This window comes from Dipodomys merriami, unplaced genomic scaffold (assembly GCF_024711535.1).
Source record: "Dipodomys merriami isolate MVZ:Mamm:240054 unplaced genomic scaffold, mDipMer1.0.p SCAF_4, whole genome shotgun sequence".
Classification (NCBI taxonomy): Eukaryota; Metazoa; Chordata; class Mammalia; order Rodentia; family Heteromyidae; genus Dipodomys; species Dipodomys merriami.
In genome coordinates this window covers 17,951,821-18,094,772 of record NW_027205603.1, presented here as the reverse complement: position 1 = coordinate 18,094,772, position 142,952 = coordinate 17,951,821, and the positions used below count along the sequence as shown (strand labels likewise).

The following is a 142,952-nucleotide window of genomic DNA, read 5'->3' as shown; positions in this document are numbered from 1 at the left end:
TGTTCCCTGTGGCTTTGTGGCTGTTTGGTTACAGGTGACAGGGTTGGCTCCAGAGTGCGCAGTCTCTCCCCCCAAGGGCACCAGGGAATGAGCTGTGCTCTTAAGTCCACAAAGAGCAAGATGCCAGCCTGGACTTGCTGGGCCAGCAGCTAGTGGATAGCACAGACAGGGAGGGGACAGATAAAAGGACCCAGCTCTCGCCAAGGGCACTTGGTAAGAGGAAGCACTGTGCAATAGTAAGCCCGCCTTATTCGAAGATGACAGGTGATATAGATGGTGCAGAGATCAATAACGACAAAAAGAATTTTTAAAAAAAGTAATTACACAGCTCTGCTGATGGGAGGAAGCTGGGTCTCAGCTGTGTTTTGATGGGGTATGACTGGCAGGCACACTTTCCTTTCATTTTGTGAAATAAATCTCCCAAAGTAAAATGTGTCTAGCAGGCGTAAGTGATTGTTTTAGATTTGTTGGAAGATTGCATGTCTTTAGTTAAAGTTGGGGGGGCACATTATGAGGAACAATGAATGAAGCACCCACAGTCCAGTGCTGAGCTCTCTGCACCCCGAGCATTCGTGGGTTTTTGTCAACCAAGGTCCCCTTGGATACAGACGCAATGACTACCAAGGATCTACCACCATTTATATACCATGCAATTAATTATTCACCTGGTTAAAGCATGCACCACCTATTAAAAAAACACAAAGAAAATTTTCTTTTTATGTACTTAGGTTTATGAAATCCTATTGAAAACAGAATTATTCACATGATTTTTCTTTGAAACATTTAAAAAAATTTCTGCACTGCTCTTTGTACAGATGTATCACCTGGTGTCTGTATAAATGTGAGGGACAGTTAATAAGCACCTTCAGTGGTTTCCACAGCTTCAGAACTTATGTAAAACATCTTAGGATGAACCTAGTAACAAGAATAAAAACAGCCACATGGGGGTCAGTACTTGTTATAGAGGGCTTGATATGTAAATGATAAATACCAAAAAAAAGTGAAAGTCAAGGGGCTGGCTACATACAAGACCCACATGTTCCCCAACTCTCGTGATTCTTGGGGGTACAGTTGTCTCTCAGAACAGCTTCCAATCCTGTAAGGTAAGATTGTCTTCCAGGCACTCAGGTCCTCCTGAGCATGGGAGGGAAAGGCCAAAGCAGGGGCGATGGAGGGGCTGGGGGGGGCGGCAGTGGAGGGGGGCTCTCCACCCGAACCAGGGAAATTCTTCATTCATAAGCATTCTTCAGTGCAATGGACTGGCTCATCTCTGGGGTTATTTCAGGATTTCCTCCCTCCTTCCTCCAGGGTTTTCCACCCCTGTTCTCCATCAGTCTCTCTGTGAAGCTCACACTAAAGCTTCTCCACTTTCTCACCCCCACATTCTACTGACCGAAACTCCTCAGCTTTCAATCCACCATCTCCACTGGCTTAAGACTCTGGGAAGCAACCAGAAAGGTCAGTTCTAGAAACACCCCTGTGACCATACCAACACGGTCCCCTGAATTAACCCAATGAGCAAAGGTCTAGAGCATCAGGAGAAATGCTCAATTAGAACTTTCTGGACTGTATCTTTAGATTTTTTTTAAAAACTGCCAACAAAAACTGCCAACAATGGCCAAGCTAGAGAGGTCAATGAAAGAGCAAGTTCATGTTTGAAAGTGTTCTCAGACACAAGGCCCGGGAGGGGAGGGGGTGGGGAGGGCAAGGTAGCAGGCCACTGCGGATGGCCCCCACGAGGAGGCTGGACATCGGTGCCAAGAGCAGGCACCGGACACCACACACCGAGATGCAGGTGCTCTGGGCAAAGGGGAAGCACTCAGTAATGTCTGGCATAATTTAAGCTGTATAAAAACGGTGCTCTAGGCTCAGACATCTTCCTCTGTATCTTAACATTGCTACAACTTAACTTCCTCCTTCTTTGACTTAAGCCTTTAACAACCTAAGCATTCCACTGAAATCCCAATAGTCTACCCGAGGGGTGACATCAGGAGGGCAGGGCAGGGCGGGGCACAATGGAAAGGCCAGGCATTCCAAGGCAGGGATCCAGGCAGGATGGAGGTGTACAGAATAGAAGGTTGGGAGTACAGGGAAACCAGCACCAACAGAGTCCGGGAAGGGTAGTGCCCTCCTTCACTGCCTTGTCAAGGCAGGCCCTGGGTGCTAATGCTGAGCTACTGGGCTGGTGAGTACGTTAGCATAAAGGCTGAGCCCAGAAGGCACCAGAAGGCACTGGAAAGGATGCATGTGGTCCGTGGAGGGCAGCCAGGAGGGGGCGTGTGTGAGGACGCAGGAGCGGGTGCATCACGTTACTCCAGACTCCAGAAGCTTGTGTGATCATTGGAGTCCAGCCTTCACGTGGGGGCGGGGACACCCAATGGGAAGGGGTGGGGGAAGGCTGTTGGGCCCAGGCTGGGCCTAGTGGTCTCTCTGCTGCAGGGCAGTTTCTGGTCCAGACCAAGTGTCCTCACGTGGGGTGTGGCATGAAACACTTGGTGAGGAGACAAGGCACTCCGTCTTCACTTGCGCTCGATACAGTCGACGCCCACAGTGTTGTCCGGGCAGCTGCAGGTCCTGCTCCCCGGGGTGGCCAGGCAGAGGTGGGTGCAGCCACCATTGTTCACAGAGCAGTAGTTGTGGCCTAGAGAAAGCAGACGTCAGTCCCGCCTCTCCTCCCACCCGATCCCAAGGCTGGCCGTCCAGAGGGAGGGACTAACCCCTCACTAACCCCACCCAGGGTTCTAAGAAGCCAAGGGAATGGGGGATCACTGTGCTAAGTCTGTCACCTTGTCACTAAGGCAGATGGGCAAGGCCTCAGACTCTTGCCTTGGATGCTCTACAGACTCAGAGGCTAAGCAGATCTCAGGGAGGGCCTCCCAACTGTAACAGAGCCCCGAGTTCTGTCTATGAGGAAGGATCTTCCTGTGGAGGCCAGGCTAAGCTCAGATTCATGATCCCCCCGGCCTCAGCCTGCTGAGGGCTGGGATTACAGATGTGCGCCACTACTCTTGCCTTCACAATCTTTCTTTTTTGGTAGTCCTGGTGTTTGAACTCAGGGCCTAGGCAGGTGTTATACTGCTTGTCCCATCCACAGGGTTGGAATTTCAAACACAAAGTCCTCCTTCTCTAGCTGGCAGTCCAGCCTCACAGCGATGCAAATCAGGAGGGAAGGCAGATTAAGCAGACCCACAAGAGGCAGCCTGGCAAGAGGCCTCTGCCTGTAGCTCTGGGTGGCCTCTGTGTGACTTTGGGCCATGGCCTTCATTTCCTCATCTTAAAACAGACATAACAACTGGGCACCAGTGGCTCACGCCTGTAATCCCAGCTGCTCAGGAGGCTGAGCTCTAAGGATTGTGCTTCAAAGACAGACCAGGTAGGAGAGTCATGAAACTCTTATCTCCTATTAATCACAGGAAAAAAAAGCCAGAAGTAGAGCTGTAACTCAAGTGGTATAGCACCAGCCAGGAGAAAAAGGAGCTCAGGGACAGCAACTAGGCCCTGAGTTCAAACCCCAGAACTGGCAAAAAAAAAAAAAAAAGAGGAGGAGGAGGAGGAGGGGGTAGGGGAGGAAGAGGAACAACAGACACAATAATGACTGGAAATGGAGCTGGGGCTCATGTGGTCGAGCGCCAGCCTTGAGCAGAAAGGTCAAGTGAGAACTCAAGGCCCGGAGTTCAAGCCCCAGTACCTGTCTGGCCTGTCTGGCCCTGAGCCCACAGACACTGTGACCCTGCCCAGGACTTTTATGTCCTCATGCTGCGCTGTCAGCTGTCAGCCTGCAGCTCTAGGCCAAGGACATTGGCCGCCACCCCAGGTCCCCAGGGGCAGGGCAGTTACCTTGGGGACACTGCGCTAGGGCCATGGTGATGCCATAAGGCCGCGTCTGCTTGTGGGGGTGGAAGGCGTCAGTCTCTTTGGAAATGGCGAGGTCCATGGCTATCACAGAATTCCTGGAAAACAGCTGGGGGGAGTCAATACACACCGTGCTCCCAACAGCTGGAGGAGGGCCTAGAGGTGGTGGACAGGCCTGGCCTGGCCACCCTCCCTCCTCAGGAAGGGGGGAGTGGTGGCGGGGGGAGGGTGCCAGAGCCTGCAGTGCTCTGGATCTCAAGAAAGGGCTCAACTTCCGGTTCCAGGCAGGCCCCAAGCTTTCACCTCCTCTGGCCAGGTCAAGAAGAAGCCTTGGCATGAGCCTCTGGCCCTCCTTAGGGGGCAGCACGGGGCGCGCTCAGGAGCTCCCCACCCACCCCCCAACCCTAGCCTTCTCCCCTGTCCCCTAGCCCTGGAGGCTCTCAGGGCAGGAGGAAGGCCTGGCCTCCCAGGGCAGCGGGTGAGCTGCAGCCCCCAAGGCGCGGCTGACTCACGTCTTCCAGTCTGTGTAATAGAGATTCTTCCCATGGCTGGTCACAGCGAAAGGGTACTGGAGGCCTTCGAGAGCCCTGTGGCTGCCGGGCCGCTCCGGGTGCAGGCACTCTGCCCGATGGGTGCCTGTGGCCGCAGACAAACCCCTCACTGTTCACGCACACGCGGGCCCTGCGTGCCGCACAGCTCCTCGCTCAGCCTGCCCGGGCCTCCCCCCTGCATCCTCACCCCTGCAGCCTGCATGCATGGACTCAGGACACCCAGCCGCTGCACACTGCTGATGACTGTCAGCCTGTGCTTGCATCTCGGGGTTCAAACCCTACTCCCTGCCCAGCCCCACGGTCGGTATCCGCCTGTGTACCCACATAGCGTCAGGACTCACAAGAGACTCAGCAGACTTACACCAAGGGGGATGGGGCTGCTCCCCCCGATGGGCATCCTGCCCCCACATCCCAGCCCGAGGGACACCCTGGTGTCGCCCAAGGCAGAGCAGCTGGCAGTGACTGCCCTTCCTGGACTCAAAGCTCTTAAGTCCTTGGAGGCAAATGGAGCCATGCATGGCTCCACCACCTTCCTGCACTGCCATCTGAAATAAGGGCTGGCCAACTCTGTGAGTGTGCGTGTGTATATGTATGTGTGTGCATGTGTGTATGCACATGTGTGCATGTGTGTGCATGTGTGTGCATGTGTGTGGTGCATGCATGTGCATGCATGTGCATGTCAGAACTGGGTCCTGAACTCAGGGCCTCACACTCTTGCTTGGCTTTTTCACTCAAGGCAGGATCTCTACCACTTGAGCCACAGTTCCACTTCCAGCTTTGGGATGGTTTACTGAGAGACGCTTCGTTTTGTCTGCCTGGGTTGGCTTCGAACTTCCACCCTCAGATCTCCTGAGTAGCTAGGACTAAGGACGTAAGCCACCAGTGCCCAGCCTCCGCTCTTTCTTTTTTTTTTTTTTTTTTTTTTTTTTGCTTATGTGGTGCTGAGGAATCAAACCCAGGGCCTCAGGCATGCAAGGCAAGCGCTCTACCACTGAGCCACCTTCCCAGCCCTCCTCCGCTCTTTCTTAAAGGTCCACACAGTAATCATTTTAGGTTTGTAAATGGAACCATTTTGCAATGTAAAAAACATCCCGAGCATCTAGGCTACACAAAACACGGGCGGCGGGTTAGATGTGTGTGGGAGCCTGCCACCTCCCGACTGCCATGGAGAAGCTCCCGACAGCAGGAAGCCTCCAGTCACCTGCGTCCACCCAGCAGAGCTGAGATGAGAAGGGGTCGAAGGTCAGGCCGTTGGGCAGGCCCAGATTGTCCTGCGCGAGGATCCTGCGGTTCCTGCCATCCATGTAGGAAGTTTCAATTTTGGGATTATCTCTGTCCCAGTCTGTCCAGTAAAGGTTCCTGGAGGAAAAAAAGGAGGTGAATGGAACAGGAATCCTGACAGTTTAAAAGTTTAGAAAGGGAAGTGGCGCTGTGGCTCAAGCAGTAGAGCGCTCGCCTTGAGCTGAAGAGTGCAGGGATAGCGCCCAGGCCCAGAGTTCAAGCCCCACGACCAAAAAAAAAAAGTTTAGGAAGAACATTGCTTGTGTGTCTGTGCCAATCCTGGGGCTTGAACTCTTGCAGTCCCTGAGTTTTCTTGCTCAAGGCTAGCACTCTGCCCCTTGAACCACAGGGCCACTTCTGGCTTTTTTCTGAGTAGTTTTTTGGAGATAAGAATCTCAAGGACTTTCCCCGATTGGGCTGGCTTTGAACCATGATCCTCAGATCTCAGCTTCCTGAGTAAGCAATGAGTAGCTAGGATTATAGGTGTGAGCCACCAGCGCCCAGCAGAACACTTGCAAAGAACCTAATGCAGGAAGTGGAGGTGTGGCTCACGTAGTAGAATGCCAGCCTTGAGTAAAAAAGCCAAGCAAAAGAAAGGATGAGGCCCTGAGTCCAAAACTCAGTACTGCCACAAAGATACAGAAAAGAACCTATGAGAAGGAACGGGAGGCCAGCAAGCAGCGAGGTGGACGGGATCTGAAGGTGACCGGGTGATTCTTTGACAAGAATCCTGAGATTTAGCACCTGGCCCACAGTTGTTATTCTGCTGCCAATAAACCCAGTTCTCATTTTCATAACTGACATGGGATACTCCAAAAAAGCTGCCAACCACATTAAAACCTGCCAACGGACAGGGGCACACGACAGGCCCAGAGAACCAGACTGGAGCAAGAAGCGGAAGTTGGCAAAGGTGGCATTGGGGGCCCTGCTGCCTGGGAGGTGGGGCTGTGAGGGGACAGCGTGGTCCCGGGCAGGCTGCAGAAAGCCACCAGAAGGCATCTGCAGGATGCTGGGGTGGGAAGGGGGGGAGGAAGGCTGTCGCAGGCAGGAGCCAGGTACCATGTAGGTCACCTCGATACTCTTTTGGGGCTTTGCACAACCTGAGTATTGACCTGCATCCAACCCACACAGAAGAGACCCCTTTCTGAGGTGTCAGCTGACAGGGTCTCTTGTAAGAGATCTGAAAACAACAAGGCACTGTGCTCTCTGGAGCGCTTGCCTGGCCCCTCGCTAGCTCGCAGGACACCCGAGGTCACCCACGGTGGACTCACACCCTGTGCTCGCTCATCTCAGGAGAGGAGCAAGCTAGACTTAGAACCTCACTTTGGAGATTCCTAAGGAGCAACGGAGCAGAGCAGAGTACACACGCACACCATACCCTCTCACGGGGTCCACCACGATGCCCCTGGGATTCACCAAATGCGTCTCGAACAGCACCCGGCGTTGGGTGCCATCCAGCTTGGAGACTTCTATCCGGTCCAGGTAAGAATCCGTCCAGAACAGGTTCCGGCCAAGATGGTCCACAGCAAGGCCCTCCGGACTTCCCAGATCTGCACCAAATGCAGAGCAACTCTGGTTTTCTAGGTATTCCTTCATTTCTGGGCAGGTGAGATGAGGCTCATTCTTTTTCCTTTTTTTGTGGAGTTAAGGACAGGGCCTGGGGCCTCGGGCACGCTGGGCAAACGCTAGAGGACACTTGCTGATTACACAGTGCTGTGTCCTGGGCCAGTCCTGCTACTTGGAGAAAGCAACGGGGGGATGTGAAGGGCTTCCTGATTATTGGACAAGTGAAGTAGATCATGACACCAATGAAAGGCTGCTCAAACTTCAACACATGGAAAAAAGAGGAGCCCATGTTTCTGAGTGCATGAAATCACCACAAGGCAGGGAGGTCCTGCTGCCATCATCCGAACCCCCAGGGAACAACAATCTGGGCTGTGCAAAAACAGACATTCATTGCCAAGTTCTCTCACTCTCCCCCACCCTCCCCTCCTCGTGATCTTTCCTCTACAAAGATTGGGATTTGGCTTCATTTTGTTGTTAGTGTAACAGGCTTTTGCTTGGAACACAGCTCAGTGTGCTGCAGGTTCTGGGTGATTATCAGCTCCCAGAGCAACAGGAAATAGCAGGTGATGAACTATTCCCCTCTTCCTCTGTGTTTTGAAAGCAAATCACCACAGATCATAGCAATCACATTTTTTAGAGACAAAGAAGAGGCAGAAAGACGTTCTCAAACTTCTGCTCATTAAGCCAAAGCATAAAAACTAACCATCCACTTCCAAAACGTGATTCAAATCAGATCTCAGTGCAAAGCTGGACAGAGTCCATTCATCCTCTGCTGATCCCGGCTCTATGGACTCTAGGGCAGCATGATGATATTCTTGCTCAAAGCAAGAATTATTCCCAAATCAGATGAGTAATGCCTTAGGCTACAGAGGAATGCTGACCATTTTCCCACAGGAGATTTTTGCTGCAGTGGTGGTCTGTCCTTTAGATCAAATGTGCTGTACAGAACAGCCTTGACTTGAATGGAGAGCGACAATCAATGCACATATTTATTTAGCTCTTGGCTCACTCTTTTTTCTGAGCGCACAGCCATAGATGTGTACAGTTTTATTTACTTATTGGCTGTGGCAGTACTGGGGCTTGAACTCAGGGACTTGGGAGCTACCTGTCCCTCAGCTTTTTTGCTCAAAGCTGCTTCTCTACCACTTGTGCCACAGCTCCATTTCTGGAGCTGGTTAATTAGAAATAAAGTCGCAGGGACATTCCTGCCTAGGCTGGCTTCCAGCCTCAATCCTCAGATCTTATCCTCCTGAATAGATAAAGAGTATGGGCATAAGCCACCAGTGCCTCGATTCACACATTTTTAAGTTAAGGTTACATGTGTTTAAATGTTCAAGTAAGGGTATACCAAAGCAGCAGAAAGTTAAACATCAGTAACCCAATGAAAATCCAAAATTGTGTGCAAAAGTTGATCCAGGCTGGCTGTCTTCCTAGGCTATCCAAGCAAGTATGGGGGTGGGGAGGCAGGACAGAACTGCCCCAACCTCTCCCCGCCCATCCACCATGTTACAGTTGAAACAATAATGCTTTAACTGGACAACTGTCTTGGGAATAGACTCCAGGCTCAGGGTCATTCTTGGTCATATACTTAGGACCATCCTGACTTTTATCTCCACCTGCTTTGCCTTTGGGAAGAGTCATGGAACCTACTGAGAATCAAGTTAAGTCTCAGCCGCCAGTGGAGGCGTGGAGGTGGAAACTCCAGAGTGAGTTTGCCTTCATTGCTTTCAAAGAAAGGTGCTTGCCTTCATTATATTACCCCAAGGCAAGTGGCAAAAGTCAGCTACATTGTCCCTGACTTGGTAACCCATGAGTGGCTGAGGACACTTTACTGGAGTTGGGAAGGTGGCTCTGAAGCAAAGACCCTGGGCCCATACTCACACTCTGTAAGCAAACACCCCCTCTTCCTGCCCATGGGACTGAGAAGGTGAGATTCTGCGCCTACCTTGTCTAATGATGGTGGTGGGCTCTCCACCATGCAGGCTCGCTCTGCCAATGGAAGGCTCGGAGATGTCTGTCCAGTAGACCATCTTATCCACACAGTCAAAGGCCAGTCCAATGATGACTTTCTCCTGCAGGACAGGAAAGGAGTTGAGAAGGATCCGCCCCCAGCGTGTGCGCATAATGATGGCAACAAGCTACGCACGCTTTCCTGTCTCTGGAAAGTTTTATACATAAAGTATCTTTGATTCATTTGAACGTTGTGTCATTGTGTTGTGTGAATTCTTTATATGGTTCAAATAAAATTCATATCTATCCACCTGTATGTACACGTGCTATGGACATTCTCTTTCATCCGTAGTTCACCTCTTTATTTTTTTTAATGGTGTTGACTTTGAAAGGTAGAAGTTGTAAAGAATAAAAGGCATAAATATTGGGAAGGAAGAAATAAAATTTCTCTAAAGTAATGACTGTTTTCCTGGGGAATCTATAAGCTATTGTAACTAATCAGCCAAGCCCAGTGGTGCACACCTAAAGTCCCAGTTTCTTCCAAGACTGAGGCTGGGCCAGGCACCAGTGGCTCACGCCTGTAATCCTAGCTACTCAGGAGACTGAGATCATGGTTCAAAGCCAGCCCAGGCTTTTCCAATAAACCCCTAAAAAAGCTGGAAGTGGCACTGCAGCTCAAGTGGTAGAGTGCTAGGCTTGATCAAAAGAAGCTAAGGGACAGTGCCCAGGCCCTAACTGGCAAAAAAAAACAAAAAAAAAAAAAACTGAGGCAGGAGGATCACTTGAGCCAAGGAGTTGGAGGCCAGCCTGGAAAAGAAAGTGAGAACCTATCTGCATTTTTAAAAAAAATCACAAAAACACTTTTAAAAACCTCACCCAAACTATTACAATGACTGAAATGACTGAATCTATAGCAATGTTACAGGACACAATTATTTCTGCATACTAGCAAAAAATAAATAGAAACTTCAAAATCAATGTTTATTTACACCCAGGTACTGATGGCTCACACCTGTGATCCTAACAACTCAGAAGGCTGAGGTCTGAGGATCACAGTTCAAAGCCAGCCTAGGCACACAAATCCAAGAAACTCTTATCTCCAATTAACCAGCAACAGAAGTGCAGCTATGGCTAATGCAACCCAACAGCTATAGACAGACAAGACACAGATCCCATGGAGCCGTAGGCAAGGCCTTCAGTACACACACACACACACACACACACACACACACACACACACACACACACACACACACACACACACACACACACACACACACACACACACACACACACACCCTATATGAACCAAGGGAGGGGCCCACTGACGGAGGGACACTCAGGGCAATGTAGAGGAGGCCTAGACCGGGGGTCCCACCTAGACCTGGGCTCCCCATGGCCCCCGGCCCACACTTACCGGGACATGCAGCAGTGTCTTGGCTTCCTCCTTCTTCATGCTGCTGCCCTCCAGAGGCACGTGCCCGATCTTCCCGGCCTGGGCAAAGAGCAGGTGGGTCCCGGGGGGCAGGGGTGTGACGGCAGTGGGCAGAGCAGGCCTCTGGTGAATGGGAGGAGGCACCGTACTCAGACCTAGGAGGCAAGGAAGGTCAGACAGCGGAGGCGGGGATTGGGGGAGGGGGGGAAGAGCACAGAAACGCAAATGTTCATACGCACGTGCATGCGCGCGCACACACACACATGCACACCCACGCATGCACCCACAGCCCCGGGCATGGCCCAGCCACACAGCGTCTGTGTTTTCTGTCTGGAAGAGCCAGAGGCTGAAAGCCCAGCCTGGGAAAGGGTGTCTGTGAAGAGGGTAAGGCAGCCGGCGGACCAGTGGGTGGAAACAAACGGCCAGCTCCTCCAACAGAAGTGACTCTGCCCAGCCAGCCAGGTGTACGTCCCACCCCCAATCCTAGCTACCTGGGGCCCCCTATTCTCTCTCCCTCACTGCCAACGCTGATTTCATGGCCACTCTCATCCTCCTGGCTGCTTCTGCTTTCTGCATCGCAGTCTCAGCCCCAAACCCCCATGCTCTTGGCCTGGCCCCGTTCCCCTCCCCCACACCCCTCCACTCTCCTCCAAATGTGCCATGTACACTGTTCCTGTGGGACATGGGGTGGAGGGGGAGAGGGGAGAGCCGGCTGAGCAAGCTGACACCCCAGACAGGTGGCTGGGCTCTGTCCAGCCCCAGCCAGCCGCGGTCACTTACACGGGGGCCTCATCCCGGGCCTGGTCCTGGTGCCCTCCAGCTCGCGGCCTTCACGATCCACGCACCAGCAGTAGCCCGTGCTGCTGTGGCACTGGGTGGGCGCATACTGGCCGTGCTCATCACACTCGGGGACAAACACCCCCGGCAGCTGGGGCCGCTGCGCGTCCGCTCCCCCCGCCGCGGCGCCCAGGAGGCGCTCGCGCTCATGCTGGCACCGCGTCTTCTCCGCCTCTGTGGACAACAAGCAAAGGACAGTGTCACCCAGGACGGGCATGCCTGCCAGGCTTCAGGCACCAGCAATCCAGCCCTGTCGCTCTCCCAGCTCAGACTACAACCACTGGACTTTACCTTCCCTAGGTTAAAAACGTGATTATTTAGAGTATCATGACTGTATCAGAGAGTGAATGAAAATAACAGAAAAGGAGCCATTTTAAAGCGAGCCCATCAAGTGGCATCGGCCACGTTCAGTGCTTGTGGCCGCTGTCACTGTCTGGCCCTGAAATATCCACATCTGGCTCACACCTGTAATCCTAGCTACCCAGGAGGCTGAGATGTGAGGACGGCAATTTAAAGCCAGCCCAAGTGGGAAAGTCCATGAGACTCTGATATCCAGTGAACCACTAAACAGCTAGAAGTGGACCAGCACCATCCCCGAGCAAAAAAAGCTAAGGAACAGCATCCAGGCCTGGCTGGCTGGCTTTGAACCATGCTCCTATGTGGCTAGGATTGCAGGTGTGAGCCAACAGTTCCCAGATTGCTTTGGTTATGTTTGACCTAGTCTTGCTCAGCCGGCCAGAATGCAATCCTCCTGTTTACACTTCTCACACAGCTGGGATCACAGACATGTCCTTTCATACTCTGCTTGTTATTAGTTGATGGAGTCTCTCAAACTTGAACCACTATCTTCCTGATCTCAGTTTCCTGGGTAGCCAGGATTTAAGAATTGATAAGAAGCCAGCCAGCCCAGGCAGGAAAGTCCATGATACTCTTATCTTTATTAAACCACCAGAAAACCAGAAGTGGTGCTGTGGCTCAAGTGGTAGAGCACTCACCTTAAGCTGAGGGACAGCGCCCAGGCCCAGAGTTCAAACCCCATGACCAAAAAAAAAGGACTGACAAAAAGCAGAGATCAGATCTCAGTCCTGACTCATGAACGTTTTGAATGTTTATGGCAAGCTGGAAGCTCGGCAGTCTCTCGGGATGTCTCGCAGTCTGGCCAGCAGACAGTGGGAATGACCCAGGGCTCCAACGGGCCCCTGTGGAGGCCACCAGGGCCTCTGGGGAATTTTGCACCAAGGGCCTGGGCTTGCTCAGAGCTGGAAAAATGCTGACTCGTTAAAAGTTGGTTTGCTGGGCCCGGGGAGGATGCACTCAAGCCCTGATTCTTATCTGAGGGGGATGGAAGTCTGGGGTGACTCGCTTCAAGATGGGACATAGAGAGCACTAGAAAATGAAGCAAAGTAGAGAACTAGGGGAGACAGCACATTCTGGATCTCTGCATCTGCATTCCATCCCTCCTACCCCCCTACCACACCCCCTGCTTGAATTGGTTTCTCCGTCAAAGGAACGGCCCGTGCAGCTTCTGATGGGCTCCAGAGAAGAGAGGGTGAGAAGTGTATGGGAGATTCTAGAAGCCAAGCTTCTCTGGGGACAGACAACAGGGACTGGCAGGAAGACCGAATGGAGTTGTTTGTGCAAGTGTCATTTACTTGGACTCTTCTGGCATGGTATGGGGGTCTTACAGGGACCCCAGCTGCTACACAGGATACGAGCACTTCCGTGATGCACCCTGCTGGATGTGGCGGTGGTACAGGGTGATGACAGGTCTGCTAGCTCAGATTTCTGGCCCTCAGCCTCAGCTACCCCAGGCCCAATGGATACTTGATAGCCCAGGAGTGCCATGTTCCCAAGAATGGGAATCTATCTATCTATCTATCTATCTATCTATCTATCTATCTATCTATCTATCTATCTATCTGTTTGTAGAGGGGCTCGAACTCAAGACCTGGGCTATGTCCCTGAGCAAAAGTGCTAGCACTAGGGAGCTACCACTTGGAGTCACAGTGCCATTTCCAGTTTTCTGAGTAGTTTGTTGGCAATAAAAGTCTTTCCTGCCCAGGCTGGCTTCAAACCATGATCCTCAGATCTCAGCCTCCTAAGTAGGTAGGATTACAGGTATAAGCCACCAGTGCCTGGCCCAAGAATGGGAATTTATAAGTAGAGGGAAAACAGTGTTAACCTGGAAGACTCTTTTTTCCCCTTTTTATGCTGGTGCTGGGGCTTGAACTCAGGGTCTAGTGTTCTTGCTAAGTTTGCTAAGCTTTCTTGTTGAGCTAGTGCTCTTGTTCAAGGCTGATGCTAAACTACTTGAGCCATATCTCCACTTCCCACTTTTTTTGCTGGTTAAGTGGAGATAAGAGAGTCTCTTGGATAAGCTGAGACTCAAGACCTCTCCTGGATCACAGTTAAAGCTCGGGAACAGGTTTGGCTTGGGAGCCAGTCCCTTCTGTATCCGGTAGGTAACTGGTATGTGCTGAATGCTCCGCCGTCCTTCAACATGACTGGCACGGAGTCCAAATCACATGGAAAATACTCTGCAAATGTTTTCAAACAATATTTTAGTTAGCATTCGTGTTGCAGCTGGAGAATCTCAAAGGTAGCCTGTGTGCTGGGTCCCAGACTGCCCAGCCCTTACAGTGCTGAGTGACGAATGTCTGTGGCATGTACCAGCCAGCCAGCCGTGGCAATCTGCTACTTCAATCCAAGCAGGGTCCCCTCTCTGTCCCTCTCTCTCCACCAAGGAGGTGACTCCAGCCAGGGCCTGTTGCTTCTAGTGCACATTTTATGTAGAACATAGGCTTATCTTCAGGCAGGTTTGTATTTTCTATACATAGGAGCACGACAGGGTATATTCCTTTGTAGCTCTGCCTAAGTTATGTTTTTGAGGTTTATCCACAAATGTCTATTATTGCATTATATGAACTGAACCACATCATCACCCCTTCCTCTCACAGATTCCACGCAGACCTTCTTCCTTTACAATCTGCAGGGACATTCAAGCACATTCCTTGTAGACAGGGTGTGGGGGCGGGCAGGGATTTCTTCAGGGAACAGGGTTCCATACACACACATGTAAGCAAATAGCCCCTATTAACATTATCACTGTTTCATCTTCCTTTCCCAGCCTACAAGTCTGAATTTGTTTCTGTTTAGTAAATAGTCATAAAGACAGGGCAAAGAGTCAGACTAAAACAAATACAAACAAAACTGAAACATCTGTGTGCCTTTGAACTGGAGCTGTGGCGCCAGCCTTAAAAACTAATGAGTGCTAGTCTAACAGCTGCTACAATGCCCCACACCAGTGACCGTGAACTCATCTCTACAAGCCTTCCCTGTCTAATCTGGACAGGGCTAGATCCTCATCCATAACCTCAAAACAAAAAGTTGATGCTGCTTGAATCCCTTAGACATAGAAGGGTTGGGAATCTTTTGCTATCAAGGCCCAGTAGTGAGCCTGAGAGTTCTCAGCCCCACGGAACTTCAGTCTCTGTTATAACTATTGAAGCCTGCCTTCCTAATGGCCAAGCAGCCACAAATGATGCAGAAGCTAATGTGTGTGGCTGTATTCCAATAAAACTTTATTTATAAACACACACAGTGGGCTAAACTCGGCTCCATGACCCTGAGGAAGCTACTAATTTCTATGTAAATTTGACTGAGCCACAAGCACCCAGATATTTGGTTACACACTATTCTGGGTGCTTCGTTGAGGGTGTTTGTTGTTTTTTATAAAAATTAACCTTTAAATGGATAGAACAAGTAGATTATCAGGTCCTCGGATTACAACAGGCTTGAGCCACGAGTGCCCAGTTCCATGCTTTTCTGTTAAGGCTTTCCGTGGGTGGGATGAGGCCCAGTCCTCCTTGGTTCTTGGGCTTTCGGTCTTGAACTTTGATGCTGCCTATGGCAAAACTGGGGATCTGTCAGCCTCCTGAACGATGTGGGTTGTGTTCTTGTGATCTATCCTCTGGGCTCTGTTTCTCTGGAGAGCGCTGGCACAGGCAGCCCTTCCTCAGCCTGCACTGCTGGCTCAAGTTCTCAGGAGGATCCCCCCCAGGCTGCTGATATGACTGTGGGCCCTGGGGTTACACCCTGAACAGCTCTGTGCCAAAGCCCATGCTCGGTCTCTCTCTCTAGAGACCGCTGAGAACTCGCCAGGAGCTGCCACTTCCCTGTACACTCAGCACTGATGTCATAGTACAGCAACAGATCTCCAACCCCGCATGCCCCTTACCTCCGGGCTCGCATCGGAAGCCGTCTCCCTGGTAGCCAGGTTTGCAGCGGCATGTGAAGGATCCTGGCAAGTTGTAGCAGACAGCGTCGGGGTGACATCGGCCTGGCTGGCATTCATCCACGTCTGAAAAACCACCACAGGCCAGGAGGCCACAAGATTATTTCCAGAATTCATGGTGGACACAATCATTCACACCAGTTGCTAAGATCTCCAGGAACCTGCTTCCGGTCTGGAAACTGGGACTTTTAAACTCACAAAGCATGGATTCCTGGGACACTGATGTGCTCACCATTTCTATCCAACACATTTACAAGTGCAGTTCACTCTGACCATGTCTCCATGGAAAACCAGACTGGTCAAAGGAAAAAGAAAGGGTCTGCTCGTATGGAGAGGTGATCCCACTCACCATAAACAAGAGCTGCCCAAGCTTTGAACTTTGGGGCTTGAACTCTGGGCCTGATGAACACTGTCCCTCAGCTCTTCAGCTCAAGGCTAGAGCTCTACCACTTGAGCCACTGCATCACTTCTGGTTTTCTGAGTGGTTTATTGGAGATTAAAGTCTCACAGATGTTCCTGCCCGGGCTGGCTTTGAACCAGGATCCTTAGATCTCAGCCTCCTGAGTAGCTAGGATTACAGGCGTGAGCTATAGGCATGAGCCATCAGCGCCTGGCTTTGTACATCACCTTTACAATAACAATAAAAAATACTCTGCTTTGCAAATCAAGAACCCTAGGATGCTTTATTAATCATGCAGCTTCAAACTACCTTATTCACACCAGCCAGACAAGCTGCCCCCATGTGTGAAAGGATTCCATCAACCATTTATTCTCTGACTCTGCAGACATTTATTCAAAAAGGAAACTTGGTTTTTGTGGAGAAATCTGTGGCAACCCAACTGAATGATTGCATAGATCTTGTTACATAAATTCATGGACTTTAAGCTCTGTAGGCCGAGATTATTTTTCTTCTTGCAAAACACAAACAAAATCCTCTATGTGGGCAGAAAGCAGGTGTCTGATCATTGTGTAATCAACACGTCATGGAGAACAAATTAGCTGGGGGAAAACAGCCCCCAAAGAGAACACATAGTATTCCCTATGTGCTTTGCAGCTCTCAGAGAGATACAGGCAGGAGCCAGCTCACTCAGTGGTGCTGGACCAGAGTCCTTTGGTTTAGGGGGAAGTGGGTAACCAGAGAACAATGTAAACCCTTGCAGGGTGCGCAGAAGGTCAAGTTAGAGTGGCCTCGTACCTTGGCAGGCCCGGCCGTCCCCAGAGAAGCCAGGCAGGCAGGAGCAGGTGTACGAGGTCCCCCCGGTGTAGACGCACTGGGCCCGCTGTGGGATGTCGCAGTCATGCAGGCCGGCCTCACAGTAGTTGATGGGCCGCTGGTCCACGATAGCTTCAGAACAGAAGGTCCACGCACATGGGTGGGAGAAGGCCCTGAGCAGGCCGGCACCTCCCAAACCTCTTCCCACCCGCACTTCAGTCCAGTCCTGTGGGCCCTAAAAGACCCAGATCTCCCCACATCTCTGCAGGCTGCACCCTTGCTCCCCACTGGGTTGTGCCTCTGCCGACTCCCCACAGACCGACACCCCGGCTGGTCACTCGGCCTGGCTTTCAACTGTGGCTTTGCCCTAGGACTCTGGCTCAGGCCTGTCTGAGCACAAAAGGCCAGGACCCAACTGCCTTCCTCTGGGTGTGCACACACAGCATCTGCAGGGGCCACGCTTCCCACGGGAATACACAGCTCGCAGTGGGAAAGCCACACGCCCACTGCCAAAGCCAAGGTCAAAGTCACAGGGGAAAGAAGAGAAGACCTTCCCCAAGGCGGCCAAGGGTTTCTTGCCCAAGAGACGGCAGGTGGCCCTGGGGTGACTGTAAGCACTGGTGGGTCACTCCTATACCCATGGATTCTTTTCTCCTGAACAAACTGGAATGCCTTCAGCATATGGAGCGTGGGAGGCCAGCCGAGGGGACTCCTGCGTTCCAACGGCTCTGGTGACAGTGCTCACAGAATGAGGGCTGAGGAAGCAGGCGCCGGCCCCGCCTTGTGTGCTTGCCTCAAGATGGGAATCAGGGCCGAGATCAGAGCCATGGTTTCCAACGTCCAGTGACTCAGGGCTCCCACTGGGACCATTTGTTTCTGGTGTTCTGGAAGCCTCAAGACGGGATTGAGTCCCAGTCCCTCAGCACACCCAGGTCAGGGTCCTCTCCCTGAGCAAAGGAGCCAACTAAAAGGGAAAAGAGCTAAGGGGGCTGGAAGCTTCCAGGGCCCTCAGCCGCTGGGATCATCAGTAAGCCCTCCAAGGCTAGATCTCAGGGAACACAGCGATCCTTGTTTTGGAGCAATGGAATCCACTATCCAAGCAGCTGGCTCAGAATTTGACACACAGAACTGGGGAAGGCTGGAGGTTGGGGGAGAGGACAGGGGTGGCCGGGGACCTCCCTGTGCGCCCCCCGGCAGCTCATGCAGTGCTGCTTATGTACTTGGTGGGCCACAGGAGGCCAATGACCTCACATCCATGATCTCACTCAGATGGGGAGCTGCGGCCCCTGCCCTGTCCTCCCACGCGTGTGACATCACCCCTGCCTTCCCCGCTCAGGCCTCAAGTTGGATCTCAGTGACCATAAGGGGTAAAGAGTCCACCACCCACGCTCCAACCAACACAGGATGTCAAGACTATTGCACTAAAAGCAAACTTCACCATCTGCTGTAACTCCAAAAACAGAGGAGGAAATCAGGCTGCGGACACAAACTCACACTCTCTACTGAGAAGAAAACAAGGAAGTTCAGCAGCGCCAGTGAAATCTCAGCCCCATGGAAAGGGGACAGGCCTCCCAAGGCCACAGATGTTTGGGTCACACTCAACACACGAGGACTGCCAGTTCCCTCCCTCCCGCCCTGCCGACACCAACCGGGACCTTGGCTTCTAACCCAAGCTCCCAGACGAGCAAAGGAAGCATATTCTAGACTGAACAAACAGCCAGGGGACATCCGCTGGCTGATACAGGACTGGAGGGTGTTTGTCCATTGGCAGACATGCTGAGGTCAGGTGTTTAGCTCAGCACGTCGGCATCTGGACCTGGAAATCTCCAAGAATCTTTGAACTTAAAATGGACCCGTCATGAAACCAACTGTCAAGGCAGACAAGAAAAATGTGGTTGGCCAACATCTTCCTTATTCCCCAGATCATTGTCAACCAACAACGTAATTAGCATCAATAATAGTACTGACTTACTTCAAAACATGCTTAGGGGGCTGGGAAGGTGGCTCAGTGGTAGAGCGCTTGCCTTGCATGCTCAAGGCCCTGGGTTCGATTCCTCAGCACCACATAAGCAAAAAGAAAAAAGCCGGAAGTGGCACTGTGGCTCAAGTGGTAGAGCGCTAGCCTTGAGCTGAAGAGCTGAGGGACAGTGCCCAGGCCCAGAGTTCAGGCCCCACAACCGGACCCAAAAAAAAAAAAAAAACATGCTTAGAAGTTCTGCAATGTATGGTCTATAAAATTAAGATCCACAAATGGAATGGTCCCAAGTAGGGTTTTAGATGTAACTCGGGTAGAATTCAATCTAACGGTAGAAACATGTCCCAGAGGAGTCATCCTTCAACACCAACCCTAGGTTGTATATGGCATGGTCTTAGTTAACTATTAAAGAGTATACTGAAGCCAGGTAAGGGTGTCTCACACTTATAATCCTAGCTACTCAGGAGGCTAAAATCTGAGGATCGTAGTTCAAAGCTAGCCCAGGAGGAAAGGTCCAATTAACCACCAGAAAGCCTTATGCAAAAAAGCTCAGTCAGAGACAATGCCCACACCCTTAGTTCAAGCCCCCAGACCGGCATAGATAGATAGATAGATAGACAGACAGACAGACAGACAGATAGATAGATAGAAGAAGCAAGTGGCTCCTTTGCCATGAAGCTCATAGTATGCACCATGAATGTGTGTTTTGATAAACTGCCTGGAAAACTTACCTACGCATGTTCCCCTGTCTGAAAAGCTGTAGCCCTCCACACATTCACAGCGGAAAGTTCCCGGGAGGTTGTTACAGATTTGATGGCTCCCACACACTGAGGGTTGTTCCTTACATTCATCAATATCTGCAGCAAATTGTTGAAAAATGAAGATTTGTTTTAGCCTCTTCAACATCACAGAAAGCATTTTCCCCATCCATCTTAAGACAAATTTTCTGTATCTGCAAAGCAGTATGAAATGAAGATTTCTTTTCCCAGAGCGTGACTTAGCCAGGGGTCCACCAGGCCCTTTCAAGTAGGTGCCCCTCCACCTCTTCCCAAGCTAGTTCCTGAGATGGGGACCCTCCAGACAAGTCCCTTATGTCAGACAAGAGAAAGACACACGACACACATGCCTTACACGTGGGAGTATATTGAAATACACTGCTGGACTTTCCTCCGATCACGACAACTAACCAAAGTTGGCTATTTTACAACCCAACAATGAAAATGTGAATGTCACCTAGAGCTTAATGGACTGAGAGTGGGGAATCTCAGAAGATGGCTAACAGACCAGAGTCATCTCCTCTCAAGCGACCACACTAGAGCCTGGGCCAGGGGTAACAACCGATGCCTTGTGGTTGAACAGAGGTGGATCCAAACCCAGTCTCCCTAATGAGTGTGGTCTTGTGCAGGTTACCTCAACCACTCAGCCTCCGTTTCCACAGCAGTAAATAAGTGTAAAAATACTCATTGTGTGGTTCGTCTGAGGAGTAGAGAGCATGGATGTGGCCCGGGAGCCTCTGCACAGCCACGACACGGAGCTCTGATGAGACTCATTAGACGCTCCTCCTCCACCCCCAGTTCTGGCCACAGACGTGGCCAATTCTGGGAACCAAGGTCACTGGCTCTGGGTTCCAGTCTGTGGCTACTACTCGTAAGGCCAGCTGGCCCAGAAGAGAAACTGCTAACCTCTATTATCACGGTTACCTGTCACACACAGACAGGTTGGATGGGAACAACTGCACCAGGTCCTTCTCACAGCCGCCTCACCCCCTCCTGAAAATGTGTGTGCAGAGGCTTGCATAAGTGCTGAGGCCGCTCGGGCAGGGCCGGTGCCTCCAGCCTCCCCTCAGGGCTTGCACTCAAATCGTTCACCCCAGTCGGGCCAGTCCCTTCATCGGGGAGACCCTGTCCTGCTGGCGATGTTCTTGGGCAAGGCACCTTTGTGACAGCAGTCCAATGTCTGGGCCAGATCCAGGCAGAAGCCCAAATGAAAGGCTGATGAACTTTTTGAAAGCTCTGTGTGTGTGTGTGTGTGTGTGTGTGTGTGTGTGTGTGTGTGTGTGTGTGTGTGTGTGTGTGTGTGTGTGTGTGTGTGTGTGTGTGTGTGTGTGTGTGTGTGTGTGTGTGTGTGTGTGTGTGTGTGTCACACAGGCATTCAGGTAAAGGTCTGTGCCAAGCACAGCGGGAGGGGTGGACTGCAGCTGGGTGGAGATGAGGCCACACAGCAAGCGTACGTCTTCCGGTCCCATCTACCAGCTGCTGCTCCTACACCCACGCACTCCATTCCACACCTCTCGGGAGGCTCCCACAGATGCATGCACATGCTGTTCAACCATGGGGCCTCTGATGGCTTAGACGCAACTATGGAAAGCGCAGAGCAGAGCAGCAGGCTCCAATCAAGGCACTGGAGCCCAATCACCAGGGAGCTTCCAAGCCTCCATCCACCCAGGGAACATCTGCGGGGAGGGACGCTATGTGTTCAGAAAATGTCCCGGGCCACCAGGCTCCTCCCCCATGGCTGACCCCACACTTGACCTTCAGCACCATAGGCCAACAGGGCCTGGGTAAAGGAACAAGGGACAATCCTCCCCCACCACTATGCTGGTCAATACACCCCTCCCAGAGATGAGATCCTACCCAGCCTCTTCCCCAACCCTCGCAGCCCTGGCAGTTTAGAAACTGCTTAACGTACATTCTATACTATAAATTGAGGCCAGAAGCTAAACCCTTCCTTTCATGGGACTGAGACTTGGTAACCATGGGGACGGTGCCCAGTAACCATGGTAACTACCTCAGTCACACTGCTCATCATCAGGCCAGCTTCCGGTCCAGCATGAGCTTCACCTGTGGTTACCAGTCTGCCCGACGGGAATTCTGGATTCTTAACTATGCTGCTTTTCACAGATTTTTCAATGACCGTTTCTCCCACTGTTCCTTTCAGACCAGTCTCCTTGAGAAGAAGTCTCATTGTCATTTTGCTAAATGTCTTCTATATACTCAACACCTGTTCGTTGGAGATGAGCCAGAACTGTCTCTACGGACAGCAGACCGAGAAGCGCATGGCACCCTCTGTCTCGCAGTGTGTGAACCACGGAGGGCCGTGGTCCAGCTAGGAATCTCCAAGTTATCTGGGAGGGTCACGGTGCGACGTTCCCAAGCCAGCCTAACCTCCCTTTGAATCTACCCTCCTACTTCAACGCTGCACACCCGGAAGCACCAAGTCCTTCTCCTCACAGGCACGTCCCAGGTCAAAAATGACCCATAAGCCATCTGCTTAATGCGATTTCTATCAAAAGCCTCATGTCCCCATGCATTAGTGCTCTGGGGCGTGTTCTAGTGAGCCCGGACAATAGGAGCCTGGCTAGGAATATCCCACATTCCACGCAGCTAATATTCCAGAAGGACCACTGAGCACTGGACAAAAGCAAGTGCACACACGAGCACCTGCTTCCAGATCTCCTGGGCGTGACAGAGGACATAAAGCAGGCTGGCCATCCCTAAGCGCCAAGCTGGGGCGCCAAGAGCAGAGGCCTCCGGAAGGTCAGCTGGCAGCAGCAGCACGCTGATAGGCAGGTAGCTTTTAGAGTGGAAGTGGAACTCATAATGATGGAGAAGCTGTGTCACAATGAAAGGGTTCCCCCGTGTGGTCTCCCCACCACTCTCATGACTTACAGGTGCTCTGTTCATACACACACACACACACACACACACACACACACACACACACACACACACACACACACACACACACACACACACACACACACACACACACACACACACACACACACACACACGCACACTCTGCATGAGCCGTCCTAAGCCAAACACAGTCATTTGAGACGAGCCTGCTCTTTAGGCAAAGACTGAACAACTGTCCACAGGAAAGTCTTTGAAGTTAAATTATAAATGATTTTTTTTTGGGTCCAGTCATGGGGCCTGAACTCTGGGCCTGGGCGCTGTCCCTCAGCTCTTCAGCTCAAGGCTAGTGCTCTACCACTGGAGCCACAGCTAGACTTCCAGCTTTTTTCTTTTTGCTTATGTGGTGCTGAGGAATCAAACCCAGGGCCTCATGCATGCAAGGCAAGCGCTCTACCACTGAGCCACCTTCCCAGCCCTAATGATTTTTTTTTAAGTAGCACCAGAAGAAAGGAGTGTAATAAAGGGGTGTAATAAAATCACTGCTCACCTCTGAACTTCCATGAGGAGAAACAAGAAGCATGGTCAGGGATATGGAGAAAATAGAACTCCATCACTGCTGGTAGACACCACCACCATGGAAAGTAATATGGCGGCTCCTCAAAATATTCAACATAGAATTACAGGATGATGCAGCAGCTGGGCACTGCTGACCTATAATCGCAGCTACTCAGGAGGCTGAGATCTGAGGATCACAACTTGAACCCAACTCAGGAAGGCAAATCTGTGAGACTCTGATCTCCAGTTAACCAGCAGAAAGTTGGGAGTCGAGCTGTGGCTCAAGTAGTAGGGCTCCAGCCTGGCGCAGAAAAAAGCTAAAGAACAATGCGCAGGCACTGAGTTCAAGGCCTAGTACTGGCACATACAAGAATATGATCCAACCATCTCACTTTGGGTAGGTACCCAAAGGGACTAGGAACAGCAACTCCAACCGTGTTTGTACACCCAGGCTTGTATCAGCATTATACACAATAGCCAAAAGGTGGGGCAAGCCTGATGTCCAAGGCAGATGGACAGATAAAAATACCAAGAGAAAAGAAGCCAGGAGTCATTGGCTCACGCCTGTAATCCTAGCTACTCAGAAGGCTGAGATCTGAGGATTACGGTTCAAACCAGCCAGGAAAGTCCGTGAGACTCTTATCTCCAATAAGCCACCAGAAAACCAGAAGTGGCTTGTGGCTCAAGTGGTAGAGCGCTCGCCTTGAGCTGAAGAGCTGAGGGACAGCACCCAGGCCCAGAGTTCAAGCCCCATGACTGACCAAAAAAAAAAGAGAGAGAGAGAAAAAAGGAATTCTGGCACACACCACAATATAGGACATCATGCTAGCCACCAAAGGAGGAATGCTGTATGATTCCACGACATTCCCAGGTTCACAAGATTCACAAGAGAGGAGACAGAGTGGTGGTGGGCAGGGGCTGGGAGGAGGAGGAGGGAGCAGTGCAGTGGGCACAGGGCTTGTTGTGCCAGATGACGGAGTTTAAGATGATGGTCATGGTTTCACAGCATGTAAATGTACTTAACAGCATTCTGCTGCACACTGAAATGGAGCTGGTGTGGTAACCCCAGCCTGTAGCCTGGCACCCGGGAGGCAGACATGTAAGGGGAGTCCTGAGGTTGAGGTTAACTTAGGCTACCTAGTGAAACTGTCTTAGAAAAACCAAGGAATGCACATGCATCTCATGATAGAGTACTTGTCTCATTTGTGCAAGTTTGATCCCCGATGAAAGTTCTTTCTAAAGTAAACTTTGTATGTGTTATTTTATATGTATTTTACAACAAAACATTGTTTTTCAAAAGAATTAAGAGTGTCAGCAACTAAACGAGGTAGCTTGTGAAACTTTTTTTTTTCTCCTTCAGTCTGGAGCTTGAACTCAGGGCCGGGGCACTGTCCCTGAGCTCTGCAGCTCAAGGATAGCATTCTACCATTTTGAGCCACAGAACCACTTCTGATTTTCTGGTGGTTAATTGGAAATAAGAGTGTCACGGACTTTCCTGCCAGGGCTGGCTTTGAACTGTGATCCTCATATCTCAGCCTCCTGAGTAGCTAGGATTATAGGCATGAGCCACTGGTGCCTGCTTACTTGTGAAACTCTTAAAGCAGCAAAGCCTGAGTAAATCACAGCTCACAGTCTGACCAGCCATGACCTCGACTTCCCTTTGACCTTTCACACTGAGAACCTGAGAGTGTACAGGAAGAGCTAGGACCATACAGTGGAAGAAAGAGGGAGGGAAGGAAAGAAGGATAGAAGCTGAACCCAGGACAGGACCCAGGGGACAGCAGGCACATAGGTGCACAAGCAGGCATTCTACTCTGCCGTGCGTGCTAGATCCTGGGTCTAGAATCTGTGTGCTCCCTCCTAGCTGGTCCCCTAGCTCCCCGCATGCCCCACCCATCAGAAGCCAAGCCTTACCATGGCAGGTCTGCCCGTCTCCTCGGAAGCCGACAGAGCACTCACACAGGAACTGGGTCCCGGGGCCGGGGCGGCACGCAGCATTGGCATCACACCCGTGCGTGCCGATGTAGCAGGGATTCTGAAGGGCATCAGGGGAGCCATCTGTGAAGGCAGACAGGAAGCAAGTGAACGTCAGGACCTCGAGGAGGCCTCCTGCTAACACAGGAAGCAGGTAATGATAAATACTGATGGAATGGGTATGTCAGTGACCTTGGCAGAATCATTACACATTGCAAACATGTATTGACAGTAACTGCATTGCATCCAGATGCACCATGATTAATGTGTCCATTAAAAATAGTTAAAGGCTGTGGCTCATGCCTGTAATCCCAGCTACTCAGGAGGCTGAGATCTGAGGATTGTGGTTCAAAGCTGAGTTAACTTGGGCAGGAAAGTCTGTGAGACTCTCATCTCCAATTAACCACCAGAAAACTAGAGGTGGAGCTGTGGCTCAAAGTGGTAGGGCACTAGCCTTGAGCAAAAGAAGCTCAGAGACCACACCCAGTCCATGAGTTCAAACATAAATAAGTAAAATAAAAATAAGTAAATAAATAGAAAGGAAAAATTACTAAAAAGCTGTCCAGAGCCAACATGAAATTAATCTCTAGTGACCTAAGTTTTTTTTTTCCCTTTCTCCCTCAAGGTATTTTAGCATGATCTTCTCCTCTAGATTTCAGAGTAAGAAAGCAAACTGCAAACACCAGAGAGCAAAGGTTTCTGACACATGTGAGCACGGAGCAGGTGGGGGGAGGGGGGAAGGATAGGGGGGAAGAGGGGGATGGGTGTCTGAGGGCGCTGGCACCATGCCGGACAGTGCCCCATCCTCCTCACCCCTCACAGGCCCAATGGAGTTGCTGAGGGCGTAGCGCAGGATCCTCTCCTCCTGGTTGTAGAGCACGAACACACTGTCCACCGAGAGCTGCTGGGTGCTGGGGAGGGCAGGCTGCGTATCGCGGTCATGCGGGCACTCTTGGAAGGTGATGGTCTGGCGCCACTGGTAGGTGTGGGTACGCGCAGGCGCAGCGCTGTCCTGCCCCGGCGCCGTCACCGTGTACTCGCGGGTAGAGGACGATGTGATCACTGGAAGACAGGAGGGAGCCAGGGGATGGAGAGGTGGTGACATTGGCAAGGAGCTCTTCCCAGGGCAGTCCCTGCTCATCACCAACCCTAGGATGATCCGGAGGACAGCTTAAGGAAGACAATGTGTTGGTGTTGGAATCCATGTCCTTTTGTCTCCTACATCTCTTTGTGCTACCCAAAGGGGAACTTTGGGCATCAAGCGATTCTCCGTAAGTGGAGATCAGGGCAGGAATCATGGTTCACAGATAACAACAACAACAAAACTCTGTTCTCCAACCCACAGCTGGGGGCTGGGGTGCATTCCTGTCTTCCCCAGAGACTAAGGGAAGCCAAGGAGGAGCTGACAGCCCAGGCTGTGCAGGTCTGACGGGATCCCACCAGGAAAATAACCTGTGAAAGATGGGGGCCGAGGGAGTGTCCACCTGGCAGTACCACCAAAAAGGAAAAGGAACACAAGAAATGCAATGGGTGTTAGCAGCCAGTTTTGGAACGACCACTCTATAGCATCATGAGCAAAGCTAGGCAGAGGAAGAAAGACAAGCAGCCCCCTCGGGAGGCTGCAGTCTGCCCATGTGACCAAGCCCTCCGCTTCCTCAACACATGAAGGCCTCTTTGTATGCCTGGACTCGGCAAAGCAGAGGAGAAACAGAAATTCACAGTGCGCCGCCTGCCATGCAGCGCCCTCCTGCTGACGGCCAGGCTGCCTGGCCACAGGCTGAGCCCAAGGCCCTTCCCCAACAAGGACTCAAGCAGGCTGCCCTGGCCACAGACACCAACATGGCTGGTGTCTGACAGCATCTGACAGCAGCCTTCAGAATGTTTGAAGCCTTCAAACTGTTCGACTCACTATCTATTTCTTAGAAAAGTCAGACATTTGGCAAAGATTTGTGATAAACAGTCCAGGGAAAACGTGAAACAACTCAGCCTTAAGGAACAGAAGAATGGTTCACACCAGTAGAACTGGACCGATGTGTTATTCCAAGGCCAATCACGGGAGCTAAGGAATACACACAGATTGACGTTAACAGAAAGGTAAAGATTCAACAATGCAGTCTGACTGCAATTTCAGTTAAAAACAATTCTGGACAGTAGATTATGTAATTGCACTGTATCAATCAATAATACATTTCCTGATTTTTAAAACTACAATATGAGTGTATTAGAGAATGCATTTGCTCTATCAAAAATACAGGACGTGTTTAGGGGCTGAAGCATCAGGTTAAAGGAATGCAACTTACTTTCCAATAGTCAGGAAAAGAGTTACACCCTACGTGTGTGTGTGTGTGTGTGTGTGTGTGTGTGTGTGTGTGTGTGTGTGTGTGTGTGTGTGTGTGTGTGTGTGTGTGTGTGTGTGTGTGTGTGTGTGTGTGTGTGTGTGTGTGTAACATGACTGTTAAGGTAACTGAATTCATCGCTGGCACGCTGGCACTCACCTGAGCTGGAGTAGTGGTAGAGCTCCGTGTAGGGCTCGATTTGCACGGTGGAGCCCGACGGGATCTCAGGCACGCGACCCTCCAGCTCCGTGTTGATGGTCAGGTGCCCATGCTCGTCCACTCCGCTGAACTGCTGCTTGATGACCAGCTTTCCTGGGTGCCCCACGAAGGTCACCTCTGCCTGGCGGGTGAATTCGCCCCCTGGAAAGCAAGATGGTGGGTCACCCTTCTGCCCGGCCAGACAGACCCCCTGACAGACCCCTCCTGACAGACACAGGATCACAGTGTTCCATAGGTACTCGACAGCATCCACTCATGACTCGTGGGCTTTCCGGGATCCATGGAGACATCTAGATCCCCACCGAAAAATGCTTGTTCCTGGGTCAAAACACTCCCCAGGTGGCCCCAGTTAGTGATGTGTGTGTGAGTGCATGTGTGTGTTTATGGAGTGAGAGCTGTCCCTGAGCTTTTTTACTCAAGGCTAGTGCTCTACCACTTGAGCCACACCTCTACCCCTGACATTTTGGTGACTGACTGGAGATAAAGAAATCTCACACTTTCCTGCCCAGATTATTTTCAAATCAAGATCCTCAGATCTCACCCTCCTGAGTTGCTAGGATGATGGGTATGAGCCCCCACCCAGCACCCAGCTGGTGATGTGTACATTTAACCTGGTCACTTAGTCCAGGGAAGAACGAGAGGGCCATCTGTCTGCTTCTGAGAACACTTCTGCAGACAGAATTCTGGCTCCATCTGCTCCCAGGCTGGCCCAGCCCCTGTTCCACTGCCTCCACGGCCCATTAACCTCACTGCACACGCGTTACCTACCAGTGATGCTGAAGCCATTCTTGAAGCTGTCCTGCTCCACGGCAAACATCCAGCCAATGATGCCTCCAATGGGCGCCAGGGGCAGCAGGGAGTAGCCCACGGTGTGGGGGATTGTGCTGATGGCGGTGTAGGAACGTCCCTGGTTCATCACCACATAGGAGTGGAGGTCAGTGTTCTCGAAAACCACGGGCACCTGGCTGCTGCCCACGAAGATCCTTCCCTTCACCTTACCATTGACACGCTGCGGGGAACCTGAAACACATCCGTTAGGGTAAGCGTGGCCTCCCGGACAGAGTCGGGAGACCACAGGACTCACGGCTTCCTGACCATTCTCTTTGTAGACTCAATGTACCGCATAGTCAGAAACAGGGGCTGATCACGCCCTGCCTGCAAAGATCAGGAGGACTGTGGTTCAGGACTGGCAGGGGGCAATCAAAGCTGGGTGCGGTGATGTGCGCTGGACATCTCAGCTGTGCAGCAACTCAGGCTGCATGAGGCACAGATACAAAAATTAGTGAAAGCAGGAAGAGCTTGGAAATACAGCTCAAGTGGTACGGCACCTGCCTAGCAATGGGTGGGGGGTGGACCCCATTTACTGAGGTTTGTGAACCCCAGTAATACAAACAGACACACACAAAACTGAAGAATCTTTGATGGGCCTGTACCTGAAAGCCATCTCTGTTTTAAATCTGCTGTGCTCAGTGTGCCTGACAGCACACAGAGCAGCCAGGACACCCGTGACCCAGAGTGGCTGAGCACACGTTCTATCGCGGCAGCCCTGGGAAAAGCCATCCAGCTAATACAAAAAGAATGCAGGAATGCATCCCAAGAACAACTGCACAAACAAGCCAGAAAGCCAAGTTCAGGAAACCCAGCAAAATGTTTCCACCAAACCCTGAGCTAGAAATAAATAAATAAATAAAACTTTCAAGTAGCAAGATTCCCACAAGCATTTAAACCCCGAACTATTATCTATTACAGGGTGCATACAGAACATCAAGATTTGTCACGCTCAGCTTGCGGTCAAACAGCTGCTAGACATTCTCAGCTGATATGTGCCGGGAACACAGTTCATGAGGTGGCTTTTTAAAAGTAAGTGTTCAGGGGCTGGGAAGGTGGCTCAATGGTAGAGTACTTGCCTTGTATGCATGAGGCCCTGGGTTCGATTCCTCAGCACCACATAAGCAGGAAAAAAAAAAGCCAGAAGTGGCGCTGTGGCTCAAGGGGTAGAGCGCTAGCCTTGAGCTGAAGAGCTGAGAGACAGCGCCCAGGCCCAGAGTTCAGGTCCCACAACCAGACCCAAAAAAAAAAAAAAAAGTAAGTGTTCACTGTGGATGCTGGAAGCTTCTTGAAGGGTGGAGAGATATACAAACCAGGCCTTACAAAGAAGCAGAGGCACACACCACTGGGGGATGGAATTTGGAAGTAAAAATTGTTTTAAAAAAGAAATCACGGGCTGGGAAGGTGGCTCAGTGGTAGAGCGCTTGCCTTGCATGCATGAGGTCCTGGGTTCGATTCCTCAGCACCACATAAGCAAAAAGAAAAAAGCCAGAAGTGGCGCTGTGGCTCAAGTGGTAGAGCGCTAGCCTTGAGCTGAAGAGCTGAGGGACAGTGCCCAGGCCCAGAGTTCAGGCCCCACAACCGGACCAAAATAAAAATAAAAAAGAAATCACTTGAAAGAAGTTAAAAGTATCCTCCAAAATTAATCTGAAAAATACACTACATTTTCTTCTGTTGCCAAAGGTAATATTTTTAAAGTCTCACTATATCACCCCAAAAGACTTTTTTCTTTTGTTTTTTCCCAAGTTAAAACAGGAACTAGCCAGGCACCAGCAGCTCACACCAGTAATCCTCGCTACTCGGGAGAGGCTAAGATCTGTGGACCATGGTTCAAAGCCAGCCCCAGGAAGGAAAGTCTGTGACATTCTTATCTCCAATTAGGGCAGAAGGAGAGCTGTGGCTCAAGAGGTAGAATGTGATATGAGAAGAGTCAAAGGCCCACTATGGTGCATTCTGTAGTTTTTGTTTGAATTCTGATCTATGCCACAGGGGTCACACTGAGTGACCTATTATTAAACCCTCATGTGTCACACAGAGTGAGTTCCCATGATCCTCTGGGAGCACCAGGTCTGGCTGGTCCCAATGGGGGCTGACCTCAGCCGTCATAGTCCCTCGGGCTCTGGCCCCACAATGAGTTTAGCACTCTATAGATTAACTGAGACACACTTCCAGTGCTACAGCCTCGCTATGGTTTCTGGGGCACAGGAAGGAGGAATGGGCGGGGGGGGCGGTTAAAACTGCACCCTTATAAACTCTGGTGGACACCAGTGGCCCTGTCAGATTAAGCAGCCATGAAAAGAATTAGGTGTGAGGCTGAGATCTGAGATTGCAGTTTGAAGCCAACCCCCAGCAGAAAAGTCCTGAGACTCTATCTTCATCAATAAAACTACTCAGGAAAAGCCAGAAGTGGTGCTGTGGCTCAAGTGGTAGAGAACTAGCCTTGAGTACAGAAAGTCTCAGGGACAGCGCTCAGGCCCTGAGTTCAAACCCCATGACTGCCAAAAAAAAAAAAAAAAAAAGAGGTCTGGGCTAGGTGCTGTGGTATCTCACATCTGTAATCCTATCTTCATCAAGAAAACTAAAGTTTGAGGTTAACCTGGGAAACATATAAGTTAGTTACGGACACCCCATCTCAAATAAGATAGAAATGGTGGCATAAACCTGCAACTGCAGATACTTTCATCTCAATGAACAAGATAGAAATGGTGGCATATGCCTGCTATTCCAACTACTCAGAGGCCTAAGTGGGAGAAATGCAATTAAAAGCCCAGGGAACAACCACAAAAAAAAAAAGCAAGAATCCTACCTGAAAAATAAAAACAGATGCAAAAAGGGCTGGAGACATGGCTCAACTGGTAGAGCACCTGCCTAGCCTAGCAAGCACAAAGTCTGGAGATCAAACCCCAATACCTCTAAAAAAAATAAAACAAGTCTGTGAGCAGAACTGGAGAGACTCCCTCATCGCTGAGGCCAACCTGGACCCCAGAGACTCTATCTTAGAAGAAACCACTCGAGAGACTCCAAGGACAAAGACACAGTGTGACAAGCAACATGGGGCAGGACCCATCCTGCTCCATTTCCACCTCTGTCGTTGCCTGGGGCCTCTGAGGTGCTAGAGACGAAGCAGCAGCCCAGGGAGGGAGACGCTGCCCACCCAGAGGCCAGTTACCTTCTGCAACGCACTGGCGGCCGTTGCCTGTGTAGCCCGCCACACAGCGGCAGCAGAAGCCGGTGGCGAAGTCCCTGCATTCAGCCTGCACGGCGCACTGATGTCTGTTGTTGGCACAGGTCTGCCGGGTATCCGTGTTGTAGCTGAACACTGTCGGGAGAAGACAGCAGCCCGTCAGTGCTCTCCACACCTCCCAGGAGACATCCCATGCGTCTCCATCCCCAGGACTCATGCCCACCTGGACCCTCAAAGTCTACTGTGTGGGGAATGGGGTGGCTCCATTCTTCAAGCCACAGGTCTCCAAGGAGCTGAGAAACCGTAAGAGACCTATTCAACCCAGCTACAGTCTATGAACTTGGTGCTACCCAATCAACCTTCCATGATGGCCAGTCGTGAGGCTAGAAGGGCCAGCTGCACACCGGTGGGGTCCTGTGCACTCTTTATGCTTAGTTAAATAGATGTATAAGTTTAAAATTCAATTTGAGCCGGGCACTGGTGGCTCACCCCTGTAATCCTAACTACTCAAGAGGCTGAGATGTGAGGATCCTGGTTCAAAGCCAGCCTGGGCAGGAAAAGTTCATGAGATTCTTTTCTCCAATGAGCCATCAAAAAATACCTGTGGCTCAAAGTTGTAGAGAATTAGCCTTGAGCACAAAAGCCCAGGGACAGCACCTCCACTCTTGAGTTCAGGCCCCAGGAAAAGCAAACCCCCCCCAAAAAAAGAGAGAAGGAAGAAAGCCATTTGGAGAGTGGCACTAAGTGGTTCATCCTTGTAACCCTAGGTACTCAGAAAATTGAGATCTGAGGAATGAGGGTCAAAGCCAGCCCAGGCTGAAATATCCATGAGACTCTTAATCAGCAGAAAGTTGGAAGTAGAGCTATGGCTTAAGTAGTAGAGCAACAACCTTAAGTAAAAAAGCCAAGCCAAGCAAGAGTCAGAGGCCATGAGTTCAAGTACTAATACTGTCACACACACACACACACACACACACACACACATACACACACACACACACACACACACACACAAAGACATTTTAACCATCTGTGTCTATATATACAAATTTTCAAAACCTCTCTTTCCCCATGGGAATAATTCAGAATCTCTGATGTGCAAAAGCTGGTCAGGAAGAACTCCTCCGTTACACCCGGTCTAAAGGCCTTTGACAAAAGAATCAGAAGGAATCTCTTCTCAGGTTAACATTTCACTCCCACATATACTTTACTAGAATCGTGAAGCAGCCCATTAACTTTAACGAGCTAGAGCAAATGAATTTGGGCTAAAGTTCAAATGCACAGATAGGATGATGATCCACTTATAACTGGCTGTGAGGTGTGGAAATAAATGCAAACGTGAGCTCCTGGGATCTGGCCTGCATGCTGGGCGGGGAGGGTTCCCGGGCTGAGCACACAGCACAGGCTGGGAAGCCCAGCTCTCTCTCCATGGGTGAGCAATGGCCTACAGAGCTGAGGACAACTGTGCAAACACTAAGAATGTGCTTCTGGCCTTTCCAACAAACACATAAATAACTTGATTGGAGGGAGAGAAGAACATCTGATTCAGACACACTTCGGGTACAAATGTAGGCTTTTTCCAGAGGTAGACAGTAGTATACAGCCTCAAGTTGCAGGAGGGCTGCCCACGGTCACACTTAAATGCAGTGGTTTCAGAAAAGAGAAGCTCAGAGATATCTAGCAAGGGCAGTAATCGGACAAGACTCAAAACTCTACATCTACAGAAAGCACAATCCACACTGGGGAACTGGGGCAGAGCATACAGGGGGGCTGAGATAGGAGCCCAGGGCCTTGTCCTGGCATTGAATGCAACTTGTCCATTCCTGAGCCTCAGAAGTCAGTAAGCCTGCCAGCCAGCATGCACACCAGCCAGCACACACAATACACACCAGCCAGCATGCATTCCTGCCAGCACACACAATGTACTCCAGCCAGCACACACAATGCACACCAGCCAGCACACACAATGCACACCAGCCAGCATACACAATGCATACTGGCCAGCATGCACTCCTGCCAGTACACACAAGGCACACCAGCCAGCACACACAATGTACACCAGCCAGCATGCACTCCAGCCAGTACATACAATGCACACCAGCCAGCAAACACAATGCACACCAGCCAGCATGCACTCCAGCCAGTACACACAATGCACACCAGCCAGCAAACACAATGCACACCAGCCAGCATGCACTCCAGCCAGTACACACAATGCACACCAGCCAGTACACACAATGCACACCAGCCAGTACACACAATGCACACCAGCCAGCATGCACTCCAGCCAGTACACACAATGCACACCAGCCAGCATGCACTCCAGCCAGTACACACAATGCACACCAGCCAGCATGCACTCCCATCAGTATGCACATACACACAGGCCAGCATGCATGCCAGCACACACAATGCACTCCTGCCAGCATGCAGCTCAGCTTGCCCAAGGCTGGGAAACTCATTAAGAACAAACATGTCTGACTACTGGTATGAGGCACAGAACAGGCAAGGAGAACCAAGATGAGTGAGGAGTGTGAGACAGACAAGGCTTCTTAGCAGAGGCAATGAAGTTTAAAAGCTTGAACCAGCCTTGCATTGAAATCTCAGGAGATTACATTTCAGCCTCGAGAAAGGGGGGAAAAAATGAACACAGATTAGTCTGAGTATCTCTAGTGAGAGAAATCAAAGCATGCTCAGACTATCTGTACATTTCCTCAAAATGTACTCCAAAAAGTAAAAATCCCTCAACTACTACAGCTGCCTAGAAGACATTACACTGTAAAACTATTCAAAAAAAAAAAAAAAAGAGGATCTGCTTGTTTTGAATTTTGTGATCTTCAAATCAACTGTGCAACCCACTGGCGCTGGAAGGAAAAAGAATCATCCATTGCAATTCCGGAACCAAGAGGGAGCCAATGTCACGCCAAGCCCCAGAAGGAGCGTGGCTAAAATGTTTGTGCAGGTGGACAAACACATTTCCCAACTCAGAAGTCACAAACAAGAAAACCTGACTCTCGAAGGAACTCTCAAGGCGTGTTTCTCTTTGAAACAGACAGAACGGAAGGTGGGCGGTCTTGAACGAGGATGCGCTTTTTCCAGTGTCCAGCCACAGGTCTGGGTGCCCACCCTGTGGGGCGTGCCCATGGCTCTGGGCGCTCCGCCTCTCCTGGCCCAGGTCTCGCTCTTCACCCTGCCATGCACAGACCTGCGCCCCAGCAGCAACCCTGCTCCCCAGAAACCCAGCTGTACCCTCTGCGTCTTACCAACGCCTGTTTCCTCGACTTCATCCACATCAATGACATGTTGCTGGGGAAACCTCTCCACCGGCAACTGGAAGGATCTGGTCCTGGCCCTCTCCACGGGGGAGCGTGGAGGCCTCTGGGTTGCCTCATGGCCTGCGGAGAGGACGCTAGGCACACTGTGAGAGCCAGCGCCTCCACTATGTAGAGTCTCGTAGAGAAAGGAAGACGTGCTCATGTCTTCCAGACCCAGAGATGGGGTCACTATGATGTACTCTTCATCCTCATCCACATACTCTGTGCCGTCGTCCGGTCCCAGGTTCGAGTCTGCAGGCACCACACCACTGGCTGTGGCCGCACTCCCGATCTCAAACACCCACACACCCTGATGCCCAGAGTTGCTGCTCCTAAAGGCAAAGAAGGTTTCTTGAAAACGAGCCAGCCCCTCAGAACCAAGCGGGAGAAGCCCTAAGCAGAGGTGAACCCAACACAGCCAACAGGGGCTGGAACACAGGGAGACAACGGCCCTCTGGTCATCCCAGAGCGCAGACACCAGGGGCTCTGGAAAGATCAACCCAGATACACCTAACAGCAGCAAAACTCATCATCTGTCGGAGCTCATGAACACCCAGAATATGTGTAAGACTCGCAACTCAGTCTAGATACTTATTGCTGGCTATGCGCTTGACCTGGATTGAGCTAAGATCACTCGTGTTTCCCATACTAACACAGAGCTCCTAAAACCATTAGAATGTCCCAGTGATCAAAGCAACCTTGGAACACTATTTGGGTTGATGGTGGCTGCAGGAAGAGGCTGCTAGATAGGTGGCCAGAAAGCCACAGCATGGTGGGAGGTTGAGAAGTCCCCCTTCCGGGGGCCCTCCCAACAGCCACCTGCAGGGGCAGAGGGGCCAGGGCTGACAGGACTCCTCCACCAGCGGCCAACGCTGGAAGCCATGTCCCTATGCTATGAAACCTCCATGCAGACCACCCCATGTGCTGCATGGGAAAAGTAACTATTCAACACTTAAATCCTAGCCGGTGCTAGTGGCTCACGCCTGTCGTCCTACCTACTCAGGAGGCTGAGATCTAAGGATCACAGTTCAAAGCTAGCCCAGGCAGGAAAGTCCATGAGACTCTTATTGCCAATTAACCACCAGAAAACCAAAAGTGGAGCTGTGGCTCAAAATGGTAGAGCGCTCGCCTTGAGCAGAAGAGCTCAGAGAGAGCGTGGAGTTCAAGCCCCATGACTGACTCCTAATTATTTTACTTGTTTCTGTGTTCCTGGGGTTACTCAAGTATCCGCATCTCACTGGTGAGAATGTATGTAGTAATTAATCTTCTTTTGAACACTTCACTGACATCAAGAACCTGAACTAGGCAAATGCTTTTTCACACTCAAAGCCAGTCGGTAAGCATTTGCCAACACAGAACAAAGGGACAGACAGGAGAATTTTAGGCTAGATGTGACTATATGGAATGAAGATGGGAGCTTTGTTCTTTGTTTTTCTAACAATAATGGGAAAGGAAATATTTGAATTATATTTTAAAAAAACCAGTCTGCGCTTTTCCCTCAAGTCTAAGAACATAATGATGCTCTGTCAATGTGGGAGAACATGGTTTTATCAGGCTTCAGTTCCTGTCAGGAGACCAGTTTGACTAAACCTTCAGTTCTCTGGATGTCACCAGTTTAGAAACAGTTGGTTTTTTCTTGTTGTTGTTGTTGTTGTTGTTGGTTGTGGGGCCTAAACTCTGGGCCTGGGCGCTATCCCTCAGCTCTTCAGCTCAAGCACTCTACCACTTGAGGCACAATGCCACTTCTGGCATTTTCTGCTTATGTGGTGCTGAGGAATCAAACCCAGGGCCTCATGCATGCAAGACTAGCATTCTACCACTAAGCCACCTTCTCAATCCATAGAAACAGTTTTAAATGGAGTATATAAAAAGTACATTTGCTACCTTTTCATGCTGAGTATATTCCTTTCAGCTTACAAAAAATAAAAATACTGCATATAAAACCATATACCAATTTAAATCCATAAAGATATTTTTAGGTAAAGATTTACAATGCCTACTACATCTTCCTTGGTAAAATATTATTTTTTCTCAGGGGAACATGTACAAAGAATGAAGAAAGCATACTTGGCCAAATTTTCAATGGATTCTTCATCATCAGCAAATATGTTATATGGTCCGTCGCTCTTCCAAATGAACCCCACTAAGCCTTTACTGAACGCAACCATGGCAGGCACTTGTTTCTCATCCTTCTTCGAGAAGCTTGTGAAGAACTGCAGACCTTCTTCGGGATAAAGGAAAATGGCATAGGAGCTGGAATTGGAGGAGGCCAGGGCAGCCTGGAATGTGTTTCTCTGTGGAAAGAAGGGAAAATTCATTTCCCAGCAACACACCCATCATAAAACATGCCATTCACTAAGAACAGTGAATAAAGTTCCCACTTTATTCCAAAAGAATCCACTATTTTACGACCATGCTGAACTGTCCTAGGATTAGTATCAACATGAAATGTCCTAGTTAAGTAGTGAATATGTTCTGAATAACTCTGAACTTAAAGTTAACCAAGCTGGGCACCAGTGGCTCATGCCCGTAAGCCTAGCTACTCAGGAGACTGAGATCTGAGGACCACAGTTCAAAGCCAGCCTGGACAGAAAAGTCCCTGTGAGACTCTTTTATCTCCAAGTGACCACTCAAAAACTGGAAGTAGAGCTATGGCTCAAAGTGGTAGAATGTTAGATTGGAGCAAAAGAGCTCAGGAGACAGTGCCCAGCCTCTGAGTTCAAGCCCCACAACCACAAAAAAAAATAATAATAATAATTAATTATAATTATCCAGATAAAAGCTCCAGATAGATCTTATGGAACTTAGGGAATTCTCGCCCTCAGAATCTGTCTCAACATGTTCAACCACACTCACGCTTGGGTAAGTATTTAAAATGTGAGGACAGTGCATCAGAAGCACCCTCTCCCTGAACACTCACCTGGTGTTCCCCGGCAGGGCTCGGCCCTTGGTAGGGGGCTACAGATTCCCATGTAACGACCACCACACTCGTGGGCTGGAAAGAGCTATGTGGGAACCCCTTGTGGACATACTCGGCCGCCAGCTGAGTGGTAGAGTGGGATTGGTCCTCGCGGTAGTACACCTTCCCCAGGCCGTCGGTGGTGTCCAAGTCGGCCAGGAAGGGAGCGATCATGCCGAAGGTGGGCGGGAAGAGGCCAGGGTGGGACTCCTTGGCTGGTGGTTCACTCATGGCAATGATGCCATTGGTAGTGACCTGGAGGAAACCAAACATGGTTAGAGGTACCATGGAGAGGACCCCCTCCCTGCCCCGCCTGGCAGGGTGAACCCCACTCTCAGAACTGCAATGCATACTCACACCAAGTAAAATTTGGGACGGGCAATAAGCCTGAATGGCAAAGCCAGCTTTCCTCCTCCAGGTAAGATGGATGGCAGACCCCGCACAGGGCAAGAACCATAACATATGACCGACAGGTGCCAGTCACCAGGATGTGGGCAGTGTCCCAGATGATATGTTTTTAACTGACAACAGTCTCCAAACATAAGTTGGGTTTTTTTTGGGGGGGGGGGTGCCAGTCCTGGGGCTTGAACTCAGAGCCTTATTGTCCCTGAACTTTTTTTGTTCAAGGCTAGCACTCTACCACTTGAGTCACAGCTCAACTTCAGGCTTTTGTTGTTGTTGTTGTTAATTGGCACTAAGAGTTTCATGGACTTTCCTGCCCAGGCTGGCTTCAAACCATGATCCTCAGATCTCAGGCTCCTGAGTCACTAGGATTACAGGTGTGAGCCACCAGTGCCCAATATACAAGTCATTATTAAAGCCTTGCACACTTAGTGAACATATGGAATAATCACTCCACGCTGGGGCTATGTGAAGGGCTGTGAACACAATGGGGGGAAGAGCTAGTCCCTGGCTTCAAGGAGCTCACCGTTCAGAAGAGGGGTAGAAGACACTAACAGATGATGATAAATAATGCACCAAGAAGTAAATCTGGCTGGGCACTGGTGGTTTATATCTGTAATTGTAGACTATAACTTAAAAGACCAAGATTGGGCTGGGAAGGTGGCTCAGTGGTAGAGTGCTTGCCTTGCATGCATGAGGCCCTGGGTTCAATTTCTCAGTACCACATAAAGAGAAAAAGCTGGAAGTGGTGCTGTGGCTCAAGCCATAAGTGGCGCTAGCCTTGAGCTTAAGAACTGAGAGACAGTGCTCAGGCCCAGAGTTTAGGCCCCACAGAAAATTCCACAATACACTATCTCAGTAGGAAAAGCTGGATGTGGTGGTGTGCCTGTCATCCACACAACAGCTATAAGCTAATATAGGCGAATCACAGTCCAGGTATGTGCCTGAGTAAGAAACAAGTCCCTGTCTCAAAAACATCCATTGCAAAAAAAAAAAAAAAAAAGGCCTAGATTCATGGTTCAGTGGTAGAGTGTCTTTCTAGCAAGTGTCAGGCCCTGAGATATGAGGAGAAGAAAGGGGAAGAAGAGGAAGAAGAAAATCTTCATGGGATTGTTGTGACTAGTAGAATGGATTAGAATAATAATAGCTACTGACAGTTTACCATGTTCTAGGAGACTTGCCAGCATTTAGTAGAAAATTCTAGGGAACTCCTCTATTTCCCATCATCCGCTAGCACCAGCAAAACTTTTCTAGAACATACTGACAAGAGAAAAGAAAGGTATCAGGCAGGTGCTCCCTACAACATGCCAACCTCTGAGCACAAATCCCTCCCAGGGCCGGGCAGGAGGTCAGGAGGGGCGGCCCTCACTTTCTCAAACCCCCACAAGTTGGCAGTGGCCCGTGATCACACATGAGCCACATCCAGACAGCTTAAAAAGAAAACACTGTTTCCGAGTGAAATTTAAATCAGCCCAAGAATTCTGAAAACGCTCCTGGTGTCTTTTATTGCTAGGAATCCGGGCGCCAGACGGTTGCTATTTTCATGAGGAATTCTGGCCTGGAAGTCAAGTTCTATGCAAGGATCCTGAAGCTGCAAAAGCTCCAGACAGAGGCGGCCCAGGAGCCCTCATCAGCATCATTGTGGGAAGGAGGGAGGGAGGGAATCCCAGTGTGATGTGCACCACGGAGGCTACACCCATTCCCAACCTCATGCTTCTTCCCCATGAACTACTTCAGTGAAGGACAGACTCCGTGAGCAGTGTCTCCTCACATTAGGTACAAAGCACCCCTCCCCTCCACATTCCTTCTCTCGGGGGGTCCCTGCAGCCATGTGCAGGGCTAGTGTGATCCCCAAAACCTAGGAGCCCCTTAGTTTTTCCTGTGTATCCTACCTCCGATCCTGCTAGCATCACACCCTTATTACCCTCCGCTGGCTGCCCCTGCCCCCAGGGCTGGCCCCCACCACTCCCCATTCCTCCCAGCTGTAAGGCATCTGTCTCCCCCTCCTACTTCCTTCCTCCTCATGTGCAGGGCCAGCCAGTCTGCCTGCCTCTGTCCCTGCAGCAGCTTGCAGCTTACGTGATCCTGACACCACCCCTCCAGACTCTGGGTCAGCAGGCAGGACAGGGGTGTTCAATGAGGGCTCCGCCTGTGTACCTAGGCTGTGTAATCTGTGAGGCCAAGGCATCCGGGGGACCCCGGGGCTCTAAACTACTGCCAAGCTGCACACCAAAAACCCAGAGGCTACAGTGTTTCTACAGGAACTCGATCGAGTCTGACTCTGCAGGAAATACCAGAGACCCAAGAACCGGTTAAATGTCATCATCAGAGGTAGTCAGCAAGATCCAAAGTACAAGAGGAGACATTCTAAAGGACCATACTTCTTTAATAAATAGATTCTAAGGGGGGAAAGGGGAGGGAAGGTGATAAGCAATAGTCTCAAGCAAAGAGGCTACTCAAGATTCAAAATGGAAGTGTGTCGGTGTGTGTGTGTCCCTCGCGCTGGTACCCTACCACATCTGGCTTTTGTAGCAGTTAATTGGAGATAAGAACCTCACAGACTTTCCTGCCTTGTCTGATTGAATTGTGACCTTCAGATCTCAGGTTCCTGAGCAGCTAGGATTATAGCAAGAGCCACCAGCGCCCTTCTAAAATGGAAAATTCTTCAAGGACTCCATGGATTCAAAGAAAAAAAAAAAAAACCAACAGACAAACAGAAGACAGCAGAGACACATCACAGAAAACGAGACCAGAAGGTCTCTGAGGAAAACCAAACCACTGCTCTCTAATGAAAGCTGCTGGCTCACAGGTGACCAACCTTGGCCCTGAGGGTCAGACCTGCAGATAAGAATTCTTCACAGGTTCCTGCTGTCTATTTATAACAGGTTTTTACTAGAAAGCACCAACTCCTTCCTGGGCCCCACAAACGAACTAGAGCAGAAGAGCTTGGCAGCTCTCCTCTTGCTCCAAGCCGTTCCCTCCACCATCACTAGCAATCACCTGGGGCTGACACTCTCCGAGGAACCATCTTAGCAGGATTGGCCCCAGGCAGAGAGGACCATTACCTGTAATGACCAGACTGCACCTGAGGAGGGAGAGCAGCCTCTTGGGAACCAGAACAACCCTCAGATGAAGAGAAGGGTTCCCAGGGGATCCAGAACGGAGACAGTGACCAGGCAGCACCACCACACACCGGTCTCCCCCGGCCCCCACGCCTTCCTTTGTCTGTTTAAACCTCAGGCTCCTGAACTTCTGCATTCCAGCTGCTTCGTGCTGTGCGTGGGATGACGCATCTTTCTCAGCCACAAGGCTTCTTATCTCTTTATATCATTTCTCTTCCTGGTTCTGTATCTGAACTACAGGAGTGAGTGGCTAGACTTGACATGAACTTTCCTAATAGACTTCTTTGTGACTTTCTCTCTCATCAGACACGAGGAGAACGGAGAGAGCTGGCTGATTTTCTGGTAATGGGCATCTATACATGTGAAAAGTTCTAAGAGTCCTGAGAAGAGCCACATGCAGAGGCACAGGCCTATAATCCCAGCACAAGGAAGGGCTGAGGGAGAAAGACTGATTTCACAGTAAGACCCCATATCAAAAATAAATGAATAGCCGGGCTCTGGTGGCTCACGCCTGTAATCCTAGCTACTCAGGAGGCTGAGATCTGAGGATCGCAGTTCAAAGCCAGCCCGGGCAGGAGAGACCGTGAGACTCCTATCTCCAATAAACCACCAGAAAACTGGAAGTGGTGCTGTAGCTCAAGTGGTAGAGCGCTCGCCTTGGGCTGAAGAGCTGAGGGACAGCGCCCAGGCCCAGAGTTCAAGCCCCACGACCGACCAAAAAAAAAAAAAAAAAAAAAGAATAAACAGATAAAAAGTCTTTAAGAAGAAACATGTACACCAGACATCATTTTGGGGTTCTGACTAGACTCTGATTTAAATCAATTAACTGAAAAGATAAAATGTTTTATGAGATAGATACTGGTGGCTCATGCCTGTCATCCTAGCTATGCAGGAGGCTGAGATCTGAGGATCACAGTTCAAAACCAACCTGGCAGGAAAGTGTGTGAGCCTCTTATCCCCAATTAACCACCAAAAAAGCCAGAAGAAGTAAACCTGTGGCTAAAATGGTAGAGGACTAACCTTGAGCAGAAAAGCTCAGGGACAGCACCCAGACCCTGAGTTCAGGCCCTAGGACTGGCACAAAAACAAAAACAAACTAACAAACAAACAAAAACCGCGGAGATGTCCAAAAAGAAACATACTCATTACCTGACTTATGTAACTGAAATCCCTCTGTACATCACTTTTATTTAAAAAATTTAAAGTTTTATGAAACTATTTGTATACTGACTGCTATTAGGAATTACATTTTGATAAAATCACAATCTTGCTATTCTGGTTTTTAAAAAGAGGCTTTTTTGAGATACACTCTGACATATTAACAATGAAATAAAATGTCTGGGAATTGCTTAAAGATAATCTAATTGGGGATAAACGAAATGTTATTGGTCACAAGTTAATACTTGTTCAAGCTGTGTGATGGGGAGTTCATTATTCCATTCTACTTCTAATATTTGAATTTTTTCCATAATAGCAGTTCAGCAAGAGAGTCAGATAGTGAGTTTGAGTCCGGTCTTAGACAAAGACAAAAGGAAGTTCAATTTTTACTAACAGAGAACAAATATGATTGAAAGTTTACCAATGGTTTTAACAGATGAGCCAAAACTCACGCCGGCAGGCGAGGTATCTTTGAGCCATGGTCCTTGACTTTGTCTTTTTTCTCCAGCTTTTTGGAGGTGTACTTGAGAAGTGTACACATTTAGGGTGGAGGGGGGATTCTGAGACACTGAGATCTGTCCACTGTGAGAAGCTGGCAGAGCATGGGCTACACTGGGTTCCCAGAGCGAAACTGAACGTTCACAGCCGGCTAGCATCCGACACTAGCCGGACCGTGAGGAAGTGATGGTACTGTCTTCTCAATAAACAGCGTGCAAGACTGGCTGTAAAGGAATGAACGTGGACCCCTGGCCTACAGGACTCACAAAACTGAACCTGACTAAAGACTTAAATGGAAAAACTGAAACCCTAAAACCCTTAAGAGACAATGTTTGGGGAGAGCTTCTTGGTGTGGTTCTTAGCAACAAAATTTGGGGGCAGGGCACTAAAAGTACAAAGCAACAAAAGCAAAAATAGGGCAGTGGGGCTGCATCCCTGCCCTGCCCTTCCCCTTCCCCTCCCCCTCCCCACCCACTTGCACTGGGCCAGCTGGTTCTGTGCTGGAGGTGCTAGCCAAAACACACCTGATCATTAAAGTTAATCAACTGTTGCAGAGCCTTGAGGCTATCCTACAGTGCCCTGCAGTCAGAGAAAAAAAAAAAAAAAAGATTAAACAAAAGCACTGTGCAGCAATTCCCAGTATTCCCTTTCCCATGTCTGTGCTAATTTTAAAAAGAAAAAAAGATCTGGGTTAGGAGACCAGACTTCAGTTCTGGTAGGAATGCTGATGAATGAAAAACTGGAGTAGGGGAAAAAAAATAGAGTTCAGCTTTTACACATGCTGGAAAAAATGTTTAGATGGCTTACAATTCCTCAGACTCTGCATGGTGGGTTCCTATTTAACCGTGTCCGTTCCACCCCCTCCCCTGTCCCATTCCCCTCCCCCTCTTCTCAGCTGAGGCCAGCCCTTCTCTGAGTGCTATCAAGACTCAACCCAGTGCCCTGATTCCCAACGCCACCAGCAAGCTCCTTGGGAAACACAGTGCAAAACCTGAGAACACCCATCTGAATTACTGAGAGAAATGATAGTTATTGATATATTATTGTAATGATATTGCTATATTACGGTAACAATGATTGCTATGCTACCACTGTAATAATAGAACATCACTAATTTATTATTAAGCTAACCAAATATTGCCTCCATGAAATTTTTGTTGATTTTGCTGTAAGGAGTAGAAATTTACTCATCACAAAGCATCTGAGAAAGGGAACTGGTTAGCTAGGTAGGGATAAAAAGTGATAGACAGGGCTGGGAAGGTGGCTCAGTGGTACACTGCTTGCCTTGCATGCACGAGGCCCTGGGTTCAATTCCTCAGCACCACATAAGCAGAAAAAGGCAGAAGTGCTGTGGCTCAAGTGGTAGGGCACTACCCTTGAGCTGAAGAGCTGAGGGACAGTGCCTAGGCCCAGAGTTCAGGCCCCACGACCGACAAAAAAAGAAAAAGTGATAGACAGCCAGCACCAGTGGCTCATGCCTGTAATCCTAGCTACTCAGGAGGCTGAGATCTGAGGATTCTGGTTCAAACCCAGACCAGACAGGAAAGTTGGTGAGACTCTTCTCTCCAATGAACCACCAGAAAGCCAGAGTGGGGCTGTGGCTCAAGTGGTAGAGCACTCATCTTGAGCTGAAGAGTTGAGGGACAGTGCCCAGGCCCAGAGTTCAAGCCCCACAACCAATAAAAAAAGTGATAGGCATCAAGCCCAGCTGGTAACAAGATTCCATCACAGTGCCTTTTGTTCCCAGAGTGCCTGGGGGCTTCTGCACAAATGCAGCTTCTTCCCACAATGCCTTGGGAAATGCAGCTTCTTCCCACAATGCCTTGAGTTCCCACTGAAACGTTTCTTACCATAATTCCTTAAGTTTCTTACCATAATTCCTTAATTCCTTAAGTGAAGAGAATGGCATTTGCACATGCACAAGCCATGGAGCAATGAGTTCACAGCCCTGGGCTCAGGTAGGAGCAGCCTAACTATAAGGGGAGGGGGTCAGTGGACTCCAGATCCTCGAGTCTCACTACTTTCTTTCATGACTTTCACTTTCAAATAAATTTACTCAGTTTACCTTCGTCACTTTTAATTCTTTGTGTGTGTGGGGGGGGGAGTGTTGTGGGGCCTGAACTCTGGGCCCAGGCACTGTCCCTCAGCTCTTCAGCTCAAGGCTAGTGCTCTACCACTTGAGCCACAGCTAGACTTCCGGCTTTTTCTGCTTATGTGGTGCTGAGGATTCAAACCCAGGGTCTTATGCATGCAAGGCAAGCGCTCTACCACTGAGCCACCTTCCCAGCCCTGTCACTTTTAATTCTTTAAGGCAGAGGGGACAAATCCGTTCCCCTAGCTGTCACCCCATCTCTTTCCAGGGCTGCAGCTCTGGCCCTGGAATCCTGCTGTCAGTATCACTTCACACTGAGGAATTGCTCATTACCAAAGTTCACCAGTAAGCTCCTACATTACGGCCCCTCATCTACCCACTCACCCTAGCACACAGCCAACAATCTGGCTTTTCATTCAAGCAGCTCAAGTCAATTATATCACAAAAGCCTGGGGGGGGGGGCATGGGCCACTCGTGGTAAACAGCTGGAAGCACTTATGATTGTTTTCACCAACTGACAAAGAGGGGGCCTGAGCTACAAACTTAGAATGGATGGGCGTTCCCATTTTAAAAGGCACTTCCTGTCTCCCTCCTTCCCTCCCACCCCCCTTCCAAGTAAGCTACAGACTGCCAGGATCTCCAGAGAAAGTAAGTCTAAATGCAGATACTTTACACACCGCCATTGGCTTCATTTTGTCCTTATATACAAACACACTGGAAGTAAGACAAAAACATCTTTGTGGCTTCCAAGAGTCCAGCAGCAGTCCCAGAGAAAAAGCAGCAGGGACCAGGGGGAAAAACTTCCAGAAGGGCACAAGAGGTACAAACAAGAAACTAGTTGGTTTTAGGCATGCAAATAGCTGTACTGAGAAAACAATGGAACTTCTACTCTGGAGGACTTGTGGTAAAAGGTAAAATAATTTAGGAAAAGGAATGGGAAAGCAACAAACATACACAGTGGATGAGAGGAGGGGCGTCTTTCACGAGGGCTGTTTGGTTTGGCTTATGAAGGGGTTTGCTATTGTTTTTAGTTTAATCCAGCCAGGCCTGTGCTGACTATGCACTACCTACGAGGCTGAGATCTGAGGATCACACTTTGAAGCCAACTTAGGCAGGAAAGTCCACGTAACCACAAAAAAGCCAGAAGTGTAGCTGTGGCTCAACTGGTAAAGTACCAGCCTTGATGTCCTGAGTTCATGCTCCAGTACACACACACACACACACACACACACACACACACACACACACACACACACACACACACACACACACACACACACACACACACACACACACACACACACACACACACACACACACACACACACACACACACACACACACACACGGCACAGCTTCTGACTCAGGTGATCTCAGCCTGGTCGGCTGAATCCAGGGACAGGAAATTCTCCCAGGTGATCTCAGTAAATCCTCAGACGCCAAAGGCAAATGCTGGCATTCTCCGGCTAGAGATGACTCGCTTTCCATCTATGGAGAGCGTTCTCCAAACAAGCACGTCAACCTTTTTTTTTTTTTTTCTGAAAGGCGCTGACTTTTCTGGTATTCACAACTTAACTAAAGCAGGAGAAACGCTAATTAGCATCCCAGCCTCTATTTGTCTCTGCTCCAAATCATTCCCTCCAAGGGTCACTCTGAAATCAATCACCCAGGGCCAGGAAAGAAAGGACTAAGGGTTACCGACAGTACGCTCAGGCAGAAACTCCCTCTAAGGAGCAGCAGCGGAGTCTCACAGCCAGGCCACCACGTCCCCTAGGGAAGATCCCCTCCCCGCCCCCAGGAGATCGAATCATCTCTGGGGAATTAGCTCGCTCCCCTTAGGCGATGAGGCCTTACAACCAGAACTGAGATAAAGACCAGCCAGGCAGCACCTGCAGCTGGGACTCAGTTACAGACCTTTTGTCCCCCACCCAATTCCTCCACTATCTACACCCGGCTCCTGACCGTTCCCTAAGCTGGCTAGAGATACATTAAACTGATATCTTCCTTTGACACTGGGCCTCTTAAAACCCCCTCCTCTCTCGACCCTGCATAGCGTCTCTTCATGTAGCACTGACATTCTCCTATCCTAAAACACTTTCGTGTCTTGTCTGAATTCTTCTTTTGCTGGACACAGGATCAAGGCAGCTACCTGTGCTGTCTCTCCAGTAACTAGATGAATTTTCGACATTTGAAGAGGGTTGGAAGTCTTTCACGTTGTTTTTCAGACAGTGGCTTGCAATGTAGCCCAAGCTGGCCTCAAACGTTCAATCCTCCTGCCTCCACTTCCTGAGTGCTGGGATTACAGGCACCTACTAGTATGCCTGGCCAGTGGTACTTCACATTTTAACTACTGGCATTCCACCAAAGAGCTCTCCCTGTCAGGAAGACAGGGAGGGAAGGAAAGAAGGAAGCTGTTCCTTTTGGCAAGCTCTAGAGAATACTGTCTTCTTAGCAACTGGGGTGCAGAAATCAGGGCTCTATTGTGCAATGGGAGCTTGGTATTAGCAATATCTTAATTGAATGTATAAGATATAGGGGAAAAGCTCAGCACCCCATGCCTTCTGTTTCTGCCAGGAGAGGCTACAAGAGATCTGGCAGCAGGGTGGGCAGCTGTGGGGAGCCGGCCTGTGGCACACCAAGACCCACAGCACAGTCCACACAGATAGAAGGCCCATGGCTGGGGCTTGCACTGAGGGAGACAAACCACAGCATGAGAGCCAGTGAGAGGCTGGGCAGATGTACTGCCAGGGAATGGATTTCAGAAAGCACAAACGGAGGCTGGGAAGGAGCTAGAAGGCACGGACAGTTCTACCCGGGCTCTGCGGTATGGCTCCGCTCCTATTCCTTATATGTGAGAGGGTCTCACCTGCAGCTCTGATCCTCACTCCAGCCTCCTGCCCTTCCCAGAACTGACCTCTACCATCCTTTACCCCTGCTAACATATTTGGGGGGGGGATTTCTGCAGGCTCCAAAGTCCCCATCCTGAACTTCCATTTCAGAACCCTGATGGCTCCATGTGATTATTGGACTACTATCTTATCCCATATTATACTATGGGCATATATATATATATATATATATATATATATATATATATATATATATATATATATATATGCTCTGAAGGGACGAAACACACCGCTTATTTCCAAGCTCTACGGCCAAAACTTTGAGTTGGTACACTTTTTAAAAAATGAGTCAAATATCTATGGAATGAATAATCTTAACACTAAAAAGTCCCAAAAAAGTAAATGTACTGGGCTGGGAATGTGGCTCAGTGACAGAGTGCTTGCCTCACATTCATGAAGCCCTGGGTTCGATGCCTCAGGACCATATACACAGAAAAGGCTGGAAGTGGTACTGTGGCTCAAGCATAAAAGAAGTTCATGGACAATGCCCAGGCCCTGAGTTCAAGCCCAGGACTGGCAAAAAAAAAAAAAAAAAAAAAGTAAATGTACTTAGTATTGGGGTCATTTAATCAAAAAAAAAAAGATCCAAGATTTCAAAATAATTTATTAAAAATATTAAGGTCCAAGATAAAATGGGTGTTGCAGATAATCTTGTCAAGCCTCTTCCTTTCCTAAACAAAAATTTGATGAAGATTCTAAGAGTCATGAAGTGATTTAACTTGACTTCATCTGTAAGTCAGCCAATATGGTTCACCAATTACCTCTCAGCCCCCACTGGAAAGGAATACTGTGTCCTGGATCCTGGGTTCCACCAGCCACCGCTGGGCACGTGGGAAGCAGGCACCCCTTCCTCCGTGGTCCCCACCAGAAGCTGAGGCAAGGCTCAGGCTTGGTGAACAGGGAATGGAGCATGGAACTTCACCCCTGCCTCTCTACCCCCACCCCTCCAGAGTCCTCGCTCAGGGAATGACCAACCAGGACAACCTCAGCTGGTAAGCTTCCTGCCTGTCAGTGTGGTGCTGCTCCAGGTGAACAACTAGAGGTGTGTGTGCCTGTGTGCACAAGCGTGCATGTGGGTTGTGAGATGTGTTCAGGAGAGAAGTATAAATCCTTTTGTTATCAAGGATATCCTTTTCATTTTCTATGGCGTGAAGGATTTTTATCTCCCCATTAAACAATAACGAGTTCATTTTTTCCAGTTTTATGAATCAAAGACAAATGATTGGGTCTGCAATAAAGCCGGCATCCAGGAATTCCTCCTCCGACCTCCCCGTCAGTCCCATCAGCGGGAGAGAGCCAGCAGGGTCAGGCTGAGATGAAGACCTTTTGCGCACAGGAAGGAAATGTTTTTTATGGCTCTGCATAACTTTATTAGTTTTGCAACCCTCACCCAGGGAGCTCTGAGTGTATTCGCTCAGCAGCAGCAGGACTCATGGGAAAGCTCCAGGGTGGGAAGAAGAGCCAATCGTGGTGGTGGGAATAAGCAGCTCATCTCAGAGTCAGACCTTACCACACAGGGAGCCTGCAGGGCTCACAGGGGTCTGGTAACCAAGATGGCCCCTGCCCTTTCCACAGTACCCTTTCCCAACAATGCCCTCCTCCTGTCACACCCAGCCTGCAGGACTCTGTGTGTGATCCCATTCGATCAGCAGCTCAACAACGTGTTGGTTTTAGAACCCCATTATACTCATGTCTTGTGTGTGTGTGTGTGTGTGTGTGTGTGTGTGTGTGTGTGTGTGTGAGCGCTCGTGCACGCCCGCACAATACTGGGGCTTGAACTCAGGACCTCACACTCTTGCTTGGCTTTTCTGCTCGAGCCTGGCATTCTAGCACGTTTCTGCCTGGGCTGGTTAATAGGCATGACGGCCAGCACCCTCCCTCCATGAGTGTTACACAGCTCACCTCCGCCAGTATCTGTCACATGAGAAATTGAAGCTGAGAAACACTTCAATATATATACCATTCACACAGCGGGCCCATTACACGCTCACCTCGGTGACATTATTTGTCATGAACATAATTGTCCTTTTCAAACCAACAATCTCCAGGGAGAGAAGTGCTTGCTTTGCATTTTGGCAAATCCATCTGATGTCTGGCTTAATGCGTGGTGGCTGGGTTCTGAGATCCTCGTGTGTGCGTGTGTGTGTGTGTGTGTGTGTGTGTGTGTGTGGTGACAGACACACGTACGTGTCACGCATGTGTGGTGTGTGTCACGCGTGTGTCCTGCAGCTGCTCCACTATATCCGTGGGTCAGAGTGAGGGCGACAGCCACAGCCACATCTCTGTGTGGGGAGGCCTGGGCCTCGCGGGTCACCGCCCGCCAGTCACAGCGTCACAGCCTGAGAACGGCTGGCTTGGAGAGGCTGCACTCCCAGGACTGCGATCCCGGCTCTCCGTGATTTTCTCACTGCGGTGGGTTCCCCAAAACGCCAGGGTCCCCCCTGCCGGGTACCCGGCAGACCCAGGCTCGTGCCCGGGGGTCCCGCAGACACCCCGCCGGCTCCTGCCGCCGGGAGAGGGGCGCTGCGCCGGCCCGGGCCGGCTCCACGCGGCGGGGACACCGGCTGCGGGCCGGAGCGGACGCCCCCCCCGCGGCCCCCCACTTCTGGAATGCGCCGCTCTCTATTAGATCCACATGGTGCGGGCTGGAGAGGGAGGGAGGGCGGGCGGCGGTCCCGCGGGACCCGGCTCGGTGCCCGCCCGGCCGCTCCTCCTCCGCCCCCCCCCCCGAGGTGACACTCGCCTGGCCGCGGGAAGCTGGGCCCGGGGCGCCCGGCGCCCTCAGCCGTGACCTCGGGACTCGGAGCCGCGCCAGCGAGGGCGGAGCCGCTGCCCGCGCGGACCCGGGCCCCACGCCGCGCGCGGGCCGGGCTGGACCGTCCTTGTCCCGCCGGGGCTCCGCGCCCCCGGAGCGAGGCACCCGGGTCCCCGAAGGGAGCCGCGGGACCAAGAAGCGCGGGCCGCCGGGGAGGGGCCGCGCGGAGCCCCGGGATCCCAGCGGGGCGCACGGAGCGGCGCAGACCCGGCGCGCGGGCCCCACTCCCCGGGCACCGACGGCCAGGCAGCGGCCGAGCGCAGAGCCCCTCGCGCCCCGCGTCCGCCCCAGCCCGGTCCCCGGCTTCCCCGCGCCCTCCCCGCCCGGCGCCTCGACCCCGGCGATCCGCGTCGGCCCCAGCCCGGTCCCCGGCGCCCCGCATCCTCCCCTCCCGGCTTCCCCGCGCCCTCCCCGCCCGGCGCCTCGAACCCCCGGCGCCCCGCATCCTCTCCGCCCGGCCTCCCCGCGCCCCACCGCCGCCAGACTCACGTAGACCGAGGCGACGTCCGAGTCGTCGTAAAAGCGGAGCCCGGGGCCCCGCAGCTCCAGGGCCGGGGAGACCACGTCGTCCCCCGCCGCCAGCTCCTGGTCCCCGTGGCCGGGCCCGAAGGGGAAGAGCCCACGGAGGCCCAGCCCGCGCCCAGGCCCCGCCAGCAGCAGCGGCAGCAGCAGCGCCCGCAGCGCCCGCGTCCACGCCGCCCCGCGCCGGCTGCCCGTCGCCCGCATCGTCCCCGGCTGAGGTCCCGACCGAGGTCCCTGGCTGAGGTCCGGGCAGAGGTCCGGGCCGACCCCGCGCGGGGGAGGGAGGCGGGGTGTAACCCGACGCGCGGGGCGGCCCGCGGTGGTCCCACCCCGGGGGAGGGGAGGGCGGCGCCCCGCCCCGTCCACCCCCGCGCGGCGCTGCGGCCCGGGGTGGGCGGGAGCGCGAGGGGCCCGCGCACGGCGTCGGCCCCGCCGGGGTCGGAGTATGGCGAGGGTATGGGGCAGAAGCTGCGCTCACCCAGTCCCCGGGGGGCCTCGCCCTGGGTCCCCTGGACGTGGAGGTCTCGCCAGCCCGACCAGGGCGCGTGAGGCTCCGTGGGACCCAGTGCCTGCCCAGGCAGAAGGAACGGGGTCCCTCCCACCCGACCCGGGGCTGGAGGCCAGGAACTTGGGAGGCACGGGTCCGAGAAAAGCCTAGACTAAAAACCCTGGGAGCCTGAGCCGGCTCTGGGGCCGGGAGGAGGCCGGGGATGGAGAATCTTCGAGAGAGCCTGGAGAGATCAGCCATTGGTGAGGTGGATAGCGAGGCCGCAGGTCTGCTAGAGGCCCAGGGCAGCCGTGGGCACCGCGAGGGGAGAAGGAGCAGGGCCTGCGGACAGGTTTGCCAACCCGGCTGGGGCAGACGTGAGCTCCCCCGGCCCACGGGGTCTGGGAAACCCCTGCTTGCGGGCTCAGGGGGCTGGGAAGGGATCTGGCGGACGGTCTGAGCTGGGAATATTCTGGAAAGGAGCCCTACGCCTGCAGAAAACACAAAGACAAAGCAAACGCGCCTCCCCGTGCGGTCTTGACCTTTCCTTTTCCTTTTTGGCATCACTAGGGTTTGAACTCACGGCCTTACACAATCAGAAGCTCCACCTCTTGAGCCACACCAGCCTGGGTGTGTGTGGCGTTGTCATCCGCCCTTGACACCCGTTCTTTCTCTCTGGAGTTCCCAGGTAGCCAGGGACACAGGGTTCCCCAGGTATACCCCAGGACACAGACTACCCCACGGCTTTTCACATCCAGAGACGTTAAATCATCCTGCCAAGGCCACACAGCCAGGAGCCAGAGGTGATGGAGATGCTCCAGCCAGACACTCCCGGTGATGGTCATTCAGTCATGGAGCTGGGGATGGAATCCAGGGCCTCCAACGCGCTCAATACCACCTCTGTACCACGGTGCCCCTGCCGTGCCCCTTGCAGCCTGGCTTGTCCCCACTACCTTAAGTGGCCTCCTCTGTATTGCTACATTTCTCTCCCTTGTTAGAGTGACTAATGCAGTCTGCTGTCAGATCCAGAACCCCAGCTCTCCCTTCCCGGTCTTCCCCCCAAGATGCCCTCTCTGGCTCCGCTCCACACCATCTGGGCTGACTGCTTCCCTGTTCTTCCAGTTCAGGTCATCTGGGTGCAGCACCCCACCTTCCACAGGCTGAGAACCACGTCAGGAAGGTTTGGTTAATAAGTTAGCTTTGTGCCGGTACCAGGGCCTGAATTCAGGGCCTGGGCATGGTTCTTTAGTTTTTTCCACTCAAGACTGGTACTCTACCACCTGGGCCACAGCTCCTCTTCTGGCTTTCTGGGGGGGTTGTTTTTGCTGGTTAATTAAAGAGTCTCACCAATGTTCCTACCTTAGCTGGTTTAGAACCCAGATCCTCCTATCTCAGCCTCCTGAGTAGCCAGGATTCCCCATGTGAGCCACCCGTCCCTGCTTCCATAAGGAATTTTCTTCAGCTACCCTCACAAGCTTCCAGCCCGAGGGTGCAGAGAATTCATGTCCTCCAGCTGCGTGCCCCCCACAGCAATCCCTTCTCCAACGGGCTCTCCACCCCATTAGGAATGGTCAGAGCCCCTGAAGCCCTTGCAGGTGCAGGCTTTCTCCCTTTACGGTACTGAGACAGCTGCTGAAATGCCTATTGGTCCACAGAATTTCCCTGGGGGAATGTGAGGCAGAGCTTTCCTCCCTGCAGCTGGTTCAGCACGATCCTCAAATCCAGCCCCGCTGAGGTCTGGGCTCCTATTTACCAACAGTAAACACCGTCTTTACCATTTGCTCAGGTTTACTGTCAAAGAATTATTGTGAGAATCAGATAAGATAGCCCACAAAGTCCTCGGGGAGCGTAGAGCAGGGCACAATGTCTATAATCAGCAGGCTCTCCTCATTATCGAAGCGTGTGGGTTGCATGATTCTGATTATTTCAGCGTTAACCGAGCATATCCCATGACATGAGTCAGACATTGTGCTGGGAATCTGAAGGACCATCACCACGAGGTACAGCCCCGTCAGGGAGAATCTTCCCATTATGTTGGGCAAGGTGTGCCTCAGGAGATAGATACCCAAAGAGCAGGACGAGATACCACTGTCTGGATTCCTGCTTCTGCAAAGGGCCATATATAGCTCTGAGCTGAAAACTGATGTCATTGCACAAGCGAGGTGCAGGGACTATAGGCATCACATACCCACCCAGCTTCAGAGCTGATGGAAGAGCTAGGATTTTAATCTCTTTGTGTAACACAAAGCTGACTCTTTCTGCCACACCCATCTGCCTATCTGGACAGACCCAGTTGGTGCCGTTGAGTTAGAAACCTCAATGTCCACTCACAAGTGGACACATTCGCTTCACTGTTTATACCCTGCAAATATTAATGTGTGCTCTTGTTCTCCGTGCCTGCCAGCTGGGCTGCTGGAGTCTAGCCTGTACTGTAAACTGGCTGTCATCTATTTATAGGCCAGTCTCTTCACAGAGTCCAGTCCTTGTGGGATGTCCAAGCTGGGGTTCCCTACCAGGTCAGCACGGGTGTGCCCCTGTTACTCCTTTAGGATTTATCATTCCCAGCTGGGATTTGGTGGCTCACAGCTCTAATCCTAGCTACTCATGAAGTTCAGATCTGGGAATTGAGGTTCAAAGCCAGCCCAAGCATGAAAGTCTATGAGACTCATCTCCATGAACTGCAAACAAACAAAAAACAATAACAAAACAAAAAAAAAAAACTAAAAATGGAGCTGTGGCTCAAGTGGTAGACTGCTAGCTTTACATGAAAAGGCCAAGGTGCATCTCAAGGCCTTGAGTTCGAGTCTCAGCACTGACATACACACACACACACACACACACACACACACACATGCACACACACATATACACATTATCATTCCAGGGATAATGTTCATTACAGAGTACTCTGTTTCATATTATTTGCTGGACATTTGCTGAGTGTAGATAATAAGATAGCCTTTCTTCTTGAGCCATTTCAGTTGGATTTTCCCAGATGGAAGCTCTTTGGGGCAAGGACCATGTGTCCTGATTATTTTTTCTGAGTTCATAGAGCCTCGCCGATGCTTCCTGCACACAAATAAAAGTTGAATGCTTAAGACCTCAGTGGTGCCTTTTAGGAATCATTCCAAGCTTGTAACCCCTATTACTTGAGAACAGAGGCAGGAGGATCACTAGTTCCAGACACTTGCCCTTCGTGCATAAAGAAAACTTGCCTTGACAGTCTCTCCCTCCTTCCCTTTCTGCCTCCCACACCCCTCTCTTTGTCTCTCTGTGTCTGTCTGTCTGTCTATCTCTCTCTCTGGTGTCCTGGGGCTTGAACTCAGGGCCTGGGCACTGTCCCTGAGCTTCTTTTGCTCAAAGCTATCACTTTGCCACTTGAGCCACAGCACCACTTCCAGCTTTTTCAGTGTATGTAGTACTGAGGAATCGAGCCCAGGGCTTCATGCATTCTAGGCAAGCACTCTACACTAAGCCACCTTCCCAGTCCTCCTATATATCTTGAGTGTCTCTTCATTCATGACACTGGAGGGTTGTGCATTCCTAACACTATAAAACCAGAAATGCTTGACCTTAGCTGCTGGCTGGGACCATTCTATCCAGGGCTTTCACTTGACTTCACCCAAGCTGGGCCCTGCTCCTAAGGCTGGTGGGAAAAAGCCAGAGGTGGGATCACAGTCCATTAGTGTTAAGAGAGAGCTAATGCTCTGAGAGCACTCAGATTTGCATCAGGGGAAAGTGAGGATTTCCAATTAGACATGCAAGGTTTGGCCTTGAAGAACCAAGAGGGAAAGGGCTTATGACCTGCGGTTGCTGTTCAGGATTTTTGCTGGAGGAGGGAAATTAACAACTTCCCGGGACAGGAAAGATACCCTGCAGGTCAGCAGGAAGAGGAAGCAGGTGGCCTCCTGTTGTGTCCAGCGGGCAGGCCCCAGCTTGCTTGAGCTCAAGCTACAGGGGCTCCCTGAGCTCAAAGAAAACCAGAGAGGACTTGGGAGTGGGGCCCCATCAATTCTTGGCACAATCTTGTTGCTGATTAACGAGGGACAAGTGCCCTGGATTTGTCTGCTTGGGCTGGCTTGGAACCATGATCCTCAGATCTCAGCGTCCTGAGTAGGATTACAGACATAAGCCACCAGCACCTACCAGCTTGAAGTTTGGGATCTCCAGAGCCGACATAGTGTGACAGCTTATTATTGGACACTTCCATCTGACAAGTAATAAGGCATTGAAGCATCAAGAGAGAAATGGCAAGGTGGAATAAGAGTCCTTTTAATTGACTATGGTTAGCTGTATTGGTTCACCTCCTGTAAATTATATGTATATAACACATTATAAATGCAAGGTGTGATTTTTTATAGTGATAACATGTCATTATCCTAGATCATGTTTAACAGTTTTACCGCAGACTGATGAAAGCTTTGTCACAGACCCCGGCCGGGCCCTAGGCCTGAGCTTTTGAGGAGCCTCTGTTGTGGAAGATGTCCAGCCCATTCCCTCCAAGCCATCCTGGGCCACCACCCTGGCCTCTCACCCCGGCAGTCTCTTCTTCCAGGAAGTCCTCCCCTCCTCTGAGCCTTTGAGTCATGCCCTGCCCATCTCCCAAGCCCCTGTCTATCTCCTCTGTTTGCTGCATCTTTCCAGATCCCCGGGGAAGACAGGCCTGGCCTCACACAGGGAAGACAGACTAACAGCCCTGTGCATGCACGCTGCAGGATGGTGACCAGCTACAGCAGCCCGCCTGAGGTAGGGTGCTTTCCAGGGATCAAAGTTCATGCCACCCCCCATCTGGAGGCCTAGAAGTCCAACGCCAAGTTGCCAGCCCCTTGGGACATTGTCATGAGGCAGGAAGTAAAAGGTAAGAGCCTGCCTCCACTCCAGGAGCGCTTTCCATAGCAGCCCCTGAGCGAGGCCCCCAGTGACCTCAGCCCTCCCTTAGATCCCCTCCCAAATCCCGTATTGGGCCAGGCACCAGTGGCTCACACTGGTAATCCTAGCTATTCTGGTGGCTGAGATCTGAGGATCACAGTTTGAAACCAGCCAAGATAGGAAAGTCGATGAGACTCTTAACTCCAGTTAAGCACCAAAAACCAGCAGTGGAGCTGTGGCTCAAGTGGTAGAGCAATATCCTGAAAAAAAAAAAAAACCTCAGTGCCAGTGCCCAGGCCCTGAGTTCCAGCCCCAGGAACAGCAACAGCACGCACACACACACACACGCACACACACACACACACACACACACACACACACACACATATACTGTATTGGATATTGGAGTTGCATTCTAACATAGCACATTGGGGGGCATATTCAGACCCAAGGGCTCTTGTTTCTCATTTTCATCATTGTATTGAGCAAAACAAGGGCCCAAGTCCCTTGTGTGTGTGGGTCCTGCCACCGCAGCCAGCACACAGTAGATGCTCATGAAATGCTCACTGAGAATAAGTGATTTTGAATAGAAACTGCCCTGTCCATGAGGAAGCTTACTTAATGACAACCCTGAGCCAGCTGCCACCAGGGCCACCTCCCAGCATTGTCAGTGCCAGGGCTGGGTGGGGGACCAAGCCTCTGGTCCCGGGTCCTGAAGTAGACATGGCATGTGTCGCTGTGGGTTTCAAACCAAAGTCATTAAAAATGACTGCAAGGAACACAGTGTCTTTACTTGTCTGGAAACAGGACCCAGCTCCTCTGGTAACGCTGAGGGGCAAAACCCTGTGCCGATGACGTTGTTCCAGGTGAAGGGAGGTGTGCAAAACAGAGGTGAGGACAGATACCGACTAAGGAAGGGAGGCGCTTGTGTGTGTGGCAGGTGAACTTTCTTCTGACCCAGAACTTGTTCAGATATGGTTTTCTTAGAGCAACATGCTCTTTCTACTAAAAGCATGCCTTCCATGAGATTGCATCTCTCTCTCTCTCTCTCACTCTCTCTCTCTTTCACACACACACACACACACACACACACACACACACACACACACACACACACACACACGCCTGCTCCCGTCCATGAGAGCTTGCACATAAGGAAACAGAAACTACTGAGTCCCCGCATTCTTTCGGTCTTGGTGACCCGGGTCGGTGTGTGGAGCCTGGGTCCTCTTCCTCCATCTGCAAGACCAGCATGCGAAGCCCCCCCCACCCCGCACCCTCACCCTGCTCAGCAGCAGACCAAATATGGTGCTGTGCTCCAGCTCAGAGCCCAGCACAGCCCCAGGGGTGTCACAAGAACCCGGAACACAAATATTTACCCATAGAGGAGAGGACCCCCCAGGAGGACAAGTGGCTGACCCGCTGACAGATCGCCTTCTGGGTTTACTCTGAATTTATGGTATGGAAAACAAAGGAAGAATGAGAAATGGGTCCAAGCACTTGTTTGGAAAAGCAGCAGCCGGCTGGTCGCTCTGTGAAGCCTCTCATCCTGCTTCATGGGAGACCCTGCTGCTCAGGGGGTCAGCCCCCCCCCAGCTCCCCCCTGCCCTCTAGCCACAGGGAGCAGTCACATTTCAGAAGTAAATTCCTCTCTTTGAAACTTGTTTTTATGCCAGTGGCCAGTGGCTCACGCCCATAATCCTTGCTACCCAGTTTGAGATGTGAGGATCTTGGTTCAAAGCCAGCCCAGACAGAAAAGTCTGTGAGACTCTTATCTCCATTCACCATACACAAAGCTGAAAGTGGAGCTGTGACTCAAGTGGTAGACATCTGTTAAAAATAACCAAGGGGAACCAGGCACTGTGGCTCACGCCTGTAATCCTAGCTACTCAGGAGGCTGAGATCTGAGGATTACGGTTCAAAGCCAGCCTGGGCAGGAAAGTCTGTGAGACTCTTATCTCCAATAAACCACCAGAAAACTAGAAGTGGCGCTGTGGCTCAAGTGGTAGAGGGCTCACCTTGAGCTGAAGAGCTGAGGGACAGTGCCCAGGTCCAGAGTTCAAGCCCCATGACCAACAAAAACAAACAAACTAAGGGGCAGTGTATAGGCCCCTACTTCAAGCTCCAGAACCAGCACCAAAACAAACAAATAAACTTGTATATTAAACATTACCAGCTCTCTATTACATTTACTTTGCACTAAATCTATAGGCTTTTCCCTTTTTCATTGTAAAAAAAATCCATGATTAAAAATAGATTCAAGCATTCAGAAGCATAGAATAAAAAAACAAATTTCCCCTCTCCTTTTATTCCATCCCATACTCACAGGTAAGGAGAGCCTCGTCCCTCTAGAACTGTTTCTGGGACTAAGGGCATGCCAGGGTTACAGTGCCCCCAGCCCGTCCCAGCTCAGCAGTCCTCTAGGTGGTGACTTCTTCACCGCATCAGTTTGCTCCTCTGTGAAGTGGGCAGATCATGGTCCACAGGCCATGGGGTGGTTTGCGCAAGTGCCCAGAATGGTACTCAATAGAGCGAGCATTGACACCATATGTCTTACTGCAGAAGTCCAGCAGACAGACTTTTACTCTAGTAGGATGGTTTTGCATGCATTGCTCTACAAATTCATTTATCACTTATGTGCTGGGGCTGGGTGCAGCTCCCTCAGTCTGTCTATCTGTCAGTCTGTCTGTCTGTCTCTCCAGACCTGGTTTGCTTTCTACCATCTCCAGTGTCTCAGGAAAGGAGAGGCCAGGCCTCCCTGGGCCTCGTCCCACTGAGATATTGAGGTGGATTTCTCTGTTCTCTGTTGCAAAGCTGCACTGGTGCGTTCACCAACATTTCTTTTTTAATCTTAGCCAGAGGCCTGTCCGTGGATGGAAGCTGGCTTTTGAGCTGAAGGGCTATGCATCTCAAGGTCTGATCCATCCAGTGAACTTTTAGCAAAGTCTGTGAATGTATACTCTGAAAACCTGTGTGCAAGCGTGCAAGCCCAGCAATGTGTCAGCATCCTCCTGTCTGCCATGTCTGTGGGGGAGACCCCTTTAGAGGGACAGCCATTCCAGCCGAGCCCCTCTGGGCCTAACAACGCCCCCCCCCGCCCCGCCTGTGAGCTGGCTCAGCCGGGTGGACTGGAAAAAAGAAGGGGAGGTAGGCCAGAGGGCTACGTTTGGGGAGACCCAGGAATTACTTTACAAGTGGACATATTCTGTTCAGCCACATAGCTTATGGGGCATTTTCTTTTTGGTGCTGGAAACCGAACCCAGGGACCCAAACCAGCTAAGCAAGCTTTCTCCCACAGACTCTGCTCCTGGTAAGGCTTGCTCTACACACACACACACACACACACACACACACGCACGCACGCACGCACGCACGCACGCACACACACACACACACACACACACACACAGACACTATGCTTCATTTTGAAAGTTGTCCTTATTCATTCTTCTCCTAAGTCACTTTTATTGCTGCGCAGCTTAAACAAAGTAAAAGAGGCATCTGACTCATTCCTGGAGTGCTTGGCCTTTAAAGAGTCATTTCTATAGCTCCATTATATCTGCAGTTGGTTCTCTCTGGTGAATCTTTTTTTTTGGGGGGGGGGTCCAGTTGTGGGGCCTGAACTCTGGGCCTGGGCACTGTCCCTCAGCTCTTCAGCTCAAGGCTAGCCCTCTACCAGTTGAGCCACAGCGCCACTTCTGGCTTTTTTCTTTTTGCTTATGTGGTGCTGGGGAATCAAATCCAGGGCCTCATGCATGCAAAGCAAGCGCTCTACCACTGAGCCACCTTCCCAGCCCTCTCTGGTGAATCTTTAAGGTTGCCTGAACATCTTCTTTGTCCAGTCACACACCACAGGGCATGTGTGTTACTCCCAGTTTTTAGCTATTACAGGTAAGGCTGGTAAGAATGTCCAGGAACTAGGTTCTGCATGAACACAGATGTCTGACATTTCTCTTGGACAAGCATCTCGGAGGAGGCTGGGGACTGTCTGGGGGTGGATGCTGAACTTTATATGAAACGGACAGGCTGTCTTCTAAAGTGAATTCTCTACTATACACTCACATACTTGGTGAAACTTTTATTGCATAATGCTGAGTTAAATAAGTGAAGATGGGTGCTGGTGGCTCACACCTGTAATCACAGGAGGCAGAGATCTGAGGATTGAGGTTCAAAGCCAGCCTGGTCAAGAAATTCTGTGAAACTCCATCAACAACTAACCAGAAAAAAAAGAAGCTAGGCTAGAGGTGTGGCTCAAGTGGTACAGCATTCACCATGAGGGAAAATAAAAAAGCTAAACAAGTGAATGCACAAGGCTGGTAGGAGCAAAGGGGGGGAAATAAAGCACTTAGCACAACTAATCTGAGCATGGCTTCTTAGCACAGGCTCACAGTCAAGCGAAGCCTGTGATTCTCTGGATCAAGGGCTGGCTTAGGAGCCCCTGTCCCCCATCATTAGGGCTATGGTGCCCACTGCTAGCCCAGAAAAAGGTCAAATCCAAAATGGAAAGGACAGTGCCTACTGAATGCATATCATTTTATGCTACAACATTGAGACATTCTAGATCTGGCCATTGTAAGTGGAGGCTCTCTGCATTATCTGTGTGTATAAGTGAGAGCAGGCTATGGGGGGTGGGGGAAGGAAGGGAATTCAAGGTCCAGCATGGGGCTGGGCGGCAGCACAGACAAACAGCACTGACCAAGTGAGAAAAAAAAATCAAACCTTTTTGCCTGAGAGCAGATTTGATAACTTTTTAGTGGAAGAGAAGTTAGTGTTTTTGTAGTGTTTCATTAAACTTGTATTTTTCGTGCTTCTCCTTATAAGAGATTTTGAAAATCAGCTGAAAATTTTCTGTTGTAATTTTTATCAAACTCATCCATGTCATGCAAACACAGAAGTTTCCAGAAGATGGCGCCAAGGTTTTTCTTTTTCCTACCTTCCTTTAATAGAAGATGGAGAAATTCTCATAGTTTCTCCTGAACACAAAGCATTGCCAGGTACAGCTATAGTAGAAAGTTCCAGTAAGATGGTTAGGGTTCAGTTCTCAGCACTGCAAAGAAAGGAAGCAAGAAGGGAAGGAAGAAGGGAAGAAAGGAAGGGAAGGAAGGAAGGAAGGAAGGAAGGAAGGAAGGAAGGAAGGAAGGAAGGAAGGAAGGAAGGAAAATGAAGGAAAGAAAAGCAGAGAGAAAGAAATCAAGAGAAATAAAAAGTGAAAGAGAAAGAAAAAGAAGGGAGGGAAAAAAGATTATTTTTGAGGCTAACCTAAACACAGGTGCTCTGTATTTATATTCTTATTGTTAATTATCTTTCTGACTTCATGGGGCTTGAACTCAGGTCCTGGGGATGTCTCTGAGATTTTTCGCCTAAGGCTAGTGCTCTATTGCTTTGAGCCACAGCTTCAGATGAAATTCACAGACTTTTCTGAATGTGCTAGATTTGAACTGTGATCCTCAATTCTCAGCCTCCCAAGTAGCTAGGATCATAGGTGTGAGCTTTTGGTGCCAGGAATTGACATTTAAAAGCATGAACTCAGTGGATTTCAAAGAGTCATGGCCACGCCGTGGCTGGTGGCCTCCACGGGGGACACCATAGGCCCAGGTGTATCCAAGGCCTGCGGAGGTTTCCAGGAGGGGGAGGAGGAACAAGCCACACCTAGAACTTGCCAGGGATTTAATCTCAGTGACTGAAGGTGCCCAGTAGGTGGCAGCAGACACGAGGGAAGTCTCCTGGGGCCACACTCAATAATTGGGGGAGGGAGGAGGTACCTAAAGCCACGCCCTCACCAGATGGCCAGGTGAGTGACACAGAGAAAGAGGACAGGACACCCAGGGAGTGCAAGGGGTTTCCAGCCAGCACCTGCAGGGGCGGGACAAGAACACCAGTGGGTCTGGTGCCAGGGCCCAAGGCTTCCATGCAAAGGCACAGCAGGGCGTCTGGCAGGCTGAGGTTGCTGGGACCCAGGTGAGCTGGGTCTCAGCCAGCCGGCCACTGGTGACCGTGATGAGGCAGAGCTGCTGTGGCCAGGGCCGAGGGCCGTCTGTGGGACCCAGGGTGCACCGTACGGAGGCCACCGTCCTCAGGGCAGTGGGGCTGTGGGCAGAGGGATCTGCTGTGTAGATGGCTGAGCACTTTACACCTTAGCTAGGGGGTCAGGGCAGACAGCTCCACTCCTGTGATAGCTCGTTTGCACACTGCACATTTCCTTTGCAAATCTGAATCACAAGTGGAACCAGGAACTGGCCGGGGTCACAGAGCACAGCAGGGGCTCTGGAGCATTCTCCACATTCACTCGTGACACAGCCCAGACACACACACTGGAGCCATGCCACCCAGTTACTCCTTGGAGCCGGGGCAGGGCTTAGGGCGGGGTCCTGCATGGTGTTTTGGTTTGCTAGGCTGTTCTGTTAGTTGCTTAGTGTCTGAGACAGGGGCTCACTGTGTACCCAAGCTGCTTCCAGCTCTCCATTCCCTAGCTTCGACCTTCCTGGTGCTGGGATGGCAGGTGGGCATGGCACCTGGCTACACAGGACATCTCAGAGCGGGGGAGCTGTGTTCTCTGGCACAGTGCAGGCTGAGGTGCCTGGCAGGGTGGGGCGCGCTTGGCCTCCCAGCCTCTGAAGCCCTGGGCCCTGATGGCAAGCTGTGTCCTGGGGTGTGAGCGCCTTGTCCTGTGGGGTGGGGTGGGGTGCTGTAACCTCAAGCAGTGGAGCTGAGAGTGGGGGTCAGGTCACGGAGCCGCTTCCAGAGGGACGGACGTGGTCTTGAGGAGTGAGGAAGTTCTCACCAGGGCGCGTGAGCAGAAAGCTGGGCTGCCCCACACAGAGCTCCAGAGTGCTGTATTGGGGCAGTTTGCAAACACCCCAAATCGGAGGGTTTCATGAGAGCTGGCTGGACAGCAGTGGGGGGGGGGATGGAGCCCCTCCCTCTCCTCCACTCCAAGGCTGGAGAGAGGAGCAGGGAGGCATGGGAGTGGTGGGTGGGGTGTCCCGGTCCTTGTGGGGAGGCTCTGCCAGGGTCCAAAGGGCAGTCAAGGAGGACTCGCAGTGGGACGGACAGGGGGATGGGCAGGGGATGGACAGGGGACACAGCTGAAGGACATATGTGCATGGGGACACTTGTACCTTGCTGTCTTCTTGAGCTACATTTGGAGCCACTGGGAGGAGAGGACAAAGTGGGATACGCTTCTAGCAGCCAAGGGCTTCTTCAACTGTGGCTTGTGGTTCTGGACAAACCACAGATCATTCTGTGGAGATGTTAATTAGGGGGCAGAGACCTGCGCTGGCCGCTGGCTGTTGCCTGGCCAGAGAGCTGGTGGCCGCAGCCCACAGTGGAATTCCCTGCTGCCCTGCAGACACTTCATCCCTGTGATTTTTTCACCGTGCCTGCAGCCGCCTGGAATAGAAAGCACAGACTGCCAGCAGGAAACGGACTGGGTGCCACCCAGGGACACCTACACTTTCCTGCCTTGTGCATGCATATGTGTGTGCATGTGTGTGAACGTGTGTGTGTGTGTGTGTGTGTGTGTGTGTGTGTGTGTGTGTGATGGTCCTGGGGCTTGAACTTGGGGCCTGGGTTCTATTCTTGAGCTCTTTTTGCTCAAGGCTCTACCACCAGAGCCACAGTTCTTGGGGGATGGTTAGTTGGAGATAAGAGTCTCATGGACTTTCCTGCTCGGGCTGGCTTTGAACCACGATCTTCAGATCTTAGTCTCCTGAGTAGCTAGGATGACAGGTATGAGCCACGGGTGCCTGGCTAATTTCCTGCCTTTTTAGTCTTTAAAGGGCAGAGCAAAAGGACCTGAAGCCTGTGGACTCTAAGGTGCCCAGTGTGTGTTCATGCATGTGTGCATATGTGTGTGCATGTAGGTGTGTGTGTCATTTAGTACTGCTCCCCTAGGCCGAAGGAACTCCCTCATGCTTAGAGATGGCCGCACAGGTCCATCACCGACTCCCAAGGCACCTGTGATGGCGGGGTCAGGAGGTTCAGGACCAACATGTGCCCTGGGGGTGGCTCCGAGGTCATGGCAGTCTCCTCCCTGCACTGAGGCAGAAGGAGGCCAGCCAGGCCACCCAGGGACCGCAGCCCTCCCTGCGCTGACCAGAGTCCAGGGCCAGGTTACACAGTACAGCTTAACGGAGGGCTGGGGGCAGAGGGGTGGGGCTCCTGGAGAGTCAGCAGCCCTGGGGCCACAGTGGGGGCTGTCACCTATGGGATGGGCGTTTGTGGTCACTCCTGAGCTTTGTGGGGAGTGTTGCTCAGTGTCTCGGTGCTGGACACAGGTGTCCTCGGCCTCTGTGTGCTGTGTGTCTTAGAGAAAAGCCTTTAACCTCTCAGAACCTTCTTTACTTACCCCTGAGCCGGAGGGCAGGGAACCCAATGGAGTGTGCCTAAGTGATTCCTTCTAGCACCTTCAAACCGTTGGCTCTGGTTCATTTGCTTGCTTGCTCAGTTTTCCTGGAAGTTGTTTAATCTCAAACCCTGATCTACCAAGGCCGGCCTTCCCTGGGCACCTCGGGGTGCTGCTGAGTCTGCCAGGGCCTCCTGACCCCTCTGCCTGCCCCTCCCGGCGTTCATGCCATCACACTCCGGCTTCCACCTGACCTTTGCCCTCCCCGGGTCTCAGTCTCGAGGGAGAGGGGTGGGGGGAGGGTTAGACATATTCTAAATGCTTGCCCACTTCAGAGCCAGGTAGAGCTGCAGTCTTGTCACAATGTCAACCCCAGTAGGGGACAGACAGTCCAATGTGTCCCCTCCCCCAGCATGTTCCAGGCTCTCAGCTGTCACGCGAGCATGGAGGGAGCTATCTGGTCCTCAGTGACACAGCCCCAGGACCCAGGGCAGAGGAAGAGGCAGAGAACAAACCAGTGTGCTCACCCATGCACGCCACCACACCTGTCCTCTGAAATCCAGGGGACAGCAGGATGGCTAGAGAGGGGGACCTGCCAGGAAAAGCTGGCCAGGGCTGTTAACAGTGTCTGTGGAGAAGCCTTTGTGACTCAGGTTCCTCTCCTCCCACAGCAAGACACTCTTAACAAAGGAAAGGCTGAGCTGCATGGCTCACACCTATAATCCTAGCCACGAAAAAGACTGAGATCTAAAGATCCCGTTATGAAGCCAGCCCTGCAGCCCTGGGCAGAAAAGTCTGAGAGACTCTCTATCTCCAATGACCCACTAAAAAGATGGAAGTGGAGGTGTGACTCAAGTGGTAGAGCACCAGCCTTGAGCAGAAAAAGCTGAGGGACAGCACCTAGCCCCTGAGTGCAAGTACTAGTAGTGGTGCTCACGCGCGCACACACACGCACGCACACACACAAGCACTGTTCCTTTTGGAAGTGCTGTCCTCACTGTTTTCCCTCTTCCAGAACCCAACTAGTCTCCATCTACTCTAGAAGGGTTAGCTCATTCTCAGGGCATCCACATTGAGGCCTATACTAGTCAAATCTCAGCAGTCCTAAAACCCTCTGCCCCTAGCTCCAAGGCCCTGCAAACTCCCTGCGACCGCAGCCCTGGGGTTGGCCCTCTTTGCCTCCTCCTTCTCCTCCTTTCACTGGAGGCGTGGGAAGGTTGCAGGCTCAACGGGGTCCTCTGTGAGCAGACCATTCTTTCCTTTTGGAGCACAAAGCAGCCACTGTGGTTGGGAGCAGCAGAAAATGCAAATGGCGCCTTGGGTGTGGCCAGGGCCCAGGGCCCCAGTGCTGGCCAGTGTTTGTCCTTGAGGTATCCTTGCTTTTCATTCCAGCAGGCAGAAACCTAAAGCTAACTTAACACTCATTGTGCCATGGCAGGATCGTGGCCACAACCTGGTAAGTGGTGTGATTGGTCCAGAGGACTGGAGATTAATCACGGCACTAGGGAGCGCAAGGTGCCCTAGACCATAGAGAGGGGGTTTACAGAAGCTGTGGGCCCAGGAGGGAGAAATATTGCAGAGTTCTTTGAGATTTGGGAAGTGTCCAGGATTGCTCAGCTTCTTGAACCTGGGGCTGGAAACATAGCTTATGGTACAGTTTGCCTAGCATGTGGAAGGCCCAGGGTTTGGTTCTTTTTTTTGTTTTGTTTTGGTCGGTCGTGGGGCTTGAACTCTGGGCTTGAGCACTGTCTCTGCGCTCTTCAGCTGAAGGCAAGTGCTCTACCACTTGAGCCACAGCGCCATTTCCGGCTTTTTTTTCTGCTTATGTGGTGCTGAGGAATCGAACCCAGGACCTCACGCATGCAAGGCAAGTGCTCTACCACTAAGCCACCTTCCCAGCCCAGGATTTGGATCTTTAACACTGAAAAACAAGCAGATAAAAAAAAAAAAACCAGAGTGGAATTTGTTATTGTAAATAAACCTCTTGTTCTACATAAATATTCATTTGAGCACCTCATTTTGCATTTATGATTTTTTTTCTTTCTTTAAAGGGATCTCTGATATTGAATACAATAGACTTTAGGCCCTATCAAAACTAGTGTTGATACAGCTTCTTCTCCTCCTCCTCCTTCTCCTTCTCCCTCTTCTTCTTTCTTCTTGTGTGTGTGTGTGTGTGTCTGTGTCTGTGTGTCTGTCTGTGTGTGTGACTGTGTGTCTGTGTGTCTGTGTTTTTGTCTGTATCTGTGTGTCTGTGTGCACTCATACTAGGGCTTAAACTCAGAGCCTAGCTATTTAGGAGGACGAGACCTGAGGATCCTGGTTTGAAGTCAGCCCCAAAAGAAAGTCTATGAAACTCTTATCTCCAATTAATCAACAAAAAGCTGGAAGTGAAGATGTGGCTTAAGTGGTAGAGCACCAGCCTTGAGTGGAAAGAACTAAACAAGTGTATGAGGCCCTGATTTTAAGCCCCAGGGTGTATGCACTGGTGTGTGTATGCACATGCACACACACACACACACACACACACACACACACACACAAATTCTAAAGACAGATAAAAGTGTTTGTAAATGGTGTATGTACTCTCAAGTTAATTCTCTACTTTTAACAACAGGCATGGGAAGGTCTGTGAAGATCTATGAAATATTACAAGATATATCGGTCATCACTGGCCTCCCAAGGAAATCCCTCCCTTGGGGAACTCTCTACTCCTTAAACTAGAAGCTTCCCCAAAAGGAGCCATCAGCCTCCCTGCTCCCCCTTCCCCCTCCCCCTCCCCCTTCTCCCTTCCCCCTCCCCCTCCCCCCGCCCAAGCCAGTCTTGCTGCTAAGATGCAGGTGCATGTTTGGGCTCTGTTTATTGAAGGATTGATCTCAGGTGCACACATATGTCAGGCAAAACCCCAGGATGCACAGATGTGTTTGACAAGGCCATCAGACCTGAGCTTGGCTATGAACATTTCATTGTGGGTCTAGCCTGTAAGGCTCTGAAGCCAAGTTGTGAGACCAGGAAAGGGTTAAGAGGTTGGAAGACAGAACTGGACCCTGTGAAGGTCAAACGGTCTAGGCAAGACAGGCAGAGCAGTTTGAACATTAAAAAGCTTGAGACCTTGGTTAAGGGAATGCTTACTCAATTCTCTGCCCGTACCTGCCGTCAAACCCGCCCATACCAAGCTCAAGTCTCCTCACTCAGACTCTATAAAACCCTTGACTCAACCTCCCCCCACACTCAGCCTCCAAGCCCATGGGAAGGCTGGATCGTATGCTGTTTGTGCCTCAATAAACAATCGTAGCCTGTTGAGAATAGAGTCCGGCTTTTTCCGTTTCCTTTCTCTTCCATTTTCCTAGCATCTGGTGCCAAAACCCAGGAGAGGAAAAGAGCCAGGAGTAACTGGGTCCTCGACCCACCTCCTGGCTTCCTCTCATGGAGCCTTTTACTACCCTCCACTGGGGGCACAGAACCCCTCTGCCTCTTTCTCCTCTGTCTTCCTCTTACTACCCCCTCTCTTCTATCCCTGGACTCTTGATCTCCAGGCAGGAGGCCTCTGACATTTAATTGACTCCATCTACCACGCAAAAGCCTTCAGGACAAGGTAAACAACCACAGTCCACTGTGGAGGCACACCAACATGGCCCTGGAAACTCTAAGAGTCCCTCCCTTCCTGTCTGAGGGGTCCCCAGAGACTCCAAGGGTCGCTCAGGGTTTGCTGACCCCCAACACCCTTTCATTAGGAGCTTGGGATCCATCCATTTGCCTTCCCCTTCGGGGACACCTGAAGCAGTGGGACAGGTCTCTCTGTGGTCCTACCAAGATTTCCAAAATGGGTTCCAAATTGTCTGTTCCCAGATACACTCCACTGGCTTGCCTGAGGTCTAACCTTAAGACTCTCTGGCTGACTGATTTATAGTTAAAAAAATCAACTCACTTATCTACTAAAATCTGGCCTCACTATCCTTTGGACAATGGCCACCATTGGCCCAAATTTGGAACCTGTAATTTTAATATTCTTATTGATTTACACAATTTTCTCCAATGGAATGGCAGAGAGTCCAAGGCCCCATATGCCCAAACCTTTTTCTACCTTTGTTCACAACTCTCTCCCTTTGGGGCTGTAATTTTAATATTCTTATTGATTTACACAATTTTCTCCAATGGAATGGCAGAGAGTCCAAGGCCCCATATGCCCAAACCTTTTTCTACCTTTGTTCACAACTCTCTCCTTTTGGGGCTGGGAAGGTAGCTCAGTGGTAGAGTGCTTGCCTTGCATGCATGAGGCCGTGGGTTTGATTTCTCAGTATCACATGAGCAGAAAAAGCTGGAAGTGGTTCTGTGGCTCAAGTGGTAGAGTGCTCACCTTGAGCTGAAGAGCTGAGGGATAGCACCCAGGCCCAGAGTTCAAGCCCCACGACTGACCAAAAAACAAACAAACAAAAACAAAAAAACCTCTCTCTGCTCCTCCTGCTCTACAGCCCTAGGCCCTCTTTGTCAACAAACACCTCTAAAACCTAAATCCTCCTCTACTGAGACCCAGCCCCTACCTAGCACCCTAGCTCTCAATTCCTCTGAGGGCACCCTCCTCCTTCCTGTCCACCTTCGGGGTCAGTCCGTGCCTCCTATTAAAAAGGAGTTACAACGCTTAAAAAGGGGGCCTAGGACCCTCCAAAGTAAAATCCCAGACTTGTTTTTTTTAATGTCAGGGAAGAGGAAATAAAGGGGAAACAGGAACAGGAATGGAAACCAAAAGGAGACAAAACCACGACCAAGTCTGCTAGAACCACACCCTCCCAATTCAGTTCAAAGAGGTAGGGTCAGCCCCGGGGTCCTTGTTTCAGGTACAATCAGATGGGACATTGGCCCAGGGAGAGTCCAAACCCAAAACCTGCCACCAAATCTGCCCCAGCTGTGGACAATGGGGACTGGAGAGAATGTCCTGAGGCCCGCTTGACGCCCCCAAGCTGACTGCCTGACCTCCATACTTCCCTTCCCACTTCATGCCATCACTAACACGAGAGGGCCCAGATTCCTAAGCCTAAGCCTGTTCTCCATCTTTACTCTTATAACTACATTCTTCCTCTCTACAGCGGGTCCCAATTCTTTAAGTGAAAACTGTCTGTCTTCTCAAAGCAAGGGACTTCTGTGGACCTTAGCCCCTATGCCTGCCTGCCTGCTTGTGTGGCTGCCACCCCCAAAATGGGCCTCTGTTCAGGCTCCTTCAGTAATCTTTCATTGATAGCAGCTGGCTGGCAAACACACTGTGGCCAGCTTCCCTCTCTTACTTCTCTCCCCTTGTCCTCCTGAATCCACAGAGTCTTTCAAAAAGTTGTTTTGTTACAAACCACTCCAGTTTCTTGTAGTCCTTATCATCTGACAGACCTCTGAAGCCAATTACCTGCTGTTCTATACCTTTTACTCCTTTTTAAGTTTCCTAAGGCCTCCTAATAACAGGATGTTGTCTTCCCATATCCATAACCTTGTCATGTTCAGTTTCATAAGCTATTGTGCCCCACAGCTTGTTCCAGCACAAAGCTGCCACCTGCCTAATCCCCAGCCAAACAGCCTGCCCAACCCCTGGAAAGGCCAGCGGATTCCTCCACCTCACTTCCCACCACACAGACGCCATGGCCTGGGCACTCATCAAAGCTGGTCAAGCCCCACCCCTCTCCCCAATTCTCTCTGCAGGCCCTAGAGACTGACACCTAAAAAGAGACAAAGGCCACATGGTGGGTTTTCACTGGATTCCCCACTCTTCCACCAAGCTTACTCATCTTCACTCCTCTAGGTGTTCAAAGGTCAATTCATATGCTAATGTGTCTCGTTACCAAAATTGTTTTATGTCTTGAGTTTTGCCTTGTATTTTATTTGGTGTTACCTGTATATCCAACACTGACCATATGGTCCTATCATATAATGGGCAAAATGTCTTTTGCCACCCACTGGAATTCTAAAAAAACTGCTGATTTTCATTTTTTTAACACCTAAGCACACCTTAAAACTTTTGCGTACATGTGTGTATGTGTGTCTCACTTTAATACATAAAATCTGTCATCATGGTGTTAAAAAAGAGTCTTTTCTACTAAAGTCTTTTCTACTAAAACTAACATACTTCTACCTTAAATATTAATAGTTTTATACTAATATTTCCTAAAATTATTTGTTCCTTAACTGCAATTGTAACTATTATCTGTACTGCTTATAAACTGCAGCCATGTGAGAAATGTAAATGTCAAAGAAGTTAATTACCAACTGTGCTACTCGTTAAAAAAAAAATCTTTACCAATAAAAGCAATAAAAGGAATGAGACCCAGCCCAGCTCCTAGCCAGCTGTAATTAAACAAGCAAACCGTAAAGCCCTTTTCTAACCCTGGTAATCAATTACATAAAATGTGAGCCTAACTCCTTGATAAGGAGGAAGGACAGAATGGATTGGGATAAGTACTTAAAGAACTACTCTGTCCCAGCAACCTGACTGTGGGTGGAGCCACAGCAAATTTCAAGCTGCAAAGAAGTTCATCAGATTTGGGTAAAAATAAATGTGTATAAACGTTATGACACTATATTAAGGTTTAGTTTAAACTAATTTTCCCTTAAATATTTGTTTATGTCAAGAACCTTCAAACACCTTTTAACTAAAATGCTGTTTTTCACTAATATCCATTTCCCAAGTATGTAAACTGCTTTAAATATAAAGCTGACAATGGTTTCAACTTTAAGTACTATCCTAAAGTGCTATATTCAGTTAATCAGCTGCTATTTCAAAACTTTCATCATGTCTACTAAGTTTTGTCATTGCAGATTTTATCCTCTACAGCAGGATAAATAACTCTTACAAATATTTATTGGTCAAAATTAACTTTTTTTTTTTTTGGTCATAGGTCTTGAACTCTGGACCTGGGCACCCATCCCTCAGCAATTCAGCTCAAGGCTAGTGCTCTACCACTTGAGCCATAGCACCATTTCTGGTTTTCTGGTGGTTAATTGGAGATAAGAGTCTCATGGACTTTTGGGCTGGGAAGGTGGTTCAGTGGTAGAGCACTTGCCTTGTGTGCCTGAGGCCCTGGGTTCGATTCCTCAACACCACATAAGAAAAAAGAAAAAAGCCAGAAGTGGCACTATGGCTCAAGTGGTAGAGTGCTAGCCTTGAGCTGAAGAGCTGAGGGACAACGCCCAGGCCCAGAGTTCAGACTCCACGATCGGACCCCCCACCCCCCCCCCCAAAAAAAAAAGAGTCTCATGGACTTTCTTGCCTGGGCTGGCTTTGAACCGTGATCCTCAGATCTCAGCCTTCTGAGTAGCTAGGATTACAGGCGTGAGCCACCAGCACCTGGCAAACGTCTATTCTTAACAAGTTCCAGGTAGACCCTGCTTACGAGCTGTTTCTGTTGATCTCCTTGTTGCTTCAATTGGAAATAAAAAGGGTCTTGTGACAAAAACTAAATGTAAGTCATCAATGTAAAACATTCCATCAGCCAACTGGGACACACCATCCCAGCAACAAACCAATGACCAACAAAGAGCAGATACCACCAGTACAAAGCTTGCCCTGGCAACAAGGGATCCTGGAGAGGAGTGAGAGGGGATGGTGTCACATTCCCAGTGGAGTCACTTTGTGCCTGCCCTTTCAAAACTAACCACAGCTGGGAGATCAGGGAAACAGTTAGTAAGCATGCCTGTCTGATGTCCATGCCTGTCTATCTTCTAACTGGACAGGAACTTTAACAAACCATAAACACTCCCTTCCTGCCCCTGGTCTAGTTATGTGGAAACTCCTTGGGTGCTAGTTTCTTAACCTTCTTCAAAAGTTTCTCTTTTACAGGATAACAGCCCTCACTCAGCATACCACCTGGGAACAAGTCAAGGCCATCCTACCACTTCAGGCAACCACAGGCTTCAGAGGCTTCTGCTTACACCGCCCTGCCCTGCCCAACGCAGACCTGGACCCTGAAGACCCCAGCCCCAGTGACTCCTCGATGCCCTTACATCCGCAGAAAGTAGTCAAAAAAGACCATGACTCCCCTCAACTTTTTATACCCCTTCAGGGTTTCACATGATGGGAATCTGCTTTGTTTTCACAATCCTGTGCTGCTCCCACGGCCCACTGGCCACCCTCCCCTGGAACCCCTCCTAGTTCTCAGGAACACCTCACCCCTGACCCTTATCTAAAAGTGCAGGACTGGCAGCGTCAGGACGAAGCTGCTGCCGTAAAACCCCAAATGGGACTGTTTATACCATAAATCCCAGACAGGACAGTTCAGACAACAAATCCCCAACAGGACTGGACAAAAATTCCAAAATAAAGAGTCTAACCTCTTTCCTGGTCTCCTCTTCCAGCTCAATCTTTTTATCTATCCAAAGACCCTATCTGAAGGACTTTGCTCTCCCTCTTGGATGGATCTAAAGATGGGATTATCCAGGAGCACACAGATACCAGGCAAAACACAGACAGGGCAAGCAGACCTGAGCCTGGCTGCAAAAATTCCTGTAGGCCTGGCTGTGAGTCCAGGAAAGGATTAACAGGTTCAAAGACAGAATTGGACCCTGAGAAGGTCGAACCATCTAGGCAAGACAGATGCAGGGCTGTTTGAACATAAAAAATCTTGAGACCTTGGATACGGGAATACTTACACCCTAGTCTCTGCTTGCGTCTGCAGTCACTCTCCTATTGTAAACCCAAGGAACCCCTGTCTCATTGCTCAGATGCTTTAAAACCCCTGATTCAACACCCCTACCCTGCCCCCGAACTCAGCCTCTAAACCCTCAGGAAGGCTGTGGTTCCTCTGTTTGTGCCTCAATAAACAATCCTAGACTGTTGAGAATAGAGTCCAGCTTTTGCCTTTTTCCTTCTCTTCCATTTCCCTAACATTGATATTGGCTGCCTCTTTCCCAGGCTGAGTTGTAAGCCTGGGACTTGGAGAAGCAGGAACTTCATAAGATTTTTCTAGAAAGAGACCCACTCTCCCAACACCCTTTCCGACCCTTTTCCCAGGCCTGCCCTGACTATAGCAGTTGGTGAGGCGACATGAGTGCTTTGGCTTTCCTTTGTGTCTCTATGGGGCTGCATGGTGCACTGTGCCTAGGGAGATGTGGGTGGGAATCTGGCTGGAGATTGCTTGGTGAGTCCTTCCTTCCTGATATAGGACCAGCTGCCTTGAATGTGAGCGCCATGGCTGGGGCCTGTGGTAGCCGCACAGGCAGCAAGGCCATTATGGAACCAGTTCCACTGCATTACTGGGTGTTGTCCCTGCTTTTCCACCTTGCATCCTCCAATACACCTGGAGGTTTTGTGAGCAACCTCATGGGCCTATTAATGAATTCTTTTCCTCCTTGAATTAACTGAGCCTTATTTCCTTCTTTATTTCTTTTTTATTTTATTTATTTATTTGCCAATCTTGGGGCTTGAACTCAAGGTCTGGGCACTGTCTCTGTGCTTTCTGCTCAAGGCTAGAGCTCTACCATTGGAGCCACAGTGCCACTTCTGGCCTTTTCTGTTCATGTGGCGCTGAGGAATGGAACCCAGAGCTTGATGCATGTTAGGCAAGCACTCCACCACGGAGCCACATTCCCAGCCCCAACAGAACCTTATTTCTGTTGCTGGCAACAAGTAGTCAGGGAAACAGAAAAGAATAGCAGGGGAAGCATTGGCAACAACTTACTCTCATGACAAGGAGAATGCCAGTTTGCTTCTCTGGTGTGAGTGTGTGTGTGTGTGTGTGAGAGAGAGAGAGAGAGAGAGGAGAGAGAGAGAGAGAGAGAGAGAGGAGAGAGAGAGAGAGAGAGAGAGAGGAGAGAGAGAGAGAGAGAGAGAGAGAGAGAGAGAGAGAGAGGAGAGAGAGAGAGAGAGAGAGAGAGAGAGAGAGAGAGAGAGAGAGAGAGAGAGAGAGGAGAGAGAGAGAGAGAGAGAGAGAGAGAGAGAGAGAGAGAGAGAGAGAGAGAGAGAGAGAGAGAGAGAGAGAGAGAGAGAGAATGCCTTCAGACAATGAAAATTCCAGTAGTGATTAGGTCGCGCATGACTCGGATGGTCACCTGTAACAAGGTTTGCCCAGGGCTTCCACTAAAGGAAAACTTTGAAAATGGGGTCAATTGTATGAAGAGGAACAAAGAGTTCCCATAAAGGGCCATGGTGGAAAGAAGTGGTGGATTCCTGAAAAGTGAATAGCACAGTCTTAAATTCTGATTTAATGCCAGACTGGGCTCAAAAAACATGTACCTTTTTTTTTTTTTTTAAATTTTACAGCCACCATGAAACACTCTGGGGACCTGCAGGGGCTGTGTTACCTCTGGGAAAGGCACAGACTTCTCTTGTCACTTCTGTGACAGTTGTGGGGCCCATGCCAAGAGCGGGTAGTGGGAAGTTGGGAGAGAGGGAGGAGGGACAGAGAATTCAATTGCACAAAGCTCCCCTTGTCCCAGAGAGCACCCCAGAACTCCAGTTCCTCAGAGTCCAAACTTGGCAAACTGCCTTTTGAGTGAAGCCAGCCGGGGCAAAAAAGTGAGTGCAAGGCCCAATCTCAACCAATAAGCTGGTTGCGCAGATGCATGTCTGCAGTCCTGGCTATGTAGAAGGGGTGCATAGGAGGCATGCTGTCCAAGGCCGGCTCAGGCAGAAAGGCCAGAGAGCCTTTCTGGAAAATAAACGGAAGTAAATAAGGGCTGTAGGCATAGCTCAAGTGGTAGAGCAAGTAAGAGGTGCTGTATTCAAACCCCAATATTGGGAATAGATTGGCCCACCTTATGCCACCTCCTTCAGGGAGAGGCCTGGGGCTTGAGTGGGGTCACCTCCATGGACGGTGTGGGCCTGTGACAGGCGCTGTTGGAGCGCCTCAGTGTCTACGATTGGAAGCGGGTGACTCAGCTGGTGCCACAGCAGCCCAACAGGCCGACCCCGAGCCCACCCGTGCTCCTGACATTCTGAGGCCCCGACTCAGGGCAGACCTGGAGAAGAAATGGGGTGGGCTCACTCTGCCCCTTGGCAGCAGCTGCCTTTTTAAGAAGAGGGAAAATACGACCATTTCAGACTTGGTGATGGTGCCTGCCGGGAGACAAAGCCTGGAGAGCTAGTTCTACTGTTCCAATGTGAATGGTCTCCCACGATTTCTGCTATTGCGGGCTTGGTCCCTGGTGGGTGGAGCCATTTTGGAAAGTTCTAGTCACTTTGATTGGTAGGGCCTAAATGGACTTGAAGATTTATACCTGGTCCCTTCCTGTTCCCCTCTCTGCTTTCTGTCTGCCATAAGGTAAAAACAAACTGACAAATGAACAAACGGCCATCGCTAGGTGCTGGTGGCTTATATGTAAGCTACTCAGGAGACTGGTCTGAGGGACTGAAGTTCAAAGCCAGCTCAGGTAGGAAAGTCCTCAGGACTCTTATCACCAATCAACCACAAAAAGCTGGAAGTGGAGCTGTGACTCCAGTGACAAGCTCCATCCTTGACCACAAAAATCTCAGAACAGACCTAGGTCTTGAGTTCAAGCCCCAGGACCAGCGCGCGCGCGCGCGCACACACACACACACACACACACACACACACACACACACACTAACTCCCCTCATATGGTCCCACCACCTGGGACCAGACTACCCCCCACACCCACGGAATCCCTGAAAACCACCAGCCAAGTAAATCCTCCCTCCCTTTTACGTTGTTCAGAATCTCCTCTGAACCTGAAGCCCGGATATGATGCTTTGCATCACTCAGGAAACGTGGTCACTGAGAGGATGACACCGCTCTGTGGTTTCTGTTCCTTCACCTATGTCTCTGCTGTTCCTCTGGGCTGGCAGGCAGGGATTTGAACACACAAGAGAGCGAGACTCAGCGTCTGACTCCTCAGCCAGTGGGCTCCTCCTGAAACACCTGCTGCTGTGGCACCTGCCTCTGGCTCCTGGCGAGCCCAGCGGCCACGGAGAAAGGGTGCGCTGACCGGTTGAGATGCCTGAGAACTCGAAGGGGGTGGGCAGCCTTGCCTAGGAGGAGCAAAGCCTGGAGGTGGATCCCCACTGAGAGCAGGGCAGGGAGGGGCAGTCAACCATGGGCAGGGTCGTTAGGGATTAAGGAGAGGAGTCACACAGCAATTACAGCCTCGTGACCCGTTGCAAAACAAGAGAACTTCTGCTTGTGTTTCCTCCCCGTGTTCTGGTGGCTATTTTAAGCGCGTGCCCCTATCCCCATTCCTCTGCTTTTCCACATGGAGCCAAGGAGGGGCAGATCTCAAGTTGGATCACAAGACAGGGGATCTGTGGGAGAGGAGGGCATGGCTTCTCACTCATCCAGGGGTCCCGTGTTACCCCGTGTGTGACGGGAACCCCTGGGTGTTATCTTGGGTTTTAGAGTTGTAAGGATGTTGAGAAGTACGTTTGATCCTGGCCGGTCAAAGAGGTGGGCTATCCAGGCAATTTGCTATTCTTTTACATTTATGGATCTTTTTCCTGTTTAAAATCTAAGGGGGCTGGAGGGGGGGGGTTGTCTCACTGTTGCTCAGGCCTCAAACTCACATATACTGCCTCTGCCTTCCAGGGGTAGGGGCCTACCACACCTGGCATTCTTTCTGGGTTCCTTTGCAGGTGTGGCAAAGACTGCCAGGTTCTCCTGAAATCCACCCTCCCCTTAGTCCACAAAAAAAAAAAAAAAAAAGCAGAGGCAAGACTTTCAGTTGTGCTCAAGGTTTCCATGTTCTCTCGTAGCGAGCTTACTGAGGTGAGGTTCTTCTTCCAAGGGAGGTGGAAATGTGCTGCGCCTGGAACAGTGCTGCGGGAAAGGCCAGGTGCCCTTAGCCCGCCTGTGTTCTGCCACGCGCCAGCCTGGAAGGTGGGCATGACGGCTGGAGTGCCAGGAGCCGCTCTGCATCCCGGGGTTGGTCTTGTGGCGAGCACCCCGCAGGAGAACGCTGAGAGCCGGGCTTCTGCTTCAGTGTGCGGAACTACAGCCCGGTTGTCTGCAGTGTGACCGGAGACAAGGGTCAACTGGGGGCAAGGGTCCACTAGGTGCGCCTCGCTCCAACAGGCCTGGGTGACCACAGGGCAGGACGCTGGGGAGACACCCCGTTCCTAGCCTGCCCTGGCTGGGGGGAGCAGCAGACCAGGGCTGGGGCGGTGCCTCGCCCGCAGGGTGTGGGGCGCGGGGGTAAACCGAGTCAAGCTCTCTGCCAGGAAGAAGCAGAGCCCCGGACAGCAGGCGCCGAGTGGGGCCCGGGGCCCGCGGGCCATCCCGGCCTGCCTACGCGCGCCCCCGCGGCCTCGTGCCCGCGCGTGGCTCGTGCACGTTTAGTTTGAAGGGAAAGGCAGCTTGCTGTGGCTTTGTTCTTCAATAAGGGGCGAGCCAGCGAGGCTTGCTCCAGGCCAGGGGCGCGCACCGCCCTGCCCGGCCGCGAGGGCGCGCGTGGAGGGGGCGCGCGGCATCGGACTGGCCGGAGCTGGGCGCGGGCACGCGGGTCTGCAGGGGGCGGGGCGGGATGTGCGCTGGCCCGCAGGGGGCGGGGCGATGCTGTGCGCGGGCGCGCGGGTCTGAAGGGAGCGGGGCGATGCTGTGCGAGGGCCCGTAGGGGGCGGGGCGATGCTGTGCGCGGGCCCGCAGGGGGCGGGGCGATACTGTGCGCGGGCCCGCAGGGGGCGGGGCGATGCTGTGCGCGGGCCCGTAGGGGGCGGGGCGATGCTGTGCGCGGGCCCGTGGGGGGCGGGGCGATGCTGTGCGCGGGCCCGTAGGGGCGGGGCGATGCTGTGCGCGGGCGCGCGGGTCTGCAGCGGGCAGAGCGGGCTTGCGCGGGCACAAGGGCCCGGCTCGCGGGGCGGGGCGGGCTGCGGCGGGCGCGGGCGCGCGGGCCGGGGGCGCGGCGCTGCCAATCGCAGACAAAGGCCGCCCCGTGCATCATGTGGTGCGGCGGGAGGAAGTGCGGCTTGTTTTCTCTCCTAGGCTGCGGGCGGCGGCGGCGGCGGGCGGATGGCGGGGCGCGGGGATCCCGGCGGCGGCGAGCCCCGATGAGGCCCGTGCGCCCCCGGCCCGATGGCGGCGCCGCCCCGGGAGCCGGCGCGCAACGGCTCGCAGCCGCCGACGCTGACGCCGGCCGTGCCCCCCGACGTGACGCTGGGGCTCACGGCCGTCTACACCGCCTTCTATGCGCTGCTCTTCGCCTTCGTGTACGCGCAGCTGTGGCTGGCGCTGCGCCACGGCCACAAGCGGCTGAGCTACCGCAGCGTCTTCCTCTTCCTGTGCCTGCTCTGGGCCTCGCTGCGCACCGTGCTCTTCTCCTTCTACTTCCGGGACTTCGTGGCGGCCAACGCGCTCGGCCCCTTCGTCTTCTGGCTGCTCTACTGCCTGCCCGTGTGCCTGCAGTTCTTCACGCTCACGCTCATGAACCTCTACTTCGCGCAGGTGCGCGGGGGCCCGCGGGCCGGGGGGGCGGGATCCCCTCCGAGGCCGGGGCCTAGGTCCCGGGGTCCTCCGACCCCTTGCGGGCCCGTCTCCCGGGGACCCCCTCGGTCCCCCAAGTGTCAGGGCCGGACACTTGCGGGGCCTCAGCACGGCGCCCCGCCGCGCCCTTGCGCGTTCGGCCTGGATGCCCTGAACGCTCCCGGTTCCTCCGCCTGCCCGGCCCTGGCCCGAGCCCCGGCCTGGGGTGCCGCGCGCCGCCGGTTCCCCGGGTGCGGTGGGCTGCGCTGGGCAGCGGCCGGCTCGGGTCCGGGGAGAGGTTCCCACGTCCGGCCGCAGGGCCGGCTGTCCTGCCAGCCCTTCCACCAGGCGCGCCGTGTGCGCGTGCGCGTGGATGTGATGGGCGTGTGCGGAGGTGCATGTATGATGCGTGCATTATGTGGCCCGTGCATGTGTAGTGTATTGCATGTGGTGTGCGCGTGCATGTGGCATGTGTGCGCATGTGTAGTGTGTCGCGTGTGCTGTGCACGGGCATGCGGTGTGCGTGTGTGTGCACAGGAATGGGGTATGAGTACGTGGCGCGGGCATGTGGCGCATGCGTGTGTGCGCATATGGGTCGTTACGCGCATGTGGAGCCTGCGCGTGCATGTATAGTGTATCGCATGTTTGTGCGCGTGTACGTGGCGCCTACGCGTGTGCACATGCATAGTTATGCACATGGGGCGCGTGCATGTGTAGCGTATCGCATTGTTGTGCGCGTGGTGTGTGAGCATATGCATAGTGCATGCGTGCGCGCGGGGCATACGCAGCTCCCCAGCTGCCGCAGGCCGGGCTGGCCCGAGGAGAGCCGAGAGAACCGCCAGGGCTCCTCTCCGGCGGAGATGCGCTCCCGCGGGGGCGCCCGGCGTTCGTGGGCCGCTGGTGGCGCGGGCCCGTGGACTTAATAAACGAGGTGGTTAAAAGCGTCTCCCAGATGCCTGTCGTGAGCCGGCCCGTCCGCATCAGCGCGGCCTCTCCAGTGGAGTGGGAGCCGCGGCCTGCAAACAGGAGGAAGTGCTTTTGGTGGAAAGATAGCAGGTGTCGTGGCGAGGAGATCAGGGATGTTAAAGGAGTTGATATGCAGGGAAGACTCCTGGGTGGGTGTGCTTTCCAACAGGAGTAACAAGTGTTGTCTGTCCAGTACTACTGTGCACACACACATGCACACGCACATCCACACAGGCACGCCAGTCCTGGGGCTTAAACTCAGGGCCTGGGCGCTGTCCCTGAGCCTTCTTGCTCAAAGCTGGCATTCTACCACGTGCAGCTTTTTGGTGGTCAGTTGGAGAGGGCTCGGCTCTCGAGTGAGGGCTGCCCCTCTTCCTCCCACCTCCTCCCCCATGAGCCTGATTCTACTTCGAAATCTTGCAAACCGCTCTAGGCTGCCTTGTAGGGACCCTGGGCCTTGTCCTGGGGTTGCAGTGGTTGGCTGAGCATGATACAGAAATCTAGTGAGTCCGTGTCGCCTCAAGAACTGGCAGTGGTCATGCGTCATGGCTTTGCCCATGTCCCCATTTTGAGGACTCAAAGGACAAATTCAGGGACTGGCTTGGCTTTGTGGTTAATCCCATGTAAATCCTGAACTTAGAGCTGGATTAAAGCCTGGTGAGAGTTTTCTGCACCATCTGCTGGTTGGTGTGTAACTGCTGAGCAAGCAGACAGAGCCTCTGGCCTCCAAATGCGGCCCCATCAGCAGGTGCCTCAGCAAACTGCATTTCACCGGAGGAGAGCTCCAGGCTGGCAGAAGTTAGCGTGGAACAGTCATTTCTGCTTACAAGAATTCTGGTTCTTCAGAGGTGTGATTCAGCCCAAAGTGCCATCACCAGGGTTCTGAGCTGCTGGGAGCCCCCAGAATAGGGACCCTCAAGAATGCCTGGCTGCCTGAGCTTGGTCTCAGTCTGAGTAAATTGGAGTTTAGAGGGAGGTAGCACTGCTCTGGGAGATGGGGGTGTAGCTGTTTGAAGGGAGGCGGAGACAGGGAGGTCAAGAGTTGATTCAGGCTAGGCGCCGGTGGCACATACATATAATTTTAACTACTCTAGAGGCTGAGATCTGAGGATCGTGGTTCAAAGCTAGCTTGGGCAGGAAAAGTCTATGAAACTCTTACCTCCAATTAACCACAACAAAAGCCAGAAGTGGAGCTGTGGCTCAAGTGGTAGAGCGCTAGCCTTGAGCACAAAAAGCTCAAGGGCAGTGTCCAGGCCTTGAGTTCAAGTTCCAGGACCAAAGAGTGAAGTAAAGGCCAGTTTGGGCGAAGGTAGTGAGCCTTTGTTTCAGAAACAAAAAGTAACAGGTTGGGGTCATAGTTCAAGTGGCTGAGTGCAAGGTATGTGAGGGATACATATCTGTAATTCCAGCCCCTTGGGAAGCAGAGGTGGATCTTTGCCTGGGAGCCAGTGGGAGGCCCCATCTGAAAGACAAAGTAAAGGTAACAGTAAGATCTTATCTGGAAAGCCAGGTCTCAGGGTGGAGGCATGTTAGAGCATACAGATGTCCTTGATCCATATTGCCTGTACCCTGGAGGTGGCTCTGTCTCGGTCTCCTCTCTCTCTGTCTCTCTCTCTGTCTCTCTCTCTGTCTCTCTCTCTGTCTCTCTGTCTCTGTCTCTCTGTCTCTGTCTCTCTGTCTCTCTGTCTCTCTCTCTCACACACACACACACACACACACACACACACACCATGCACATTGCATGCTAGGCACCCATCTGAGTGTTTTGTCCTTATGCCTCACCACCTCTGAAGAAGTCCGGAGAACCATCCCCATCTTCCAGAGCAGAAAGAAGGCTCCAAGGCATTAGATGACTTGCTCAGGGCCCTGGAGGAGGCAGGATTCGCACCCACATTTCAGTGTGAGGCTTGTGTTGATGGAGTCCTATTTGAAATCTCTTACAGTGGGAAAATACACTCAGATCCTAACACAGTACCTTCTTTTCTGAATTTAAGATTTGAAAGCCAGGCACCGGTGGCTCACGCCTGTAATCCTAGCTACTCAGGGGGCTGAGGATCTTGGTTCAAAGCCAGCCCAGGCAGGAAAATCCATGGGACTTTTATCCAGAGAAGCAGCAAAAATCTGAAAGTGGAGGCGTGGCTCAAGAGGTAGAATGCCACGAACATAAAAGCTAAGGAAGTGTGAGTCCATGACTTCAAGTCTGTGTGTGTGTGTGTGTGTGTGTGTGTGCGCGCGTGCACACACCCACAAATTTAGAGGGCTACAAGATACATACAGGACTCAGAGAAGCAGATTTCGGATGCAGTTGGGGAAATGCGGGAGCACAGGGACGTGACTCAGATTCATGTGGGCTGATTCAAAGTGTCCACGGGACAGAGCGTCCAAGGGGAGCCATGACTCAGAGGCCTTAGGCCAGGAGGTTGAAGCATTGAGAGACTTGAGCAGGGCTGGGAGCTGTCCAAGAAGTGGGTCCTGAGGTTGGACGTGGGGGAGGTGAAGGGCAGGAGTTTGGGGGAAGGAGTGAGAGGTGGAGGATACTTTTCTCTGCTGTCACATCCTTTATGCCTGGCACGCCTCCTTGTGCTGTGTGATCTCCCATCCTGTAGGGGGCACCGTGCCCCGGCCCCAGGCCCCACCCTTGGGAAGGTGTACATGGACTCTGTCTTCCTCCCACCCAGGTATTTCTTACATGAGGCTTCTGTCCTGGCTTTGTAAGTGACCTGTGTCAGAGACACAGTTGTGTCTTTCCACTTGTCGGAGTTTGTTGAATTCACAAGGCAACTTCAGTTTCATTGGCACTAGTCTGCCAGGCACTGCTAATTGTCACCAGTAGCCACAAGCCAGTTGGTAAATAGTCCCTCATTTAACTCTCCCATCACCGGGAGGTATGTACTGCTGACAGGAAGGGAGTCACCCGCCTCAGGTGCTCAGGTAAGGTATTAACAGAAATGAAGCCGGGCACAGCTGCTGGGGTGTGGTGGTGGCAGAATGCAGTGTCAGCATGTGAGGTGGTCAGCCAGCGCAGTGACTCAGGTCTGTAATCCTAGTTATTTGGGTAACTGAGGTTGGGAGGATTATGGATCCTGGCAAGCCTAGGTAGAAAAGTCCTTGAGACCCCATCTCCGTGGAAGGAGCTGGGTTTGGGGCCCAGCCTGTTATCCTAGCTTCAAGGAAGCAAAAATAAATAAGAATAGGATTTCACTTGAGGCACACGCGTGGACAGGCAGCAAGGCCCCATCTCAAACATAACCCTGTGCTCCTGGGAGGCCGCCCCGAGCCCACGCTGGAGAGTGGGCTTCACGCTGGTGTCCTGGGTCTGGGGGCAGGGCTTGGGAGTCCGGAGCAGCACTGGAGCCTGGATGGGCGGTGTTCCCTTCGTCCTTCCACGCATCGGAGCTCCTAGTGTGGACCGGGGTCAGGGTGCACGTGGTTTCCACAGCAGGGGGTGTGGAAGTGGGCAGCGTGGGCAGGGCACGGCCTGGAGCGAGCAGTGAGCTAGGTGGCTTCTCACCTTGGTGCCGGTTGAGTTCCTTTTATGGTCGGCAGGCATCCCGGGCCGGTGGTGCTTGTGTGTATACAACCGAGGTTTGCATGCTTCCCCAGTGAACCTGACCCAGCCTCTACCAGGTGGCAGTGTTTACCTGAGCTGTGGACACACAGGAGATGGCCACTGGCATGTTTTATTGATAGGCACAGAGTGGTCAGGGGGCTACTCCAATGTCACACAGCTGACCATTGGTAGAGGCCAGATTTAAGCCCTAGTGGGGCAGCTCCAGACTCACTTTTTTTTTTTTCTGGTGCTAATATCTTGGGCTTGAACTCAGGGCCTGGGCACCATCCCCTCAGGCTTCTCTGCTCCGGGCTGGTGTTGTACTGCTTGAGGCTCTTTGGTCTTGAGTCTGTGCTTGGTGTTGGCAGTTTTGAACTTCACACTTACCGGGAAGGTCTACCAGTTGTCTCAGCCCACTGGCAGGACCATGCATGTAGCAGGAGGCTGCTGTGGTGGGGACAGTGTGGTGTCTGTCTTCTTCTATGGGGCTGGGGCTTGGAAGGCTGGCACAGCAGTGGCGCCTCCCAGCGGATCATGTTTTGCTAGGGTATAGGAAGCAGGATGTTACACCAAGTCTGGGTGGGGCAGTAGAGTGCTTCCTGTAGTCGCAGACCTGTACCCAGGGACTACAGGGATTTCTTGTGTGGGGTGGTGAGAGGGATGTTGTGACTCCACAGATTAGTGGGGATGATTCTGCTGGCAGCAGCCAGTGTGGCATTGGGAAAAGCCAGAGCGAGCCTTGGGAACCCGGCTGGAGCTCGAGCTGGGAACAGACCTAGGCCTTGGGAGTTCAGGGGTGGGCAGTGATTTATGGAGGAGGAGGCCAAGGGTTCAGTCATGCTGGCGTCAGCCAGGGGTTCTCCTGCGTCACTGGAAGGACCCTGGGTCATGGAGCGGCACCAGGGTTGGGGGTTGGTGAGGGTGGGGGGACCGTGAGGTTCGGGGGAGACATGGGCCAGGGTTGTAGGAGGAAAGACCCAGGGGCAGCTTTAGGTTTTGAACACAAATTCTTTCCACCTCTGTTGGACATAACTGACAACAGTTGTGTAGGTTCAAGGTGACTCTGACTTTCTGATACCTGGGAGCATCCCCTGCCAATGGACACACCCACCACAGGTGCAGCCACGCCCCTCCATGCTAATAGACACACCACAGATGCAGCCACGCCCCCCATGCTAATAGACACACCTACCACAGGTGCAGCCACGCCCCTCCATGCTAATAGACACCACAGGTACAGCCACGCCCCTCCATGCTAATAGACACACCCACCACAGGTACAGCCACGCCCCTCCATGCTAATAGACACACCCACCACAGGTGCAGCCACGCCCCTCCATGCTAATAGACACCCACCACAGGTGCAGCCACACCCCTCCATGCTAATAACACACACCACAGGTGCAGCCACGCCCCTCCATGCTAATAGACACACACCACAGATGCAGCCACGCCCCTCCATGCTAATAGACACACACCACAGGTGCAGCCACGCCCCTCCATGCTAATAGTCACACACCACAGGTGCAGCCACGCCCCTCCATGCTAATAGACACACACCACAGGTGCAGCCACGCCCCTCCATGCTAATAGACACACCCACCACAGGTGCAGCCACGCCCCTCCATGCTAATAGACACACCACAGGTGCAGCCACGCCCGTCCATGCTAATAGACACACACCACAGGTGCAGCCACGCCCCTCCATGCTAAGACACACCCACCACAGGTGTAGCCACGCCCCTCCATGCTAATAGACACACCCACCACAGGTGCAGCCACGCCCCTCCATGCTAATAGACACACACCACAGGTGCAGCCACGCCCCTCCATGCTAATAGACACACCTACCAGTTGTAGCCACGCCCCTCCATGCTAATAGACACACACCACAGGTGCAGCCATGCCCCTCCATGCTAATAGACACACACCACAGGTGCAGCCACGCCCCTCCATGCTAATAGACACCCACCACAGGTGCAGCCACGCCCCTCCATGCTAATAGACACACCCACTACAGGTGCAGCCACGCCCCTCCATGCTAATAGACACACCCACCACAGGTGTAGCCACGCCCCTCCACGCTAATAGACACACCCACCACAGGTGCAGCCATGCCCATCCATGCTTTTTTAAATTTTTTTTTTTTTTTTTTTGGTTGGTTGTAGGCCTGAACTCTGGGCCTGGGCACTGTCCCTCAGCTCTTCAGCTCAAGGCTAGCCCTCTACCACTTGAGCCACAGCGCCACTTCCGGCTTTTTTCTGCTTATGTGGTGCCCCTCCATGCTAATAGACACACCCACCACAGGTGCAGCCACGCCCCTCCATGCTAATAGACACACCCACCACAGGTGTAGCCACGCCCCTCCATGCTAATAGACACACCCACCACAGGTGCAGCCACGCCCCTCCATGCTAATAGACACCCACCACAGGTGCAGCCACGCCCCTCCATGCTTATAGACACACACCACAGGTGCAGCCACGCCCCTCCATGCTAATAGACACACCCACCACAGGTGTAGCCACGCCCCTCCATGCTAATAGACACACACCACAGGTGCAGCCACGCCCCTCCATGCTAATGGACACACCCACTACAGGTGCAGCCACGCCCCTCCATGCTAATAGACACACCTACCACAGGTGTAGCCACGCCCCTCCATGCTAATAGACACACACCACAGGTGCAGCCATGCCCATCCATGCTTTTTTAAATTTTTTTTTTTTTTTTTTGTTGGTTGTAGGCCTGAACTCTGGGCCTGGGCACTGTCCCTCAACTATTCAGCTCAAGGCTAGCCCTCTACCACTTGAGCCACAGCGCCACTTCCGGCTTTTTTCTGCTTATGTGGTGCCCTTCCATGCTAATAGACACACCCACCACAGGTGCAGCCACGCCCCTCCATACTTATGGACAACCCACGGGTAGGGGGGAGGGAAGGGGCAGCCACGCCCCCGCTTCAAGCACCAGAACCTTTAAGATCCACCCAGCAGATTTTTGAGCTGGACATAGTATTCATTCTCACTGATCTGGAGAATCTTAGGCTGAATAAGCCAGGACAGAAAAGTACTAATGTATAAACCTTTTAGACCTTTTTTTTTTTTTTTTTTTTTTTTTTTTTTTTTGATGCAGGTCCTTGGGCTTGAACTCAGAGCCTGGGTACTGTCCCTGAGCCTTTTGTGCTCAAAGCTAGTGTTCAGCCACTTGAGCCACACCAGGCTGCCACATCCACCCACCCCACGCAGGCACTTCCACAGTTGCTGAGTTCTGAGGCCATTGAGAAATTGCCATCTCCAACTTTTTTGGTGTGCCATTCACAGGGCTTGAACTAAGGACCTGGGCACTGCCCCTCAGCTTTTTTGCTCAAGGCTAGTGCTCTACCACTTGAGCACAGCTCCAGTTGCTGCTTTTTGCAGGTCAATTGGAAATACAAGTCTATGGGTTGTCCTGCCTGGGCTGGCTTTGATCCTTGATCCTCAGGTCTCCTGAGTAGCTAGGATTACAGGTGTGAATCCCAGCACCTGGCTTCAAAAGCTTTTGATTGTTTTAAATATACTGCAGAGTTTGTGGCTGGCATCGAGGACATGTAACCTTCCAACCCAGTGGGCTTGGTGCCCCGTGACAAGCTGGGGACAGAGGTGGGCTATGTGTTGTAGGTTAGTACTCTCGTGTTTTGTTTTCTTTTTAATTCATTTTCAAATACATTTAAACACCCAGCTTAAATAAAACACCCCAAATACAAAAACACCCGTTTGCACAGCAAAGAGCTTCCCAGATGTGGCTCTGGAGGAGGAGCGCGGTGCCCAGGTGCCTGGGCAGAGGGATTCCAGATGGCCGCAGGGGTGGTGTGCAGGGTCCCCTGCACGGGACCCACCCTGCATGCTTTTCTCTCGTTGCAGGTGATTTTCAAAGCCAAGTCCAAGTACTCTCCAGAATTACTGAAATACCGGTGAGTGCCCGGCACCGTTCTCACAGGCACCCGCTTCCTCTTCTCCTCTGCGAGCCCCACCATGGTCCTGAGTGCCAGCCTTGTCCCCGTTGCCTGGGAGGGTCAGCTCATTGAAGTACAAGGGGATCCGGGGGTTTTCCCTTTAGAGTCAATAGCTCCAAGCCCGCATTAGTTGCTTTTCTTCTCCCTGTGGCCCAGTTCCTGATGTGGGCAGGTTCAGAGTGGAAGGGTTTATTCTGTCTCATGGTTTCAGTGAACCATGATGGACTGGAAGCGGAGAAAGGGACACAAAGGGACCAGGGATAAGTTACTGCACCAAGGAGCTGCCTGCTTCCCTGCTTCCCTCAGTGAGCCGCTCCCCCCGCCCCCCATGGGGTAAGGGTTCACAGCCTCACCACGGAGGAAGAAGATGGGGATAATGGGGTGCATACTGTATCCACCTGTGTGCCAAGGGTCTTGGCAGAAGGACGAGGGTTCGGCTGGAGTGCTGTGTATGCCGTGTCCCCTCTTGAAGCAGAGGGTTTAGTTGCAGTAGGAGAAGGCTGTTAATGCAGCCCAGTGCTGGTGGCTCACACCTATAATCCTAGCTACTCAGGACTGAGATCTGAGGATCTCCTGTATGAACCAAGCCTGGGCAAGAAAGTCTGTGAGAACCTTAGCTCCCATTAACCAACAAAAAGCCAGAAGTGGAGCTATGGTTCCAGTGGTAGAGTGCTAGTCTTGATCAAAAGTGCACATGGGTAGTACCCAGGCCCTGAGGTCAAGAGGGCTGGCATTAAAAAAACAAGACCCTTTTAGTCCATAATTTATTGCTCTCTGATTCGGGTTACAAACATATTCAAGTTAAACCAGTCCAGTCCAGCCTTAAGCTGGCTGTTGAGTGAGGTCTAAGTTAGGTGTAACATGGGACACTTAAGAGGATGGGCTTCCGGGTTAGAAGTCAGAGGAGCCTGGGCTGACCGCACACAGATGCAGCAGGCAGAGACCACTTCAACCAGTGAACACAAGCTGCCCGCCAGCTTGGCCCTCAGCTCCGGGGGTCCACATATGCTCTGGGATTTGCAAGCGATGCCTAGATCCCCTGATACAGTGTACATACTGTGGAAAGAGTTGCTACACTGTCTCACTTGGAAAATAATGACAAGAAAGAGGTCTGTGTGTTCAGGACTGAGATAATTAGAAATTAGTTTTGGGGCCAGGCACCAGTGGCTCATGCCTGTAATCCTAGCTACTCAGGAGACTAAGATCTGAGGATCAGGGTTTGAAGCCAGCCAGGGCAGAAAAAAAACTGTGAGCTTGTTTAAGTAGCCACCAAAAAGCCAGAAGTGGAAGTGTGGTTCAAGTGGTAGAGGGCCAGCTTTGGGTAAAATGGCCAAGCGAGAATCCCAATACTAGTACTAGGGAAAAAAAAGTTTTAACCCTTAGCTGGTTGGATGTGAGTGGTGGGGTACAGAGCCCTAATTCTGCGGGTAGCCACTGCATGACCTCATTCCATCTTATGCTGTTGGGTAAGTCTGTCCTGCAGCCCTACTTTCAGTAATGGAAACACTGGCCTGCACAGACTGATGTCATGGTTCTCGTACATGGGGCGGTCAGTGTGTTCTCCGGGGAGCTAGCCCACACCTGAGGGCTTAGCACCCCCCCTCCCTGGGAACCTCATGGAGGACGATCCAAGGCACAATTTGTGGATGGTACCTTGGATCTGTGACCATCTACTGCTGAAAAGCAGCTCTTACTCTAGTAGTTAACCAAAGCATGTCACAGCTTCCTTCTAGACTACCTGCAGGAGCATGACCCTTCTCCCCTTCCTTCTCCCCACCCCTCAGGCTGCCCCTCTACCTGGCCTCGATCTTCATCAGCCTCATTTTCCTGCTGGTGAACCTGACCTGCGCGTTGCTGGTAAAGACGGGACACTGGGAGAGGAAGGTGATCGTGTCCGTGCGCGTGGCCATCAATGACACGCTCTTCGTGCTGTGTGCCATCTCGCTCTCCATCTGCCTCTACAAAATCTCCAAGATGTCCTTGGCCAACATCTACTTGGAGTCCAAGGTGAGTGGGAAGGAGGTGAGGTCCCATCCTCTGCCGGGGGCGTCCTGTTGTGCGTGTTCCGTCCTTTGCTGAGCTTCACATGCAAGACGTGTTCTGATGGCTCCGTGTCGTGTGCAAACCCCTGGCGGGGTTCCATCCTGGTCGGGCGCTGGCTATTTGCCCCGCATTTTAAAGCACCGTTGGGGTTGTAGTGGCCGCCACGCATCTAGTACTGACTCTCGCCCTGCTTCTTGATCAACTGAGGTAATCTTCATAGACCCAAGGGGGGCAGGCCGGGAAACTGAGGCATGGAGAGGTCAAGACACTTGTCACACTGCCATCAGCGGCCGTGGTTGTCGATGCTCAGGTTCAAGCTCATGGCCCATGGCTTGCCCCAAGCCCGAGGCCTCCTGCACAGGGAGCTAGCAGGAAGCTCGCCTGCTCCTCCCACAGCCACACCCTCGCCTGTGCTCCATGGTCTCCCTTCTCCTCCCCAGAGCCACAGAGAAGGGCAAAGATGCACGCAGCCCTGCGTGGCCGGTTGCCTCCGTCCCTCGCCAGGAGGTGGCGACCCGGAGCGAGGCTTGCTGAGCAGTGGGGCGCTGCCTGGCTCTTACCCCTGGGCACGGGTCACCTCCCTCCCTCTGTGCCCCTGGCCCTCCGTGGCTCTGAAGGAGGATTTCAGGCAGCCGCGCTCAGAGTGCCCACCAGATGAAATCTGTGCCAGGAGCTTTGGAACCCAGAGCCCACACCGGACACTGGGCCACCGCCCCAAAGCCTGGGAGTTAGTTGTACAGAGTTCTTCCTCAAAAATGCTGAGGCTCGGGAGCTGGGAATGTGGCTCAGTGGTAGAGCGCTTGCCTTGCATGTCTGAGGCCCTGGGTTCGATTCCTCAGCACCACATAAGAAAAAAGCTGGAAGTGGCGCTGTGGATTTAGTGGTAGAGCGCTAGCCTTGAGCTGAAGAGCTGAGGGACAGCGTCCAGGCCCAGAGTTCAGGCCCCACGACCGGACCCAAAAAAAAAAAAATGCTGAGGCTTTGTGCTGGCTTCTGCCTCGTCCGCCTTCGAGCCTCACCCCTCCCCTGTAGAGGCCGCGCCAGCTCTTCATGGAACCCAGCTGTCCCCACGGACAGGAGGGTTAAGGCCCACATTGTCAGAATGCCCGCGGCCAGCAGAGAACTGGCAGAGCCAAGCTCCTGGCACTCGGGTAATGACTCCCACCAGCAAGACTCAGTCCTTTCAGCATCTTTGGTCAACATCACTATCCGTTTCTAGACAACAGGGGCCTTTCACTGAAATTGACCACTTTTATGAGGAGGGGATGTGAGTCACCGAGTTTCCACAGGCCTCCCTTCTCAAGATAAAGCTCTGGGCGGTGAGGGAGGCCCACACCCACCCGTGTCCCACCCACAGTTCTGCAAATGCACCCCAAGCCACACACCTGGAACGCATGCACTGGAGGACAGTGGAGTTGACCAGACAAACCCCCTGACTTCCTGGATGAAATCTTGGTCTTGGGCAAAGGGCCCACTTTTTACCTGTAGTAAAGGGGTCTTCTCTAGCACAGTGCCTGCAGGAAGACAGCTGACCCCGAGGAAGGGGCGAGCACGTACGGGCCCTCACCAGGCAGCACAAGGGAGGGACAGGGAAGGGCCCGGTGACCTGGAGTGGCCCAACCCTGCCTCCATCTCTTCCAGGGCTCCTCTGTGTGTCAGGTGACGGCCGTCGGGGTCACCGTCATCCTGCTGTACACCTCGCGAGCCTGCTACAACTTGGTCATCTTGTCCTTCTCTCAAATCAAGAACGCCCACTCCTTTGACTATGACTGGTACAACGTATCCGACCAGGTGAGTGGGGGCTGTGGGGCGCCTGGATGCAGCGTTCGCCCCGGGGCATGGTCCATGGTGGAGGGGTAAGCCAAGCATCTTGCTCCCATGCAGAGGTGCAGGGTGAAGGCTGGCTCCATCACCGCCTCGTCAGCTGGGGCCAGGGCGGCTCTCCTTCTCGCTCACCTATTCTAAGAAACCCAGGTGCGTGTGTGCACACAGGCGCATGTGCAAATACCTCACTTCCCCATCCCCTTGAAGCTCTTTTTAAGTAGTACGTAGTGACTTCCAGTGCAGGTGCAGTGGCTCATGTCTGTCATCCCAGCTACTTGGGAGGCTGAGATTTGGATCAAGACACTTTTTGGTTGTTGAAGAAAATAAAACTCAGCTTAATTTGGATATACGGAAGCATCAGAGGTGGGGTAAGGTAATGACATCAGAGATGAGAATCTCCGTCTTTGAGTATTTTTTCCTCCTTTTGGTTGGACATGGAACTTGAACTCAGTGTTGTCCCTGAGCTTTTGTGCTCACAGCTCCACTTCTGTCTTTTTTATGGTTAGAGATAAGAGTGTCTCACGGACTTTCCTGTTTGAGCTGGCTTTAAACCCTGATCCTTGGATCTCAGCCTCCTGAGTAGGTGAGATTATAGGTGTGAGCCACTAGCGCCCCGCTCCTATACGGTTCTTAACCCTCCAAGGCCTGGAAAATTTGTTAGGGGGTTTCAACATGTGCATTTTAGGGGAAAGGGGCTGTGCCACGTTGAAACTGTGTGGATTACTCGAACACACTTCCTCTGCTCCGGTCCAGCGACTCCCTCTGTCCCCCTCTGGCCAACAGGCAGACCTGAAGAACCAGCTGGGCGATGCCGGCTATGTGGTGTTTGGAGTGGTGCTCTTTGTGTGGGAACTCTTGCCCACCACCTTGGTCGTTTACTTCTTCCGAGTTAGAAATCCTGCAAAGGACCTTGTAAGTACCCCGTCTCGCGTAGCAGATGGCTGTGCTCTTATTCATCCCTGCTTCTCAATGAAGCCTCTGCAATTGCATACAGGAACTCAGTACCAAGATGTTTCCTTGACTCATTTTCAGGGCGATGTGTTTCCCCTTGTTTTAGAAGGAAGGAATGTGAGGTGTCTCTCGTAGTACTTGGGTGTGAATTCAGCAGGGACTCTGAGAGGCAGTCAGTCCCTGCTCCCTGCCCCATCGCTTGACATTTCAACCCACTTGACATGAAGTGTTCTGTGGTGAGGGAGGGACAGGGTGGAGAATGCAAACCCAGGTGGACGGATGACCCCCTGTACTCCCCTCCCCCCCGCCCGAGCCAGTGCAACCAGGACACCTTGATCTGGAGAGGCAGGAAGGCCAGGGGCGCTGGGCCACGTGTGAACATGTTGTCCTTCCCTTGTCCTGGACCCAGATGGGAACCGACATGCTGTTTCTCCTTACTCTCTCTGGACAATCTCTAGTGAGCCGGGAACAGCAGACGGCTGGACTGGGGTGGGTGGTGAGTCCTAGGCTGGCCTCTGGCCTTGGTGAGAAAGCTGGCAGTGGCTGGCACTGGCACTGCCCCTGCCCCGTTTGGAGGTTCTGAAGTGAGGTCAGACTGGGGGCAGAAGCAGGAGGTAAGGATCACAAGAGGGCAGAGGGTGGAAATGGGAGGAGAATCTCCCCTACACCACCTTATCTTCTCCTTTATGAACGCCCACGGTTACACAATATACCCAACAGAACCCTCTACTCTGGCTAACTGGGGGCATTCTCGGGGACTAAAAGCAGTCTGACAGATCGTGTCCACGCTGATAAAAGGATATCTTAGTCCCTCTTAAACCCAGAAATGACTGTGCCTTCCGGGGTGACCGCCCTTGTGAGGGACGTCTGCATTCCTGCAGCGCACTCACTGACCCAATCTTTGCAGTCCAGCCCAACGATGGTCCCCAGCCACGGATTCAGTCCCCGATCTTACTTCTTTGACAACCCTCGAAGATATGACAGTGACGACGACCTTGCCTGGAACATCGCACCTCAGGGACTTCAGGGAAGGTAGGACAGATACCCCCCTCCCCCCCAACACACACACCATGGGCAGAGCACGGCACCACACACACGCGTGGGGCTGGGGCAGCGGCCAGTCTCTGTGAAACACTCAGGAAGAAGGGACGGACATGAGATTCCTAGAGACCCCCACCCAGCACTGTTGTGCAGAAGTGTTTCCTCAACAGTACCACAGCCATGCCATGCAGACGGTAGTTTAAAAAGCAGTCTTTTATTAACCAGGCACCGGTGGCTCACACCTATCATCCTGGCATCACAAGAGGCTGAGACTGAGGATTGTGGCTTAAAGCCAGCCAGAGCAGAAAAGCCTGTGAGACTTCCTTACCTTTCGTTAACCAGCAAGAAGCCCAAGTGGAGCTGTAGCTCAGGTGGTAGAGTGTACAGGTGTGCATCTCGCCCCCCACCCCAACTTTGAAAACGTGTGTTAGTCATGGGGCTTGAGCTCAGTCAGAGCGTAGGTGCTGTCCCTGGGCTGTTTTTGCTCAAGGCTAGTTCTCTACCACTTGAGCCACAGCTCCACTTCTGGTTCTTTTTTTGGTCATTAGTTGGAGGTAAAAGTCACTTAGACTTTCCTGCCTAGGCTGGCTTTGGACCGTGATCCTCAGATCTCAGCCTCCTGAGGATTACAGTATGAGTCACCAGTACCCAGTCTTTCACTCACCACAGCACTGAATTTCCCATTAGCCATGCTTGCCCCTCTGAAGCAGCCCTTCCTTCACCAGCCAGCAGTGATGTAGAGCTGAGGAGGCCCCCCCCCCAACCCCCGCTGGGGTAGGGAAGGACTGAGAGAACCTTAAGGCACTGAGTGCTGTCTATTAAAGTACCAGGTGTTCACGCAGCCCTATACCAGCTACAATGTAGTATTACAATGTAGTCTGTAGGGAAGAACTGCCCTGCAGAAGCTGGCTTCAGTCCTGCTCACACCACGGCCTGCTGTGGGCATGCTGCAGCCAAGGCGTGGCTGGGCTCAAGAAGCCAGCCTGGAGGACCATGTGGGGTTCACACAGACCTGCCCTCATTCTGAGTGTGCAGCTCTAAGTACTAAACTGCTTTTCTCTTCTCAAGTTTTGCTCCAGACTACTATGACTGGGGACAGCAAGCCCACAACTTCCTGACGCCAGCAGGGGCTCTGCCGCCCGACCCTGGTGCGGATCCTGACAGAGCTGGCCTCGGGTAGCGGCGCGGCAACAGCCACTCAGAACATTCCTGTGGAGAAGCTGCAGAAAGTGGGAGTGACAGCTTAGATTTTAGGGCATTTTCCTTGAGAAACAGGACTGGTACTTGTTACAGCTTTCTAATGGCTTTATAGGACTAAGCAATACTTTAAATTGAAAATCCTTTATTTTAGTACTAATAAGTGAGCCTATTTCTGTGGGTATAATTTAAACTTTTTAAACAGACTCTGTACTTTTTATAAAGATGTATTTTATATAACTTAAATAATAATACTAAAGTATACTAAGGTTTTTTTCCTTCAGAATGTCATGTAGTTTGCACACTTATGCATAATTCACTTTAAAAGTATAGAATATATGGTCTAACTGTTTATTACGGCTTTGGACTCAAGTATTCCTCAAATTCTTACCTCTGAAGGTCACTGAAGGTCAGATTCTGAGCTCCACTCTGGTGGACTCTAGAAGTGGGAGTGACACCTAGAAAGCTAGGTGCACTCTAGTATTGAAAGTTAACTAGCTTGCTTTTTAGAGTTTTAACTTGTGTCAGGGTACTAATGTAGCACTCCAGTGATAACCAGCCGATCCTGTTAAAAGCACAGCTTACACTATTAAACCTCCTGTTCTATTAGAGCAATTCTGCAGTTTTTGCAGCCTGGGGAGACTGAATGTGCATTACCTCAGGGCTGTACAGGACCCTGCCTTTCCCTAATCATTGGGTTGCTACCTCCCGGAGTCCTCAAGAGGCTGAGAGGTTCCCAGAGGGCTTTAGTAGCTCTGGGGTACTAATAGCTTTTTCTGCAATCTTACTCTGCAATGGTTCTGTACCTCCTGTCGGGCTGGACGCTGTCTGGAGGGCTGTAGCACTGGTCTCCCAGGGCATGCTCCACACAGCTGCTTTGTGCTGCGCTTCAGCTAAGCCAAACACAATGTCTCTGACCAAAGCACCATTCTGAAACCTCTCCTGTACAGCCTGCCACGAGGCTGGAAGCCCAGGCTTTCACACAGCAGACAACCAGGGCCTGCAGATGAAGGGTGATTCCAGGCCCCCGGGGCACGAGTCCTGCTCTTGCACTGTAGCCCGCGTCACACTGCTCACTCAAGCACAGACTTGAGGACATGAGCTCCCAGGCACAAGTCCACTTGTGTTGTCTGTAGCATTTAAAATCAAGATTGCAAGTTCCTTTTTGTGTGTGTGTGCCAGCCCTAGAGCGTGAACTCGGGCTGTTTCAGGGTGCTGTCTCTAAGCTTTTTTGCTCAAGGCTAGTGCACTACCACTTGAGCCACACCTCCACTTCCAGCTTTTGGGTGATTTCTTACCTAGGCTGGCTTTGAACCTTTGTCCACAGATCTCAGCCTCCTGAATAGATAGGATTACAGCAGCAACAGGCTGGAATCTCAAGTTTTAAAAGAGTCACTTATGTAGAAACCTCTGCCCTGCCCAATCCCTTACCATGCTTTGCTTTCAGACCATGGAACTGTCTGGACTGCCTGTCATCTAAAAGTTACCTTTCAAGGACAGTTCTACACTGGTTATTCAGGTGGCCTAAGCAAAGTGTTGTGACATGCTTCTCTAAACTGCTAAGGAGCCCTACCATGATCACACTATCAATGTACACTGCAAGAACTTCGGCCCATGCAGCCTGTGCCAGCCTCCTGCAGCGGCCGAGAACAGCTTTATTTCTGCAGTACAGTGTCACTAAAGTCACGCCAATTACTGTACTCACCATGTAGTATGTAAACACTATAATTCTGTTGTCTCTAGCTGGAAAACAAATGGCCAACATTAAATATTGAAGCTGCCACCCAGTATTTGTCAACTCCCATATTTTTGCCAGAAAGGATAAACTGTTCTAAGTGCTTCTCTGCCCTCCTTTATAAAAAGCAATGCTGAACCCTTGCTGCTGTCCATACATCCCAGAGCCCAGGGGCTGGTGTCTCCTGGCATGTGCAACTTCTTCACTCGAGAGGTGCTGCAGGATGAGCCACCTCCCACACCTGCTCTGCCAGGCAAACCAAAGTGCTCCAGTAACCCAGATGGTCCTTGTCTTAAAGATTGCTCCTCCAGTAATCTGAAATTGTAAGTGCGTAGGAAAGTACAGTGTCACTCAAGTCTGGAGTTTGTGTGTGATTACTAGAAGATACATTTGTCTCTGAAGCTAATAGTTCCAGCTGACCTGTGTGGACTACCCACTGGCACTTCTGCAGTGGTACACAAGGAGCCTGAGCTGCTGGAGGTTCTATTACAGTGTCCACTGCCATCATACGTGCCAATGCTTCCTTATGCCATGCTGTGGATAGCACCCAGGGCCTTATGTGTACAGGACAAGCACTCTATCACTGAGCTACATCCTCCCTTACCAACTCTAAAATGTACCAGGAGGCATACTCTCCCAATAGTGCTCCTTGAAGGCTTTAATGAAGTATAAAAAGTTGGGCATGGTGGCTCATGCCTGTAATCCCAGCTGTTTGGGAAGTGGAGATCACAAGGACTGTAGTTTGAGGCTAGTCTGAACAAAAAGTTAGTAGGATCCCGTATTAACCCTAAGCTGGGCTCAGTAGCTGGCTCTCTTCTCAGGTGTGTGGAAGTATAACTGAGAAGACAGAGTTCCAGGACAGCACTGGTATAAATGTGAGACCCTGTTTACAAACTAGAAGCAAACAGGTCTACAGGTCTGTAAGTGTGGCTCTGCAGTGTGGTACCAGCCTAGTAAGCACAAGGTCCTGAGTGTAAACCCCAGTGCCCCCCCCCACACACATGGCGTGGAAAGGAGGCTTTCCCAGAGCCATGAACCATGAGCATTATACCTGAGTATCTGGTTATTAGGGGACACCAGTGTAAGCTGCATGGTGATGGGTAACTGACTCATTCACAGCTATATTCCTGGCTCCTTAGAGCAGTGTAAGAAGATGTAGACCCTCTTTGGAAGGCATCCTTTCATTTGCACTTTCTCTGCTGCCTATGGCATTACAAGTTTTGTGCTCACTGAAGGGCCCCTCACTCATCTGTCTTTGACAGACATGTAACTTCAGGACAAACAAGTCACAGTGGGAGGAAGAGAATAAGGATTTTACATGAAATTAAGCCTCAAATGAGTCAGAAGCACTGTGATAGAATTTTGACCACATGGGCAGGGTCAGATATCTGTTTGACCAAAAAATACCAAATTTGCCAGGCAGCATAACAGCATACATATGGAGTGGTTAGAGTGCAGTCCTCAAGAAAACATGGAGCCAGACAATTTTAGCATGCCCCATGTATCATACAAATACAAGTATGAACAGCTAGGAAAACTGTAGAGGACCCAGATATTACCAAATAAAGCCTGTATACTTAAAGCCACAGTACTGTGCATCTGTAAGTCAACCAGAGAAAAACATGTATGAGATTTTAAAAATGATAAATGTACTCAAGGATAGTGAGGAAAAGTTGAACTGTTTAGATAATGGTATTGTAACAACTGGGGTAGTCATCTGAGAAAAGTGTTTGATCTATAAGCTATGTTATATAAAACCTACCTGTAAAAAAAAAAAATAAAAGCTCTACAAGGCAATAGTGAACTATTCTATTCTGGATTGAGGAAGCCATTCTAAGACTAAAAATCTAGGGTAGAAAAAAAAAGCACTAAAAATTGGTACATAAAAAGAAAATTGCATAGTAAAATCATCATAAGTCCCAATGACAACAAATTGGGGAAAACCTTTTTGTCATTCCAGTTGAGGTGTTAGTATCTCTAACAGCTCCTAGAAATCACTTAGAAAATGTAGAAAAATGAGCAGATATTAACAAAAGCAAATACAAATGTCTCTTAAACTTTAAAAGTTGACCAATATTATCTATAATAATCATATAAACTAAAAAGCACATTGACCATTTTTTGTCTATCACAATGGCCCAAATCCAACATTTTCTCGTATCTGTGATGGTGACACTGTCACAGATTTCAGATGGCCTGTCTTGTGCAGACAGCAGTGTATCAGTATCTTTTATTACAAATATACATGACCTTTGACTCCAAAATTCTGGGTAATTCTACAGATAGTATACACAAATGTGCAATGACATATGTTCAAGGCCTGTAAACAACTCAGATGTTAAATGATAGCTTATCAATAGGAAGGAACATTAAGAAGCCACTAAAGAAGGGAGAAGGCTATCTGGCGACATATGAAGACTACCAAGAATATGATGTTAAGTAGCAAATACTGGTATATGATGTCATTTTGAGTTAAAGTGAGGAGAAAAAAATAAGGCTTTACATTTGTATATGATTTTCTATGTTAAGAAGTATGGATGGAAACAAACTAAGCAATTACATACAGAGCGCATGTATGTGCAGGGTGGGAGACAACCAGATACAAAAGACACTCACTGTAGAACTTTTTATATCTTTTGGCTAATTTTAACCATGTAGAATGTATTACCTATTCAAAAATCAAATAAAAACAAGCATTTTAAAAGGTTATGTCTTAATTCAAATAAAAAAATACCAAAACTAGGAAATGCCACAGGTGCCATTAGGCAAAGTAGCTCTGGAGTCTGCTTTTCCTGCCTCACTCAGGTCTCCCCCCCCACCTCCCCTGCCCCCCAGGAATGGAGATAGAACAGCACCTACCCTCTGGTGCTCCTGTGCAGAGAAATGAGGTGTGTACAGTCCTTCCTGTAGGGCCTCCACTGCCCACCACGGAGCAGAGAAGAAACCACCACAGTAAAATCCTCATCCTCAACCCAACACAAGAAAGGAAAACACCAGAAAAGACTATAGACATGTACTTTAATTCACATTTTCTAGAGTCTGGTGGGTACAACAGTAAATTACTTGGAATTCCAATCAAAATCAAAGCTGCACCTGTAGGTATCACAGAATAGATGGCATAGGTTTGCATGTGGCATTTGTACAAGGAATTCCCACATCCCCATGCACTAAAGTGGATCTCTGGGTGAATAGCAGTGGTTTTTAGCTACTCTCTCCCATTTTGCAAACTGCTGGGTGGTTTCCTGTGAACTGTTCTCATGCTTCCAGCTGAAGACAATGCTGATAATGACCAAAAGGGCTATCTTGCCTTGCATAAAATGATACTAGGCAAAGTTAAAAATATGGCATAGTGCTTCATTGCAAAATTGAGTCACAATGTTCCAAGCATCTGACTGGTCCAATTTCAAAACTCAAATCTATTACTGCTCTGTCCTATCTTCCTCAAAGCCCAAAAATTGACCTAGCTACCACCAGAGAAGCCAATGAAGCATCCATCAAAGTATTTCTGTGCTGCACAGTACAGTTATTTCTGTCAATTACATTGTTAGGTGCATGTGGGATTTTTCATATTAGGTGATGAGACAGACAACATATCCCAAGGCACTCGGCAACCAAGACTTCCCCACAACACAACCCGCTCCAGCAGCGTCGTGCAGCCAGTGAGTGAACAGCAGTGTAATCTCATGGACACACACTTCACCAAGCATATGCTGGTGTTAGAAATAACAATACCCCAAAGTCTATGCCACTCCCAAACAGTTTTATGGTAAAATAAAGTTAATCAGATGGATTTTAGCTTAAGAACACTTCATTTATTTTCTTTGAGAAAAAAAATCCATATCTTCAAAAGAACTGTAAGTAGATTTTCAACCTTTTTCTTAACTTCAAATTACAGTAAAGAAAAGCAACAAATGGAACTGACCAATTTGCTATCTTCTAGCAAATAGTGTTTCAATAATAATCTTGAACTGTAGGAATGGTGAAGTGACACTACTAAAAAGATCTTTAAATCTGCAGTGAAAATAAAGTGCAAAACATTCACATTTTTTATAACTCTGAATAAACGCTACATTAATAATTCAATGTACCAACAGCATTAGAGAACACTCGCTTTTTCAACTACTTGCCTTAGGATCACGTGCAACCTAAGAAGACAAAGTAGGAAGCTGCAGGTAGCCAGCCTTTTCTACTCAAGCCACGAAAACACTCTCACCAACAACGAGCAAATGCCAAGTTCGGAGAGGTTAGGGATGAGGAAAGGAAATGAAGAGCTCGAGTGAGACCTTCTCCCAGTCCCATCCTTGGCACAAGGCAGGGAACCAACCAAATCCAGCCTCCACAACCAGCAATGACACTGCCACAGCCCCCACTACGCCACACAACCAGCAGTGAAGCACTACAGACTCTTGCACAATTAAGATGTGGTTTAAGGGCACTTATTTACTTGGGAAAAGGTAGAAGTCTAAGAAGACACTAGACTGGGCACCTACATCACCTCCACACACATGGAACCCATCAAGTTAATCCCATTAGATTCACTGACACCCTTCCTAAACATTGTTTAAATCTTGGGTTTAGAAAATGACAATTTAGGACCCAGAGTCCAGTCCTCCGCTGCTCTGAGGCACATGAAGCACCACTGGTACAGGATGCACTGAAGAGCCAGAGGAGGGGGAGAGGAAGTTTATGATCAGCCTGGCCTGACCCCAGAGAAAAATAATGTGGAGAGGTAGAGGATTGCATAGACTAAATCCCTAAAATTAAAATCCTTTAAAATACTTAAAAACAGCAAATTTTGGATATATGCTTTTAATTGGTATTATAAATCCATATAATCCCATATGGTTTTATTAAAAATCAATTCTTAAATAATAGTTTTTCTCTTAAAAGGACCTCACACTGTCTGCAATAGGAGAGGAAGACAGGGAGGTGATGGCAGAGTTGGGTTTTAGGTTTTAGGCAGAGAGCTGAGCACACTGTAGTGTGCACACAGGCACACATGAGCAGCCCTGCTGAGCGGGCACTACTAGCAGGGGGAGACACTTATCCACCTTCTCTAATGAAAGTCTTTGGGCCAAACCCAAAACAGCAACAGCAACTAAAAATCGCAAATGAAAACAACTGAGCTGAAGTTGAAGTCTTAGGGAATCTTAAGGAAACTATTGCCGTTCACTGCCAGGGCAGCATCCCAGAGGACGGACAAGCAGGGAACCAGCAGTAATCCTGCCACCCAGGCAACCTTTTGCTCCCTTTCCCACACACATCACCAACAGTGTCATCAGGAGAGAGACAACTACAGATAAAGGTAAGATCAAACCCAGCTCAAAATAGCACAATACGCAACAGATGGAAACACATGAAAATAAACACAGAATTAGTATAACTTACAAGTTTTAAAACCATATACTTCATTTATAAATATCTCTAATTGGTAATCTATTATGGGTCATAAATATTCAAGTGAGCACTGGAATTTTCTCTTAGGAGTTCAGAGTTCTTAACATCTTGGATTAGTTTTTCAGCATGTCCAAGAAGACTAACAGCTTCATAGTCCTTCGTGTCTCCAATTAGACACAGAAAAGCCTATATTACCTGTGTTGTAGTAAGACTTTAAAATTCTGTAATTCTCTTATACTTGTAGAAAGCCTACAGGAGGAAAAAAATACTGGTAAATATAGCTAATATGCGAACATATTTTCAATTACTGATATTATATGGCTATAATTTGTACATAAAATCTAAAATTAAAAACCTTAAACAATACCAGACATTGAAGATTCTATTTTTAAACACGTACGTTGTAATTTCTTATTAAAAACTGACAAAGCAGGACAGGTGCCAGTGTCTCATACCTATAATCCTAGCTACTTAGAAGGCTGAGATCTAGCGCATGGCCAGCCTGGGCAGAAAGGTTGGTGAGGCCCTATTTTTAAAATGCAAAGAGTAGGGCTGGAGGTAGTGTAGTTCAAGTGGTGAAGTGCTAGCTGAGCAAGCTCGAGGCCCTGAGTTCAAATCCAAGAACAGTCAAAAAAGAGGCTAGGGATAAATGAGATATAATTAAGCCTGTTACACATTTTCAGTAAACTAACTGTAATTGATTTCTTTGGGTCTTTCTCTTTAGTCTAGATGGTTTTTCTATACTGGACTTGAACTTAAGACCTTGCATTTGCTAAACAGGTACTCTACTACTTGAATGAAGTTCTCAGTCTACATTTTAGGAAAACAAAGGCTCAAATAAATCAAGTATTCTCCCAGGACCACCCAGCTATTAGATGGCTTCTAAGCAGGAAGCCTCCTCCTTAGTTTACAGACAGGAAGCCAGCCAGCTAGCAGAGCAAGGGGTTTGTCTGTGCTGTTCTGCTGCTGAGGGGCAGCCCAGGCCTGCTGTGGATACAGCTCCCTCGTTCTAGAGTGTTCTAGAGAGGAATGAAGTGACCAGGTACACTTCACAGACACAGGGAAATTGTGGTGGAATGTTTAATTCCATTTTTTTCTTTCTCAATCTCATTTTATTTAAGATTAAATATGCCTAAATAATTTCACATCTTTTTTTCATTTTAGTTCCATTTCAAATAATTTACATTTCATCCAGTTTGTCTTATGTTACCTTCCTACAGGCCGCAAGAATGAACAAGATATTTTTTCATAAAATACAAATTAACAATGGACTTTCTATATATTCTGTGTCTCAGATTTCAACTTACACAGTCATCTTTTAAATACAGGGAAGAAACACGTATAATCTTAGCTATTAAGATGGGATTGTACAATTAACCTATTTTTTTTTTTTTTGTCAGTCATGAGGCTTGAACTCTGGGCAAGGGCACTGTCCCTGAGCTCTTCAGCTCAAGGCAAGCACTTGGACCACAGTGCTACTTCCAGTTTTTGAGTGGTTAATTGGAGACAAGAGTCTCCTGGGGACTTTACTGTCTGGGCTGGCTTCAAACCATGAGACTCAGATCTCAGCCTCCTAAGTAGCTAGGATTACAGGAGTAAGCCAAAAGTACCTGGCTTTAAAAAAACACAACAACAAAAAAAAACCAAAACAACAAAAAAAAACTTTCTATGTAGCCCAGGCTGGCCTTGAATTGGGGCTCAGCTTCTAAATGCTGGGATTACAGGTGTGTTCCATGACACTGCATAATTTTATCAACAAACCAAAACAAAACAAAAGGCCTTAGCAGGGAAGGTGGCCCCTGCATCTGTTGAAACTGCAGTAGTCCACCCTTTGCTGTAGAGATAGATGGTTCTTACCTTCCAAAAGCATTTAAGAGAGCAACTATTTCCTGCCGAGTGAGTTGGAAGCCTTTCGATGGACTATTCTCTGGAAGCTTTTGGATTTCTTTTTCGGAGAATAGTATCTTCAAAGCAGTTCCTAAACCCTGAGTCTAAAGAAAACATGAGTAATTAAGACATCAAATAGCAACTACTGTAAAGATTTAAAGGAATACTTAGCCATGTGGTGATAAAGCCAGGAAATTCACCTGAGCAGACATTCCCCATACACAATGTTAACCGCCATACATTAGCACCCTCTCCCTCACTGGAAAAGCTCCTAAGAAAACCTCAATGCTCTAACACCTGTTGAGCATGTACTGTTAACTAATTACTAAACTGCCTTGTTTTAACTTTGAAAATAGCACACCAAGACCACAATGTTCATTTGTAATCTAGAAGCTTTGGCAAGGCTTGGGATCAACCCTCACGCCCCGTGTATACTATGCATACTAGGCAAGTGCTGTACTACTAAGCTGCAGCCATACCCACCCAAGACACGGCTTATAGCTCCTGGCTCTAAACACAGAGATTCCTTTCTCAATTACTACCATCAAAGAAAAAGAACAGTTTGCTTTAGTGTAAATCTATTTTTTGAAGGGGGTACTATTACCAGTCCTGGGGGCTTAAACTCAAGGCCTGGACACTGTCCCTTAGCTTTTTTACTCAAGGCTGGTGCTGCTCTGCTACTTAAGCCACATCTCCACTTCACGTTTTTGGGGGGTTTTTTTTTTGGTTGTTAATTGGATGGACTTGACTGCCCGTGCTGCCTTCGAACTGTAGTCTACAGATCTTAGCCTCCCAAGTAACTAAATTGCAGGTTTGAGTCACTGGTGTGTGGCTAGTGTAAATTCTATTGAAGTAATTCTGTCTGGCTGAGTATGGTGGCATACTGTGGAGATGGAGGCAGGAAGATCTCAAGTTCCAGGCTGGTTTGGGCTATATATCGAGACGCTGTCTCAAAGGCAAACAAAATGTAATTCTGTGTCTTGATTTTCCATAACCAAGTATAATCTAAGAAAGTAAAAGCTGAAGGGGCTGGGAAGGTGGCTCAGTGGTAGAGCGCTTGCCTTGCATGCCTGAGGCCCTGGGTTCGATTCCTCAGCACCACATAAGCAAAAAGAAAAAAGCCGGAAGTGGCGCTGTGGCTCAAGTGGTAGAGCGTTAGTTAGCCTTGAGCTGAAGAGCTGAGGGACAGCGCCCAGGCCCAGAGTTCAGGCCCCACAACCAGACACACACACAAAAAAGTAAAAGCTGAAGTATCAAATAATCCTTACACTGAACACTCAAGGTAACTGCAGGGCTGCTATGTCTGATAACTAGGTGGGCCTTTGACCCCCTAAAACAAACTCAACAGCCAACATTTCATACCGATTTGTGTAATACTACCTTTTTGCCATATTTTTTTCCACAGAAAGGGCAATGTTCCATTTCCACATTTCTAGTACATTCCAACCTACTATTTTGTCTTTTATAGACATACATAAAATTTTCTACTCATAACCTCTGATTTCAGAAATGAAGACTGGATAGTCTAAGATTATACTAACATAGATACAATAAAATTAAAATTAGCACAGAATACAAACAAATCTCTCACCCATGCATCTGCAACACAGCTTAACAATGCTAACCTCTTTAATAAAACAAAAAAACTATACTTTGGATCTGCCCGTTTCTAAACTCCAATAAACAGTGAGGACATTTTTGCAAAAACTGAACCCAACAGAAAGACTTAAGGTTAATACCAGTTGGAAAGGAAGGCAGTGCACACGTACCTGTAGTTTTCCCCACAGCCTGCATTTGTCACATCCTACACAGTCCATAATGCGGGAGATATTCTTGAAATGTAACCGGAATTCCTCCTGGTAGGCAAAAACACCTTAAATCTAGTTAAGACTTTTAAAGTTAAGCTTTTGCTAAACTGTAAGAGGTTTTGAAGTTCATAAATGAATAGCTGTGTTTTTCAATAACAAAGAAAAAAATCTAAATTTGTAGAACACAATTTAACATTAGAGCCAAACCTGGTGAATCTGCCCGTAATCCTAGCACAAGGGAGGCTGAGGCAGGAGAGTCACAAGTCTGATGACAGCCTGAACTACATGATGTGATTTTACTTTAAAAATAAAAACAAACAGGGCTGGGAAGGTGGCTCAGTGGTAGAGTGCTTGCCCTGCATACATGAGACCCTCGGTTTGATTCCTTGGCACCACATAAGCAGAAAAAGCCGGAAGCAGGGCTATGGCTCAAGTGGTAGAGTGCTAGCCTTGAGCTGAAGAGCTAAGGAACAGTGCCCAACAGTGCCCAAGCCCAGAGTTCAAGCCCCATGACCAAAAATAAATAAATAAATGAAAACAACCACACCAGGTGCCGGTGTAATCCTAGCTACTCAGGAGGCTGAGCTCTGAGGATCGCAGTTCAAAGCCAGCAGTTCAAAGCCAGCCCGGGCAGGAAAGTCTGTGAGACTCTTATCTCCAGTAAACCACTAGAAAACTGGAAGTGGCTCTGTGGCTCAAGCGGTAGAGTGCTTGTCTTGAGCTGTAAGAGCTGAGGGACAGTGCCCAGGCCCAGAGTTCAAGCCCCACGACCTACCAAACATAAATAAATAAATAAATAAATACAACCAATATTAATGGAAATTTGTACAATTCATACTGCATGTTAAACTTGTTGAAGGGCTACTTTATGCAAAGCACCAACAAATGCACCATGGGAGCCTAAAAGTAAATTAACATGGTCATTACTTTCTGGTACTGGGGAACTGAACTCAGGGCTTCTAATCCCTCAGTACAAGCCACACCCACAGTCCTTTTGCTTTTAGTTTTAGGCTTTGTTTTTTGTTTTGTCAGTCGTAGGGCTTGAACTCAGGGTCTGGGCACTGTCCCTGAGCATCTTTTTGCCCAAGGCTAGCATTGTACAGTTTAAGCCACCACACCACTTCTGGTTTTCTGGTAGTTAATTGGCGATAGGAGTCTCATGGACTTTCCTGCCAGGGCTGGCTTTGGATCATGATCCTAATATCCCAGCCTCCGGAGTAGATAGGATTACAGGCATGAGCCACAATCATCCAGCTTTTTAGTTTTTGATACAGGATCTCAATAGCTACTCTCTGCCTCCAAGTAATTGGGATTAGAAGCACGTCACCACACCCTGGGGCACTGTGGCCTTACTTTTAAGGAACTTTTAAGTGCTACTCCAGCAATGGAAATCTATCTGTATACCGTGCCATATACCTCTGTTGGTTTGTTTTCTGTGAGAACTAGAACATTAATCAACCCCCTGTATCCCTCCTTATTGCCATACTTGCTTGTCACAGGTACTAAGTCAACACTACTGACTACCATTATCATAAAATCCAATTGCACTTATTTCAAAAGTTGGAGAGTCAGGAAGAAAAGGTCCACATGAGTACATTAAAACATGACCAATGGTGGCCCCCACCGTGCTCCATCTCAAACTGTTTACCTTTAAAGACTTAGCCCCCTTTTTGTCTCCTGCAAACATGGACTTCTCATCGAAGTGCATAGGAAAGGACCTAGGAAACAACACAGTAAGAGTTATAGTGGTAAAGCCAGTCAGTCTATTACAGTCTTTGTTGTTGTTTTTTTTGTTGGTTGTGGGTCTTGAACTCTGGGCCTGGGCACTGTCCCTCAGCTCTTCAGCTCAAGGCTAGTACTCTACCAGTTGAGCCACAGTGCCACCTCCGGTTTTCTGATGGTTTATTGGAAATAAAGAGTCTCCCGGACTTTCTTGGCCTTGAACTGTGATCCTCAGATCTCAGCCTCCTGAGTAGCTAGGATTACAGGCGTCAGCCACTGGTGCCTGGGTTCTATTACAGTCTTGATAGTACATTCTATCCCCACAAATATTTAAAATTCATTATTTACTGATAATGTAAGAAGGTGGCAAACAGTTTACATATAAAGGACTAGAGCAAGCTAAGTATGGCTTTGTATTTCCAAAGTTGGTAATGTTTTAAAGATAATCTAAAACAATCTGTCAAAAATAATACAACAGCCTTAACATTCTTTTAAAACAATACTCAATGTAACTCCCTGACCCAACTTCATGCTCCCGTGAACAAACAGTAAAAGTAAGTTTCAGAGTGGGCATTTCCAGAGATTGTGTTCTGATTGGTGAGGCTGATGCTCCCTTACCCATCCATCCCAATGCTAAGCACACTTTAGACACCATCTAAATTCAAAAAACAAGGTGACTATAATCTGCTTAATCAGACTATAAAATTGTTTGAATTCAGGACCTGGGCACTGTCCCTGACCTCTTTACCTCTTTTGCTGAAAGCTAGCACTCTACCACTTTGAGCCATAGCTCCACTTCTGGTTTTTGAATGATTAATTGGAAATAAAGAGTCTCACAGGGATTTTTGGGGAAGCTTATCATGGGGTTGAACCCTGAGCTCCTCAGCTCAAGGCAAGCACTCTACCACTTAAGCCACAATGCCACTTCTGGTTTTCTGGTGGTTAATTCGAGATAAGAGTCTCACAGACTTTCTTGCCCAGGCTGGCTTCGAATTGTGATCCTCAGGTATCAGCCTCATGAGTAGCTAGGATTACAGGCATGAACACTGATGCCTGGCCTTCAGGAGTATTTTTAACTGCTCTTTTGACACTGAGTCTTCTCATTCTGTTCTACCTTTAAGTTCCCATCTTTGTTGCATGTCTAGTGCCACCTCATCTAAGCAGACTGCAGATCACTGATGGCCTGCGCTTACTTTGTATCTTGAAAGACACTCAGCAGAAGGGTCTTGGTGTCTGCATCTTCTTCTGTGTTTCCAGTGTAAAGATCAACAATTGCACGCTCAAAATAGGGGGCCACTTTTGACAAAGCTCGGAGCTCAATTAGGTATAAGAAGTAAAGGTTCTTCAGTCTTCTGGGGCCTTCCCCCTTGGTTTCCACAGGATCAAAGCGGCGTTTAAATTCTTTTATATTAGGTCCCCAACTAGGTTTACCCCAGGTTTCTAAAGAGAAAAAGAATACATCTTTTAATCAAAAGGATTTTTTTCTTCTTCAGAATATGTATTTCCTCCCAATAATTCTGATGCCATAATAAAAGGCCAATCTCCACTTTCAGATCTGGTTATCCAAATGCAGCAGTGGCACTCACTAGACACTATGTTGAAAATGAACTATACAACTTGTCGGGGAGAATGGGAGGAAAAACCTGGAGAACGCCAGGAAAGGGGTGACATTGTCCAAAAAGAAATATACTTCTTTTTAAGTCTAACGAACTTTAATTTGTATCCCTAATTGATCAATAAGGACAAAGGATGAACTAATTCAGCAGTAATACTTTCTAGAAACTATGTTGAAAATGAACTATACATCTTGGTGGTAAAGGGAGGGGAAAATGAGGAAAATGAGGCAGGGATGACATTGTTCAAAGAAATATACTCTTTACTTGATTTATGAACCCCTCTGTACATTATCTTTATAACAATTAAAAAAAAAGATCTGGTTACCTTCCAAGAGGTAATTTGCACATAGATGTAAGTTGATACTGGCATGGAGACCTGATATAAGCTTATAGAAGACTCTCTTCTCCAGACACAAACCTATGAAGAAAGAAATATTGAGAGAGAGAAAAAATCATGCCCAAAGATAAAAGAAAATTTCAATCAAGGAGATTTAGCATTTATATTGAAGATTCAAGAACATTATAAATAAACCCAAAGATAATGTGTGAACATCTAGCTGAAGACAATAAGTTTCCAGCTTCAAATTGAGCGTGTTAGGTCTAAAGACCCTAGAAGCCAAAATACTATGGATGCAGTCAAAAGCTCCTCTGTTACCCAGAAACACCAGCACAGCTTTCCATGTGCAGAGAAGCATAGAAGCAAATACGGTCCTTACTTTGTTATGTTAGAAGACTTTGCTCCCTTTCTCTTCCCTCTACACATTTTCCTTTGAATCCACTTGTAGCAGAGAAAGGAGGCTATTGTTACCCTTTTGTCTCATTATTCTCTATCTCTATCTGTATGATCTACTTAAAATAATGTAACATTTGAAACACAACACTAAGAACTTCCCAAAAAGGTCAAACCCTAGTACAAAAAAAAGTGTAATAAATACAACATGATTGTTAACTATCTACTAATTAAAATCTTTGATACTTCAGGCTTAAAATTTTAATAAATGAATTTTTAAAGATGAATTTGAATTTTGTGATTATAACTCTGCATCATTCCTTATGATTTTTAGTATTTTACTTGAAAACCTAATGCATGTAAACATTTTGGTATAAACACCAGTTATATCTTTAAAGTTTAATCATTAAAGTTATGCAACTTACACTTAGGAGTTATTTTGAAAAATGGCCTAATGGTATATGCACCACAATCATTCACAGCTCACTTTAATAATGACTAGTATACACAGAGCTCACTACTATCAATCAAATTACAACTGTCATTAACTATCTCTACAATTGTGACCATGAAAAGTCAGTCTCCTCTGTCACTCTGCTCACTTGCCTTCTAACACAACATGGTAAAGTAAAATTTCAAAAGAATCCTACATCCAGTAATACAAATTGTTAAAAATCCATTTCAAAGCCAGGTGCCAGTTGCTTACACCTGTAATCCTACTCAGGAGGCAGAGACCTGAAGATCATGGTTTGAAGCCAACTCAAGCAGGAACATCCAGCAAAAAGCCAGAAGTAGAGCTGTGGCTCAAGTGGTAGAGCAAAAAGCTCAGGAACAGCGAGTGCCCAGGCCCTGAGGTCAACCCCAGGACCAGCATGCACAGCCATCCATTTCAACTTTCTATGAATAACATTTCACATTTTTAATGCTGGAAATATATAAATGCCAAAGTATCTAATATATTAGGATCTACATTGGTGTGTTTGTAGTTGTTGTTTGGGTTTTTGCAGTCATGGAGCTTGAACTGTGGGCCTGGGCACTGTCCCTCAGCTCTTCAGCTCAAGACTAGTTCTCTATCTCTTGAGCCACAGCACCACTTCTGGTTTTCTGAATGGTTTATTGGAGATAAGAGTCTCACAGACTTTCTTGCCCAGGCTGGCTTTGAACTCCGATCCTCAGATCTCAGCCTCCTGAGTAGCTAGGATTGCAGGTGTGAGCCACCCGCGCCCGGCTGGTGTATCTTTTTTTTTTTTTTTTTTTTTTTTTGTCGGTCTTGCGGCCTGAACTCTGGGCCTAGGCGCTGTCCCTCAGTTCTTCAGCTCAAGGCTAGCGCTCTTACCACTTGAGCCACAGCAACACTTTCCGCTTTTTCTGCTTATGTGGTGCTGAGGAATCGAACCCAGGGCCTCATTCATGCGAGGCAAGCATTCTACCACTGAGCCACCTTCCTAGCCCTGGTGTATCTTTTAATTAGTTAAGCCTAGACTAAGTTAACATAAACAAAATGTTTACAATCATTTTATTCATTATCCCCCATTTCTTATATAAAAAGTACATTCTTCCAAAGGAACATATCTTTTTACAAACAGACTTGGTTACTAGTCAACAAAAAAGCATTTTGGATGAGCACCACATTTACAATGAAAGACTGAGAACTGGTTAGGAAACCCAAAAACAGCAGTAGCTAGCCAAGTATTTGGGTAGTATAGTAATTTTTTTTATTCCTAACGGCTTTCTTGTTATTCATATATCCAGTAAATGCCATATGATACATGCCATGTAATTCACCAATTTAAAGTACGTAATTCAATCATTCTATGTTCTCCCAACCCATTACCACAATTGATTTGTAGTATTTTCATAATCTCCAATACCTGTAAGCAGTCACCACCCAACCTCACCCCGCCACAAGTGTACTTTCTATGTCTATAGATTTGATGGCACTGGTGTGTGGCTGACCATTGGCCCCAACATTTTCATGCAATTATATCCTAAAATGGATAGTGTGTTTTCCTTCAAACATTGTCAAAATTACCTGTCTAGTTAACAAAAATTTACAAAAATATACTAAAAATTTTGTTTTTAAAACAAAGCAAATAATTTAAGAAGAGAGTAGATTTACCTTCTAGCCATGTATAGAATGATTCTCCTGAGAGAGAGGAGAGAGAAGATGGGTTAAAATATTTTAAATGTTCATTTAAAACTAGAATGAGCTAGGTAAATGAAATATTATGACAAATTAAGCAATCTCTAAAAAATGCCTTTTGCTTCAGGTGAAATGATCAAATAGGCATTCAGCTCTATAAAATAAAGCCCAGAGGTAATATAAGTAATTCTAGAAAATGTTCTTCCAGATGGTATTAAAATATGTGAGGAAACCTTTTAGTCTAAACATTATGTCTTATTCATTGAAGGTTAATATTCAAAAGCAAGGGAGCATACTGTTCATATCTTTGTTTCTAGTAAACCATATACTTCAATTGCCCCAAAGAGCAAACTGACCCTAAAAATTATTTTTCATTTTTTTTCCCTAAGCCAATAAAACTAGGTGTATTTTCTCAAATACCTAATACTAAATTTCAAAAATTAAATTTAAAAGCCCTTTATTTTTAACAAAATTCTTCAGGAAAGTAAACAGACTAAACAAAAAAAGAAGAAGAAAAAGAACCAGTCCTGCAGTTGAAGGCTGAGGAGGTATACACAGCACACAGCCTGATTTAGGCCTTCCCATGTACATACACCCAAAACACTATGTGGGGTATGATAAAGAGAATTTATATTTGCTGATTAAAAGACAAAGAAAACTATTACTGGCCCCAGATTGTTCTGAATGAAAAAGAGAATAAAATGGTTACTGTTCTTTCCCGGTTCCTATACTTATCTACCTTTTTCTTTATATTTAAGTAAGTTGCACAGAAGAGTTTCATTTCAACACATCAACTTATTAGTACAACATTATCTTGATCCCTTCTTATCTCTTATTGTAAATGAAGAGAGACAGACAGAACACCTGGCCAGACCCACAGAAAACCTGTAAAAGGCATCTAGGGCTGAATTCCAGGTGTGAATTCCTTGGCTTCCTTGACTTGTCACATTCTGCAAACAACAGAAACATCTCCAGTCATCATCCAACTTACCCTTGCTAAGGATCCATATTCCCTCACTCTTTAAATACCTCAACTGGGGCTGGGAAGGTGGCTCAGTGGTAGAGCGCTTGCCTTGCATGCAGGAGGCCCTGGGTTCGATTCCTCAGCACCACATAAGCAAAAAGAAAAAAGCCGGAAATGGCGCTGTGGCTCAAGTGGTAGAGCGTTAGCCTTGAGCTGAAGAGCTGAGGGACAGCACCCAGGCCCAGAGTTCAGGCCCCACGACCTTAACTGCCAGCTAGTCCCTCTTCAATACTTTGGTCTTCCCCATCCCTTTAAAGGGCCTCTACAGTTTTTCCTATCTCCCAACATGTGTGACTTTTCCTTCCTCAGTCAGAGGCTCATGTTATTTCCTCCAGCAAGTATGCACTACCCGATTCCACTAGCCTAAATCTGCTCCTTTATTCAAAATTCATCTTGAAGGCCACCTCTTCCAGGGAGCTTTCCTAGTCACTCTAGTGCGCCATGAGCCATTCCACCACTATTGAGCCAGACCATCTCCTGTGTGTAAGTCACATTAGTTGTGTTACCTTCCCTACGCTGTACTGTTGACTCACAAGGAAGACCTGTTTTGTGCATCTTCCACTCCTGCACAATACATATCCCGGGTCCTTGAATACAGATAAATAGGCATCCCACCAAAATAATGTTTGTTTGTTTTGCAGTACCTCTGACACATACTCATTCAGTCACCCAAAACAACCAATTGTTGAGAAATTGTTCTTCATCAGATTAAGTACTATATTTGATACTGTAACTTTCAAAGTTACGAATAGTCTCAAATTATCTTAACTTTGCCCCATCCATTTCCACACAATATTCAAGTAGACTATGATAAACAGAAAATTAGGATTTGGAATGTCAATCTAGTTTCTGCCCTGTCAATATATACTTGAAGAAATGCTCATAAAAGAAATAGCCATAAAGGAAGTACAAATCAAAACAACATTGAGATTCTATCTCACTCCAGTCAGAACATTCATGATGAAGAATATACTAAAAAAAATGCTGGCAAGGACACAAGGACACTTATACCCTGTTGGTGGGCCTGTAATTAGGGCAGTTACCATGGAAATCAGTATGGAATTTCATTTGTCCATCGGGAAGAAAGCAATTATGTCATTTGTGGGGAAATGAATGGATCTGGATACCATCACATTAATAAGCAAAGTAAATCAGGCCCCAAGAGACAAAGGGCACGTGTTTTCTTTCATATGTGGATCTCAGACCTAAAATATTTCATGTAAACATGGTCATATACATATATACATGATCAAGCTGACTAAAGTAATTTTTATGCAAGAATCTAAGTCCATAGTATAAACTCTTTGAACAGTTAACACTTAAACAAAAGAAATACTAGGATGTGGGAACTTGCAAGTAAAACAGGGTCTGAACAGAGGGAGGGCAGATGAATGGAGGGAAAAATGCTAGGCAAATACAGGCCTAATACTCAAGGAACAAATGTGAAAACTGACTAGGAAACTTGAGGAGATGAGTGGAGCTAGGACAGATAGGAAGGGGAGGATGATGGAAGGGGTAACTCTGACTAGGTTGCATCGTGTTCATCAACTGACATGTTAAACTGTAACACTCTTACAACCATTTGAAAACAATCTTTAAATAGTCTTTATGCTTTTTACATAGAATAACTTTACATTTTAAAAACGAATCTTGTTTTCGGCCACCAGTCACTGGTAGCTATTAAAAAAAAACACACAGGGTAAGCATTTTCTTCTGATTCAAAGAGGAAAAATTAAATTGTCATAGTTGAAATGTTTCTGAAGCTAACACAAATAGAGTTCAACTCACCATCATCTTCACCTAAAAGAGAAAATAAGGAGAGATTTAGGAAACTTTTTATACAGTTCACATTTACATCTTATTAAATTTAAGATTTTACTGCTTGTTGAACTATTCATTAGATCATGAACCCTGGTTGATATGTAGTCCTCTTACAAACAAGATTTCTTAACAAGCATATAGGCCAAAGAACACAAGACTTGCACACTTTATACAAAGCAGTAAAATCTCAGAAAGCGGGTAAAGCAAACATAGAGACCACTAGTTTCCATAGGTAATGCATACAGGAAGTCACTCCTTTAAGCAAAGTGCACACCATGCTTGGAACACAGCTTCCTCATGTAGGAGTGCATCCCTCTTTTACCCACAAGCCTGAAAGGCAGCTGGTTTTGGCAGGTTGGGCTCTGGTCCCCACAGCAGCTCTGTTTTCTTTCAGTGTTGTCTGAGGGATTCTGATAGAACATTTTATGTTTGGAAAAAAGTTCTGCTGGCTTAAAACACGGTTGGGAAAACAGTGCAGAAGCCTAGCTGCTCTGATTCAGGACAGAATCCTTCCTAAACTCTGTACTATGGAACAGAGATGCAATGGTATGGCACTGCTATTCTACTTTACTTACATAGCTTCTCCACTTCTTCAATTCTGATTTTTTAAAATTGTGTATTTTTAAACACTTAAAAAGCTTCATGGACATTGCTCACACTTGTAATTCTAGCTACTCAGGGAGCTGAGATTAGAAGGATCAAGGTCCAAAGCTAGCCAATAGAAAAGTCCATCAGACTCCAATCAACCAAAATAAACAATAAGAAGCAAACATTAATCCACCTAATTTGAAAAGGAGGAATGGGAGGGCTGCACCCAGCGTTTGGCTCCTCACTGACAAAAGAACAAGGACATCCCAGATAACCAAAGCCATGCCCTGCATACAAGCTGCACAGCAGCCACACGTGGATTGCTTTATAGTTCCTACTTTAAGCTGGGTGCTGGTGGCTCACATAGTGGCTTAACCAGTAGAGTACCAGCTGTGGAATCTCAAAGCCCTGCATTCAAGCCCTGGTACCAGCACATAAAGTTCCTAAGCTTATAGACTGGCACACAGCAGGCATTCAATAGACAACAGTAATTATGAAAATATATGAAAATCTAGATGTCTAATCAAACCAATCTTATATTCTTTGTTAGTCAAGTTAAACAAAATAAAGTTGAAAACTTTTCCTTATAAAGTTTAATCACACAAAGATACTTTATGAAGTCTCTAAAAGCATGAATATGCATGTATATATTTAAAAACAAGGGCTGGGAAGGTGGCCAGTGGTGGAATGCTTGCCTTGAATGCATGAGGCCCTGGGTTCAATTCCTCAGCATCGCATAAGCAGAAAAAGACTAAAGTGGCACTGTGGCTCAAGCCTTGAGCTGAAGAGCTGAGGGACAGTGCTCAGGCCCAGAGTTCAAGCCCCACGACCAACAAAATAAATAAATTAAATTAATAAATAAACAAAACTCACCTCGGCTGGGTGCCAGAGGGTTCAAAGGACGATACACAGATCGAGGCCTGAAAGAACATAAAACCCAAACATGAGACGGTTCAACTTATATATTATCTTTTCTACCAGAAGCAGGCATTCCCTTCCTCCTCCTCCTCCTCTTTCCTGTTACTTGAAACAGTTTTCCTCGTAGATGCTGTTCCACACTCTCCATGCTGATGGGCCCTTGTAGCCAGTGTAGCGCTCTGGGTTCAGTAGCAAGTCGACGTACTGGGCTGCAGGGGACCGCTCATCTGTACAAGAGACAACCACATACCCAACACTGCTTTTGGTGCTAGAGAAATGCACCCTCCACTTGGAAGGGCAGGCTGCTGAACACAGGTGGGACTTGATTCCTAACACCTGGGGTCCTCACACAGAGGGGACCTATCAGAACTATAACCTGTTTTAATAGTGTACTTGACACCCTCTCCACTCTTCTGTCTTTACACACCAACTTGATGCTCTCTCCCCTCCCCTCTTCCTCCTCTCGCTCTCATTTTTCAGAGTCTCACTTTTTCACCTAACAACTATAGCTGCATAACACCTGTTTTATTTGGTTGTTTTGTTTTGGGTTGTGTGTTTGGTATATTTTGGCAGTCTTTTTTTTGTCATTTCCCTAATACTGAGGTTGAACACAGGGCCTCACACTTGCTAGGCAGGAACTCTACCACTTGAGCCACATCCTCAGCTCTCTTTCCTTTATTTTTCAGGTAGGGTCTCATATTTTTAACCAGGGCTGGCCTCAGATTGGGATCTTAAGTACCTCTGGCATAGTTGAGATTACAAACCATCCTGCCCAGTTTACTGGTTAAGATGGGGTCTTTCAAACTTTTTGCTTGCACTAACCTCAAACCAAGCTCCTCCTATCTATACCTACTGAAGAGCTGGGAGTATGGACATATGTTACCATATTCAGTCCTTATATTTTAAGGGAACTGAAAATACCTTTAAGAGTATAATCAATCATTTCAATTTATATATTTTCTCAAGTAAAATTTACATTCCCAGTGCTCTTAATGTTTGTTCCTTTAATTAATGATTTTCTTTTAAAATTTTTAGAATCCTGTAATAATTTTTCAAATCACAAAAAGGGTAGGTTTTGTTAGCCAAAGCTGTCCTATTGCAATACTGGTTCAGAAATGTTCTTGGTACACAGACGCTTCATTTGCTTAACTGCAGATACACTGCTAGAGCAGACCAGAGTAGTTGTTAACTACACCTGCAGCTTTTACACCCCAATAGCAGGCCAGAGTAGTTGCTAACTATAGCTTCTCTACATAGCTACAGCTTTACTGCTCATTCGGATCATTCTTTTTACATCCCTACTATGCTTCCTCCCAGTTTTCTCTTCCTCCTCCCTCTACAAGGTTGTTGTTTCCATGATCATGTTCCTTTATCTAAAGACACAGACTTTGTTATACCTCATTCTGACAATTACTGTGCTAGATGCAGGATTTTCCCTCCACTTCAAATATACAGTTCTCACACTGAATTTCTTTTCACTACCCTGATTTAATGTCAGTGCCATGAGGTCACACCACATCTTCTAGTGTGCCCTGCCTTCCTGCCCATGTGTCTCTTACAGCATAATGCAGCATAGATCAGCTCAGTGTACAGGCTCTGTGCTCATGAGCACAGGTTGAAGATCCTACTTATATCTGCAACGAGCTCACTGCTGAAACATAATCCTCAACGGGGAGAATCTACAGTTTATAAAGTCATAGATGGTTCTGTTACACAACTAGACTTAGAAACTACTTTCTTGTTTTGTTTTGTCAATCATAGGGCTTGAACTCAGGACCTGGGCTTTGTCCCTGAGCTCTTTTGCTCAAGGCTAGCACTCTACCATTTTGAACCACTTCTAGAAACCACTGCTTTAAAAACATTTTAAATATATTAGTGAATATTCTTTCAGAAGAAAAAATGGAAGTCAAAATCTATCATGTGCTGGCCACTGGTGGATCATGCCTGTAACTAGCTATTCAGGAGGCTGAGATCTGAGGACTGTGATTCAAAGTTAGGCTGGGCAATTAACTACCAAAAAGCCAAAAGTGGAACTGTAACTCAAGTGGTAGAGTGCTAGCTTAGGGACAGGGCTCACACACACACACACCCCAAAACACCCCAAACTTATCATACCATTTGGGCTATTTATGAACCAACTGTTTCATTTAGCAGGTCCTGGTCCTATTCTAAGCACAAAGAATACAGTAGCTATACCCTATTACCCCCAAAATAAGCCCTCATGTAGCTAAAACCTAGTCAGAAAAAAGACAGTAAACCCACAGTATCAGGCAGGTATTGGCAGGGAAGGAGATGGATACAAAGTCTGTGGGAGTGTGATATGACTAGGTTTTAGGGGAACACTGGTCATCTCGGATGAGGCAACAGTGAGGAAACATGGAGCAAAGGAAGAAGCAAGCCAATCATAAAGGCAAATTTTAACAGAAACAGAACAGCTCACCTTGATGAATATAAACTGCTAAATTATTTAAAACTATTATATCACCTTCCATTCAAATAGAGACAATAACAAAATAGCATGCAATATAACAGGAGAATCAGATCTTTTCTCTCATGAACTTCAAAGAACATTTAGATTTTAATTTTACCCCACTGAAATCAGATGAGGAATAACTAAACAATGCTTCTAAACTATCTGATAGTAATGCACATAATTACAGATATACATAATGAGAACACAGATGAACACTACTTCTCAGACCGGAAGTGGTAATCTAATTAGTAAGCAGCAGGGTGCATAAATTTTATTTTACAAACACAATTCTATAAATCTTACAGAATAACTATATATAAATTCTTATAGGACTGGTCTTTTATAACTTAAGAAACCAATGTTTTAAAAATGAGTTATTGGTTGGTCGTGGGGTTGAACTCTGGGCCTGGGCGCTGTCCCCCTACCACTTGAGCCACAGAACCACTTCCAGCCTTTTCTGCTTATGTGGTGCTGAGGAATCGAACCCAGGGCCTCATGCATGCGAGGCAAGCACTCTACCACTGAGCCAACTTCCCAGCCCGGTTGTCACTATTTTATATGACAAATAATCTAGCAATCCATTTGTTTATAACAAGAGAACCCAGAAGTACTAGTATTTTAAGTGAAACACCCATTTTTTTATGAGTAACGCATATATTCTCAGGAATGACTTATTAATGTAAAGGCCTGTTAAAAGAGCATGATCCTCTTTTAACATACATCAAATAGTGAGAAAATAAGAAGTCACAGAGAAATGATTACAGTGTCACTCAACAGAATGAGAATACCAAGGAGAAAATAGAAGGATAAACAGTTCTGCAAGTATTCAGCACAGGTGCAATGACTTGCCCTGATAAACCTCTGGCCATTTTGAAAAATCATGATGCAGATATTTCATTAAATGCCCACTGGCATACCTGCTGCTAAGACACCTCATTGGCTGTCCTATAGTAGCTCACACCATTATAATATGGATTAACAGGAAAATTCTACCTGAGAATCCTTTTTAAACCTTTAGAAAGTATTATGATCCTTGAACAGTTCAGAAAAATTCTGCTGCCCATTTTCCAATTGAGTGTGCTCAAATCCCACATTTTTCCCCACAACCCCACATCTAACAATGCCAAGGTAAAGGTGAAGAGGTCCAGCAAATGATTTCAGCACACAGAGCACAGTTCTTCACAAATATTTTCCCATTGCCTGGTGCTGATGGTTCATGCCTGTAATCCTAGCTACTCAGAAGGCTGAGAACTGAGAATTGAAGTTTGAGGCCAGCCTGGGCAGGAAAAGTTTGAGAGCCCCTTATCTCCAATGAACCATCAAAAAGCCTGAAGTGGAGCTGTAGTTTAAGTGGTAGAGCATTAGCCTTGAGCAAAAGAGCTCATGGGTAGCACCCAGGCTCCATGCAGCCCCAGGACCAGCATACATACATACATCCACACACATACAATTTTCATAGATAAAAAATTTTGAGTCAGGGCTGGGAAGGTGGCTCAATGGTAGAGTGTTTGCCTTGCATGCATGAGGTCCTGGGTTCAATTCCCCAGCACACATAAGCAAAAAGAAAAAAAGCTGGAAGTGGCGCTGTGGCTCAAGTGGTAGAGCGCTAGCCTTGAGCTGAAGTGCTGAGGGACAGCGCCCAGGCCCAGAGTTCAGGCCCCATGACCGGACCCAAAAAAAAATTTGAGTCACTGCAATTTTATTCTGTGACAAGTGGTTCTTATCTGCTGGCAATATCCTGCTTCTGTATCCTTCTAGGGAAATGACTCTTGGAAGAGTCAATTCATTCAGGGCATCTTTATATGAGTTTGTTGAAAACTTTAGCAAATTCCAGTGCAAAAATTTTTATAGTTATGTTCACAGAGCTTTAGCCACGTGGCTTCAACGGAAAGTCTGCAGGAGACGGCAGATGACGGTGGGAAGAACACACATGTGGACACAGCTGCAGGACTAACACCTGCCTCAGCCTCCTGTTATCATGTGATCTTGAGCAAGTTATTTAGCCTTTTCAGACTCATTTTTTTCAGATATGAATAATACACACCTAACAAGATAGCTGTAAAGACTAGAAATAATTTATTTAAGGCACTTACATAGGGTCTCAAACACAGGCTCTTATTAAATGCTATTATGCACAATAAGGTATACATCACAAAATCCAGTGTTAAAGCTGAAACTCAGATTATAATTTCACAAATTTAAGTGTCTTATAAAAATGTTAAGGTTAAAATAATTATATTTATTACCATCAAGTTCACAAAAGTGATCCTGTGAATCATCGTAGCGTGCCCAGTCAATGAAAGCTTCTTTGCTTTCGTTACTGTGGGAAAGAGGAATAAAAAAAGAAATTATTAAATTTGGGGTTGAGACTGTTAACAGTGCATTTTAGTATAATGAAAATAGATCATTTCAGTAATTGTAACCACTCTGTACAGTATTTTCACAATAATAAAAAAAAGAAAATAGATCATTTGAGGTCACATTCTTATTACATAATGGCTCAAGTTCTATTATTAGTGGTTACATGAAGGAACCATATGAAAGGTATTAATTTCCAGCCAGCATTGATGGATCACATCTGTAATTCTAGCTATTCAGGAAGCTGAGACCTAAGATTTGTGGTTCAAAGCCAGCGTAGGCAGGAAAGGCCATGAAACTCCTAACTCCAATTAACCACCAGAAAAACCAGAAGTGGCACCATGGCTAAAAGTGGTACAGCACTAGCCTTGAGCAAAAGAGTCCTTCACCTTGAGCAAAAGAGCTCAGGGACAGTACCTAGGCCCTGACTTCAAGCTCCACACTGACAAAAAAAAAAAAAAAAGATATTAATTTCCAGTGATTTATATTTCTTAATTAAATTGATTAACCCTGGTTTGATAATTATTTTGACATTATTTAAACACAAAAATCAAGCGATCTTTTTCAATTGACTTAAATATTGTAACTATTACATTCTTCCTGGAGGAATTCAATTAATTTTAAGAATTTAAATTGCTTCTATTATTAAAGGACCCTAGACAGACAGCAGGAATTGCCTTTAAAAAAAAGTAGTACTGGGCTGGGAAGGTGGCTCAGTGGTAGAGCGCTTGCCTTGCATGCCTGAGGCCCTGGGTTCGATTCCTCAGCACCACATAAGCAAAAAGTTTAAAAAAGCTGGAAATGGCGCTGTGGCTCAAATGGTAGAGCGCTAGCCTTGAGCTGAAGAGCTGAGGGTCAGCGCCCAGGCCCAGAGTTCAGGCCCCACAACCGGACCCAAAAAAAAAAAAAAAAAAAAAGTAGTACTATACTACCACTGAGCCTCATACCCTTTTTTTTTTTTGTGGTACTGGGGTTTGTACTCAGAGCCTGAGCACTGTTCCTTAGCTCTGCCACTTGAGCCACTTCTCTACTTCCATATTTTTTTTCCAGGTTTATTGGAGATAAGAGTCTTATGGAATTTTCTGCCCAGGCTGGCTTTGAACCACAATCTTCAGATCTCAACCTCCTGAGTAGCTAGGATTATAGGCCTGAGCCACAAGTGCCCAGATTTTTTTTTTTTTAGATAGTCTCATTTCCTGTATAAGTGTGTACCTAGACTTCCACCATTCTATTGTAGTCTTCATGTTGTTACTGAGATAATAGGCATATGCCAACTTCCTTTATTAAGATGGACTCATGGACTTTTTGGACAGGCTTGCCTGAACTGTAATCTTCTCAATCTCTACCTCCTGTGTAGCTTTAAATGATACCACACACAACTACAGGTTGAGAATGTGTCTTGTGAATTTTTCTGCCTGGGCTGGTCTTGAACCAGTCTTCCCATTCTCAGCCTTCCAAGTAATCAGGGTTATAGGCATGACCCATAGGTAACATGGCTGCAAACTAGAAATCATCCTACTTCTTCTTGAATATTGGAATTACCTGACAAGAACCTGAAAAGAACTACATTTCTGGAGCATAATCAGCATGAAGTACTTATTTGAACTGTATGTCTGTGATCTCCCAATAATATTTGCTAGTCACATCAAAATCCATTTCATCATAGAGTTATCATTTAATCTTGCACTTGACAAAATCTATGACCAAGATCTCTAACTTGAAGAACTGTTAAGAAACAACTATATTCAGGTCTTATGGGATGCACGTACTACTGAGGCCCAAACTCAGGGCCTTGCTCTCACTTGGCTCTTTTGCTCACAGCTGTCACTCTACCACTTGAGAGCCATACCTCCATTTCTGCCTTTTTCCTTGTTAGCTGGAGATAAGAGTCTTGAGGATTTGTATGCCTGAGCTGGTTTCAAATCTCAATTCTCAGCCTTCTGAATAGCTAGAATTAAAAGCATGAGCCATCAGTGCCTAGTGTCCAGATGGGCCTTGTGTCTTGGATATAAGACACAAGGAATAAGTATCATGAATAAGTATCATGTTGCTACTGTTCTTTATTCATAGCCCAAAAGGAAAGAGGTTTTAAGTATGTGTAATCAAGTAATTCCTAAATGAACTACCATTACACCCAAGATTCTGTATTGAGAAGCTGCTATAGAAAAGAACCACTACAAAGAAGTATATAAAACTGACTGCACTAAATCAAATTAACTTTTTTTGTTGTTGATCATGGGGCTTTAATTCAGGATTTGGGCCCTGTCCTTGAGCTTTTTTGCTCAAGACTAGGGCTTCTACCACTCTAAGCCACAGCTCTACTTCAAATTTTTAGATGGTTAATTGGAAACATGAGTCTCACAGACTTTGCTTCCAAGGCTAGCTAGCTTTGAACCATGATTCTTAGATCTCAGCCTCCTGAATAGCTAGGATTAGTAGGTATAAGCCACCAGTGCTAGGCTTAACTTTTCTGGTAATTTTTTTTTCTGGTCCTAGAGTTTGATCTCTGGTCCTGGGTTCTGTTCCTGAGCTTTTGTGCTTAGGGTTAACTAGCATTCTACAGTTTGAGACACACTGACACTTTTTTGTAGTTTAGGAGAGATAAGTCTCAAGGCCTTTTCTGAACAGGCTGGCTTTGAACCATGATCCTCAGATCTCAGCCTCCTGAGTAGGTAGGATTACAGATGTGAGCCACCAGCACCAAGCTTCATGCCTCTTTTTTTTGAAACAAGAATTAGGAAGAATGGAGCCATAAACCCTGCCATCTGAATAATCTTGTAAATCTGTACTTTTTAGACAGACTTACAATTAATGATACATGATAGAAATTAAATCAGGCAAAGAGGTCAAACTATTACAGATTCTGGATAAATAAAAAATAGCTGATTATTTGAAAATAATGGTTACCAAAATCACAAGAAAAACATTTTTTATACAAACTAAGAACATTTCTTCTTAAAACTACTAAAACAAAACTTGCCTTAATGTGCTGTTAATTGCTCCCAGTTTAGTTGCTTGCTCACAGTCTTCTAATTCTTTGGTATTGTTTACCACTTTCAAGTACTGTAAAGAGGTTCATAACAAGCAAGTTTAGTAGTATGATCTTTCTTTCCCAGCTTCCACTAGCAGAAAATCTGTCAATAACAACATACACTAAATATAGATACACCTATTATAAAAATCCTTTGTTATGTTTTTACATGGTGACAAGCATCTAACAATTAAAAAATAGTACAACTCTATTTCAGCACAAATAGATCTAGAGAACAAATTTAGAAAGGAAAAAAGTTACAAAATGCAAAAACACTGCACATGTAAGAAAGATTAATAAAAATGAGGCATAAATAAAGGTATTAAAATTGAATAGTTAAATGTGTCAGTAATAAGAAACTGAGAACACTCTTGGGAAAGAAATTTAAATCTCTGGAGTTATGAAAATGCAAAATCCTTAAACAGGAGACAATATCCCAAGGCAACAACTGTTATTTTAGAAGTTACGACTACCTTAGAAAGGTACTTGGTACTTGAATGCTGAGATAAGGGAACCCTATGAATCAGCAATCCTACTTGTAAATACACACAGAAAGAAACTTTTATGTGTGCACACTGAAATACAGATAGAACTGCCAGTGCATCATTACATGTAAGAGTGAAAAGCTGGAAACAATTTCAAGTCTTGGACAGCAGTAGCTCTACTGAATCATACAACTGACTACATAACTAAAGAAAACAGGTTACAACTGAACTGAATGAAATTACAAACTAAAAAAAAATTTTTTTTTCAATTTGAAATAAAGAATTGTATTATTACAACTTTTAAAGTTTTATACAAGATAATCCTACATTGCTTTACTCTAGGTACATATACTACTTTTTGAAAAATGCACATGCAGTAAGAGTAAAACCATGTAAAGACACTATAAAAGTGGGTAGTGGGAGTAGTAAGAAATACGAGAAAGTGAAATAATATATGCCAGAGCGAGAACTAGAACATGCAGAGGATGCACCAGAGAAAGGCAAAAAGAGCATATGAAGACCTTCATTATGTACAAACAATTGTGAAAAACTAGCAGTAAACTGCTAAAGTAACAGTAGCTGCTCATATGAATAAAAGGGTAATCTTTAATTCAGAAATAATTTAGCACCACTTCAAAGCATCTTAATTAAAACATTATTGATAGTTTTATTTATTTTTTTTTTTTGAGGGGGGGTCCAGTTGTGGAGCCTGAACTCTGGGCCTGGGTGCTGTCGCTCAGCTCTTCAGCTCAAGGCTAGCACTCTACCACTTGAGCCACAGTGCTACTTCCGGCTTTTTTTTTCTGCTTATGTGGTGCTGAGGAATCCAACCCAGGCCCTCATGCATGCAAGGCAAGCTCTCTACCACTGAGCCACCTTCCCAGCCCCTATTGATAGTTTCTTTACACAATAGAATTCTGAATTTAACAGGGAGACAAGTTCAAACAGAAGGCTAAGAATACCTTTGTGCTAAAATGTCTCAGCAGGTGATCTGATACTTTTATAATTACATCTACATTGTTCTAAGGATTCCACAAGCAGAAGTAATTTCACAAGAAATTAGGAATGCACAACCTCTGCTTGCTTCAAAAATGAGGGATTTGAAATTCTGAGGCCAAATATCTACTCTCCCAAATAATCATTTTTGGTTATCTACTGCAAGCACCATCCAGCATTACAAAGAACAAGTCTAGCTACATAAATCAGAAGCACTCAAGGAAAAAAAGTGACTCACCTTATTAGAATGCCCCGCTTTAATTCCAACTGGAATTTTACTCTAAAAAGAAGTAACAACAAAAACTTTAAAAGTGATCCAGAGTATTTTAGTGGAGGTGGGGGGACATATATACTCATTTAAATTGTGTTTTCACAGTTTCTTAAGGTAAAAGCAGAGTTATTTCATTTCCAGACTTGTAAGTCAAAGTATAGAAAACTGGATGACAAATACAGAATCAAAATCAACTCTAAGAAGTATGAAAAGAGTAATTTTTTTTAATGGGTTGTGGGGCTTGAACTCAGGGCCTGGGCACTGGTCCCTGAGCTTTTGGCTCAAGACTAGCATAACTTTGAGCCACAGCACTACTTCCAATTTTCTGGTGGTTAACTGGAGATAAGAGACTCACGGACTTTCCTGCCTGGGCTGGTTTTGAACCATAATCCTCACATCTCAGCCTCCTGACAGGTGTGAGCCACTGGCACCCAGCTAGGCTTTGCACTCTTGATTGGCCTTGCACTCTTATTTGGCCTTTTCCACTCACTGCTGGTGCTGTACCACTTGGGCCATATCCCTACTCTCAGCTTTTTGCTAGTTATCTGGAGTATCAAGGGCATCCTGCCCAACCTGGCCACAGTGCCGGGAGGGAGGGAGAGAGAGAGAGGGAGGGAGGAAGAGAAACAAAGGGAGACAGAGAGAGACAGAGAGAGACAGAGTGGGGGAGAGAGGGAGAGAGAGGGGGAGAGAGGAAGAGAGGGGGAGAGTGGGAAAGGGAGAGAGAGAGAATGTGTAATATTGTTAAGGATAAACACAACTAAGTTAAAAAAAGTAATATAAAAATCATAACCACTGTTGAGGGAAAAGAATATTAATAACTATGCTACATTTCAAAAATCAAAGTCTAAGGGCTAGAGGTACAGCTCAGTATAAGAGTGTTTAATTTAGCCAGGCGCCGGTGGCTCATGCCTGTAACCCTAGCTACTCAGGAGGCTGAGGTCTGAGGATCACGGTTCAACCCAGGCAGTAAAGTCTGAGAGACTCTTACCTCCAATAAACCACCAGAAAACTGGCAGTGGCACTGTGGCTCACTCACCTTGAGCTGAAGAGCTGAGGGACAGTGCCTAGGCCCAGACCGACCAAAAACAAAGTGTTTAATTTACATGAAAATAAAATCAAAGTCTAAAATACAGCATTTTTTTGGAAATCTATTCTTTAATAAACAGCAACAAGACCACTCTGTTGGTAAGTTTAGCATTCTTTTGGAAGTCTATTGTTTAATAAACAGTAACAAACATACCACCATTCTGGTGGTAAGTTTAGCATAAACCTTCAATGACCTGGTCATTACAGAAAGACAGCATATAAATTTGTTGACAAGACCAAATCTGTTTATATTAACCTAATATTCAGAGTATACTTATCTAAAAGTCCAAGTGAGGCTGGGTGCAGTGGTATATTTCTGTAATCCCAGGTACACAGGAAGAAGACACAGGAAGATTTCAGTTTGAAACTAGCCTGAACATGAGAGGCCCTCTCTAAAGGACAACTAAAAAAAGCAAAAGAACTGAGGGCCTGGCTCAAGTGATAAAGCATGAGGCCTTGAGTTCAATATCAAAATCATTAAAAAGAAGTCCCAGAGAAAGCATGTTTCCCCTTGTTATTTATTATACCTCTGGACACGGTTCCACATGGCAGTCTTTTATTGAACAATGGCCATCTTCGGCCCAGAAAGGACATGGTCGCTTCAGATTAACCTTGAGAAAGAACAAATTGTTAGAAAATAGATTATGATTACAGAATATTTGCAGGTATGCACCTGTAACATAGTGTGAGAAGGAAAAGCTTCTTATCCTTGTGGTACGTACATAGTTCAGATTTAAATGATCGTGGTTTTTCATATAGCTGAAGGAAATATTATTGGGGGGGGGCTGGTTGAGGGGCTTGAACTCTGGGCTTGGGCACTGTCCCTGCGCTCTTCAGCTCAAGGTGAGCGTTCTACCACTTGAGCCACAGAGCCACTTCTAGTTTCCTGGTGATTGATTGGAGGTAAGAGTCTCACACGGACTTTCTTGCCCAGGCTGGCTTTGAACTGTGATCCTCAGATCTCAGCCTCAGGAGTAGATAGGATTGTAGGCGTGAGCCACCAGTGCCCATCAGAAATACTAATTTTTAAAGATAGTATTAGTCCTCTGACACTTGAAAAAAAGTTACATTCACATTCACTGCTCACTTGATACTTTACTGTCACTGGACAAACTCAGGGTGACTTAATGTCCCCAGTCCCCTCACTATGCTCCACAGGAGAGCTCTAAGGAAGATGCCTTGCTCATACTGTTCACTGTGCACCTAGGGAGATGGCTGCTGAATGTTTACAGGTTTATGGCCCCTTTTGTTTTGAGGAAGGTAACTCTTAGTGTTTAGCCTCTCTGCAAGGAAAGAAGGAACTAGAATATGCCTCTAACACTCCAACTTCCGAGCTGCATTCCTGGTTTCCATCCCATTTACTCCAGGGAGCAGTATGACTGGAGGCTAATTTCCTGGGTGCCATTAAAACAGACCGGGAAAACAGAGTTTAGAGGCACTTTTGAATGATCTGGCCATACTACTCGGAACATCCACAGTGTAACAAAGCTGGGGAAGAGGGTTCTTTTCTAACACACTAACAACAGAGTCAAGGAAAAGGAGGAAACAGAAACATGGCAGAAAAGAAATCCAGATCTAGGAAATTCAACAGACAGCTAATAGGATGAATCCTAGAGACTGATACAAGAACATATTGTAGCTGACACTTCTACTGAGGCTTGAATTTTCCTTTTGTTCAATCCCAATTCCACTGCTTCCTTTCCCTTCTCTAAATGGTCTGTCCCAAGAGCAATCTGTAATGAGCCATTAATACACCAATCACTGTCTCACTCTGCTTCCAAGGAACCTAACCTGTGACAACTTGTCTGGCTCCATGAAAAAAAAACAAACTTATTGGTGTGTGTGTGTGTGTGTGTGTGTGTGTGTGTGTGTGTGTGCATACATGTGCACAATGCAGATCTTGAGACTTGAATTGAAGGACTGGGCACTTGTCCCGAGCTTTTTGCTCAAGGCTGGCACTCTACTGCTTGAGCCACAGCTCCACTTCAGGGTTTTTGGTGGTTAACTGGCGATTAGAGTCCTACAGACTTCCTGTTTGAGCTGGCTTCCAACCTCAATCCTCAGATCTCAGCCTCCTGAGTACCTAGTGTTATACGTGTGAGCCATCAGTGTCAGGCTCAGTGACAGTTTTATTAGGATGATAATAAACACATGTATTAACTTGGAGAGAATTAGGATCGTCATGTCACAAAAGACTTGTTTTTGGGGGGAGGTAAACCTACTTTCATGTCTTTCAGGAATGTTGAAGCCTACCTTCTTTAGGTTTTGCCCATTTCTTTTTCTGGCAGGACTGAGCATTGAACTCAAGAAGCTTGCCAAGCAGGTGCCCTACCATTTGAGCCATATCTCCACAGGCTTTAAATTTCTTAATATATTTATTCCTATAGATTGTGTATTTTCACTGCTAATATAAAGAGGTTTTTTTTCCCCCTTTTTTTGGTTGGTTGTAGGACTTGAACTCAGGGTCTGGGCTGAGCTCTTTTGCTCAAGACTACAACTCTACGACGTTGAAGTACAGCACCACTTCTGGTTTTCTGGTGGTTCATCGGCAATAAAAGTCTCATGGACTTTCCTGCCTGGGCTGGCTTTGAACCATTATCATCACATCTCAGCCTCCTGAGTAGCTAGTATTACAGGTATGAACCAAGGGCACCTAGCCATTGTATCTTTTTTGTCAGTCGTGGGGCTTGAACTCTGGGCCTGGGCACTGTCCTTCAGCTCTTCAGCTCAAGGCAAGCACTCTACCACTTGAACCACAGCACCACTTCTAGTTTTCTGGTGCTTTATTAGAGATAAGAATCTCACAGACTTTCTTGCCCAGGCTGGTGTTGAACCGGGATGCTCAGATCTCAGCCTCCTGAGTATCTAGGATTACAGGCATGAGCCACCGGCGCCCAGCTATTCTATTTTTAAACTGGTTATTGTTTGCATTAACAAAAGAACTGGCTTTTTCTTTTGCATATAAAGTATACAGCCTATAGTGTAATGCAATTTTTAATTTCACTTCATTACTGATTTAGTTTTCAAACTTTGGTTGTATCACTAATAAATGAAAATCATAGCCAGGAGCCAGTGGTTCCTATCTGTAATCCTATCTACTCGGGAAACTGAGATGGGAGGATCATGGTTTGAAGCTAGTCAGAGCACAGAAATCCAAGAGATTCTTATCTCCTATACAGTATCAAAAAAATGGAAGTGGAGCTATGGCTCAAGTGGTAGAATGCGAGCCCTGAACAAAAAAAGCCTGAAGGATAGCACTTAGGCACTGAGTTCGAGCCCCCAAGACCATCACAAAAACAAACAAAACAAAAAAACAAAATCATTTTACTTATTCTTTTAGTTTTTTTTCTGCATTAGATGATATACCCAATGGTAATAAAGACAGCAGGCATACTTGTCTTGGCTTCTGACCTAAGCGAGAATTCCTCTAGTGGTATCCCACAAGTGAGATGCTAGCTATAATCATGTTAAAAAGGCATATACCACTCATTTTTTTTAAATGATGGAAGTATATGTTTAATTTGGCCAAAGATCTAAAAAGAATGTCCCTTGTATTCTCGAATAAAATCCACTTGATTATGATGTTTTTACAATATTTTTCAAACTTACACATTGTTACTTTTACCCTCCCACTTCACATTCAACTGATCAGAGAAGCTTGTTACCTTCTATAAACTGTAATTCAACCATTTTCTACTTCATCCAACTCTAGAGCTCTTGTCCAAATCACTACCATTTATCTGGACTATCTGGACTATGGCAGTAAGCATCCTAAACTGCTCCTGTCTCCTGTTTCAATGCCCTTATGGTCCATTTTGCACAAAAATCTCTGCAATAGTTTCTTATCATGCTTAGAATAAAATCCAACTTCCATTTATGGCCAATATAGTCCTACTTTTTTAAACCGTTTCAGAATATGAGTGGTTTATGTTAGTCAACATGGACGATAGAAAAAACAATGCAAAGGGCAAGAATATTCAAAATTAGGTACATAAATGTAACATGACATGGACATAGTGTTTACAAGTAATCAAAGAAATGACACCTTAAAAATGATATTATATCTACCATACTGATTTCTACATTTGTTTCAAATATTTAATAGATCTGTATACTTTTTAATGTTTTAAATAAGGCTCCTATCATCTACAACTCCCTCATTCATTCGCTTTCCTCCAGCAAAGTCAGCTTTCTTCTGAGTCCTCAAACACAATAAGCTTAAAACTTTCAAATCTGAGCCCGGCGACGGTGGCTCACGCCTGTAATCCTAGCTACTCAGGGGGCTGAGATCTGAGGATCGTGGTTCAAAGCCAGGCCGGGCAGAAAAGTCCATGAAACTCTTATCTCCAATAAACCACTAGAAAACCGGAAGTGGCACTGTAGCTCAAGTGGTAGAGCGCTGGACTTGAGCTGAAGAGCTGAGGGACAGCGCTCAGGCCCAGAGTTCAAGCCCCACGACAAAAACAAAAAAAACTTTCAAATCTGAGTTATTCTGCCACCCTTTTTCTGGAATGTTTTGCTAGATCTTGTCTTGGTTTTTTTTTTTAAGTTGGACACCAGAACTCAGACTCAGTATCTGATGCTCTCACTCACTCTGGCATTCCACCAACGAGGTCAAGCTGCTAATCACTTAGCTTTCTTTTTTGCAGTTAGGTCTTTGATCAGATATAACATTAGGGGGTTGAAGATATGGCTCAGGTCATGGAGCACCAGCCAATGAAGGAAAGCAAGCTTCAGTTCTAGTCCAGTCTCAGACAAAAAAAATAAAATAAAATAATACCAACATTAGATCACTTTCATTACAACAGAGCTATCTACCTCCTTTATCTACCCTATCTACCCTATCACATTGTCTCTTACTTTGCTTTTCTCAACAGCATTTCCTTATAACGATCTGGAATTATATTTTGTTGTTTATTCAGAACAAAAGCTTTGTCTTATTTACTACAATAGCCACATTATGCAGATTATAGGTTAGCACAAAATAATCATTCAATAAATATTTGGTGAAGAAAGGAATAAGCAGTACTAAATAGAAGTTATAAATACCAGCTACAGCAAGCACTGCCCAGCTACCTATATTTCCTTGTTTACTGAGCACATAATATGGATGTGTTCCTTTTACTGTCATTATAGAATGTAGAATATGCTGTGTTGAATTTTATTTATTTTGTTGGTTTTGACAGAACTGAAAAGAGTAGCTCTCACACAACCATGTAGATGAGGGCTGCGTGAATCACCTTCCTCTAGGAGAGACATGGGCATGTTTGGTTCTATAGGAAATAATTGGACTGTGTTGACTGGAACAATTTTTAAACTGTACATACAGAAGATGCCTTGCATGTTGGGCAGCCAAAGGCCACACAGTTATTTGTCTATTCAACTTTAACTTTTCCTCTTAACAGTCCTCTTATTTCCCTTTGAGAAACAATGACTCTTCTTACAGTCAGAAGGCTAGAACTGTCAATCAGGATGTTCTTCCCTCTTTTGGCTAAGGGGTCATATGACTACCTGGAATAATAATCAAGACTCTCTTCCCCAGAAATCTGACTCTATGTATAAAGTATTGCAAAAATATGGGGGGGGGGTGCCTTAAAGAGAATAGCCATTAGTACCTTTCTGTTTTCATCTCTCTCTTTTTTTTTTTTTTGCTTCTTCAGTTTGGTTCTTAATTTCATAAACAATGTTTTTTTCAAACATCTGTTTTGTTGCTAGACAACTACATGTAATAGTACCCTACTTAAGATTCCTAAACCATTATTCACTTGAAAAAGGAAAGTAATACTAGCAAAATTTGTATCTAAAAATTAAATGAGGTATTTATATTATTCAACAGAACTAGAAAGAAATCCCCTAAGAGAGGCAGTCAGTGGAGCTGGGACGCCTAGGAAGGTCTGGTCTTAAATAGAATCCGTACTTCCTCTACTGCACTAGACTCAATCATAAGAAAATGTCACCATTAACCACAGAATCACTTCAGTCTAATTGGAAGGAAGCATGAAGTGGTGATAAACAGAAGCAGCACTGTCTTTTATTTGTATGTAAAATGCCTTGATTACAAGTCACTCAACAATTTTAGGAATAAATTCATGGAATCTGTATTCCTAACATTTTGTATGTACAAGAAATATTCTCTCTCGGGCTGGGAAGGTGGCTCAGTGGTAGAGAGCTTGCCTTGCATGCAGTAGGCCCTGGGTTCGATTCCTCAGCACCACATAAGCAAAAAGTAAAATGCCAGAAGTGGCGCAGTGGCTCAAGTGGTAGAGCGCTAGCCTTGAGCTGAAGAGCTGAGGGACAGTGCCCAGACCCAGAGTTCAGGCCTCATGACCATGACCAGACCCCCACACACAAAAAAAAGAAGAAAAAAGAAATATTCTCCCTTTTTGGGGGTATTTTTAGTGCTGACAAGGTCCCCAAATTTTAATTTTCTAACATATTTTCCTGTATCAGATTTAAAAAATTTTAAACGTAGTATTTTATCCTACCTAAAATTAGGATAAAAAGATAATCACTCTTAATTTGTAGAATTAAAAATGAAAATGTAAGAAATATAAACCAACTGAATCCTGCAAATGCAGTTTTTAAAATATTGTTCTATAATTTAAAATAATGGTTGATTTCATTTACGGCCACATTTAAAGATTGCAGCTGCCTTTAATTACTGTTGGTGTTTTGTAAGGTGTGCAGCAGACTATGGCTGGATTAGGCAGCAATTCTGCAGAATTACTAGGGTGGGTATTTTACTGCGTCCTCAGCCTGTGTGCCAGCCCTTCCAGAGAGCTCCTGGCACAGGGCTGATGCTGAGCCCCTCTGCTGTGCCAAGGGCCACCTCTAAACCTGGGTGGGCATGTCCAGTAAGGCAGAATGTTTAGCCTGTGTTGAAGACTCCTAAATCCTTGCCATCCTTCAGCTTTTGTAAAGGGAGGAGTCTCAGCCTCAAAACCAAAACTGAAAGATGAGGAAGTCCCCAAACACAAGAAGGGGGTTCAGAGTCTCAAGGTTTACAAAACTGACACTTTCATTATGATACTTTAATACTTCAAATGATATAAAAGTAACATCTGCAGACAACTATATAAAAATCTTTGCTATCAACAGAATTTAAACATTTTAATCTTACCTTGTAATAACGAAAATAGTCTCTCTCTTGTAATTTTTTTATTTTGGGGAAGATTTTATAGGTGTTGAAGTTATCAATGCTGTCAATATCACACAAGCAATCATCCAGAACGCCAGCCACCTAAAATTGACATGTATATAAAGTATGAATATCCTTCATGCTTTGACATTAACAAATCTGTGTTTTATAAGATGCTAATAACTCATTCAAGTTAGTATTTGCAAATTAAGATTCATAACATTAAAGCAGATACTTATTTTTAGCTTCTCCTGAGGCTTGAACTCGGACCTGGGCACTGTTCCTGAGTTTTTTGTTTAAGGCTAGCACACTACCACTTGAGCCACAGTTTGGTGTTGTTTTCTTTTGGTGGGGTGGGGTAAGGAGTTAAGAATTAAGAGTCTCATGGACTTCCCTGCCTGTACTGGCTTTGAACTATGATCCTCAGATCTCTGCCTTCTAAATAGCTAGGATGACAGGTGTGAGCCACCAGCACCCTACAAACACTTTATGCAATGATAAAAGAATGAAAGAACATTAATCCATTCTGAAATACAAGGCATCTTGGTAAATGCCCAGAATGAAAGGTACTAAATTCTCCTTCCCCTGCATAAATACAGAATGTAACTGGAATGCTCCATCAGCATCTGCCCATACTTAACCTAGGGATCAAACGAGAATAACACTGCTATAGCATGCCATACCTCTTTTTAAAAATCCCAGGACAGGGACAGGGCTAAGTGCTTTATGTCACTTCATCTACCCTTTAAAAGTATTCTAGAAATAAGCTATTATTATCTTCACTGTATTATAAGATATGTAGGTTTAGCAAACTTAAAGTAATATTTCTACAGTAGAAATGGGACTTATTTCCAAATCAGGCTTTAAAATTGTTTTTTACAAAATGAATCAAGAGCCCAAAACTTTCATAAAATTCTTCAGCATAGTTCAATTAAAAAGGGACTTGAAGCCAGGAGGCAGTGGCTCACACCTGTAATCCTAACTACCCAGGAGGCTGAGATCTGAGGATTGTGATTCAAAGCCAGCCAGCCTGGGGAAGAAAGTCCATGAGATTCTTATCTCCAATACCACTCAGAAAACTGGAAGTGACACTGTGGCTCAAGTGGTAGAGTGCCAGCCTTCAGCTGAAGAGCTGAGGGACAGCACCCAGGCCCACAGTTCAAGACCCACGACAGACAAAAAAAAAAAAGAAGGGAACTTGAGTCTATCACTAGTGGGTTATGTCTATAATTTTAGCTACTCAAGTGACTGCATCTAGAAAATCTCCCAGCCTGGTAGACTCTATCTCCAAAATAACCAGCAAAAAGCAGAGCTAGAGTTGTAGTTCAAGTGGTAGAGCTCCAGTCTAAAAAACACACAGGCCCTGAATTCAAACCCCAGTAGCTGCTGTGCACACATGCACAAGACACAGGCACACAGACTTGATATGCACAACCTGAATGAATCTTCTGAGAATAATGATGAATGGAAAAAAATCTAACTCTAAGTCATCCGTGGGACATTTTTTACACAAAAAAAATCTTAGAGATGGAGAAAAGATTATTGGTCACAGAGTTTAGGGACTGTGGCAGGGATAGGAACTAGAGTGGAAAAATTTTCTATTGAGTAATCTTTTCAATACTGATCTTCCCTATTATATTCTTCTGGACCCCAATCTTCTCACTGCATTCTACATGTCTCTCAAGTTCTCTTTAATATTTATTATCCTGTTGTCCGTCTGAATTTCCTTCTGAATAATTTATTTGCATCTATCTTCTATTTATTTGTTTACTCATAGTTCAACATAAGAAATGTTTTACCTGCAGGGACTGTATGATCAGAATAAAAAGACAAAAATCTGTCTTCAAGGAGCTTACCTTATCATTGGAAGGGAATGAATGGACAGAACAGAGTCTGACAGATGGTAAAGTAGGGAGATGGAAGAAAAGCAGGAATGGAGATAGAGATGGGGGGAGGGTACTCTCATTTTAAATGGGGATCTGAAAGGACTCACTGTCTGATCTTGGAGGGAAAGGAGCAAGAATGCAGATTATCTGGGAGAAACATATTCTAATTAAGAATAGTAAATGCAAAGGTCCTGAGGCAGTGAGCTTGTCCCAATGTTTGGTTATTTTTTAAAGGAAAAAGGAGGACTGCGCAATGGGCCAAAGAGATAATTCTCTTGTAAGATTTTACCCTTACAGAGTCCAGTTATTTTCTCACACTAATCAATTCTGCAACTCTCAGATACCAACTGGGAAATCTACAGTTCTGATGATACTCACCATCCAGAATTAGACAAGCCCTACAAGATAGCCCACTTCAGCCATTCTTCCCATTGATGGGCAATAAACTAGAGGTTCCCTGGACGACCCTTTCCAGGTTGAGTCATTTGTTAGAATCGCTTCCAGAACTCAGGAAAAAAAAAAACATTTTACAATGTATTATAAAGGACTCAGGAACCAAAGGGGAGCAGCATAGAGCAGAATACAGGGTGGAAGGGATACTCCCAGCACCTAGGCTCTCCCCGAGAGCTGCTCTCAGGGTGCTCACAAACTCAGCAGCTCTCATCAAATGCAGTTGGTTGTTCAAGAGTTAAATCTTTTGGTTGTCTTGGTGATTCAGCTCATCTGTATAGGAGCATCATTCTAAATCATGGCATTAGTAAACACAGGTGTGACTTTAAAGAGGGGTATTATGAAAAACAAAAGACACTATTATCACTTATCACCATTGGCACTTAAAGAGCTCTGGGCCAGGAGTCAGAAACAAAGACCAAATGTAGTTTTCTACAAAATACTCCAGAGACAGAAAACCACTAGTAAATTGCAAGCAAAAGATGAAAAGAATATGGAGTATCAGGCAAAAGAGGGTTTCTTTTTATACTGTTGTATGGTCAGGGACAGGGACATTGTAGATAAGAGGACAAATCAGAAAAGTGACAGCCAAAAACAAAGAAGAGTGTGCTAGACAGAGGAAACTGCTAGTATGAAGGCCTCAGGGCAAGAGCAAGGAGGCTACCAGTTTGGCTGAACTGTTTGTATAAAGGAGAGATCTTGGGAAGAGATTTGGGGGAAAAGATCAAGAATTTGGTTCCTGGTATTAATGCTGGAATTATTTACTAGCTATTCAACTGGAGATAATGAAAAAAATAGTTGGATAATACAGCTCTAGAGCTGAAGATCATAGTCTGGAGAATTAAGCGTGAAAGTCAGGTGTATGGACATTTTTTTTTTGGGGGGGGGTCCGGTCGTGGGCCTGAACTCTGGGCCTGGGCACTGTCCCTCAGCTCTTCAGCTCAAGGCTAGCGCTCTACCATTTGAGCCACAGCGCCACTTCTGGCTTTTTTTTCTGCTTATGTGGTGCTGGGGAATCAAACCCAGGACCTCATGCATGCAAGGCAAGCGCTCTACCACTAAGCCACCTTCCCAGCCCGATGGACAACATTTAAAGCCAAAGCACTAGACTAAGATGACCAATATCATGCACACAGCACACAGTAGTGTCAGCCTCTAAATTAGGATGGCATGGCTCACAGGGAGATGCAGTTTACTGCCACTGCCCAGTATCCCGAGTATGTAGGGGAAAAGATCTAAATTCAAATTATGAAGTAGTTTTCCATGGAAGTATAGGTTTCTCATGAATGTTCAAGTGAAAAAAATGTAATTTGAAGCCCAGCCACTACCAGTAGCTCATATCTATAATCCCAGCTACTCAGGAAGCTGCAACTTGAGGATCAAGGTGGGTGTGAAGTCATCAGCCCAGGCAAAAAAGTCTATGAGACTCTAATCTTCATCTAACCATTAAAAAGCTGGAAGCAGAACTGTAGCTCAAGTGCTAGAGCATCACCCTTGAGCAAAACAAGCTCAGAGATAGCACTCAGGTTCTGAGTTCTTCACTTTACTCTTACTCATACGGGATTTATTTTCCATTCATTCTTACATGAAGGATATCTGACTTTGGAGCCCAGGCTTCATGGACTTGTCTCTTCCAGTTTCCTCTCTAAGCCGACACAAGTGTTATTTCCTACCATGGTCATGCAGCATAAGGCAGAAGCTCAAAATCTTGAGGATGTGGAAGAAACCCTCAAGGTAAGACTGGTACTGTGAGTCCCAAGTTTTTGGATTTCATTTGTTGGGAACTCTATTTCTTGATTTCATGCCACCTCAGAAAGGCAGTTAGGAGGACTACAAATACACTGGACTGAGATTCCTTTTAAAATGAAGATTGCTGTATGCTCTCGCCTTTAGTTCCTGGTGTTTCACCACACTACAAAGATACGTGTGTTTCATTTGTAAGAAAATTGGGCACAAATATGCAAATGATATCCTTTTATGTATTCAAAAATGTTTTTGTAGTTTCGTTACAAGAAAAACAAATGTTAAATGACTGCTTTCTTATGAATAGAGATGTTTTTGCAAAAACATCTTTCAAAAGTGAAAGAACGCAGTTCCTCAATTTGATTTCCCTGTTCTCCATTGCTCTTCTAGGCAGAGAAGTCAATATGCTGTTATACTGTACAGAGCAGAGAGGGGTCTGGATCAGGGCTCCAGTTTAATGTCACTCACTTTCTGGTCATTTAATCTCTTGAAACTTCAGTTACCATAGGACTCACTTCTGAGAGATGTCTCAAATAAAACAAGGTAATGTATAATTAAGTTTGTTACAGGTTTGAGTACTGTATTAAATATGACATTACATAGTACCACTGAAACAAAAATATAGACACATGTGCTTTTGAAGACTGTTTGGCAAGTGCCACTTTGAATATGCATCTTTTAACTGTTGAACTATATACATATGTATTCACTTGATATAGGGAAATCAGATGTACAGTGTCAATTATAAAACAATAGTTATTCATAATTAGTGGTATAGGAAGAAACCAAAAGCAAACCTTCTAGATTGGTGGTAATATGTACAATAAATATATATGCTGTGTACTGAGAAAATGAGAAATCTCATTTTAAAAAGTATCTAAATGAAAATTCTACTCATAAACAAGCACGCAGCCTAGTAACCAGAAAATCATGTTGCCAAAGACAACTTGGGAAATTTCTTTTTCCTAAGTCTCTGGTGGAAGCTCAGAATGTCATGGCTCATCAGTGTTTTTCAAAAGTGCACTTACAGTCATTTGCAAGGCTTGCCCCTGGGTGGGGTCCAAGGCCAGGCCACAGTACGTCCTCAAGTCTCGGCAAACCCAGCCAGAAATTCTCCGTGTTTAACATGCTCTCAAATACTCAAAAGTTTGCTTCTGTTATTTTTATCAAATCATTCACTTACTAAGTACTCGAGTTTGGGCACAAAAGTCATATTCGGGCATTCTGGGATTTCGTGCTATGCACCATAAAAAAGCGTGAGAAAAATGAATGAAGTCAGAAAGGAAGAAACAACAACATGTTTTACACGGTAGCACGGGCAGTTAACCATCCGTTTCTCTTAACCAGGGGCATTAATTGCCTCACTGGGCCTCTCCCCTCGTTATCGGGTCACCTGGGACACTTTCTCTGGCGTTCGGCTCCGCCGCACCGCCGGTCGGCAGCAGGTGCACGGAACGAAGCCGGCGCCACACCTGGCAGTCGGTGCAGCCTCTCAGGATACAGCGTGCACTCCGTACGGGAAAGGAGGTTTCCAGAACACTTCTCTAACACCCCGGAACACTGCCGTCCTCGGGGGCCAGGGCCTTACACCGCCCAAGCCCGCGCGAGGGTCCCCGCGGCGGGTCCCGCACCCCGGTGCGCACCTCTGGGACGCGGGGCCGACAGGTGGGTGGAGAGCGGGCGGCGCCGGCCGCGGACGGAGCCCAGGGGTGCCCGGGTCCCCCTAGGGCCCGCTCCGCTCCTCCCGGACTGGCGACGGGGAGCGGTGTGCCGAGTGCCCGCGACCCCCCATCCCGCCCTCAGCTCCCATGGGCCCCCGCGTGCCGGACCCCGCACAGTTCCCAAACCCCGCCCCCTCGGTTCTCGGACCCCGCACAACTCCCGAGGGGGACCCCCTCAGCGTCCTGTACCCTGCACACCTCCCGAGCCGCCCCCCCTCCCGCGTCCCGGACCCCGCACAGCTCCCGAGGGCCCCGCTCAACGTCCCGGACCCCGCACAGCTCCCTAGGTCCCGCTCAACGTCCCGGACCCCGCACAGCCCCGGCGGCTCCAAAACAGCACCAGGATTGAGAACCCGGGCCCCGCGCACGCCCGGGGCGCGGACGTTTCCCGCACCCGCTGCGAGGTCCCCGCCCCACCCCGTCCCGGCGGGCTCCCTGTTGGCGCCGCCGCGGCCCCCGCTCACCTGGGCCTCGACGACGCTCGGAAGGAAGCTCAGGGCGAGCAGCAGCTGCACTGCGGCCGCCGCCCCCCGCCCGGCGCCGGCCCTCAGGAGTCCGCGGCTCATGCTGCCCTGCCCAGCCGCGGCCAGCCGGGCCCGTCGGGGCCGGGGAGCGGCGGGCGACCCGGGCGACGACCCCAGGGGGCAGCGCCCCGCGGTGGAGCACCTCCAGCAGCGGAGGTCCGTCGGCGCGCCGGCCGAAGGACGAGGACGCTCCCCTGCGCCCAGCAGCCGCGTCTGAGGCGGCAGCGCCGCGTGCCCCCGCTTCATCCCGACAGGCCCCGCCCCCGACGTCCTCGGACTAAGCCCCGCCCATCCGGCGCGCGGCCTTCTGGGAGTTGTAGTCTCGGCTGGCCCCGCGGCGCCGCGGTCCTGCAAATGGCGAACTACTGTGGAGGGGAGCGCTCCGCCTTCCCGGGGTCGGGCTCCGCGGCGGCCAATGAGACGGGACCACGCGGGCTCCAAAACACCGGGGAGCTAGTGGCTGGGGGGAGCAGAGCGCCCCTTGAGGGGGGCCGTCCAGCCGAGGCCGCGCCCCCCTCCGCTGGCCGTGCGGAGCGCGGGTGCGGGCCGGCCTCGGGCCTGAGTCCGCTGCGCGCCGCCGCCGGAGCCGGGCCTCGGCCCCGACCCGCCGTCCCGCCCCAGCCAGGCGGGACCTTTGACCTGGGATGGAGCGGAATCGCTTCGTCTCCGTCCCTTTCCCGACCCCTTCCCTCCGCTGCAGCGGCTTGGAGCCGTCGCCCGCGTCCCCTCCCGGCTTCCCGCCCCGGCCGCGTCTGTCCTCTCTGGGCCCCGTCGCACCCCGCTGCTGTGTGGACACCTGCGTGTGTAACGGACGTGGGGACACTGTAGGTATTACATAGCACGCGCGTGAGGACGCGAAGATTGTATATAATGCGCCAGTACAACCCGAAAGCGCGCGACCACCAGGCTGGGACCCCACATCCGGCATTTGCTGCACCCTTACCCGGCCCGAGCCCCTACCTCGAGTATCGCCCTGGGATTTCCCAGGTGCTGCCTTGCACCTAGGAAGTGTCGATGAATGATAAGCTATATTAGCTTCAGTGGTTTCCTCAATTTCTACAAACCTGTATCCCCTTCTGTCTCTGTAGTGGGAAATAGTTTCATGTAACAAATTGCCACAAATTATTGGCAAAAAAAAAAAAAAAAACCACCAGTTATGTTACATTCTGGCTGTCAGACGTCCAAAATGGGTCTTCAGGACTGCATTGCTTTTGAGCCTTAAATGGACCATATATATGTTCCCTGCCTTTTTAAACTAAGAGCCACCTCCCCCCACCCTTGATCGCTCCCAACATTGTCACATTCCTTTCACTCTCTTATTGATAAGCTGTTTTCTTTTTGTTACCCTAACTCTAATGCTTTCCTTACACTAACACTATTAGGGTTGCATTAAAATCACCCAAATAAGTCAGGGACTCACTCTGTCTCAAAATCCTTCACTTAATCACATCTGCAGTCTCTTTTGTCATTTAGGGTGACAGGCTCCAGAGACTAGTGCTAAGCCCACAGCAAAAGGAAAGTGCAGGTCCCTGGTTAAAAGAAAAGAAAAAGTGAAGAATGTTAAGAAAGACAATGGCAACAAAGCATTAAGCCCTCATGACCACACAGGTCCTCTGCCCTGGAATGAGATCTGCTCTTCCCTTAATCTCTTCCTCATTTCTTTCTCCCTTGCCTCCAAATCTGTCCAGAGCTTTCCTTGCTTAAAATCAAGAATTGTGCCAGGCACAGGTGTCTCATGCCTGTAATCATAGACTCTCAGGAGTCTGACATCTGAGGATCATGGTTTGAAGCCAACCCAGGCAGGAAAGTTTGTAAGACTTTTGTTTCCAATTAACCAGCAAAAAGCCAGTAGTAGCTCAACAGTAGAGCACTAACCTTGAGTCAAAAAATTAAGACAATCCCCAATAGGGCACAAAACAAAACAATACGTAATAAAACACCAGAATTGTAGCTCTCTTCTTCTTCAGCTACATGTCCATGTCTTCATTTCTCTGACAAACTTGTACTTCCTATCCTACCCTTCTCAACTTCCTCTGGTATCAATGTGCTATGGATAAGAGAGCTTTTAACCAATCCAGTGGACATTCTTCAAGATAGCTTGTTTGTGCTACATTGGCATCCATACTTCATAAGGCTTTGTTATACAATTAAAAAATTGTGTGTGGTAAAGGTCCTTTTAAAAATAATCTCATGTTTTTAATGTCTCTTTGATACTAAGGACAGAATTTTTGTGTGTGCTTCAAGATTTAGCTTTAAAGAACAACCTAAGTGACCAGGT

General features: G+C 48.3%; 3 protein-coding genes across 3 annotated transcripts; 1 reads left to right on the top strand and 2 right to left on the bottom strand.

Annotated features, from left to right (window-relative positions):
- Window positions 1-695: 695 nt before the first annotated feature.
- On the bottom strand, window positions 696-51,704 carry Nid1 (nidogen 1). The gene is made up of 20 exons (XM_069990620.1): window positions 51,447-51,704; window positions 37,923-38,216; window positions 37,070-37,296; window positions 34,952-35,334; window positions 31,674-31,823; window positions 28,445-28,696; window positions 27,617-27,817; window positions 25,935-26,183; window positions 25,062-25,205; window positions 19,686-19,811; window positions 16,962-17,111; window positions 15,710-15,832; window positions 11,416-11,646; window positions 10,618-10,790; window positions 9,196-9,322; window positions 7,063-7,234; window positions 5,605-5,762; window positions 4,365-4,488; window positions 3,838-3,950; window positions 696-2,641 (listed from the first exon to the last, which is right to left on the bottom strand). The coding sequence occupies exons 1-20, from the start codon at window positions 51,681-51,683 to the stop codon at window positions 2,520-2,522; spliced, it is 3,756 nt and encodes a 1,251-aa protein (XP_069846721.1). The 5' UTR covers window positions 51,684-51,704; the 3' UTR covers window positions 696-2,519.
- Window positions 51,705-79,037: 27,333 nt separating this feature from the next.
- Window positions 79,038-99,559, top strand: Gpr137b (G protein-coupled receptor 137B). The gene is made up of 7 exons (XM_069990619.1): window positions 79,038-79,539; window positions 87,973-88,022; window positions 89,849-90,071; window positions 91,749-91,898; window positions 92,715-92,843; window positions 93,790-93,914; window positions 94,992-99,559. Exons 1-7 carry the CDS (start codon window positions 79,171-79,173, stop codon window positions 95,101-95,103), a joined length of 1,158 nt encoding a protein of 385 aa, XP_069846720.1. The 5' UTR covers window positions 79,038-79,170; the 3' UTR covers window positions 95,104-99,559.
- A 306-nt stretch (window positions 99,560-99,865) lies between these two features.
- Window positions 99,866-140,864, bottom strand: Ero1b (endoplasmic reticulum oxidoreductase 1 beta). Its single transcript, XM_069990618.1, has 16 exons — window positions 140,615-140,864; window positions 134,333-134,452; window positions 127,740-127,823; window positions 126,091-126,132; window positions 124,321-124,403; window positions 121,229-121,302; window positions 116,616-116,736; window positions 116,465-116,511; window positions 114,971-114,982; window positions 112,135-112,161; window positions 109,611-109,703; window positions 108,863-109,109; window positions 107,596-107,665; window positions 105,909-105,995; window positions 104,110-104,243; window positions 99,866-102,501 (listed from the first exon to the last, which is right to left on the bottom strand). Exons 1-16 carry the CDS (start codon window positions 140,714-140,716, stop codon window positions 102,444-102,446), a joined length of 1,401 nt encoding a protein of 466 aa, XP_069846719.1. The 5' UTR covers window positions 140,717-140,864; the 3' UTR covers window positions 99,866-102,443.
- Between the last annotated feature and the right edge of the window lie 2,088 nt (window positions 140,865-142,952).

Coding starts and splice junctions, on each gene's coding strand:
- Nid1 (XM_069990620.1), bottom strand. CDS start 51,683: ATGCGGGCGACGGGCAGCCGGCGCGGGGCGGCGTGGACGCGGGCGCTG. Junction 9,323..10,617: donor AGACACTGCTGCATGTCCCG/GTAAGTGTGGGC, acceptor CCTGTCCTGCAG/GAGAAAGTCATCATTGGACT. Junction 7,235..9,195: donor CACCACCATCATTAGACAAG/GTAGGCGCAGAA, acceptor CATTTGGTGCAG/ATCTGGGAAGTCCGGAGGGC.
- Gpr137b (XM_069990619.1), top strand. CDS start 79,171: ATGGCGGCGCCGCCCCGGGAGCCGGCGCGCAACGGCTCGCAGCCGCCG. Junction 90,072..91,748: donor ACATCTACTTGGAGTCCAAG/GTGAGTGGGAAG, acceptor CATCTCTTCCAG/GGCTCCTCTGTGTGTCAGGT. Junction 93,915..94,991: donor CCTCAGGGACTTCAGGGAAG/GTAGGACAGATA, acceptor TCTCTTCTCAAG/TTTTGCTCCAGACTACTATG.
- Ero1b (XM_069990618.1), bottom strand. CDS start 140,716: ATGAGCCGCGGACTCCTGAGGGCCGGCGCCGGGCGGGGGGCGGCGGCC. Junction 126,133..127,739: donor ATGTGGAACCGTGTCCAGAG/GTATAATAAATA, acceptor ACTTCTTTTTAG/AGTAAAATTCCAGTTGGAAT. Junction 102,502..104,109: donor CTCTTAAATGCTTTTGGAAG/GTAAGAACCATC, acceptor TTCCTCCTGTAG/GCTTTCTACAAGTATAAGAG.